This window comes from Mustela putorius, unplaced genomic scaffold (genome assembly GCF_011764305.1).
Source record: "Mustela putorius furo isolate JIRA1106 unplaced genomic scaffold, ASM1176430v1.1 tig00000430_pilon_pilon_pilon, whole genome shotgun sequence".
Classification (NCBI taxonomy): Eukaryota; Metazoa; Chordata; class Mammalia; order Carnivora; family Mustelidae; genus Mustela; species Mustela putorius.
The window spans coordinates 8,209,401-8,353,579 of NW_025421377.1; the positions used below are offsets into that span (position 1 = coordinate 8,209,401).

The window sequence follows — 144,179 nt, forward strand, 5'->3', positions numbered from 1 at the left end:
ATGATTATTTATCCCTTACATATACCTTATAAATCATATTTTCTATCAGTTCAACATTTAACTTAAAAACTTTAAGTCAGATTTGTCTGTGTGCATCTTTATTGATATCCAATAAAACCTGAACATTTATAGGTAACAGTCTGGGGCCAAGAGAAATCCAGTGACTTGATCGAGGTCCAAGCCAAGTATTAACAGAGCTGATAATTCCACATGATGCTGAACTCCCTCTCCAAGTGCTGGCCTTACTTTTTTTTCCTGGGATAACAGGAATGATATATAAATACACATTTCATCAAAAGACCAGACATTAATGTATCCACTAGCAGGCAAAAGCAATGGATGACTCCCACCAGCCACAGTTTTCTGAACCCTAAAGATCTATACTACCACTTACTAGAAGGGAACACTGAACTTCTAAACAAAATGCTGAAAATGATCATTTAAAGAATAACATAGGGTAAAAAGTACTGAGAAAGTAAAAATAGCTACACTGGGTTGAATATGTGATAGACTGGTGTCAAAGAAGTAAGATTATGAATCCTCATAGTTCATCTGCTTTGGGATCCTCTGCATCTGTGCTTTTCAAACTTCAATGTACATATGAAACAAATAGGGATCTTGCCGAAATGCAGATTCTGATTCAACAGGATTTGTACAGTCAAAGAGTCAGCATTTTGTTTTTTTTTTTTCTTCAAATTTTTATTTAAATTCTAATTCGTTAACATAAAGTGTAATCCTGGCTTCAGGAGTAGAACTGAGTAATTCATCGCTTATATCTAACACTCAATGCTCATCATAACAAGCTTCTGCATCTCCGACAAGATCCTAAGTAACATCAGTGCTGAGGCTCTAAAGGCCACAGTTTGAACTACTAAGCTTTACTGTGTAGAGTTATACCATGGATACATCTGAACAGATCAGGATTACTCGTGCTTTTCTTCCTGGGGAAACAGCTGACCATGAATGCCATGGTTTTAAGAGTTCTCAGTTTGCTAAATGTAGTGGTGCTGTGCCATAATGTTCACTCACCTAAATTCTCAAGTGAGTACAGTACGAAGTGTGTTTTGGACTAATCCGTATTTTCAAGAGGATGGGGGAGCAGTCAAAAGGCAGTGAGGCAGATGGAAAGATGGAGGGACATAAGAAAAAGATGGGGAAAGCACGTACCAAGAGGCAGTAGGGAATACAGCAAGCAAGACAAAACAACCATCCATCTATGAGCAAATTGCTTGTCCAACAATCTTAAGAAAGCAGCTTCTCTGAGATCAGCATCTCAATTAATTCCACTTGCCTATGCAAGATGGTGGATCTTTCTAGAAGTTAAATACTTGCCTAGTTGGCTAGAAGAAAGGTAGTGGAGAAGAAATTAAGAAATTGAAGGGAAATTGAAGGAAAATTACATTGCCCTATAATTTATAATTCTCTGGAAATTACATTGCCCTACTCTTCTCTTCACAGCACTGTAATATGAAATCTATTTGTCTTTGTACTCCTTGGTGTGTTGTCTTCCCTACAAGCTTTCTGACTCCCATCAAGCCGGCTTTGTTGGGGCGCGCGGGTGGCTCAGTTGGTTAAGTGGCTGTCTTCAGGTCAGGTCATGAGCCCAGGTCCTGGATTGAGCCCCACACGAGTCTCCTTGCTGAGGGGGGAGCCTGCTTCTCCCCTGACTTCCATCCTCCCTGCCTGTGCTTGCTCTCCTCCGCCCCTCCCCCAGGGTCAAATACATAAATACATTTTTTAAAAAACACTATATTGTTGACAAGTATCCACCTACCACATGTAAGTACTTACAAAACATTGATTTTCAAAAAGTGAAAAGTGAGTAGCTAAAGCCTGAATTGTTAATTCACGGAGGGAGGAAACTGTCACTCCTATTTCTTTACTATCCTCTTCAATACAGACAGCACAACCAACCTCTCAAATCTAAGTTCCGATAGGGCAGAGGCGTTACCTGCTTTGTTCACTGATTGAGCTCAACGGCCTAATTGGCTGCCTCGCCTTTAAGTGCTCCCTGACTAGATGTTGAAGACTAATACGTATTTTACGTATGGAGTTATTATACGTATGGAATTATTATAAGGAAACTGACCCACAAGATAAAGAAAAATTGTGCCGTGCTCACCATTTACTTTCTACACATAGGGTCTTGCAAATATAGTAGTATAAAGTCACACACACTTGATGAATTGAATTCATGGAGGACCTGTTAACAAAATTGAACCGAACAAATTTGGAGATCTAACTGGCTTTATTTTTTTTTTTAAGATTTTATTTTATTTATTTAACAGAGATCACAAGTAGGCAGAGAGGGAGAGGAGGAAGCAGTCTCCCTGCTGAGCAGAGAGCCCAATGTGGGGCTCAACCTCAGGACCCTGGGATCATGACCTGAGCTGAAGGCAGAGGCTTTAACCTCTAACTGCACCCCTCTAACTGGCTTTATTAAATGATTCGTGAATCGGGCAGCATCATATCTAGCAAGGAGGTAGAGGGCGAGCTCCATAGGCTACAGAAAGGGAAACGTTTTAAAAAGGAGGACAAGGAGGTCACAAAAGGGGGGGGGATTATTTCATGTGAGGTCACCTTCATCTGGGGACAAGAATTTTAGTAGGTGACTTACCTCTCTCTCCCTTTGGGGATGAGGAGGGTCCATGTGACAGATTCCGTATTAATGCTGGCCAGAAAATTCCTGGTTGGTTAAAGGTTATATTCCTAGTGTGGTGGGGGGGGGGCGGGGGTGAGCATTAAACCTGCAGTTTGGTTAGATATTAAGTCTTGGTTTGCTGACCTGGCCCAGGTGATACCATCTGGGGTCTGTGGTTTACTTTGTAAAAACCTAAATGAACGATGCCTTCTATAGAAATCAGATATGCTCTCTTTAGGACCTACTCTCTTCTAGACCTACTGCTGTAAATTCCTCAGATAACCACTGCAGGCTGTGGGTCTTCCTCCATGTCCTTGCTAGCAGAGCTCTACTTTTCACAGGGTAGGAACATGGCCAAACAAAGGCAAAAAATCAAGATTGGCATAAGCCATTGGATCTCAACCTGCTTTATATTAACAATACTGGGGACATGTTTAAAACTGATATCCTGCACCCCACCCCAGACAAATAAGTAAGAACTTCTGAAGGCGGGGCCCAGGTTTTTTATAAATCTCCTGGGTGATTATTAATGTGCAGCCAGGGTTACTCTGGTCCAAGGTGCCCGTGACAATCCTGGTCTGCTTTGCCTATGTTTCCCCATTTAGAGGTTATACATCTACGAGACCCAGTTCTGGTCACTGAGAAATAAGAGAAAATCTGCTAAGAAGTCCTAAAAAAGATTTCTACCTTGGTGAGCAGTTTATAAGATATACAGGATGTTTTGCCTCCAACTCTTCTTCCGTCTTAGTGTGTCATGATATGAGATCGTCAGAGCTGCTGTCACGAAAAGACATGGCTGACACACTCAGATGACTAAGCACAAAAAGCAGGAGTCTTGGGACACATCAGTGGCTTAGCTGAGCCTCAGACTCTTGGTTTGGACTCAGTTCATGATCTAGGGTCATGGGATCGAGCTCCGCCACATCAGGCTCTGTGCTTGGCACGGAGTCTGCTTGTCCCTCTCCCTCTGCTGCTCCCTCTGCTTGCTCACTCTCTTTTTCCCAAATAAATAAATAAAATTTAAAAAAAAAAAAAAAAAAAGGAAGAGTCTGCTTAACTCCAAATCTGCCCACCTTCTTGTTAACGCGAAATGATTCGATTCTGTGACTTGCATATAATTGCCTTTTTATTCCTAGTTATAATGTAACACTTACCCATTCTGTCATTCATAAAATGCACTCATTTATCAAAATAAGAAGCATAACAGTTAAGGGCATGAGCTTTGCAATCAGCCCTATTTATCTGTTACTAGTTTAAGTCCCAGTCCTATTTACCTGTTCCTAGTTGCATGTCTCTCTAAGCTTTGTTCCCTCTTCTATAAAAACAGTGGTGTCTACTTTATAATTACATCACGAGAATTAAATGAAATAATATGCGGAAGGCACTTAGCACAGTGCTGGGCGCTTAGTCAGTCATGGTGGCCATTGCTGTTCCATGCCTGCTCTGTACCAGAAATTTCCTCTGGTTGCATTAAATTAAAAACAATGAAAATCATACCTATTCCAAATTATATTCAATTATGTATTTGAGTATTAAATACTACCTCAGGGGGCACCTGGGTGGCTCAGTGGGTTAAAGTCTCTGCCTTCAGCTCAGGTCATGATCCCAGGGTCCTGGGATTGAGCCCCACATCAGGCTCTCTGCTCAGCAGGGAGCCTGCTTCCTCCTCTCTCTCTGCCTCCCTCTCTGCCTACTTGTGATCTCTGTCTGTCAAATACATAATGTCTTTAAAAAAAAAAATACTTCAGATACTACCTCAGAACTTTCCCAGGCACAGCAATCCTAATTTAACATCTTGTCATTCACAGTGGATACTTTAGAATCTCCACATACCTCTCCAAGTAGAAGATCTGTAACGCAATAGTGATTTGTTTGTTTTCTAGAAACATTGTATGCAAAGGAAAACATCTTCAATCAGTAGTCTGGATCCATTCATTTGCGATTAAAATTAGAAGATGAGATGTGGTAGCAGACACTCTACTGCAGATTAGAAAGACTACAATTTCATTTCACAAATGGTTCTCTAACCTTAATTTGACTCCTTCTTAAGAGAAGTATCAAGGTATTGTTTTTGCACTAGATGAACTGGCATGTTAGTTTTATAGTCATGTGCCCATTTGGTAGTTTAGGGCTAAACAGAGAACAGAAGATATGCCCTTGTTTGTGAAAGGAGGAGGAACCTCAAATCTTTCTGGATTAATACGCAAATGATCATGTGAGCGTTCTGAAGTGAGAGGTATTAGGTTGATTTCTGATGTCCAACATGAGAAGCAGGGTAGAAGGATTATACTGAGGAATCAAAGAAAAATGAAGATCACAGAATGATATGAGTGCATGAATAGCAAATATGTAAAAATAACATGCATAAAACAGTAGAAAGAAGAGGTGCAATTATGTGCAATCTGGGGGGATTGGGTTTAGTTTTCTCAATGTTTATCTATATGTTACTATTAACCATTAGAGCTTTCTGTTCAGCATTCATTGCATAATGGATTAAACATACGGTGAAAAAATTCTTGCCCAAACTGACGCTAATTTACTGGGTAACTTTAGGCAACTGATTTAACATCTGATGGTCTTAAGAAGCACTATCATCGTTTTGTGTTTTGTAGATGAGTTTAATAATATGTGCAGAAAGGTTTGAGGGTTTTTTTGTAGAAATCTTACATTGTTTCATTAGATTATAATATATCTTGCATTTGCCATAATTTTTTTTAAAGCCTTTTATCTTTGGATGGTTTTTCTGGTCCAAGAGCTCTTATTAGTTTACCTCCCAGGCTTTGCCAAGTTGTAATTAAGCCAGTATTGATTCTCTGCAACTACTTTGAGCTCAGGACTGACCAGTCAATATTATAGCACTTAGAGGAAGAGAACTTTCTAAAAGGATTTCTAAGTAGTTGAATAATACAACATTTAATTCAAAACATTATATGGCTTCTTAAGAAAGTTTGTAGGCCCTAAAATTTAATTTGAAGAAAAAAAACCTTTAAGTGATGTGTATGAAAATTTACTTATTATAACTTGTAATTTTATAAACCAAGTTTGTTTTGAATTAACTATAGCTATGAATGTATTACTTCTAACTTGTGGTCATAATAACTCATTTCCATGTTTGTTTATTCAGGAGGTGTAGTCTGCTGTAATATTGATCAAATCATAAAATTCATCACAGTGAACAGTTCTGTAAATAGAAGAAAATGGGGGGTCAGTTAATAAGAGTATAATAGATTAAGTACTTGGTTACTGATGAAGCCTGTAGTAATGTGCCTCTCCTTAGGGCATCATCCTAAGAATGGTGATTTCTCTGCTTATTCTCAGGATCCTTCTGCCTGAAAAATCATATTATTCTTCATCAAGGAGTACACAATTTATCAAAATACTCTAGAAGCAAATACAACTATTGCTCATTCTATATCACAGTGGAGTCATTCTGGATCCCGGTCAGTATCCATCACTGTCCCTGGGCTCTACAAGGATTAGGCAGACAGCCACGCTGGTTGGACCAACCAGACTCTCTGTCTCTTCCAGGGATCTGAATCTTGAGCTGAGTGACACTTGAGTGGAATAAAGGCCCTTGGAGCCAAATCATTCCAGTGGTCATACGAAAGAGACTGTACATAGATGTTTTCGAAAAAAGATCCCTGGAGTTGTTCTGGTTGCCATTCTTCCCAAGGTCCAGTGGTTCTGTTTTCTTTTGATTCTATGAATCACCCAATATTCTTCCCATATCAAGGGCAAGGAGTGATAGGGAGCACTTCAGTTAGTCTCTGTATTTGCAATCAAAATCCCCTACTGAAGCAGGCAAAACACATATTTACACAAAATCACATGCACTGTATAAGATAATAAATGATAGGTGTCAAGTGAATGATACAGACAGTCTTACGTGTTGTAATAACTCAGAGGAGCTAGCTATTCTGTGCTCTGATAAAGTCAAGGCAAGGAAGATTTTGTAGAAGAAATGGGACATGTCATTGGACAACATCCATGAAGACCAGTGACAGTATAACATTGAGCTAAATAAGACCTCAGACCCTGAAGCCAGAGAGAACTGGGCTCAAATCCTGGCACTGTGTGGGTTTATGAACTTGTTCAAGTGAAATGGCCTCTTTGTGCCTTGGTATCCTTTATTTGTAAAATGGAAATAGTTGTACTTCTCTCATAGGTTCATTGTAAGGATTAAATCAAATAACGTTTGTAAAACGTTTAACACATTGCTAATAAGCACTCAATTTTAAAAAGAAATAAATCAATCATGTATTTCTTGGCAATGGTTGAGAAATCAAACTCAACTCTCCAGAGTGAATGGATGAAATGGAGCGACATAATTGGTCCAAGAAAATGACAACACATAAAAGGGATCCATTCCTTTTCCTACCACCCTACCTCCCTCCCCCCCCCAAACACACACACACACACACACACACACACACACACACACACACGAGTCTTCTCAGGTTACAGAAAGTCTCACTGAAGACTTTGACTGGGAAACCATTATCCACAATTAAAAGTCTTTAATAATTTGCTAATGCTGTTTCATCAGCTTTTAGTAACCGTGAGATAAGCATTCTTATCGCTAATATCCATAGAAAGACACAGTGAGTAAAATATCTTCACTCAAACAATCCAAAGAGGAGCGCCTGGGTAACTCAGTCGGTTCAGCATCTGCCTTCAGCTCAGGCCATGATCCCAGAGTCCCAGGATCAAGCCCTGCATCGAGCTCCTTGTTCAGCAGGGAGTCTGCTTCTCCCATTCCTTCTGCCTCCTCCCCCGCTGTTCATGCTCTGGGTCTGTCTCTCTCATAAATAAATAAATAAATAAATAAATAAATAAATAAATTCTTTTTTTAAAAATCTAGAAGATTAAGAAATTGATTTTTATTATTTTAACATTTTCCTAATTCATAAAGTTTATGTTCCTTTTATATATGGCCAAATAAGACTAAGACGACGACTATTTTAATATTTCTTTTCATTACGCAATCTTTCAGGATTTTCAAATAAAAATTACTTTCGCTTTCCTAAAGAGAAAAACTACTAAACTCTAAGCTCCTTGACAGAGATGTAAGCCAATGAAAAAAATACATTTATAGGTGACATGCTAGAAATGGTCGAGTTGGAGTAACTGATTCTAGCTGGGACACATTAGGGAGTCTTCATAAGACTTTTTGCTTCTACTCTGCGTAATTCAGTCTTCTCACAGAAACCTAAATGATATTTTAAAACATGAATGAGGGGTGCCTGGGTGGCTCAGTGGTTTAAGCCTCTGCCTTCAGCTCAGGTCATGGTCTCAGGGTCATGGGATCGAGCCCCACATGAGGCTCTCTGCTCAGCGGGGAGCCTGGTTCCCTCCTCCCCCTGCTTCTCTGCCTACTTGTGATCTCTCTCTCTGTCAAATAAAAAAATGAAGGAATCACACAGACTTCCTCATTTGTACCTTTTGTCCCAGTTACTGTCTATTGTAACAAATGCCCTCAGACTGTTGTGAGGGAAAAAAACCATTTTTTATGCTCATGAATTCTGTGTGTCAGGAATCCCAACGGGACACAGCAGAAATGACTTATCTCTGCTCCATGATGTCTGGAAGCTTCGCCGCTGCACTCAGAGGTTGAGGTTGGAGTCAGTCTCACTGACTGGCGGTTGATGCCGTCTGCTGGCTGGGAGCTTCAGGGTCTCTCCACACGACCTCCTGCTGGTGATCTCTCTGAGAAGATGATTTTGGTTTCATCACATCATGGCCGCTCAGTTCTAAGGGAAAATGTCAAGAGAAACAGAGTAAAACTGTATTTTTTATGACCTACCTGCAAGTCACATGGTTTCACTTCAGCCATACTCTCTTGGTCAGAGAAGGGATAAGCGCCATGCCTAGGCCCAAACTGAGGGGACATAACCCCACCTGGCAATGGGAGAGTTTCAGTCAATTTGTAAGGAGAGTGTGTGAATGCGATTTATCCTGGTGTGGCTATCTTTGGAAAATTCCAGTTGCCATACTTTTCAATGGCTCCTGCTGCTCCTAGAAAAATTCAAACTCCCTGAATGGTCTCTAAGGCCCGGTGGAATCTGGATTCTCACCTACCTCTCTGAACTCATCTCCTCCCCCTCTCTCATTTCCTGTACTCCAGTCACTCTTTTCTGTTGCACGAACTGATTAAACTAAACTCTTCTTTGCTGAAACTACTCTGACCCCAGATCTTCATAAGCCTGCTTCCTTGACATTCCGCTGTTGGCTCCTATGCTCTCTCTCTGAGGAGAGAGGCCTTTCCTGACCACTTTCCTCCTCCCATTGTTCTCTGTCACTTTACCCGTCTCTTTTCCTCAGTCACCTCTCCTAACCTGAAGTTAAACTATTCACTTATTTGCTTACTTGTTTATTTTCTACCTCCTACCTACATTCCCCACTGAGAGCAGGGTCCTTGCTTGGCTCATTCCCCTCTCTGTCTCCAAGCCTAGAACAAGGAGGCTTGGCACATCCTAGGTGTTCAGCATCACTGAGGGAACTGACTGAATGATGGGGGGTTGTTTGGGGTGCCTGGGTGGTGCAGTCAGTTAAGCATCCGACTCCTGGATTCAGCTGAGGTCCCGATACCGATATTGGTCATGAGATCGAGCCCCACGCCTGGCTCTGTGCTTAGCACAGAGTCAGCTTAGGACTGTCTCTCCCTCTTTCCCCGCCCTCTCCCCTCCCCTCGGCACCCATGCTCTCTCTCTCTCACCTCTCTCAAGGAAATAAATCTTTTAAAAAAGGGGATGATGTTTGTTCCAAGCCTTAAAAGACAAGCAAGTAGGTTGGTATTTTTTAAAAATAGTTTTACCAAACTATAATTCACATATCATATAGTTTGTCCATTTAAAATTTATAATGCAGGGGTGCCTGGGTGGCTCAGTGGGTTAAAGCCTCTGCCTTCGGCTCGGGGCATGATCCCAGGGTCCTGAAATCAAGCCCCACATCGGGCTCCCTGCTCAGCCAGGGAGCCTGCTTCCTCCTCTCTCTCTCTCTCTCTCTGCCTACCTCTCTGCCTACTTGTGATCTCTATCTGTCAAATAAATAAATAAAATCTTTTTTAAAAATTTACAATGCAATGAAGTTAATATATTCACAGTTGTGCAACCATCACCACTATCTAATTTCAGAACATTTTTATCACCCCAAAATAAATGCCATCCATGCCCATTAGCAGCCATTCTCCATTCCTCCCAGTCCCTGGCAGGCATTAATTTACTTTTCTATCTATTTAGATTTACCTATTCTGGATACTTCATATAAATAGAATCATATGACATGCAGTCTTTTATGATTGGCTTCTTTCTCTTAATGAAATCTTTTCAAGTTTCACTTCTCTATATGGACAAATCATATTCTATTCTATAGACACTTTTTCACCCATTCATCCATTGATAGATGGTTGAACTGCTTTCCCATTTTGGTTACTGTGGATAATTCTGCTTCTGAACATCTGCGCACAGGTTTTTGTAGGGCCAAGTGCTTTTAGTTTTCTCGGGTATATTACCTAGGAATGGAATTGTTGGGTCATAATGGTAACTTTTTAAAAATTTACATTTAATTTTAAATTCCAGTATAGTTAGCATATAGTGTTATATTAGTTTCAGGTGTACAATACAGTGATTCAACGCTTCCGTACATCACTGAGTGCTCCTCGTGACAAGTGCGCCCCCCATCCTCATCACATGTTACACCCATCCCCCGCTCACCTCCCTTCTGGTAACCAGCAATTTGTTCCCTATAGTTAAGAGTCTGTTTCTTGGTTTTTCTCTCTCTCTTTATTCCTTTGCTCATTTTTTTTTGTTACTGGTTTTCTTAAATTCCACATATGAGTGAAATTATATGGTGTGTGTCTCTGCCCGACTTACTGCACTTAGCATTATACTCTCTAGCTCCATCCCCGTCGTTGCAAATGGCAAGATTTTATTCTTTTTTATGGCTGAGTAATATTCCAATGTATTTCTATATCATATCTTCTTTATCCATTCTTCTATCAGTGGACACTTGGGCTGCTTCCCTGGTTTGGCTATTATAAACAACATTGCCATAAACATAGCGGTGCATGTATCCTTTAGAATTAGTGGTTTTGTATTTTGGGGGTAAATACCCAGTAGTACAATTATTGGATCATACTCTAGGTTTAACTCTTTGAGGAATTGTCAAACTGTTTTCCAAAGCAACTGAACTGTTTTATATTCCCACCAGCAATGTATGAGCATTCCAATTTTGCCAACACTTGTCTTTTGGATTATAGCCACCCTGATGAATGTGAGGTTTTATTTCATTATGGTTTGTCCGTATGGATATTTATCCATTCCTGATGGAAAATGATGTTTAGCATCTTCTGAGGTACTTTCTGGACATTTGTATATCTTCTTCAGAAAAATATCTATCCAAGTCTTTTGCCTCTTTTTATTTTATCTTTTTATTATTGAGTCATAAGTTTTCTTTACACATCTTGAATATAAGACCCACATCAGATATATGATGTGCGAAAATTTTCTCCCATTCTGCAGGTTGTCTTTTCACTTCATTGGTGACATTGTTCATAGCACAAAATATTTTCTTTTGATAAAGTTCAATTCATCCATTTTTTTCTTTTGTCACTTGTGGTTTTGGTGTTATATCTAAGAAACCATTGTCTAACAAGCAAATGTTTTTATATTTCAGGAAAACTCAGTAGAAGAGAGATACAACAATGATGAGGGGGAACCACTGGATAAAGTCATGGGAGAATGAAAGCCCCAGGCAAGGTGTATTCAGAATCGAGTGCGTCTGGAGGCAGAAGGAGAGTGGGTTGTCTACAGTGCCCAGAACATGCAGAGGAGGGGTGGAGATTTAGGAGTCAATGCCATGGGGATAGTAGCTGAATTCAAAGAAGCCCAGTGTACTAAGAAGGGAAGAGCTCTGAAGCTTGAACCCTAGGAAGCACCAACATTTAATGGGATTAGGGAAGAAAAGGAACTCACAACAGAGATTGATCAAAAAAGTGAGAGAAGCCCACGAGATGTTGTGTCACAAGGATCAAGAAAGGAGCAGTTTCCAGAAAGAAAGGTATGATCAACCGTGTCCAATAAGGCAATGTCCAATGATGGTTAATAAGACAAGGGCTGAAAAAAATCTACTGAATTTGGCATTTGGTGCATCATAGCTGACCTTGGTCAAGGCATTTTAGTACTTTAGTAGCAGAGAGGAAGCCTGATTGTTGTAGAATTGAGTACAAATAGGAGATAAAGGACAAGTTTACAATATAGAAGGACAACTCTTTGCAGATGCTTGATTATGAAGAAAGTAAGGATAATGTCCCAGACAAGGACAAAGCTGGGACTTTATTAAAATGATCTTGAGTCTGTGTACCCATCAGAGTTCAGTGTAGGAAATAAAAAACATTCTAGGTATTTTAAGAAGAAAGGAATTTAATTCATGAAATTATGTGCTTTAAAGCTCCAAGGAAGGGCTGGGGGGCCAGAAGTGAGAAGCCACCAATGACTTTCAGCTTCAAGTTCACAGCACTACAACAGTAATCCATGGCTCCCACCACGGCTACCACATAGCTTCCCTATTCTGAGATAGGGATCGGAGGAGACAGGTACTAGTTCAGATGACTATAGATGGAGATGCAGGAAATGGAGGTTTGTTCCTTCTAGTGGCAACCCAAACATATCTTGGTTAGAAAGAAAGCCCTTTCTAGAACATTTCTAGAACGGCAAGTAGTTTGTAATTGACTTTGAGCATTATGTGCTAAGCACTATGGTGAGAATGTGTTTGTTGAATTCTTACAACAAGCTCATTTAGTGAGGTCAGTTTTCCCAAGGCCATGCTGCTAAGAAATGATGGAACAGGCCTGTCTATCTCACATGTGCTTCTGTGACCATGCAAGGACAGATGTCCGCTCTCTGCCCACTTGGGACACGGCAGGGAAGAGGCGCTTCTATCCTCAACTCACCTTCCAAGAAATTGGTTTGGAGTCCTCCAAAATGACCCGGAAAAGAACCCCATTACTAATCCTGGGAATGAGACATAAACTGCGTCTTATTTCTTATTCATGCACACTAATTCACTAGATTGGTGTGTCTTTTCCCTATTTTAATCAGACTGCCAAAATTATTTATTTTTTTAATTTAAAAAAGAATCATATTACTACCTTTTAAAACACTGATGCATCCAATTGATCAATCCCCAGCACATTCCATTTTACCATAGTACATTAGATAACAGAAGCTGTATTGGTTATAATCGAGAACACATCAAAAATAAAATAAACATGAAAGCTTTGGACATTATTGCTATGGTATCAGATATTCATATAAAAGCACAAAAGCCTTGATGAAATGCCTTGTCATCGTCTAATCTTCATTATTCGGTATCAGGTCTCTGAAGCATAATAGGAAGCATTTAGAAGAACACTGTAATTAAATTAATTTCATAATTTAATCTCTGTTCTATTTTAATCAGAAGGGGTCCTATCAAGAAAGCTCAAAAGGTGACTAAGCATCTTAACATATTTATATATAACAGTAAATTTTTTTCTTAAGACATTTTATGTGGGGCTCCTGGATGGCTCAGTGGGTTAAAGCCTCTACCTTCAGCTCAGGTCATGATCCCAAGGTCCTGGGATCGAGCCCCACATCCGGCTCTCTGCTCTGCCGGGAGCCTGCTTCCTCCTCTCTCTCTGCCTGCCTCTCTGCCTACTGGTGATCTCTGTCAAATAAATAAATAAAATATTTTTAAAAAGACATTTTATGTAATCTGTGTTATTTCAAAATGCATCATTCAATTACTTATTCACTCATCAAACATTTATTGGGGACCTCTGTTGCTACAGGGGCAAGCTCAAAAAGCTAGTAGCATCATAGGGGAGATGGACAAGTAGAAAAGATTCAACCAGACTGCTTGCAGTTATTATTTTTAGGAAAAAGAATAAAACAGGGGTCAGGCCAGGGACAATATTAGAAGTTTTTTGGGGGCTTCGTTTGTGTAATCACCTATATTGTTTGAATCCCTCCACAAGCATATCCTAGCTGAGAATTTTGAAATGTGGTAAAATGTAGATGTTGGTTAATAAGGTTAATATTGTAGAACTTATCAGCATGATTTTTCTCTTTTGCTTTCCCTAGCACATATTTTTCCTAGTTTATATAAGACACCAACCAGCCTCAGAAGGAGATTAAGAGATTTATTACAGAATGAGAACACTGATTGCTTACTGGATGCCAGGAACTGTTCGAAACAATTTACATGTAATGCATGCAAACAGAAAGATCAAATTAATATTCAGCTTCTGACCTTCAAATAAGATTGTGCAGCCAAACAGCAGCCTCAAAAAATAGGTTATTGTATCTAGAGGTGATTTCCTTAATTCTTTTATTAAGCTTCATTCCCCTCCCCTCCATTAGAAACCAGGCCTGGATGACTTGGCTCAGACTGTTCTTTCCTTGGGTAGAGAAGACACTCAGTTGAGCTCTAGCTACTCTGTGGTAGAAGGAGGGTGTGGTAGAAGGAGTAAAAGAGGTGGAAGCCAGGCCTCTTCAGCCCCAGAATTGTGGGACAAAGAGCAAGACACAAACACAGCAGTCAGACACCTGTCCTGAGTATGTAGGGTGGAACTGGGGAAGATACCAAAGGCAAGAGGAGGTCCTTCTGCCTCTTTCCGCTATCTGAGACTCTGAGAAGAGGCCTCATCACAGGTTAACTCATGTCTAACCCAAGTAGGGCCAGCATGGCCAGGCAGAGAAAAGTCATGATATTTAAATTTTTTTTAAGATTTTATTTATTTATTTGACAGAGAGAGATCACAATCAGGCAGAGAGGCAGGCAGAGAGAGAGAGAGAGAGGAGGAAGCAGGCTCCCTGCTGAGCAGAGAGCCCGATGCGGGACTCGATCCCAGGACCCTGAGATCATGAGCTGAGCCGAAGGCAGCGGCTTAACCCACTGAGCCACCCAGGCGCCCCATGATATTTAAATTTAAAGTTATCTATACGTTCCACGTGAGGCCCTTGTGACTGAAAATATCTGAGAATCTGGCTGGGGATCCACAGTGCCTGTGAGGTAGGTGAGCAGCTGCAACGTGGGATGGAGATAAAATGGAAGTCACAGCCCGTCAGAGGGGGAGGTATTGGTGGGAGGAGGCCAGGGAAGGCGGAGTGGGTCAGAAAGGGCCATCAGGAAGAGAAACAGAGACAGACAGAGAGATATCCATGCATACATCAGCCATAGACTTCAGCCCAATACAGCAGGCCAAGAGCCACAAAGAGGACAAGAGGTGAAGAGGTTCCCAAGGACCAGTCTTCCCCTCAGCCACAAGGTCAGGCAACTCCACACCTCCCCACACGCCCCCACGCAGTTACCATCTTGGAGCGGAAAGGGTGGAAAATCTGACAGACTGAGCTTTTATTTTCCAAGACTTTTTATTCTCCAAGCTTTTGTTTTCCAAGGGACTGTTTAAATTATAGGACCAGATTACATTTAAACCAGAGAGGATGGAAATGTTCGCTGTTTCTACTCTTCACCAGCAGGGGGCGACGGAGGAAGGAGGTTGGATTGGTTAACAAAGGGACCACAACTTCTCCCTATTTTGGAGAGGTGGTGTGAGTTAAATTCACAATCCTGCTAAATATATTTAAAAATCAATTACAATGCAGAATATTAAATGCTATGAAAAGAAGCACAGGGTGCTATGGGAGCTCTACACCGCAAAAGAATTGCTGTATTGGATCAGACCCTCAGCACATTTAGCCCAGGATTTGGTGTTTCTAGTAAAACCCCATGTGCTGAGCACTAAAGTAGGAGCAGGGCTGATTTTGACGTTACATTTCATCAACTGGAAAATTGAGGGTATTCTTTGAAATATCACCAGCTTCTCATCATATCCCACTACATATTTGGCATCCCCTGATTTCTCCAAGTCCTCTTAAACATTTTTATACATCTGCACCATCTTTCAGAGGCTTTAAGTCTCTGTAGGGGGTATTTTTGAAACTTCTGAGTTTTTTCTTTTTAAGATTTTTTTTTTTTTTAATTCGGAGAGACAGAAAGCATGGGCGCGAGGGAGAGGGAGAGAGAATCTGAAGCTAACTCCGCACTGAGCAAAGAGCCCCTTGCGGGGCTCAGTCCCACAACCAGGAGATCATGACTTGAGCTGAAACCAAGAGTTGGATGCTTACCCAACTGAGCCACACAGGCACCCTTGAAACTGTCTATTATCATCCAGTTTCAATGAATTAGGAAGAGTGAGGTGAGGCAAGTTCTCTGTATCTGATTCTTCCTCTTCAGATGGTTTCCCCCAACCCTGAAAAAGAAAAAAAAAAGAAGAAGAAGCCCAAGTATATGTTTGAAGTTTAGATAGTATGTATGGTTTTCTCAGAACGGCGCAAAACATGAATGTTATTTCCTTTTGCCACTAGAAATAACACCAGTATAACCCATGAGCTTTTTGGTGTCTCTGAACTAGAATAAGTCCATGGTCAGTTTTGAAAATATCCAGATCCCTGTCATAAACAAAACTTTAAGCATGGCTGAACAGTCAGTGTTTTCTCCCTTTCCTAGCTCGGGACTGCTGCCGAGAGAGAAGAGAAAGGGAAGCGGTCACTTGCTTTGCTCTTTCCCGTCTTCATTTCAATTCCTCCTCTACCCAAGTTGCTCAAGAAAGGAGAGGAAGGGAGGGGACAGGGAAGTTCTTACTTGACCTGTGTTCCTGCGAACCACTGTCAGCTCTCAGGGCCTGCCAGGGGTCTAAGCCTCTTTCTTTGCTGCTGCGCATGCTTTGGAAAACCCCCTCTCTTCTTCCCTAGGGTTCTCTCTCCTGCAGCTCACCTGCCAAGAGTCAAGGCATCCCTATGCCCAAAGGTTTCTTATTCTTTCTCTGCCCTGGAACAGGCACGGTCTCCAGCTTCCTTTCCTGTACACCTTCCTAGACAGGACCCTTTCTTATTAGGGTTCAGTAGCGGACCACAGAAATCTGTCTAGTTCACTTTAACAGAAGGAGCCTTACAACCATTTTATAGGAGGCTGACAAAAATTGTTTGGAAGGACAAGAAGAACACGCTCCAGGGGAAGCATCTAGAAGCAGCTACCAAAGCCAGGATCACATGTCTCTTGTGGTGAGGAAAGCTCTCACAGGCAGTATGAAATCTCTCTTGATTTGAGATGAAGAGACAAGCTCTCCAAAAATTCATGATCCCTTTTAGCATTCTGTTACACTGCTAATAAAACCCTAATTTGGTCTGGTAATGAAACAAAAGTGATTCAGGCCTTCTTTGCCAGGGAATGCTCTTGGGCAGGGGGCAGGGGACATGGAACCTAGTTCTGGCCAATAAAGGGAACTGTACTAGGGGATTCTGGGCAACATTTTTCTCCCTGATGAGGAAGAGGTCTCTGAGTATAGTCCTTTTTTTTTTCTTGTCATGCAATCTCTGTCTTCTGTGCTCACTTTTTTTTTTTTTTTAAGATTTTTATTTATTTGAGAGACAGCACAGAGGGAGAGCAAGAGTGAGAACAGACTCCCTGCTGAGCCCAATATGGGGCTCAATCTTAGGACCCTGGCATCATGACTTGAGCCAAAGGCAGACGCCCAACCCACTGAGCCCCAGGCGCTCCATCTGCCTTCCCTTCTTCCACTGGATACCGCTACATGCACACCTGTTTTTTAGAGTTGTGACAACCATCCCAAAAACAATGGGGCAAAAGGTCTGAGGACAGAAGCCATCCACTGAGAAGAGAGAACGTGGATGGATGAGAAGTGATCAGGTCCTTGATGGCAGCCCTGAACTGCACACCAGACTAGGACCTGCTACCATCAGGGATGTTGTCAAGTGAGACCATGAAATGCTTTGATCACTTGACCAATGATTCGTCAGGCGTTCTGATACTTGCAGCCAAATACATGTTGACCGATAGGATCAATCTCTGGAAACTGTGATGAATCCTGAGAGAGGATGAGAGAGCCGGTCCCAGCCAAGGAGAAAGATGCAAAGGCAGCCCAACCCAACAAGGAAGTATTTTCATGTTTCTGCACAGTTGAGACTTTCTGAGCAAGTTTCATCTTGTTAAAGAACAAGCCAGGGGTGCCTGGGTGGCTCAGTGGGTTAAGCCTCTGCTTTTGGCTCAGGTTATGATCTCAGGGTCCTGGGATCTAGCCCCGTATCGGGCTCTCCTGCTTCCCCCTCCTCTCTCTCTCTCTCTCTCTCTGCCTGCCTCTCTGCCTACTTGTGAGCTCTCTATCAAATAAATAAATAAATAAATAAATCGTTAAAAAAAAAAAAAAGAAAGAAAGAAAAAGCCATAGAAGTTAGAATAGGGCTATGGCAGAATAGTGAGACAACTGAGGGCTTTACCTCCCCGATGTCTGTATTTACCTTTCGGGGCGGGGGGGGGGGGGTACAGCCCGAAACCAGGGAGGCGTCCCAGGAGGTACAGACCAGGAGAAGCTTCGCTTGTCTTCCCCCTGGAGACATTCACAGTTGACCCTTGGACAATATGTGTTTGAGCTGTGCAGGTCCACTTACTTGCAGGTTATTTTTCAATAAATACAGTACAGTAGTGTAAATGTGTTTTCTCTTTCGATTTTCTTAATAATATTTTCTTTTCTCTAATATATAATACCTATAACATGTAAAAATATAATATATAATATAATATATATAACATAATACCTGTAAGTTGCAAAATATGTCATCAAGTGTATATTATCGGTAAGTCTTCTAGTCAATAGTAGGCTGTTAGTAAGTATTAAGGAAGTCAGAAGTTATATGTGGATTTACAGCTGTGCAGGGGGTCTGTGCTCCAACCCCCCACAATGTTCAAGGGTCAAACATATTTATATTCCAGAAGGTAGACCCAGAACATTTCCTTTCTCTTTCTTTTTTTTTCTAATATGGAATAATTTATTTTTGGTTTTTAAAAATTTTTAAATTTTTTGTTAACATATAATGTATTATTAGCCCCAGGGGTACAAGTCTGTGAATCACCAGGTTTGCACTTCACAACATCCCTTCTCTTTCTAAGGAATATGAGTATATACCATAGGCAGCAAACGTTTCTCTCCCTTTCTCAGGAGGGGAAGGGTGAAAGCTGTCCCTCTCATATATAAACTCTCAGATTCTTTATTTAGAGGGACTTACTCTCCTGCAGTGCAGGACCCAGGTTATATTGGGTAGCATCTGTCTTCCATCGTATCACTCTGGGGGTTCAGCAAGTAACCCATAGTTATTGATGTGAGTAATAATAACTTTGATCTCTGCTCCAAAAACTCATATGTGCCTTCAAGATAATGTAAGTAAATATATATATTAAAAATGTATCAGCCATAGAAAGAAGCCTGTGTATTGTTCTTTACTGGTGAACACGTGACTCAGTTATAAAAAGGCTAAGGTGATACTAGATCATGATGATATACATTGAAAGTGTTGTGCCAGATACATCAACAGAAACAAAGACATCCCAGTCCTCAGTCCCAATCTGATACAATAATTTGTAGGTACAAATTTCAATAAGAAAACAGAGAAGCTAGAGTGTTTCTACTCCAGACGAGGCAACCAGTTAAAGTATAGGCTTGGAGACCATGTCATATGATCAAAGGTTGAAGGATCTGGAGTATTTTGAAGAGTCATCACATATATGAGAGAGAAGATTCACATTCTTTTGATTGCCCAGAAAAAAATACTCACACTCAAGGAGAAGCAGACTTTAGCTTCATATAAAGAAAAATTTTTCTAACATAGCTTTCAGCAATGCAATGAACTTCTTTGAAAAACAGTGAGTTCTCCTGTTGTTGGAAGTAGCTCCAGGCTGGCTGCGGTGACCATCTGTTAGAGAGGTGGCACAGAAATCTGTGTTTTTGTGGGAGGCTCGTCTAATTAGCCCTTTGGGACCCTGGCAATGCTATGTCTCCACAAAGTTTAATTGATCATCATCCAAATATTCTGTTTTTGGCCTTTGTCCTATGGAGTTCCTTTCCTTGACATAATTGTTTTAACTTCCAGACTTGAAACCAGCACTCTTATCACGTACTTTGTCACTTCTGATAAGTTACTCTGGTCGGTATAATGGAGATACCAATACTACCTATTTTATAGGGTTACTGTGGTGAGTAAATGAACTAGTACCTGTAAAGCATGCTCAGCACTTAGAACATAACCTAATACACTTGATGCATTATGAGTAATATTCGTTTATTCGTATCTTTGCTTATTGCGTTTCTCTACCTTTTGCTTGGCTACCTACTCATCCTTCACACTTCCACTACTTTCAATTTACATGCCTCTTATTTTCAGTGAGTCCCTGTTCATACAGGTAAAGAGCCATGTGATGCATTACATGTTTATATCTTTGCTCATTTTAAAATTATTTTCCTACTGTATTCTATTATTTGCTAGTCATTTTACTATCAAGTTATAGGAGCTTTTTATATATTAGGTCTATGATAATAGTGGTAAATATTTTTCCCAGCCATCCTTTGTCTTTTGACCACAGAACTTTTGATGTGCAAGAAAAAAGTTTTTTGAAATATCGTATTGGTGTTTATCAATCTTTCACTCATGCAGAGCCCCTACTCTTCTCTCTATTCTTACTGACTCTAAATGGTGATTAAAAGGTGTAATCCTGGGGCTCCTGGGTGGCTCAGTGGGTTAAAGCCTCTGCCTGCGGCTCAGGTCATATCCCAGAGTTCTGGGATCGAGCCCCGCATTGGGCTCTCTGCTCGGTAGAGAGCCTATTTCCCTTCCTCTCTCTCTCTGCTTGTCTCTCTGCATGCTTGTGATCTCTGACCGTCAAATAAACAAATGAAAAATCTTTAAAAAAATAAAAATAAGGGGCGCCTAGGTGGCTCAGTAGGTTAAGCCTCTGCCTTCAGCTCAGTTCATGATCCCAGGGTCCTGGGATCGAGCCCCACATCGGGCTCTCTGCTTGGCAGGTAGCCTGCTTCCCCCGCCTTTCTGTCTGCCTCTCTGCCTACTTGTGATATCTGTCTGTTAAATAAATAAATAAAATCTTAAAAAATAAAAAAATAAAAGGTGTAATCTCTTGCAGTAGCATTATGCTGTGAAAAGTTCTGATGTCTTCGCAGACACCCGGAAGAAACTGCTATGTCATTAAGATGCTCTAGCATTGTGCTTTTAAAAGCGACCCCTTTCTTGGAAATAATTTTCTAGTGTCTCTGCTGCTAAAGAATAGCTTCTCATAACATTTGATCACTTCCACAGCTTGAGTGTGTTTTGTGGCCAAGTCACTACAAGGCTCCGCTGCAGGGCTCCAGACAGACGGGAACTATTGTAATCATTATCCTTCCCTGCCAGTAAAAGTCAGGTTTCCAGCCAAACCACACACCTGTGGTAATAGGGAAACTGAGTCCCTACTCCTTAAATAAAAGGACCGGAGTTAGCTCGTGGTCATGTTGACATTTTAGCCCCATCTCTGGGCCAGTCACTGAGGGGAGGCAGCTGTGCTATACTGGGGTTGGTGTCGGAAAATCTGGTTGATTCGGTTCTGCTCAGTTCAATTCACCTATCCTGATCTTTGAAGTGCCAGTCACTCTGCTTGGTTATGGGCACAAAGAAGATCACATGAGTCTTCTGTGTATGACATTTAGTCTGGGTGAGCAGGAAAACAATCATGCCAATGTAATGTATAGTATAAGGAGCCCGTGATCTAACAGGGGAAATGGGATAATCAGTGACAACAGCAGAGTTAATGATACCCAGATACACAGAATATGTTTGGAAAATATGGAGAGGAAAATTGAAAAAGAAACCTCAGCTTATATCTGCTAAGCTTCTCCTGAACATTATCTGCACATACCTAGTAGTTTCTTGGTGAGTTACTTTTATTCACAACACTTTTTTTTAAAAGATTTTATTTACTTATTTGACAGAGAGAGATCACAAGTAGGCAGAGAGGCAGGCAGAGAGAAAGAGGAGGAAGTAGGCTCCCCGCTGAGCAGAGAGCCCAATGTGGGACTCGATCCCAGGACCCTGAGATCAGGACCCGAGCCGAAGGCAGTGGCTTAACCCACTGAGCCACCCAGGCGCCCTTCACAACACTTTTGACACCAGGTGTTTGTTTGTTTGTTTTTCCCTCCTGACACCAAATACAGTGTCTTTTCCAAAACCACTTTTCCAAGTGGTCCAGACTTCAATTAAAATATGGAATAATTTATTTTTTTTAATTTTTTAATTTTTTTAATTAACATATAATGGATTATTAGCCCCAGGGGTACAGGTCTGTGAATCACCAGGTTTGACTCAAACTACCCAGAGTTACTGCAGACTGCACAGGTTAAGACTCTATGAGACTGGGTGCCTGGGTGGCTCAGTCGGTTGGGTAACTGTCTCTTAGTTTCCACTCAGGTCGTGATCTCATGGGTCATGGAATTGAGCTCCATGGGGGTGGGCCAGGGGCTTGAAGATTCTCTCCCTCTGCCCCTCTCTGTATTTGTGTGCACGTGCCTGCTCTCTCCCTCTCATTCTCTCTAACAAATAAGTAAATCTTAAAAAAAAAAAAGACTCTCCAAGACAGCTCCTACTCTAGATGCCATTCATAAGTCCTGGGCTTCCCATACTTCTGATGGACCAACTCTAAACTGGGGTTCCCATGACCTCTCTCAGGTTAGATAATTTACTAGAATGGCTAACAGAACTGATAAAGGCACTTTACTTACTATTACCAGATTCTTATAAAGGATAGAACTCAAGGACAGCCAAATAGAAGAGATGCACAGGGCAAGGAAGGGGGAAGGGGCATGGAGCTTCCACGCCCTTTCCAGACGTGTCACCCTCTCAGCACCTGATGTGTTCACCAACCAGGAAACTCTCTGGATCTTGTTATTTAGGGTTTTCACAGTGGTTCCATTACATAGGCGTGATTGCTTTCCTCCTCACCCAGACTAAATGTCACAATCTAAGGGAGTGTGGTATGTTGAGTGGTAGCCCTCCCAGATATGTATGTGTGTGCCAGGGACCCTGACCTTAGGCCCTGGAGTCCAACAGTGAACCTGACTCTGGTCTTTCACATCCCCTGGAGCAAAACAGGCCCATAACTTCAGGGTTTCACCCACCTTTTTAAATTTCTTTGATTACTGTGGTTTTGGGGCAAAGGGATTCATCTGGACTGAATGGCTGTTGCACAACTATTTTGCCATATTATTAATTTATTTATGCCTCCCTGTTTCCAAAAGAGGTATTCGTTTCCAGCAAAAAAGTGTGTTTACTGTATATGTTCAAGACTATGAAAGCCACCGACAGTACCTAAGTCACTGTCTCCTAGAAATTCCATAAAAGAACTCATTAAGACATGCGGGGAAACGAAGTACACATAGTGGGAACATGTGTGTATGTCGATATATGAATGGGTAGAAAGTTATTCACAACCCACGCAGCAGTTACACGACTTACAAAGATTAAGTAACTTGTCTGACTGTAAGGCCTACGCGGGAGAGTAGTGAACAGAAAGGACCGAGCTCCTCTCTGATTATGCAGAAATCCTCAGAGGAGACGTGGGATTCTAGGATTTGACCTATATGGTTTAAGTAAGCAAGCTCTCTACCCTCCAACCAGTTTATTTCAATTGGATTCCCTTCACAAAAGTTTATTGTGATAGGTGCTAGAGAAACAGAGGTGAGTAAAATAAACTCGGACTCAAAAAGTTCACAGTCGTGGGGGGGCCCAGAGAGACGCACACAACTACGTTTTGAAGGGATGAGCTATAACTCTTGGAATCAAAATTTGATATTTTACTCGCGATGGGATGAGTACAAGAAATGTGTCGGCACAGCTTTACAGGGAGAGGGGTGTGGCAACAATAAAAAATTAATTTTATCGGGCGGTTGTCAGGGAAAGTTGCAAAGAAACGGGATTATTAGGTTGGACTTTTCGTGGTCAGCAGGTGTTCCCCTGGCGGGTGAAGCCTTATCCGCCGCAGCGACCCAGCGCTGGGGAGCGTTTAAACCCTGCGCGGGGCAGACACGCAGCGAATCCGGGAAAAGGGAGGATCTATTTCTGGCCTCCGCCGAGGTTCGGAGTTTGCCCACCGGCAGGGGGCGCCGTGGCCGCGCGCCCTCCGGCCGTTGCGTTTCCGGGCACTTGGGCCCGCGCCGCCGTCGCCGCCGAGCGCGCCCCGGCCGCGCGCCGCGCACCGCCTGCGCCGCTCCCGTTACCGAGGTAACCGCGGCGCCGACTCCGCGCCTGCAGGGATCGTCTCTCCGCGCCATTTTCAAACTGTCCTAGCGCCGGAGCCGGAGTCTGGGGCGGAAGGAGCCCGCGAGGGAGGCGAGGCGTGAGGAGGGATGCGGCCGCAGGCGGAGGAAGCGGCGGCTGGAGCCGCGGGTGAGTGCCGCTGTCGGGGCGGGAGGCCCGGGCGTGGCGGCGGTGGCGGCGACGCTCTAGCCGTGGCCTCCAGGGAGGTCCCCGCGGGCCGGGCCCGGGTGCTGCCGGGAGGGAGGCCGCGCGGCCGCGGGGAGGAAGTGGGGCCCGGCCGGGCGGGGCGCGGCGCGGCGCGAAGATTCCCCGCCGGCTGCGCGTCCGACACCTCTACCCTTCGACACCCGGCGCTGAAGCTGCGTCCGGGAGGTGGACCTGGGGCAGCTCGAGCCTCCCGGTTTCCGCCGCGCCGCTCGCCGCGGGCGTCTGTGCGGTGTGTGCACTCCCGCCTCCGGCCAACCGCGGGGTTGATTTAGAAGTTAAAGTGCCCTCTCGTGCGAGAATCTTACAGGCTCTTCGTAAAAACACAGTGCCCTAAAGCGTGGGACGGAAGCCATTTGTTAACCTTTGCCCTGCACCTTCGAAAACATCCCCTTTACCTTCCAGTCTACTGTTCAGTGTGTAAGTTCAGTGTGGAGGGACTTGGCGGCAGCCCTAGTCAAGGCTGGTGTTTTGGTTTGGTGTTGGAGCCGCTGCGCCTACATACACACAGGCTACTTTTGTAAAAAGATGTCCTGGCTTTCAGCCCCCCACCTCCGCAGAGGTAAGCTAGCGAGCGGTTCTAAACAGGCGTGCGCGGGGGACCTCCAAACTAAGCTTCTGGGTTCTGCTAGAAACTTTCAGGAAAGCCACCGTGTTTGCCTGATATAGGTGGGGGAGGACAGCGGCCCATGGGTGAGGATGTTTTTGGTTCTTCTTGGGGGGATTTTACTCTTCCGTCCGTCCTGTGTTTCGATGACTTTGGGGTGGGGGGATTCGTGTTCATTCTCTGTCTCAGCCAGTATGTGAGGAAGTATTATTTCTGGGCAGTCGAAGTTGGTACCAGACAAAAAGGAGAAATGTTGGAGGGGCGAGGCCCTGCTAGTTCGTGACAGGTGTATTTCCGATGTCTCCAGGAGTTCCTCCGTAAAGCCCTTCCCCAGGCAGGTCCCTCTTGTGGAACGAACCTAGAAAGTCCGTTGGGGAGGCCACTAAAAGAAAAGGTTAGCAAGAGTGTGGAGAAAGAAGGCTTTGTAGAAAGAGTAGATTAGAAGTGATTTGGTGAGTTGCCGCAGCTTGGTGCAGATACTACACTTGATCTTAGCCCAAAGGCCAAGAAGCGGTTGCAGCTTGGTACAGAAGCCAGAGTGCTGGACCAGGGCTCAGGAGACCGGAGTGCCCACCTTCTTTGTGGCCCAGTGGTTTGGGACAAGTTGCTCTCTAGACGCAGCCTTTCCTTGCCTTTGAATAGAGAGGATGTCTAGAATGCCCTGTCTCCTTTACAGGGTGAGTTGTGAGGATACGTTTTGCATGTATTCACATGCATTCACGTTTTATAAATTGTGAAAGACAATAGGGATGTTAAAACAAATTTTATTTGGTTTAGGAATATGAGTGCTAGGACTACATTTACCTGCAAAGTTTCTACACAAGCAGTCTTTAGAGAACTCCATTTTAGGGCACATTGGTAGGGAATATATTCATAAATATTGAAAAAGACAAAGATAAAAATGTGTGTAGAGATTCATATGCGTTTGTGTCTTTTTTGTGTGTGGAATTAAAATGTACTTGGGGAAATGCACAGATCTCAAGTGTCCTATTTGGAAAGCTTTGATAAATGCCATACACTTGGTGTAACCAGTATCTAAATTAACAATATTTTCATCACCCCGGAAAGTTCCTTCTTAACCCTTCCAGTCTCCACCCACTCCTCTTGACCCAGGCCACAGCTCTACTGGTTTCTGTATACATAGTTTCATTTTGCCTGTTCTTGAAAGTCATGTAAATAGAATCATGCAGTATATGTGTCTGGCTTCTACTGTTCAAGTAATGTTTTCCAAATTAATTCACGTGGTTGACCTTTCTTTCTTTCTTTCTTTTTTTTTTTTAAAGATTTTATTTATTTATTTGACAGAGATCACAAGTAGGCAGAGAGGCAGGCAGAGAGAGAGAGGAAGAGAAGCAGGCTCCCTGGTGAGCAGAGAGCCTGATGCGGGACTCGATCCCAGGACCCTAAGATCATGACCTGAGCCGAAGGCAGTGGTTTAACCCACTGAGACACCCAGGCGCCGGGTTGACCTTTCTTTTATTTCTTTTCTTTTATTCCTGAGTAGTAGTATATTGTACAAATATCTCAGTTTATTTGTTGTCCTGCTCCAGTCTGGGGCTATTATGAAAAAGCTGTTATGAATATTCTCATAGACTCCATGGATGTTTATTTTCATTTGCTTGAATAAATACCTAGCAATATTATAGAGTTCTAGGGTAGAAGTTTAACTTTATAAGAAACTACCAGACTTGGGGTACCTAAGTGGCTCAGTGGGTTAAAGCCTCTGCCTTGGCTCAGGTCTCGATCCCAGGGTCCTGGGATGGAGCTCTGCATTGCATAGGGCTCTCTGCTCAGCAGGGAGCCTGCTTCCTCCTCTCTCTCTCTCTCTGCCTGCCTCTCTGCCTGTTTGTGATCTCTGTCAAATAAATAAATAAAATCTTAAAAAGAAAGAAAGAAACTGCCAGACTTTTTCCCCAGTGCTTTTACATTCCCATCAGCAATGTGAAGATTCCAGTTGCTCCAAATCCTTGACAACATGTTTTTAATTTTAGCCATTCTAATATGGGTGAAATTATACCTCACTGTGGTTTTAATTCATAGTTCCCATGTAACTAATGGTGGTGAGCACCTCTTCATATGATTATTCCTATTCACTTATCTTTGCCCGTCTTTAGCCCATTTTCTTACCGAATTTTCTTTATTGTTATTATTGAACTGCAGTTCTTCATGTATGCCATATACAAATCCTTTGTTTGATATTATGAATATTTTCTCCTACACTTTCATTTTTCTTTTTGTTTTCTTAATGGAATATTTTGATGAGCAGCCATTGTTAATTTGATTAATTCCAAAAATTTATCAGATTTTTCTTTTGTACTTAGTGCTTCCAAAGAGGCTTTTTTTAAAAAGATTTTTTGTTTATTTATTTGACAGACAGAGATCACAAGTAGAGGGGCAGGCAGAGAGAGAGGAAGGGAAGCAGGCTCGCTGCTGAGCAGAGAGCCCAATGCAGGGCTCTATACCAGAACCCTGGGATCATGACCTGAGATGAAGGCAGAGGCTTTAACCCACTGAGCCACCCAGGTGCCCTATTTTATTTATTTTTTTTAAATATTTTATTTATTTATTTGAGAGACAGAGATCAGGAGGCAGAGAGGCAGGCGAGGGGGAGGAGAGGCAGGCTCCCTGCTGAGGGAGTGGCACTCGAATCCAAGACCCTGAGATCATGACCTGAGCTGAAGGCCAAGGCTTTAACCCACTGAGCCACCCAGACGCCCCTCAAAAAGGCATTTAAAGATTTAAAATCTTTAGACATTTAAAGATTTAAATCTTTAGGCATCTAAAGATTCTGCCTACCTCAAGCTTGGGAAAATATTCTTTGTTTTCTCCATTATTTTTTTAACTTTTTTATGTATAGATTTATTAAGAGAAACTTATCTTTTAAAATATTTTATTTATTTTTTTGACAGAGACACAGCGAGAGAGGGAACACAAGCAGGGAGAGTGGAAGAGGGAGAAGCAGGCTTCCCGCTGAGCAGGGAGCCCAATGCTGGACTCCATCCCAGGACCCTGGGATCATGACCTGAGCTGAGGGCAGACACTTAATAACTGAGCCACCCAGGTGCCCCAAGAGAAACTTATTTTAATACAGCAATGTGACTGTCATAAGCATTGCAGTTAAGTCAGTCTCAATATTCCAGAAGGCAGCCTACCTGAAGAGAAACAACAATAACAAAAATGTCAGCTTCATATTGAAAGAATCTTTTCTTCTTACCATGAAATAGTAATAGTCATAATAACAGAATAATGTTTTACTCTTTTAGGACTTTAATTTTCGGGAGTGAATAAAACTAGTTTTGGAAGACAAGATGACTACAGCTGCAGAAAGAAAGTACATTAATATTAGAAAAAGATTGGATCAGCTGGGATACCGCCAGACTCTGACAGTGGAGTGTTTACCGTTGGTAGAAAAACTTTTCAGGTAAAGATGAAAATACAGTTCTAAACCTCTGTGATCCTTAATCCCATTTATCTAGCTTCTGTTAAACTTCATGTTACAGTAAAGAAATGGGTAGTTTGTTTTTTTTTTTAAGTCCTTCAGTCCTCTGAAGCTCATCTATTCTTGTATCCTACTCCCATGTCATCATTCCAGGACCTCCACGTTGCAAAACTGTAGGGGTCACCTTTCACACTCTACTCTTCAGAGTAGGTGTTTCTGAGAGTCCTCCGTGAATAGAAATACAATTTTTAAATATGATTTTCTTACATGATGGGGTGTTCAGTGTCTGCCTCTCTAGTCTTTAATTTCTATGATTTGATAAAGGTTCTCTCATACGTGGTTGGTCAATACTTTAGCAGTTACGTTTTACTTTAACTGAAAGATTCTGTGTGATTGTTCCTTTCCACTATTTGTTCTTTCCTTGAGACTGGAGCAGGACTGCTTAGGAAGCTTTAGGACTACAAGCTGTGATGATGGTAAGGAGAGAGTGCAGGAGAGAGACTTGGTGGGAATTTTTGGTGTGGTTTTTGTTTTTGTTTTTGTTTTTTATTTTTTGGTTTTTGGTCTTCATTATGGCCTCCAGAATCCTTCATGCTGTAGTTCTAGCTCTGCAATTCAAGGTTGGAGGGTGAAGTATGTTTAACTTTCTGAGAGACTGGCAGACTTTTTCCATAGTGATCTTACACCCAGCTTCATCTCCCATGTATTTGACCACTTGGAGCTCCCTAAACAGATACACTCCCCATCGGTCTCTCCGCTTGGTCTTTCCATGTGCTGTTCTGTCTGCCTAGGAAGGCCCTCTCACCTCTCCCTCCTGCCCTATGCTTGTTTAGCTCTATGGCCTACAAGATTGTCACATCTGGTACATATTACCTTCACTACTTACCATCGTCGGAAACTTGTTTTTGTGTTTCCTTTAGAAGGCAAACCCCTTGAGACTAGAGACTGACTTTATCTCTGCTGTATCTAGTACAGGCTGAACACACAGTTGTTAAGTTTATCACATAGTATTATAACTTCTGACAAACTGTCAGTAAGATACAAGTTCGATGATGGTATGTTCTATATTGTGTTTCCTGCTCAGTAAATACTGATGGAATGAATATTCTACTGGTCTATGTTCTAAGAGGCAAGGAATCCATTTTTATTCTTATAAGCTAGCACGTAGCATATAGCGGGTATTCAGTAAATCTTTGCTGAATGTACAGATAAGTTTCGCAGGGTCCATGGGAGCAGGTGACTAACTGGACATGGGGGATGAATGAGAGGAGAGAATGAAAGATGATTCTGTGGGTATGTTTCATGCCTTTTAATCTTGCTTTGAGAAATTTTTGAGCACCTGGTACCTTGAAAGGCTCCTAGTGTTTTTGTTTGTTTTTAGATTTGATCTCACTTTGTGTTAACATTTATGTCTTTTTTGAAATATATTTTTAGTTATTAAAAGGCAATGGAATGTTTCCTTGTATGTACATTTTTTATTCTTCAATTTCAGTGACCTAGTTCATACAACAGAAAGTCTTCGGAAATCAAAATTATCTACTGTGAAAGCTGAAAAAGAAAGTGCCAATTTTGATTTTGTTTTGGAACCATATAAACTTGAAAATGCAAGATTGATCAAGGAGAATAATGAATTATACCTGGAATTAATGAAACTGAGAGAACAATCAGGCCAACACATTAAAGGTAAAATTCTATGATTTTTAAAATACCATATTTTTTGCCCTTTTTGTTTTTTTCTGTAGGAAAAGCTTGTATATAGTATTATGATAGTCTTCTTGCTAACAGTCTTGAAATAATGCAGAATGCATTGAAGAGTTCCCAACAAGGAATATTAATTTGCATTTTATAGCTATTATCATCTTCACTATATGTAGATTAAATTTTTAGAGTTAAAATTGCTGTAGAAATACCTACAGCATAGGGAATATAGTCAGTGTTATTGTAATAGCATTGCACAGTGACAGATGATAACTACATATGCATTCTGCACGGCATAACTTACAGAGAAGTTGAATCACTATGTTGTACTCCTGAAATCAATGTAACATGTGTCAACTACATTCAGTAAATTTTTTAATTAATAAAAAAATTGCTCTAGGAAATATTAAGTGCTGAAACCAAAGAAATGTCCTTGAAACAATTTTCATTTTTTCCATACTGAAAGTAAGAGGACTAAAGTGAGGTGAAAGCCTTCTATCATTCTGATTCTTTAATACCCTTGTCTTCAAGCTGGAAGATTGAATAGAATGATTTCAGAGGTCCTGGGCAGAGGGTAATTGTATGGCTATCTTATTATAAATTCTTCTTATATCAGTAGAAAGTCCTGTCTGATACCTGGCATGAATTCATAGTCCCTCAGCTACATACCCAGTTTACTGGATTGGATCAAATGCCATGATTTATCTTAAGCCATATAGCAGAAGAAAAATATAATTCCCTTTTTTGCTTAGTGACCCATTTATAGTTTTGTTAACAGTGGTAGAAAAGGTAATAGCCTTTTAGACAAAGGCTTGGGTGAGAATCAGATGGAGCCTTTCAAATTAAAGTGGCTTTCATATTTTGTGACATAAAAGGACTTCATAGATTTCCTGATCTGTAAAATGGTCTTTGAATCTTTTTCATTTTAAGAGTTGAAAGCTACATTGAAGAAGTGTGCACGTGAAACAGCTGATCTGAAATTTCTAAATAACCAATATGTTCATAAACTCAAACTTTTGGAGAAAGAGAGCAAAGCTAAGAATGAACGAATTCAGCAACTTCAAGAAAAGAATTTGCACGCTGTGGTACAAACTCCAGGTGAGTCTGCTCCTTCTCAAAACCAATTATGTACATCTAATCTTTTAGAGATGTTAAAGCTGTTGATTAAAATAAGAGTTTGGATTTTCATGCTTAAACTTCAGTATTTGAAAAGATGATTTTGGGGGTGCCTGGGTGGCTCAGTGGGTTGGGCCGCTGCCTTCGGCTCAGGTCATGATCTCAGGATCCTGGGATCGAGTCCCGCATTGGGCTCTCTGCTCAGCAGGGAGCCTGCTTCCCTCTCTCTCTCTCTGCCTGTCTCTCAGTCTACTTGTGATTTCTCTCTGTCAAATAAATAAATAAAATCTTTAAGAAAAAAAAAAGATGATTTTGGATTGTCACATAAACTTTTAAATTTATTTCTTAAGACCTACGTATTATTTTATACATGGTCTTCGAGACTTATATAAGAGTAGTTTCTTAGATGCAAGTAGTCTAACTTAACTAACTTAAATACCCAGATTTTTATTTCCTTAATCATTATTTTAAATTCTTTTTAAAATTATTATTATTTTATTCAGTATTTTTTTTTTTTAGCTTTATCCCCAGTAGTTCTGTAGCAAGAGAAAAGAAATGAAGGGGCATATCCAGAGTTGAGGGTGGTCCAGCCTTAAAGTTGGTGGAAGAGTCTCCAGTACCAGTGACAAGATTGTCAAGATGTCTGAATCATGGGATGAAGATGATGTGAGTGAGTGAGGTGTAGGAAAGTGCTGGATTATGATACGAGGTAAAGACTGAGGGATTAAGAGCATGGTGAGGACCAGGAGTGATTTGGTCAGAATGAAGACTGAGATCAGGAGGGAGGTGGAGATCTAAATGGCAGGAAATGAGATGGAGAAGGGGACTGTGGGCTCAAGGTAAAAAGGATTGAGAAACATGGGAGAAGATCTCAGAAGTAACTAGAAGATGAAGGGGGAAAATGATAATCAGGTTTTCTGAGAGAGGAATGGCACATTCCAGAGAGATTCAGGGGGTGTAATCTTTAGAATTCAGTGGCCGAATGTGGAAGACTTGGGAAGTAGAGGAATTCCCAGGTTTCTGTTTCAAGTGAATGAGCGGGTAGATGATGATACTATTTTTAAGATAGAGAAGGTGGAAAGCAGAACAGGAGTTCACTTTTGCATGTGTCGTATGTTACACGCATGGAACACCCACAGTGAGATTTCTAGTATGCAGTGGAATGTGTGGATCAGTCTCTAGATGTGTGGTCCCAGATGGAAATTCTAATTTGGGGGTCATTGGAATATTGTGGGAATTAAAGCTATGGATGTGGTGGGAATTAGCTAGTGAAATTGGGTAAGCTGAGAAGAGAGAACAGACCCTGAGGGGAGGTTGGTATTTAAAAAAAGTAAGAGAAGGAGAAAATGGTTTACCTTGTTTAGGTGTATAACTACAAGCAAATCATTTTTTTTTTAAAGATTTTATTTATTCATTTGACAGACAGAAATCACAAGTAGGCAGAGAGGCAGGCAGAGAGAGAGAGGAGAGGAAGCAGGCTCTTTGCTGAGCAGAGAGCCCGATGCGGGCCTCGATCCCAGGACCCTGAGATTATGACCTGAGCCGAAGGCAGCGGCTTAGCCCACTGAGCCACCCAGGCGCCCAAATCATTTAAATACTTTTGATCCAGTTTCTTCATCCTCAAGACAAGAGATACGTGTATACAAAATGTGTCAGGATTCTAATGAAGACACAGTTGTAGATTATGTTTGTTCTTTGTGCAGATAAATTAATTTTTCAAGTGCATGTCTAATCTTGGCCAGGTACTGGGAAATATAAATTATCCGTGTAATTTGGATGTATCTGTCCATAAAAAAAATCACTCCTGCTAGTTTTAAGGACAATTAAGAAGGCATGCCCCACTAATTCAGGTTATAGCATCATTTTATATTACAGATGAGATTCATTCATTATATACTAGTTTTGTACATAAAGTTTCTGTTAATCTGTTCTATAGGCATTGCTAAATAAACATGTTTATTTTAGTTATCACTGCTTTAAGCTTCTCATTTGACAGTTTTCTTCTGGTAATGATTTCTTGAGTTCATAAGAGCAAATACCACAGGGCATGCTCAACTTTTAATCTTACCAAAGTCTTGTTCCCACTAGATAGTGGATGGGTATATGTACCAAACATGCCAAGAATAAAACTTGTATAACCATGTCTTATTGAGGTTTTCAGGAAGGCATTGTTCAGTTAAAGATCAGGGTGAGAGTCTGTATATAAGGGAGGAGCTATTTTGTCGCTGGGTAATATGAGCTAGAGACACACTTTATAATAAAAAGCCTGACCTTCTGGAATATTTAATTCTAATATTTGTTTCTTTTAAATTCCTTCAAACACACAATTGTGTTTCAGGTGGCAAGAAAAGAAATATTGCTTTCAGGCGCCAACGTATGCAGATTGACGAACCAGTCCCTCCCTCCGAAGTCCGTTCATATCCAGTTCCGCAGCCCGATGACCCTTACATTGCAGACCTCCTACAGGTGGCTGATAACAGGTGCATTAAACAATATTGAGTTGCTTTCAGTTAATCACTTGATTAACTCTAAGTCTCTTGCTGCTGGGGCTCCAGTCTGCTATTGTATCTCCAGGGCCTAGAACAGAACTTCGTGTGAGCACTCAGGAAGTACTTTCTGAATGTATCCTGAGTACAGACTGTTTTTACTGGTTTTGAAACTTTGATCTCACATAGTTCATAAATGTGATGTTTCTGTCCCTACTTACTGTAAAATAATTTAGTGCCATCTCGAATCCATTTTAGTAGAGTTGCTTTAATAATTAGTTTGGTCACCCATTTCATCTTTTTGCAGGACTCTTCTCACTTCAGATATGTCAAATGCCAGTGAACATGAGTAGATTTGTAACTGGCTTTGAATTCTTGCTTCATGGTTCTCTAGCTCTTTATGCTTGTTTTTCCTTACACTGGAATCAGATATAAATTCAGTTTTAAATAAAACTTTGTTAATGTCTCTGGGAAAGGCGCTATGTAAGTGTTCTGGGGATGTGAACATGAGATGGTATTGCTACTTTTGAGAAGCTCATATTCTAATAGTAAAGATGACACAAGAAATACACAGAATGCTGTTAAGAAAATTATAAGAGGTTCAAAGGAACAAGAAAACACTCATGACAGCCTATGTGGTCATAGCTGGAGAAACATTCTAAAATATGTACTATACTAATAGTAAAAATGGTTAGTATGGATAACTTTTTATTTTATAGATTATACAGAGAATATGGAAGAGTTTTTTCACATCATTAATCTCGTAACAATCTAAAGGAATATTGATGGAGGTACTGATTAGGATCTCTTGGTTATTCTTACCCAGTATTACATGACTGACTATGTTTATACAGTTATCTGAACTTAGATTGTGAAATATTTTGTGGGGTTGTTTTTTCTGTTAACAATTGTAGTCTAGGACTTAGCGCTGTGTTAGTATGTTTAAGGAGTTTTTTGGTCTGCATGTTTTGTCATTTTCTGTCTTTAGATTTTTTCCTTAACATCTTTCTTTTCTATCAAACCCTCATAGGTGGCATTAACCTCTTGGTGATCTTGTTTGTTTTCTTTTGCACAGAAACATTGTGTTTGTGTACAGAGTGATTTGTGTGCATGCATATGAGAGCAACTGCATACTTACTTTTCTCCCAAACCTAGCTTAGTGGAAAGTACTGGTTCCAGTAACAGCAGGGACAAGGTGTGCCATCCACACTTACTCACTTACTCTAGTTCACAGAAAATCTCTCTTAAAAGACGACCTGGGGGCGCTTTTGGGTGGCTCAGTGGGTTAAAGCCTCTGCCTTTGGCTCAGGTCATGATTTCAGGGTCCTGAGATCGAGACCCACATCGGGCTCTCTGCTCAGCAGGGAGCCTGCTTCCTCCCTCCCTCTCTGCCTACTTGTGATCTCTGTCTGTCAAACAAATAAATAAAATCTTTTAAAAAAAAAAGCAGACCTGGCCTCAGGCTTTATTCTTCCAGTATGAAAGTGGTTATGTCATATTTATGTTACTGTTTGGCAAAGTTTGATGTAATACAAATCCATTGGGTAGTTGTAGAATTGAGATAATTTGGACAAATCTTGGTTTTGTTAGAATTAACAAGTTCCAGAAGGGAGTAGATTTTTGCTGTAGTTATTTGGTAAACTATAGTATTTCTCAATATTTTTCTTCTCTCCAGGATTGCGGGTAGCTCATTAGAAAATATAGGGTCATTTAGGCTCAGAAAACATACTTAAGTTCCATTTTTCACTTCAGAATGTGAATTCTGGGCTAGACCCTCTAGTTTCCTGAACCTAAGAATTGGCAACCGTACCTCAAAGAGTTTTAAGGATCAAAATGCAACAGGAGGCATAATGTATCTGAATTTCAAATTATTTAACACTCAGTTTTTTAAATCTATTCTTGTAGAATTAAATCTCTAAGATGATGTACTCTATTTATGCTGTGGTTTGGAACCCTTTGGTACAGTACTTCATACCTTACTGAGAAATTGAAAATAGAGAATTTACAGGAAAACATATCTAGTTTCATTTCTTGTTTTTATGTCTTTCTTAATGAAAGTATATTGACATTAGTTATAAATGTGTTTCAGAATTCAAGAACTTCAACTGGAAGTCCACCAGTTACAAGAAAAGTTAGCAATGATGGAAAGTGGACTGAGAGATTATACCGAGCAGGTAGGATTTTTATTTACTTCCACAGCAGGGATGTATGGTTGCATTGTTGAAATGGTTATGCTGCGATTGTAAATAAAGTTGGGTTATATTTGGTATTATTGATGCTGAATTTTTACATAGCTTTTATCTTTTCCAATTTGTTAATAGAGATAATAGCTGGAGTGACTTAGATAGCTTTAGAGCCAACAGTCCAGTCCATTATGCATTGAGGCAAATAGTAGTTTTTTAGGATTTCTTTAGGTGAATCATCTATCTTCCCAAATATTGTAATCATATTACTTGTTTTCATCTTGGGAGGTATTTTATTGAAGTGTATTATGCTTTACAGTGGTATCATAAGTAATTGCTTTACTCTTTTGTGGCACCATATTTGTTATGTGTTTTCTCTACAAGAACTAGTAAAAGAGTTTTCTGAAGAAGCAGGGGAATTAATATATGCAGGATTAGATCGTAACCATAGTGAGCTTTGTTCTTTCATACTTTCTGTTGGTACTTGGCTAAATACTGATTCGTATAATTACAGGCTTGCTTTCTTAATATGCGTACTGAAGCTTAAATTGGGTAACACGTTTCTTCATTTTCTGCATATGACTGCATTTTATTGGAGTGATTTGCACATGCAAATATAGATGTAACTTATGTGTTGGTATTACTGTTAAGTTCATAAAGTACTTAGAAGATATTTGGATAAAAATGCAGTATAAAGGAATCGTGATCATGTTTGCCGCCTCCTGACGGTGCACGGGAGAAGACTGAGGCGCAGACAAGTCAGCTGCAAAAGAATGGGAGCAGGAGGCCACAGTAGAAAAGACATCAACCGGACATCAACCAAAAAACTTACAGTATAGAGACTGAAAATATCAAATATTTGCAAGTTGAATATTGTTGATATTTTTCAATTTATAATCACAGTTTCATCACATTTTTTTCCAAGTACTTTATGAACATTAGCTGACCAGTCTCTGCTATCTCTGTGAGGTAGTTGAGGTGTTTGGAGAAAATTCCCTGACCATTCTGATTGAAACCATCAGTTTATTATGGTTATCAATCTTAGGTGAATCCACTCTGCTGCATGTCTTTTTCTTTTTCACTTGTTTGTTTTGTGTTTCTCAATCTATATTCCAAATTTCGCTGTTCTCCACAAGCTCTTTCCCCAGCCTATAATAAATACCCTCTCAAGATCTCACCTTGTCTCAACTTTGTTTCTACCTTTAAAATTAGCGATGTTCACATGGAGGCGCTACAGACTTAATGGGCAGTGTGGCATTCTTCCTGTTTAAAGCTTAGTCTTTAGGGGCGTCTGGGTGGCTCAGTGGGTTAAGCCTCTGCCTTCAGCTCAGGTCATGATCTCAGGGTCCTGGGATCGAGTCCTGCATCGGGCTTTCTGCTTGGCAGGGAGCCTGCTTCCCTTCCTCTCTCTCTGCCTACTTGTGATCTCTCTTTGTCAAATAAATAAATAAATATCTTTAAAAAAAAAAAAAGCTTAGTCTTTGTACCTGAGCTCTTCACTCTATTTCCTCGCTGCTGCATTTTTTTGTTTTCTTTTCTAGGTTTTTTTAATTTATTAAACAGAGAGAGAGGGTACAAGCCGGGGAGAGAGGGAGAAGCAGGCTCCCCACTAAGCAGAGAGCCAGACATGGGGCTTGATCCGTGACCCTGGGATCATGACCTGAGCAGAAGGCAGACACCCAACCAAATGAGCCACCCAGGTGTCTTTTTTTGCTTTCATCGATATTCTTTCCTTTTTTTTTTTTTTTTTTTTTTTTTTAATTTTTTTCCTTCTTTAAAAAACACTTCAATCCACTTTACAACTAGTAATGCTTTTAATCTCCCTAACCGTCCTAGAAAGCGGTGCTATTGTGGTCATAACTAACATCCCCTAAAAAGATCTCCTTTAACTACCTCTCCTTGTTGCTGATGCCTGCTCCTCCCTCACGCAGACTTCTCTAAAGAGTCTTACTCTTCTGTCTCCACTTCTTCACCTCCTGCTGTCCTATCACGTTCTGGCATATGTCTCCTTTTACAGAAATTGGTCTAGTTAATGACACCAGTGACATTAATTGCTTGATCCAAAAGGATATTTTTTTTTTAAAGATTTTATTTATTTGACAGAGAGAGATCACAAGTAGGCAGAGAGGCAGGCAGAGAGAGAGAAAGGGAAACAGGCCCCCTGCTGAGCAGAGAGCCCAATGCGGGACTCGATCCCAGGACCCTGAGATCATGACCTGAGCCGAAGGCAGCGGCTTAACCCACTGAGCCACCCAGGTGCCCCCAAAAGGATATTTTTAGACTTTAATTTCTTGACCCCTCTGTAGTATTTGTCATTATTGGTAATTTCTCTTTAAAATGCTTTCATGACTTCATTTTCTTTCAGTTTTCCCTTTTTAAAAAATCTCTTACCATTTTTTCTTTGCTTTCTTCCTCTACCTGTTCCCTTAAATATTACTGTTTTTCAAGATCCTGTTCTCGACCCCTCCCTCTTCCCCTGTACATTTTCTCAGAAGGCCTCATTTACTCTCTTGGTTTAAAATATTCCCTGAGGGGCGCCTGGGTGGCTCAGTGTGTTAAAGCGTCTGCCTTCGGCTCAGGTCATGATCCCAGGGTCCTGCTTCCTCCTCTCTGCCTGCCTCTCTGCCTACTTGTAATCTCTGTCTGTCAAATAAATAAATAAAATCTTTAAAAAAATAAAAAAATATATTAAGTAAAATAAAATATTCCCTGAATGTTTATAACTTTTCAGTCTTTCTGGCTCAAATCTCTACAGAACTCCAGACCCATACATACAATTTCATACTGGGCGTTTCTGCTCGGGTAAAAGCTCTTTGTACCATATGCCTAGTACTGAACTTGTTATCTTCTACCTCAAATCTGCTTTCCCTCCTATATTCTCTACTTTGCTTGGTAGCATCACCATCTGCCCAAGCCAACATTCTGTAGTCTTTCTAGGTCTCATTCTCTTCCCTTCACTTACCACTCATCAAGTTCTGTCACTTCTAAGTACTATGTAAACTTACTTTTTCTGCTCTCACTTACTCACTGTTTATGCCTTATTCATCTCTCATACATTTCTCCAATAGGCCTCCCGTCGTCTAGTTATATTCTTACTCATCTTTTAGTCCAGAACAGTCTTTCTCCTTAGCAAAGTATTCAGAGCTTATCATAGTTAAATCCTGCCTGATTCTTTAGACCCAACCATAAGTTTCCTTGAACATTACAATCCAGTCTTACTGAGCCATCTCTGCTCCTTCGGTCATACTGTGTGGCTTTATGCTTCTGTGTCACTGCCTGGAACATTCCTCCTTTTTTCTCTTCATAGCATATGAAGAGAAATATACATATCTATTCGATAAAGCCTTCACTAGTTTTCATAGACATATAGATATATCATGGAGAGTAAATCATTTTATTCCCTTAACTGCTTTAGTGCCATATACCTCTTTATTCTACCACTGAACAACACATTATATAGTAATTACTGGCTTACTTGCTAGTTTTCCCTGTAAAACTATGTACCTGAAAGTCAAAGATCATATTTTATTCTTCATATACCAAGAATTGTGCTTTAGAATTGTTGAGTTGAAGGCTTTGCTTTCGTTTTCAATTTTTTGAAAAAACAAAAACTCCAAAACCCATAGCTATAAAGTGTTTGGGTTTTTCCAAAATCAAGTATGTGAGTATCATGGTTGATAGTGATCTCTGTGATTTTATGTGTGTTGTTGGTTTTTTTTTTTTTTAAAGATTTTATTTATTTATTTGACAGAGAGATATCACAAGCAGATGGAGAGGCAGGCAGAGAGAGAGAGAGGGAAGCAGGCTCCCTGCTGAGCAGAGAGCCCGACATGGGACTCGATCCCAGGACTCTGAGATCATGACCTGAGCCGAAGGCAGCGGCTTAACCCACTCAGCCACCCAGGCGCCCTTGTTTTCTTTTTTTAAAAGATTTTATTTATTTATTTGATAGAGATCACAAGTTGGCTGAGAGGCAGGCAGAGAGAGAGGAGGAAGCAGGCTCCCTGCTGAGCAGAGAGCCCGATGATGCGGGGCTCAATCCCAGGACTCTGGGATCATGACCTGAGCCAAAGGCAGAGGCTTTAATCCACTGAGCCACCCAGGCACCCCTGTTGTTTTCTAAATAATAGAAATTAATTAAATTCACCCCAACTTCCAGTCCTTTTCCATACTGAGTTTTCTTAGCAATTCTTTGTATCCTACATCAATTTGTTCATTCTGCATTTACTCAGTGCTAGGCACTGAAGTAGCTCAGACTCAGTTCTAGTGCCCAGCAGTTTCTTTTTATATAAACATTGCCTAATCATGGAGGAGGGAGGAAAAAAGAACAAAAATTAGTTAATTGGGAAGAATTTGTTCAGTAAAAATACTTATGAAAGCTTTGTTGAGGGGCACCTGGGGGTCTCAGACAGTTAAACGGCTGCCTTCGGGTCAGGTCGTGATCCCAGGTCCTAGATTCGAGCCCCGCATCGGGCTCTCTGCTCAGTAGAGAGCCTGCTTCTTCCTCTCCCTCTGCCTGCCACTCTGCCTCCTTGTGCTCTCTCTGTCAAATAAATAAATAAGTAAAGTCTATAAAAAAAAGAAAAATCTTTGTTGGCATTCTCATTTTGAAATTTTCTGTGTTTGTTTTTTGCTTGTGTGTATACATTTCATAATATGCTACATTTATGGGTACATATATGAATGTTAATCTCTTACACACATTGTGAAACATAAGAAAAATGAAAGTATACCCAAATAAGTGTTTATACAGTGTTAATTATTTCAGTTCAAAGCAAATTTTTTAAATTAATAACGTGACTTTATGTCTTCAGATTGAACTAAGAGAACGAGAGATAGAACGACTATCAGTTGCATTGGACAGTGGCCGCTCCCCTGATATTCTCTTTCTGGAGTCTAGAAATAAGACCAATGAAAAGCTTATTGCTCATTTAAATATTCAGGTAATGACTTTTATAATTATTTCACTGAGTATGTAAAATTATTAAATGTTTATAACAGTCCATGTTTGTAAAAGTAACTAGTGTATTATTTACAGTAGGAAAAATTTGATAGAGCCGAAGTGTCCAGAAATAGGATGCAGTTATTGAAAAATCATGTTTTTAAAGAATAATTTAATGAAAAAAAAAGAATATTTAGTGAGGCAGAAAAATATATACCATAATGTTAAGTATTTAAAAGAAGTGAATAAACTGTAAGCACAGTGTGATGTTCAGTTTGCTTTTTAAAAATGTACATATGAGCTTGAAGAGAGAAAACACTGGAAGAGAATATACCGAAGTATACTAAGAGTTTATCTTTGTGTGATGAGATACTCTTTTTGATTTTCATTGTTTTTAAAATTTTGTTTGTTTTATAATGTAAAAAAAGATTTTTAAAAAGAAATTGAAAAAGCTAAAAATGCATTAGATTCCCTTGCCATGCATTTGACCTAAGAGTAGAACAGGAGAGTTATATAAAGCATATTATGTTACCTTGAGAAATTTAGACCCATCATTGCTGCCTGGGCTGTAACCAGAATAGACCAAGTCAGGAATATCGGCAGTAGCTCTAGAGCAGTGCTGTCCAGTACAAATATTACACAAATATTACACATAAATATTACACTTATGTAATTTAAAATTTTCTAGGGGCACATAGGTGACTCAGTTGGCTAAGCATCTGACCAACTCTTGATCTCAGCTTAGGACTCGATCTCGGGATCATGAGTTCAAGCTTCTGTGGAGCCCACTTAAAAAAAAAAAAAAAAAGAGAAGAAAATGAATCTCAGATCAAAATATAAAACATAAAACTGTAAAACTTTCTAGTAGCCAGATTAAGAAAATAAAAAGAAACAGATGAAATTAATTTTAATAATGTATCTACCTCAGTATATCCAAAATATAATTTCAGTGTATAATTAATGTTGTAAAATATGAATGTTGAGATATTTTACATTCTTTCTTTTTTGCACCACGTCTTTGAAACTTTGTGTCTATCTTACATTTATAGCACTTCTCAGTTGTGTGGAGCCACAGTGTGCACACATGGATGCTAGTGACTACTACATTGGACAGCACAGTCTAGAGTAGGAGTATCATTGTAGTGATAGTCTTGTCATAATTTTAGAACTCCGTGTTGGGAAAAAGTTCACACAAATGTTTTACTTTTCCTTTCCTTTCCTGTTTAAAGATTGGAAGCCAATGGCTATATATTTTTATTACACCCCACACTGTCAGTTTTGTGAATCAAAGTAGTATAGGATTGTAACTGTAAAATAGCTGTGGTTTAAATTTTCATTATTTAAAAAAATACAGCATTTTGAAATATTTTTGAAAGTTCAGTATTTAGGATAATTTTGGAATTCATAAACCTGTGAATTACAAATTCAATTTAGGTTGACTTTCTTCAGCGAGCTAATAAAGACCTGGAGAAGCATATACAGGAGCTTATGGAAACCAAGGAAACAGTGACTACTGAAGTTGTTAATTTAAGTAACAAAAATGAAAAACTCTGCCAGGAATTAACTGAAATAGACCAGTTAGCACAGCAGTTAGAAAGACATAAAGAAGAAGTGCTTGAGACTGCTGATAAAGAACTTGAAGAAGCAAAGGTATGTCTAGGTTGTGGGAACATTTGCTGATTCTCCTGGAACATAGTGAGCGTAAGCCCCCTTTGATACCTGATTTGGTCTTTTGGTTTGTTTTTTTCACAATTCAAGTTTTTCCGAAGTTTTTCACAATTCAAGTTTTTTTTTCCGAAGTTTTTTTTTCAAGTTTTACACACTTGGGTATCTTTCTAAAGCACACCTTTTCTTAGGATAGCTCTCCTATAGATTTTGTCCTATTTTTCCTCAAGAGTTTCATCTCTACATTGTGAACAAGCTTTGGAAGTTTGTCCTCTGTGTCATTTTGTGCTCATGATCTCTTTATTTTCTGAAATAGTGTTTGTACTTAACACATTTTTAATTTGGTAGCAAACATTTTTCATCTTTAAGTTTAGAATAGATAAGAAAGGGGACACCTGCCTGCTGTGGTGGGAGGAGCAAGCAACTCTTGATCTCAGGATTGTGAGTTTGAGCCCCAAGCTGGGTGTAGAGATTACTTAAAAATAAAATCTTTTAACAATAATAATGAGTAGGGGCGCCTGGGTGGCTCAGTCGTTAAGTGTCTGCCTTCTGCTCAGGTCATGATCCTGGGATCAAGCCCCACATGGGGCTCCCTGCTCAGCGGGGAGCCTGCTTCTCCATTTCCCACTCCCTCTGCTTGTATTCCCTCTCTCACTTGGTCAAAAAAAAATAAATAAAATCTTTTAAAAAATAATAATGAGTATATATATAGAAATGAAAGATGTAATTTCCAGTCTGTCGTAAATACTGATCTCTTAAAACTGTCACTTCGTTCTTTTACATACAGCTAAATGACTCTTTCTTCTTGAAATCTCCACAGTTTTATCCTATTTTAATATATTTATGCTTAAATATCTTTTCATGATCACTCTATCAAACATCTCTGCAATAAAAAATACATGAATTTAAATTATTTATTATTTATTTAAAAATTTTTATTTTAAAAAATGTCCTTTGACAGGGCACCTGGGTGGCTCAGTGGATTAAAGCCTCTGCCTTCAGCTCAGGTCATGATCCCAGGGCCCTGGGATCGAGCCCTGCATCGGGCTTCCTGCTCAGTGGGGAGCCTCCTTCCTCCTCTCTCTCTGTTTGCCTCTGCCTACTTGTGATCTCTCTCTGTCAAGTAAATAAATAAAAATCTTTAAAAAAAAAAAGTCCTTTGACTACAAAGTTCAAAGTGCTAACACTTTCCTCTGAATAGTGATATAATTATTAGTAATTGGTGGATCAAAGTGACAAATATAGCACAAATGCTGATACCTACTGAATTGAAAAGTGAAATTTTATTGGAAATATATCTCTTAATAAGATACATCTTATTAATGCATATCTTAATACATATCTTTCATAAACTTTGATTATCTTTATGTTTGGTGCTTCAAAAGTTTTTCATATTTTGAATGACATTAGATGCATGACTTCGCTTTAAAAAGTGGGGGGAAAACAGTTGTGAGAGGGAAGGTGAAAGAGGTAAGGTCATGAGATACTTAGACCACACACAGGTTGTCAGGTAGATAATTCTTAAAAAAGGAATGTACATCCAAATTAAGAGTCCAGATATGGATACATGAAAACTACATGTATACCACAGTTTTTACACAATACTTTGGAAGTATTTATGTTATCCCAGGAATGGGTATAACTTAGTCTGAGGATCAGGACTCTGTATCATTGAATCACTTTTGTACAATGTCATTTCAACTAATTAGTGAAATAAAAGTAATATACCTCAACATAATGAAGGCCATATATGAAAAGTCCACAGTATATTATACTCAGTGGTAAAAGATTGAAGCTTTTCCTCTAGGATCAGCAGCGATGCTAGGACCCCATTCTTCCAGTTCTGTTTCGTATATATCGGAAATCCTAGCCAAAGCAGTTAGTCAAGAAAAAGAAATAAAAGGCATCCAAATTAGAAAGAAAGAAGTAAAATTATGTTCCAGATGACATGATCTTAAATGTAGAAGACCCTAAATATTTCACAAACCAGCATTAATAAATTCAGCAGAATGCAAAATCAGTGCAAAAAAGCAGGTGTGTTTCCATATGCAAATGATTAAAATCCAAAAGTAAATTAAGAAAATAATCCTATTTGCAATAGCATCAAAAAGAATAAAATACTTAGGAATAAACTTATCCAAGGAGGCGAAAGACCATATGCTGAAAACTATAAAACATTATTGAAGAAAATTGAAGAAGATAGAAATAAATGGGAAGACATCCTATGTTCCTGGATTGGAGGACTTAATATTGTTCAGATGTCCGTGGTACCCAAAGCAATCTACAGATTCAGTATAATCCCTATCCAAATCCCAATGGCATTTTTTATAGAAATGGAAAAAAAATTATAAAATCTCAAGAGGCCAGGGTAGCCAAAAGAGTCTTGCAAATGAAGAATATAGGGGTCCTTGCCTAGCTTAGTTGGAAGTACATGTGACCCTTGATCCAGGGTCATGAGTTTAAGCCCCACATTAGGTGTAGAGACTACTAAAAAAATAAAATTGAGAGCATAATTAAAGCTATTTTAATTTTTTGTGGCTCTAGTTTCATTGGAACATTCCTGTAGCTCATTCCTCTCTTTTTCTACTTTGTTTTGCATTTTCTCTGCTCATGCACACAACATACTGAACATTGCTTCTCAGGTCCCATTTATAGTGTTCAAGAATGACATTTTGGCTCACATTGGGTCAAAATATTCTAATATTGGTATTCAGTGCTCTCATTTGCTGTATAGAAGTTCCACATTGGTAGTAGCAGGTAGAGGGAAATCAAATAAGATAGGAAAGTTAGGAAATAACAATGCCATAAGAAAAACCCAAAAAATCAAGGTTCAAGGAAGGTCCTACAAGTATACAGGCAAAGTAGGTTTTTTAAGTGGGCCCTCTCGTTTCAGATGTTAAATATCTCTCCCCATAGGGACACCTGGGTGGCTCAGTTGGTTAGGCGGCTGCCTTCAGCTCAGGTCATGATTCTGGAGTCCAGGATCGAGTCTCACATTAGAGTCCCTGCTCAGCGGGGAGTCTGCTTCTCCCGCTGACCTCTCTCCTCTCATGCTCTCTCTCATTCTCTCTCTCTCTCTCAAATAAATAAATAAAATCTTAAAAAAAAAAGATATCTCCCCATAAGCATTCAGGATACCAAGAAATTAAAGAGAAGCCTGGACTTTGTCTCCTCTTCACTGAAATTGAGCCTTAAAACAGCTAAAGCTTCCCATCTCACTGTTGAGAAGAAAGACGACTCAAGAAAATGACTTGGTCTTATTTGCAGTGTGACTTAGTGATAAATATTTGATTTTTAGGTCTGTATCTAATAAGTTTTTTATTCCTAGAAAGAGATTAAAAGAAAGCTTTCTGAAATGCGGGATCTTGAAGAAACAATGGCAAAACTTCAGCTGGTAAGTAGAGGTCATGTTGAATCGCCAGAAATTTTGGTAAGAAAATTTGCATGCTGTATTTTACATATTTTTTTAATTGAGATATAATTTACACATTATACTATTCACTCTTAAACATTTAATTCACTGGTATTGGTGTAACCATGAAGTGTTTCAGCTATTCTGATGATCAAGTAATAAAACATTTTCATCACTCCAAAAAGAAACGTCATACCCATTAGCAGTCCCTCCCCATTTTCCTCAGCTCAGCCTCTGACAACTACTAATCTTTCTATTTCTATAGACTTGCATATTCTGGGCAGTTTATACCAATGGAATCACATAATGTGGCCATTTTGTCTGGCTTCTTTGATTTAACACAGTATTTTCTAGTTTCATGCTTGTTATAGCATGTATCCAAGTACTTACTTTTTATGGCTTGGTAATATTCCACCATGGATGTATTTCATTTTGTTTCTGTATTTATAATTTTTTAATCTCATATTAATTACTTCATGACTGGTCAGTTTGCTAGTATGAAAACTAAAAATTGATAATTATTTGTTAAAGTTGTCGACTTTTATTAAAAGCACTCAGTCTGGGGCACCTGGCTGGCTCAGTCGAAGTGGGCAACTCATTTTTTTTAAGATTTTTGTTTATTTATTTTAGAGAAAGAGAGCGCATGTGTGTATGTGAGTGGGGGGAGAGGGAGAGGGAGAGGATAAGAAGCAGAATGTGCATTGAGCATGGGAGCCCATTGCAGGGCTCAGTCTTCTGACCTTGAAATCATGACCTAAGCCAAAGTCAAGAGTTGGACATTTAACTTACTGAGCCACCCAGGCTCCCCTGGAGCGTGACTCTTGATCTCAGGGTTGTAAGTTTAAGCTCCATGTCAGGTATAGAGATTACTTAAAAATAAAATTTAAGAAACAAAACAAAACACTCAGTCCTCTCTTAATAGCTTTGTTTGGTAGCGCAAATCATTTTTCTAGGTAATATTTGTCGTCTTCTGGTAGTCTTCAAATAAGAAAAATAGTAATCATCCCAGCATAAGCCCAGATGTAGCATATAGTTCTATAGTCTAGAACTGACAGCATATCTTGCTTCCAGTTAGAAACTGCCAGGTGAAAAAAAAAAAGAAAAGAAAACTCCTGGGTAGTCACCTAAAAGATGATTGGGGATTTTTTTTTTTTTTTTTTTAGTAGCTTGTTAAATTGGATGAATTTCTTTTAAGATTAGAAAATAAGACTAATACTAATTTTCCAGTTTTCTCATTATATATAGTCTTATACAGTGTAGCGGCAATGTTCTGATAGCGTAAGGCAAATTTAGAAATGAAGCCATTGTGATATGCCGCCACACTGTACGTGCTTGAACACTTGCTTTTATATGCTCACTGTGAATCACAGTGACTTCTTTTTTTATTCATTTACAGCTACTCAAGTCAGTATTGAATAACTGAATTAACTAAAACTGCTAAATGTCCACTCTTTTTTTTTTTTTAATGTTTTCTACTCTTGAATTCATAGATACTGTGAAATTCTTCCCTGAGGTCAGTAAATAAAAAGTAGATGTTTTGATGGTATTTTTGCTAACAGACTAAACTCTGTGAGGGCAGGGATTTGGGGTTGCTGCTATTGTTTGTACGCTATAAACCCTCAAGTGCGATTCGTAATGCTTGTCTCGGATTCTGACCAAGTCTCAGTAGTACTGGCTGACAAGGATGCTATAGCTACTTTCTGACCTTTCTTGTTTTTTCCAACTACTGCTATATTAGTATTTTTAAGATGAATACTAATGATATTAGTAGCTAACATTTATTAAGCACTTGCCATGTTCTAGACACTGTGCGGAGTGCTTCTCAGCCTTAGTTTCATCCTCACCCATGAATCCTCAGTATCCAGGTACTGCTTTTTTTTTTCCCTAAGATTTTATTTATTAATTTGATGGAGAGAGAGAGATCACAAGTAGGCAGAGAGATAGGCAGAGGGGTGGGGGGAGCTGGCTTCCTGCTGAGCAGAGAGCCCAATGTGGATCCCGGGACCCTGAGATCATGACCTGAGCTGAAGGCAGAGGCTTAACACACTGAGCCTCCCAGGCGCCCCAGGAAACCAGGTACTGCTCTTGTTGTGTAGATGAGCCTGAGACAATACCAGTGATACCTATGATAGTCTTAGAGCACTGTGTATACTTCTGCCTTATTTTAAAAATAAAAAGGCTTTAAAACTTTTTATTGCAAAAGTACATATTTATTTTAAAAAGTAGACAATATGCTAAGCAAATTAAGAAAAAATAAAATCTAATAATTCTACTACTCAGAAAGGAGCCCTATTGATATTTGGGTTTTGTGGTCCTTTTAGCCACAGTTGATAATTAGCTTTAGTTGAACCCATGTATTTGACTAAGTATGTGTCTGTATGTATATGACTTACCCTTAATTAAATGTACTTACCAAAATATCAATTTTAAGTTCTATAATATTTTTTCAAGTTACTAGAAATCTTAACTATAGTATTAAAATTTACAGGAATTAAATTTATGCCATAAAGAAAAGGAGAGACTGAGTGATGAACTACTTATAAAATCAGATCTGGAAACTGTTGTTCATCAGCTTGAACAAGAAAAGCAAAGACTTAACAAAAAAATGGAAAGTTTTGCGGTTACAGGTAAAATATAAAATGTCGATAACTTTAAAAAGTGATTGTTATTCTCTCCTGACATATTTTTCTTAGTAGATTACCTTTCATTCATTCTTAAATTCAATAAATATTTGTAGAGTGCTCATTACATACCAGAAACCATACTGGATGCTGTAGATAGGTGGAAAATCTCCTTCAGCAACCTTACAGGATTCTTTTATATTTTTATATGACTAGTTGGTACAGGGAATGCTTGAATATTTTCCAAAAGAAGTATGTTCTTTTTCAATGCAGATAATAGAATTAATTAAGACAAAGGAAAACTTCGGAAATAGTGAAAATTTGAAATGCAGAATGTTTATAAGGAGATGCACTTGTATTAATTGAAAGAACACATTCCCATGTGTTCTTTCTCTTTCTCTCTTTTTATCTCTTTCTCCCAGTAGGGCAACTTTCTGCTAGGTAACAGCCCTAAATGAGTTAGTTTAAGAAACATGTAAGAATTCATCCATTCATTCGACAAATGTGAGCCTGTTGTGTGCCAGGCTCTGTTTTGAGTACTAAGGTATATGATGGTAAACAAAATACACAAAGTCCCTGCTCTTGTGGAGCCTTTGTTCTAGCTAGACAAACTAGTAGCACATAAATGAAAAAGCCCAATTTTAGATGATAAAAGGTATTAAAATTAGGGGGAGATGTGCTAGAGATTGACCCAAGATCTCAGAGACAAGACACCAGCCAAATGAAGATTTGGAACCATTTTTTCCAGGCAAAGGGAACAGCAAGAGCAGAAGCCTGGTGCTGTCAAATTCCCAGGTGTCTTCAGAAGTAAAAGAAAGCCAGTGTTCTATGTTAAAAAGAGGCAGTATCCTAGGCTCTTCAGCATCTATGTGGATAATCTATTTGGTCCCTTCTCCACTTACTGCCTCAATGACTTGAGCACATTACTTAACCTCTCTAATGCTTTAGTTTCCCTGTCTATGGAGTTAATGACGGCACCTACCCAAAGCATTCTTCTGAGGATTAAATGGGTTAATACATTAAAGTGCTTAGACCTGTGTATAAAAGTTTGCAGTGTAGTTTCTTTATACCTAGTTATGGCCTATCATTTCAGTGTGATCTTTCATATCTGAAACTCCCTGTTTTTCTGTGGTGCAATTGCAGTAGGGTGCCAAAAATCCAACCACAGGTCAACCAAAATATTTACCTTCTACACACGTGCACATGAGCAACCAAGTACTGCTTGCATGTGCACCAGACATATCAGTAAATTAGATGGTCCTGAACTTCAGGAGCACTCTCAATGATGTATGGAAATCTTACTCTATATTTCTTATCACTTGATCTCCCTCTCTTTGCTGGGAACATTCCAAATGTTTTACATTCTTAATAAGCCTATGACTCTCATTCCACCTCCCATTCTGAGTGGGCGATTTTCAGGTTCCCTAAGAGAATGGAAGCCTTCAAGGAAGCCTTCTGTCAGTTTCCTATCCCAAGATCTTAAACTGTGCATTTTTATCTTCCCTCCTGTTACTATGGAAGTGTGTCCATCTTAGGAAAGGCCACTGCCTCCATCTGTTCTCTGGATCCTATCCTAGTTTTAAAACATTACATATTCTCCCTTTTCTATAACTTAAGTCTGTACTGTTTTTGTCCATTGGCATTTAAACATACTTACCCTGATATGTCTCTTGAGGCAAGGGAAACAAAAGCAAAAATAAACTATTGGGACTACATCAAAATAAAAAGCTTTTACGCAGCAAAGAAAACAATCAACAAAACTAAAAGGCACCTACAGAAAAGGAGAAGATATTTGCGAATGATATACCTGATAAAGGATTAGTATCCAAAATATATAAAGAACTTAATAAAACTCAGCACCAGAAAAACAAATAATCCAGTAAAAAAAATGGGTAGAAGACATGAATGGACATACAGGTGGCCAATAGATACATGAAAAGCTGCTCATCATCCGTTACCATCAGGAAAATGCAAATCAAAACTATAGTGAGATATCACCTCACACCTGTCAGAGTGGCTAAAATCAACAACACAAGAAACAAAAGGTGTTGGCAAGGATGCAGAGAAAGGGGAGCACTCTTATACTGTTGATGGGAATGCAAACTGATGCAGCCAATGGGGAAAACAGTATGGAGCTTCCTCAAAAATGTAAAAATAGAACTACCCTATAATTCATCAATCACACTAATAGGTATTTACCCAGAGAACACAAAATACTAATTCAAAGGTATACATGCATCCTGATGTTAAAGCAGCATTAGCTACAATAGCCAAGTTATGGAAACAACCGAGTGTCTATCAATTAAAAGAGTGGATAAGGAAGATGTGGTGGGATGCCTGGGTGGTTCAGTCAGTTAAGTGCCTGCCTTCAGCTCAGGTCATGATCCCAGAGTCCTTGGATCAAGTCCCACATCAGGTTCCTTGCTCAGTGGGGAGCCTGCTTCTCCCTCTGCCTGCTGCTTCCCATGCTTGTGAGCTCTCTCTCTCTCTCTGACAAATAAGTAAATGAAATCTTAAAAAAAAAGATGTGGTGTATATGTATACAATGGAATATTAGCCATTAAAAAAAATGAAATCTCGCCATTTACAGCAACATGGATGGAGCTATTAAGCCAAGTGAAATTGAGTATTACGCTAAGTGAAATAAGTCAGAAAAAGACAAATATATGATTTCACTCATGTGGGATTTTCTTGTAAAGATTTTATTTACTTGAGAGAGAGAGTATGAGCAGGAGGGAGGGGTAGAAGGAAGAGGGAGAACTAGACTCCCTGTTGAGTCGGGAGACCAATCCAGGACCCAGTCCTAGGACTTTGGGATCATGACCTGAGTCAAAGGCAGACACCCAACCAACTGAGCCACCCAGACACCATGCTCTTATGTGGAATTTAAGAAAACAAATGAGCAAAGAGAAAAAAAAAGAGAGGCAAACAAAGAAATAAACGCTTGGGGCACGTGGCTGCCTCAGTTGGAAGAGCATGCAGCCCTTGATCTCAGAGTTGTGAGTTTGAACCCCGTATTGGGTGTAGAGATTACTTAAAAATAAAATCTTTTAAAAAAAAGGGCGGGGGGAGAAAAAGAAATGGACTCTTAACTCTAGAGAACGAAGCGATAGTTACCAGAGGGGAGGTAGGTTGGGGGGGATGGGTGAAATGGGTGATGGGAATTAAGGAGTGCACTTGTGATGAGCACCGGGTAATGTATGAAGGTGTTGAATCTCTGTATCGTATAGCTGAAACTAATATCACACTGTTTGCTATCTGAAATTTAAACAACACAACAACAAACCATGCTTACCCTTTTCCCATTCTATAACAAAAACTTTGACCCATTCCCCTCCAGCTGTCCTTTTCTCTTTTCCAGGGTTTTAACAGCTTGAAAGGTCATCTACCCTTGCTGTTTCTGCTTGATCACTGGTACCTTTTACCTCCTCAGTCCACTCCAGCTGGCCTCCATCCCCACCTGAGCTGCTCTTGGAAGGGCTTCCCTCATCCCCATTTTGCTCAATGTGGTGGATACTTTCCATTCATTCATTTATTTGACTTCTTAGCATTTACCCCAATAGCCCATTCCTTCCCACTCATCTTTCTTCTTACCTCTCCGGTCATTCCTTGGGATAAATTTGTCAGTTCATCCTCCAGATTGCATTACATGTTATTCTTTTGTAGATTTTATCCTTCTACACGGTTAGAATAATTGTTTGACCTTAGCTATATTTTTCATAACTTGTATTCTTAGCTAGTGCTGGGCATAGAGTAAATCCTCCATAAATACCTATCAAATGAATGAAAGAAGAGAGGAGAGTGAATCAGAATATGTTTTGAAAATCACTTCATGCCTCAGAGATAAGTTAGATTGAACTATATGGAATTACCAGTATTAGGCTACTTTGACTCAAGAAAAGGTAAATTTTGTTGTAAAAGTTAAGAGTTGTACTTTTTTGGAGAAAGATGAGTTGTTTTGATCTCTTTGTGTAAAACTGTATTAAATTCAAGCTTAATGTTAAAAGTCATGCATATTATGATTAATTGCTTATAGATAAATTTTCTTTTAATGCATTTTCAGGTGACCAGAAAGTAAGTACCATGTGATAGTTTATTCATTTTATAGTACTAAATGGTACCATCCTTGTGACAGGACAAAAGTAGGAGGACTTTGACTTACTAGATTTTATTTAAACTTTCAAAGTAATTTGTGCTCTTTTTCCTCATTTTTCTCAATATTTATCTCTTTGATATCAGCCAGTGATAGATGATGTACAAAAGTTAATGATTTTTAGTAGCTTGTATTCTAAAACTTAGTTTGGCTAATTGTATAATTTATATGCAATACTTTTACTATTTAATTAATTTACAGAAAGAGAACTTACTCTGGAACTTGAAAGGATGAGGCTAGAACATGGAATAAAACGTCGAGACAAGTCACCCTCTCGTTTAGATACATTTCTGAAAGGTATAGAAGAAGAACGAGACTATTATAAGAAAGAGCTAGAAAAACTCCAACATCTAATACAGCGAAGATCTTGCTCTATAAATTACTCTACACGGGAAAAAATTCCAATATTTAAAACACTAGAAAAGGTAATATCTCTTTTTAAGGATGATCGATAATCAAGAGTGTATCTTTATGAAAAAACTTTTCTGGCATGATGATTATATTAAATATAACTTTATTCGTATTTGTTTTTTAAAAGTTTTTCTTGGGGCCCCTGGGTGGCTCATTCATTTAAACATCTGAGTCTTGATCGCAGTTCAGGTCTTGATTTCAGAGTCATGAGTTCAAGCCCTGTGGTGGGCTCTGTGCTGGATATGGAGCCTACTTAAAAGCGGAGGGGTGGTGTACCTGGGTGGCTCAGTCGGTTACCCATTGTCAGACTTGATTTCGAAAGGCTCACGTCATGATCTCAGGGTCATGAAATTAAACCAAGAGTCCGGCTCCTCACTGGGCTTGGAGCCCGCTTAAGATTCTTTCTCTTTCTCCCTTTGCCCCTCCCCCTCGCTCACATATGCAGGCGTGTGCACTCACTCACAACCTCAAAAAAAAAAAGGTTTTTCTTAATTTTGATTTTTGTTTTTTTTACATGACCTATACTGTAGAGACATTGCATTTATTAGGAAAACCACTTAAGAACAGATAACAACATACTGATTTTTGGAAATTAAGGAAAGATAAGTAGCTCATTACGTGTATAGGGTAAGTAGAGGGACATCTGGGCTTCCAGAAACTGGAACCACTAATTCATGCTACTGGACGTTTCCTTTCTTTCTATCCTTTACTCTTGGTATCAGCTGCCTTTTCTCTCTCAAAGCAGTGTGGCTTCATCCACATGGCAGACAACATGGCTTCTTGCTGTGCCCAGCCTTGGACCAGTCAGAAAGGCGGGTCACACTGTGCACACCAGACATCATCCTTGTTAACCAAGCAACAGAAGCAGGTAGAGTGTGGAAGTGAGTGCAGGGCAGGTCCAGCACGTTTATAAGTTGATAGTCTAAAGATGTATATTAGGTAAAGGTAACCATATTTCATGAGTGATTAAAATCATGTATCTATTTTAGGTCTTCATTATTTTCAATGTTTTATGAATATCATTTAAACTCTTCATTCAGGTTTTTCTTGTTTCTTTTTTTTTTTTTTTCTTTTTCAAGCTTCAGAACAATAGGAGTCCTGGAGGCTTATGACTCTAAAATTACCTACACACTAGATAAAATGAGGGGAAGTTGGAAGTAAAATTAAAACTCAAAACATTTAATTTCAGATGTTTAAAAATATCAAGTCACTGACATAGACGTGAAGATAATAGGTTAAAAATAATTCAGACTTGGCTGATTTGACCAGTTTCATCATCTTTTTCCTGAAGATCCTGTGCCCATTGTCAAATGGTGTGGGGTTGTTTTCTGATTGGACTGTTTTTTAATGTCATTGGCTAATGGCTGAATTTGACTTAAAGGTGTTAGCAAAAACATTACACTGTGTTATCTGTTAAAAGTGGAATGAATTGGTGGGGCAATGCGGTATACGTTAATTTATATGTTACTGAATTGTTTTTAAGCCCCATACATACTTAGGACTCAGAAAAAATGAATTGATCACTTTCATTGCAGAGGAGAATCTTCCATAAAATGGTTGATTAGTTTAATCTTTTCTAAAGTTTAGAAAGGTGGAGTGTTCAGAGCATTTTAGAGTTCCAATAAGTTGCAAGAATGGCAGGGAAGGTGTGTCTGTGAGTGGAATGGGTAGAGAGTAAAATGGGTGGAGTTCTGGGCACTAGAGTGCACCTGCATCTAAACTTGGATATTTCAAACATGTTTAGAAGCTACATAGCAAACAACAAAGTCTTCTAAAACTGGATTTGGTACACACTGTGAGTTTTCAAATCCTGCTTTATGGCAAACTTAGGCACAGTTTCTTAGGATTGCAGTAACTCAGAAAAAAATATTGGTATTTTTAATATCAATGATCTTTGTCAAAAATATACCCATTGGGGCGCCTGGGTGGCTCAGTGGGTTAAGCCGCTGCCTTCGGCTCAGGTCATGATCTCAGGGACCTGGGATCGAGGCCCGCATCAGGCTCTCTGCTCAGCAGGGAGCCTGCTTCCTCCTCTCTCTCTGCCTGCCTCTCTGCCTACTTGTGATCTCTCTCTGTCAAATAAATAAATACAGTCTTTAAAAAAATATATATATACCCATTGATTTTCTACGGTCTGTGTAGGGTGAGCACTGCCTCCTTTCTCCTTGTGCTTGTATTCACTACGGTTCCAATTGTGAGTTTCAAGTATAGTGGAGTAGAAAGGGCTTTGGAGTTGAAGACACAAACTGCCTTTATGACCTTGGACAAGTTACCTCACTTCATGAAACCCCTGTTTCCAAGGTTACATGAGATAATAAGAACCCAGCATCATACCTGGTTCCTAGTAAATATTTCATTCCCTTGTTGTTTGTTGGTTCAAAGCACATCACGTCTAGGTAGAAAATTACATTCAATTCAATAGGGGTTTACTGAGTGCCTGCTCTGAATGAGGCACTGGGTGTGACATAAAGAAGACATAGTTGCTGTACTAGTAGCCTTTAGTGTCATGCATGTATGTGCATGAGCCTGTGTGTGTGTGTGTAACAATGGAATGGTAAAAGGCAATTATTAACAACTACATATGAACACAAATATAAATATCTACACAAGATATATTTAGAAAAGATCTAGAGTTCCTGCTTAAAAAGGCCAGTCAGTAATGTTGGAGAATTCATTCGTTTTAGGTACCATGCTAGGCACTGAAGGTGTGGTCAGACAATATACCTAGAGTGTCTCTCATTGAACTCACATTTTAGTGGTAAAGATGTATATTAAACAACTAATTATGTTAATAACTTTATAAGCTCACTTATAGTGTTAGTGGAAAAAAAGGTACAAGGTTTCAGAGCTCTAAGAATACAAAGAGGGAGATCGAAATTCGATTGAAGAGTCAGAAGACTAGTCTTTTAAGTTGAGACCTAGACAGTAATGAAAATAAACTATCAGGGACGCCTGGGTGGCTCAGTTAGTTAAGCAGCTGCCTTCGGCTCAGGTCATGATCCCAGCGTCCTGGGATTGAGTCCCACATCAGGCTCCTTGCTTGGCAGGAGCCTCTGTCTCTGCCTGCCACTCTGTCTGCCTGTGCTCGCTCTTTCCCTCTCTCTCTCTGACAAATAAATAAAATCTTTAAAAAAAAAAAAAAAAGAGAGACTATCAGATCTTTTTTTTTTTTTTTTTTTTGTCCCAACCTTATTTATAACCAAACCCCCAGTGCAGACCCCCGGCTCCCACCCCACCCCAGGTCCTCAGCTTAGCTCTGGGCAAGAAGCTGGATGAGCAGTGACACTTTTTTTTTTTTTGTAGGATTTTATTTATTTATTTGACAGACAGAGATCACAATTAGGCAGAGAGGCAGGCAGACAGAGAGGAAGGGAAGCAGGCTCCCTGCTGAGCAGAGAGCCCGACGTGGGGCTCGATCCCAGGACCCTGGGATCATGACCTGAGCCGAAGGCAGAGGCTTTAACCCAGGCGCCCCAGGCGCCCCAGCATTGGCCCTTTTGCCAAGCCCAGAACTCGGGAGCCCCTCACCAGTTCTGGGGTTTTGCCCTCACCTGCTGAATTTTGCCAGCCATGGCCCCATCTGTGACCCCAGTGCAGTGGGACAGTACAGGTCTCAGCACTGCTTTGTTCCAGTGCTCAATAACCACATCTGCAGGACTGTCAAGTCTTTATTCACTGAATTCTTCTTTTCTAAAATCTATGCAAACCACCTCCTTTTTGTAAGATATTTTTATGTAGATATAGTTAAGTTATAGATTTTCTTTTATAGTTATCTAAGCCTTAATTAAGTCCTCAAACTCTAATCTGCTTTTGTCCTATAAAATATCCTTTAAGGTGTCCAGATAACTGATCTCATCCATTATGCTTTGATTTTGCTTGTTTAACCAAGAAGATAACTTACTTCCAAGTGGCAAATTAGGGGTACCTCACAGATACCAATTTTATATTAGACATGGTTATGTGCACAGTAGGTAGTGAATAACATATATCAGGATGCTTTCCAGTGTGCCAGATTATCTCTTCCTGGGGCTTCTGCATTTAGTACTTTAATATTAAGATAACGTATCCCCTCAGGGTTGTGAGATCAAGCCCTGCATCAAGCTCATGCTGGGCGTGGAACCTGCTTAAGATTCTCCTACTCCCCTGCTCTCTGGCTTGCTTGCTTTCTTAAGGGGGAAAAAAAAAAGGATACCTTAAATCTCAAGTCTACATTTATCACCTTTATTTTCCACATAGTTGTGAAGATAGTGGGTTTTTTGAATTGGACTAAAATAAGAGGCATCATCCTATCTTAGAAATGTTGGAAGTATTTGCTTATTTGGTGAACATCCTTAGTGAATACTGCCTGGTAGAAATATTTATATCTCATTGTAAAAATAGACTTCACATAGGTTGGGGCTGGGATGGTTGTGGAAGGTTAGTGTGGCTGGGAAATTGATCTTAGATTCATTCAGAAAACACTGAAGACTGTGTTAGGCTATAATAGTTACTTGCATTGGGTGAGCAGGCACACGATATCGTCCTAGTCCCTTCCCTGGAGAGGGTTGTAAACTAGTGGTTCCCCAAAATTTGCATGCATGAGAATCACCTGGAGGGCTTGATAAACCGTGGTTACTGGCCCTAGGCCCACAGTTTCCGATTTAGTATGTCTGGCGTGGGCCCACCAACTTGCATGTGTAACAAGTTCCTACATGCTGCTGATGCTTCTGCTCTGGGGATTACACTTCAGTTACTAGCATTATAAACAACTCCAGGGAAAGGACAGTTGGAAGCGTCTGACAGGATCTGATCAAGTGGTATCATTGGCAGGGGGGCGAGCAGGGTGGGAGAGTCCCTTCTTGGGCATTTGAAGACCAGACATTTGCTCCAATCCTGCCTGCACTCTATTCTGCTGCTCTCATTACGGATAAAAAATTGTGTTTTGTATGTCTGTTAACATTATTCAGTCACTGTCATTACCAACATCCTGAAACAACCATATGGTGATAATTAAAACAAATGATAACTTGTTTTTAAATTGTGTTTCAGGGTGATTACAACTCAGAAATTCATCTGATCACAAGAGAAAGAGATGAACTGCAGCGTATGCTGGAAAGATTTGAAAAACATATGGAGGATATACAGTCCAATGTTAAATTATTGACAGCAGAAAGAGATAAACTAAGTGTCTTATATAATGAAGTAAGAAATTAATTAAGGCAACAGATTATATAGAATAAGTAACTAAAGGGAACCAGTATAAATCTTTTAAATTACTGTTATATATGGACCTTGTTATATTCCTTCATAATTAGAACTAAGTACAGTAGTAGTTTCTATTGTCCTGTTCCCAAAGCAGAGACTTGTATTATTTTTTCTGTATATATTCTTCCTCTCTTCTAGTCTATCTGTGTGTTGAATCTGTTAGAGATAATCTCCTACTTCTAAAGCTACCTGGAACAGGTCCTAGCCTGACTCTGAGCTAAATTTATCATTTGGATTCAGACATGTTAGGAATCTATCAAACAGTGGGTAGCACCCATAATTTGGATATATTGGATATTAAGGACTTAGTCTGTAGTTTTAAAAAACTTAGGGAACACAGACCTGTACCACTGGAGATAAAAATACATGTTTATAAAAAATAAAAAATTATATTAAAAAAAAAAAAAACTTAGGGAAGAGAGAATTGATACAGCTTGGTACAGTTACAAAGCCTCAGTTGTCAGAGAACAAGGTGCATATGAGCAGAGCAAAGTGTCTAAATTTGTTCCATACCAATTTCCCATGAAGTTCTAGTGCTACTTTGAGGGAGGGAGAAGACCATGTAAGTTAAAAGGTCAAGTTGAAAAGGCTGTTTTTACTTTTGGAGACTTTTTGGAATCTGCATTTGCAAATTGATTCATTTCTGGACTTTCCCCCTATTGGCTTGGATTTCAGCTTCTTGGGTCTGCTTAGTCACTAATTGTCCATCTGCTGTCTGGTTTCCAAAATTTTGTAGCTGGCATTTCCCCGCAGTATCTTTGTCTTTTGGGATTTTGTTGTTGTTGTTGTTGTTGTTGTTATTTTAATCATTTTGTTGAGATTTGAGAAGAGAGCAAACGTAGCAGTTTAGTTTGCCATTTTTTCACCTTTGGAGCATATCCAAAGTGTTTTTTATTTATATTTTTTAATTCTTTAAGGCTCAGGAACAGTTACATGCACTAAGACAAGAGTCTACCCAAACCACAATCTCCCATAATATCGTAAGTCTTATGGAAAAAGAAAAAGAAGTTGCGTTATCTGACTTAAGAAGGATTATGTCAGAAAAAGAAGCTTTAAAAGAAAAGTTAAAAGTAAGTAATAAGATCAACTTATTTTTGAAAGGTCGTTTATAGGGAAAAGGGAGGTCTTTATGTTTTCCTGTGAAGTGACTGTTTAGAATCTACAGCTAGGTCAAGGGGTTGGCTAACAGTGACACAGGAACCAAATCCAGACCATTGTTTTTGCATGACCATGTGCTAAAAATGGTTTTTGCATTTTTAAGTCATTGAAAAAATATGGAAAGAAGAATATTTCATGACACATGAAAACTATGAAATTCAAATTACATCATTGGTCATTACTGGAATACCATGCTCATTTGTGTACTGTGGCTTGTCCTGCTGCAGTGGCAGAATTGAGTATTTGCAGCAGAAACTGGCCGACAAACCCTAAACTACTTATTATCTGGTTTAGAGAAAATTACTGACCTCAGGTCTCACAATAGGAAATTCCTCGTGTGGAGGAACATTATCTTTTTTTTTTTTTTTTAATGTAAAACAACTTGACTAAGTTGTTCACATACCATTCAGTTCACCCATTTGAAGTGTACAGTTCAGTGATTTTTAATATATTCCCGGACTTGTTCACCCTGTCACCACAATCAATTTTAGAGCATTTTTATGACCTCGAAAAGAAACCCTGAAAACCTGTTAGCAGCGGTTCTCCATTTTACCTTGGCCTCCTTGGGCCTAGGCAACCACAAAGCTACTTTCTGTCTCTACAGATTTGCCTACTCCGAACATTTCATATAATTGAATCGCTTAGTATGAGGTTTTTTACCTCTGGCTTCTCTCACTTTGCATAATGTTTTCAAATTCATCCATGTAGTATGTATCAATACTTTATTCCTTTTTATTGTAGAATAACATCCACTGTATGGATAGACAGGAAATTTTCATTTTCATTTATGTGGTTTTTACTTTGACTATTATGAAAAATGATGCTGTGAACATTCATGTATAACTTTTTGTTGATGTAGGTTTTCATTTATCTTGGGTATATACCTAGGTTCATATGATAACCAAAGCATTTGAGCAACTGCCAGGCTGTTTTCTAAATCACCTGTACCATTTATATTCTCACCAGCTGTGTATGAGTGTTCTAATTCCTCCACATCCTCACCAACGCTTAGTATCTGTCTTCTTTATTACCATCATGCTGGTGGGTATGAAGTAGTACCCACTGTGGTCTTGATTTGCATTTCCTTGATGGCTAATGGCAACAGGCATCTTTTCATGTGCTTATTTGGCCATTTGTATGTCTTTGGAGAAATGTCTATTCACATCCTTTGCCCATGTTTACATTGGGTTATTGCCCATTGTTACTGAGCTGTAAGAATGTTTTATATATTCCTGATACAAGCTCCTTATCAGATACATGATTTACAAATACTTTCCCCCATTCTGTGAGTTCCCTTTTCATTTCCTTAATGGTATCCTTTAAAGCACAAGAGGTTTTAATTTCAATAAAGTCCAATTTATGTATTTTTTTTTCTTTTGCTGCTTGTGCTTTTGGTGACCTATTTAGGGGCAGTATGTTATATTTTCTTTTATCATCTCCAAAAAAAAGTGTGAGTGCACATAAAGCGCTTAATAGTACTTGGAACATTATAAGAGCTCAGCATTAGCTATTATTGTTACTATTATGGATTCCGTAGTTTACTTCCAAAGAGTATTATTGAATTGATGCATAGAAATTAGGAGCTCAAGTTAGGAATAAGAACATGTAAGCATTATAAGGGTAGTCTTTATGTCTTACATTTTCAGTTAAAATTTTACCCCAACAGAATATTTTTAATTGGGATCTTTTGGAAAACTGCCGGCCAGAATGTACTTTCTCCTAAAAATAAGTGTTAAAATTACCAAATGGAAAATTTCTGTGCAATATGGCAGCTTTTAGCACAAGCCGCTGATTTATTCCTTTCCATATTTGTTAAAAAGACCAAGGAATGTAGAAATGGGATTTTAAAAAGCAGTAGTAGTGAAAGCTCAGAAAAAGTGATATTCATATTACCAGAATCTTTCTAGAATGTAGAAGGCAAGATTTATGAGTTTACAGTAGGTCTTTTACTTAAAAACTAAATTAATCCTCTCAATTCTTAAGTAATTTCCTGTTATTCAGCTATCTACCCAGTTGTCAAACCAGCCATCATCACTGACTCCACTCTCCTGTAAAGCTTTTTTCTCTCAACTAATCAAGTCCCATGTGTGCTACCTCTTAAATAATATTTAACACTTATTAAGCTCTTTTCATGCAGGAGGCTCTGTTCTAAGTGCTTTTTACATGGCTACTTCAGTAAATCTTCACAATTGCCTTTTCAAATAGCTAATGCTTACAGATGTGGTCTCTAAATTACAGAGTTTAGTAATCTGCCTGAGATCACCTAACTGTGAAGTGAGTCGGAGTCTGGCTCCTGAGCTCACAGTAGTTTTCTTTAGAATCTGTGTACTTCGTTCTGCTCCCCTGCTGCCATCCCATGCTGGCCGTTATTCTCTCCCAGCTGCCTTCGTATATCAGCAGCCTCTTAAATATGTATTTGACCCTGAAGACAGAGTCATCTTTGAGAGATATAAATCTGATCAGATTTAAAATCTGAACTGGAGATAAATGGGTGGCTCTGTCGGTTAAGCTTCTGCCTTTGGCTCAGGTCATGATCCCAGAGTCTTGGGATCGAGTCCCACATCAGGCTCCCTGCGCAGTGAGGAGGCTGCTTCTCCCTCTGCCTGCCGTTCCCCCTGCTTGTGCATGAGTGTGCGCACGCGCGCTCTCTCTCTCTCTCTCTCACAAATAAATAAATCTTTTTAAAAATAAAATCTATGAATTGTTTTCAAAGACTTCAGTGATTGGCTTTTGCCTACTTCAGGGTCTAGCTTCTTTTCCCCAAACTCTTCTCCCCCATTTCCCACATCTCATTTTCTCAACTCCAAGCTTAATGGACTTTTTCTTGCCCCCAATTTTCTGCAGAGGCTATTGAAAAGTCTTTCATCCCTTACAGTACTTTTACCTGGCTAATTCCTATTCATCCTTTAGAGTCAGGTTAGACATCGTTTCCTCACACAGGAAATGAACCAAAGACTCTAGATTCCCTTCCAGTATATTGCCATAAAGTTCATTTTCCTAGCAGAATATTCATGGTATATATTATAGTATAGTATTGTTTAAGGTTTGTCTTTTCTACTAGGCTTTAATTACTGATGTCAGAGACTTTATCCATTTTACTCACTGTGTATTCCTAATGCCTTGCTGGGTTCTTGGTATGTAGTATATACTCAATGCTGGTTGAATGATTTAATAAAAATGCACACAGCACAGAGACTCTTCCAACCAGATATATAATTCAAGTGGCCAGGTATCTTTATTGATTTGTTTTTAATGAATAACATGGATAGAAGTATGAATGTGCGCTAAAAAATTTTCAGAGGATACCAACTTGTATCATTTGTCCCCCACTTAGCATCAGCAACTGTTGGGTAACATAACCTAACCAAAGAAATAGCACTTGTGTTTACACTGTTGACCACCCTATTCTTGAAATTCTGATCTCTTGCTTGGCCCTGTAGGATTCTTTTCCGTGTCTTTGTGATCTCATTATTTCTTCTTTGCTCTGTATTCCTCTGCCATCTCTCATGAGGGCATACTCCTGATCAGATCAGACTTAACCTGCTGGGTTTTTTCCTTTTATAAATGGATTGATCTTTATAAATCTTTAAAAACAAATCCATGCCGTTCTGTGTCTTCTATTACAATCACACATGAAAGTAATATATAAAGGATAAGACACTCTTGTCCTTTTTTTTTTTCAACCAAAAACATCATTATTGTAAAATGTCCAATGATTTTCTTTCCAAATCATTTCCATATTATTAAAAAGACAAACAGAATAGTATTGTAGTCTTCTGTTACTTAGTTAATTTTGTTCCGTTATCTGCTGTAAATAATCACCTTCCATAAAATTCTTTTTTCAGAATCTCCAGGAAATGAGTATTTTTGAAAAATCAAAATTAGAGAAAACTATTGAACATTTGACATGTATTAACCATCAGGTAATTTATCAAACTAGATTTGGGGTAAATTGTGTTACATGAATAACTTTTAATTATTCATTAAATTATTTTAATTATTCAATTATTTTCAATATGATCTGTGTTTTCAAAATTACAAAATAGTATGCTAGAGATGCTGTGTAACACTTGTTAGAAGTATATACTCTGGGGGCGCCTGGGTGGCTCAGTGGGTTAAGCCTCTGCCTTCCGGTCAGGTCATGATCCCAGGGTCCTGGGATTGAGCCCCACATCAGGCTCTCTGCTCCGTGGGAAGCCTGCTTCCCATCCTCTCTCTCTGCCTGCCTTTCTGCCTGCTTGTGATCTCTGCCTGTCAAATAAAATAAAATATAATAAACTTAAAAAAAAAGTATATACTCTGAAGGCTGACTACTTGAGTTCATATCCTTCTCTGTCACCTATTCCTATAGACGAGCTACTCAAACTTTCCCATCCCTCAGTTTCTTTATTTGTAAAACAGAATGATGGTAGTACCTCTTAAGTTTTTGTTAAGATTAAGCAAGTTAGTACATGTCAAGAACTTAGAAGAGCTGCTGGCATGTTGAAGGCCCTCAGCAGGTGTTAGTTATTGTTGTTTTGTTCTTGTTCAAAAAGCAATACAAACATAGAGGAAAAAATGAAATTCATTTTCATTCCTCGTTGCTTTCTCTAGAGATAGAATTTTTTAATCAAATTGTTATGAATACTGAATCATTTTTTTTCTTGGTGTTTCATTTTGGCTAGTTTCCTTTACTGTGTCTTCAGTGTTTTTATTTACCATGTCTATGAATACTGTCATTTGTTTCTATCAACTTTGGTTTGGTTTTTTTTTTTTGTTTTTTTTTTTTTTTTAGTCCTCCTCATCATGGGTTATATTTTTCTGATTCTTTACATGCCTGGTAATTTTGGATTTCATACATTATGAATTTTACCTTCTTGTTTGCTGGGTAGCTTGTATCCCTATAAATACTCTTGAGATTTGTTCTGAGATACAGAACAAGTATCAAGTCAGAGGGGAATAGCTTGAACCCTTCCAGTTTTGCTTTTAAACTTAATTAGGTGGCATCAGAGTAGCATGTAGTCCTGGACTAATTTGTTTAATTACTGGGACAGAACTGTTTTGAGTACACTATCTATTGCCCCATGAATTATGAGGTATTCAAATGACTGATTGGACAGGAATTACTCCTGGCCTACATGAGCCTTGAGTATTTTTCCCTTTACCTTTCTATTGGTTGTTTCTCTGGCCTTAGGTAACTTCCTCTGGCACCATTTGTAGATCTCTGGAGCTCTTGTTTGTGCAGCTCTCTTCTAGTGTCTGCTCTGCAAATCCAAACTGCCTTGGCCTCTGTTGGCTCTCAGTTGCGTCTTCTGAACTTAGGGGAACCACCAGACTTCACCTGAGTTCCTTCCCCTGTGCCACAGCCTAGAACTTCTTGAAGCAGGAAGCTGGAGCAATTGTAGAGCTCATCTCATTGGTTTCTTGTCCCTCAGGGGTCACTGTCCATCACTGCCTGATGCTCAGTGTCTTGAAAACCATTGTTTCATGTACATTGTCCAATTTTTAATTATTTCAGGTAGAAGGGTCCAGCTTGTGCAGAAGCTGAAAGTGAAAATTAATGAACTGAAAAATATAAAAAATATATCTAAGGTACTAGAAGTCATTGGAAAGAGACTAGGATGTAGGAAATGTAAAATAAGTTAAAGCCTTAGAGAAAAAGTGAGAAAGTCTAAAATATTTACTCAAAATTCTAGAAGAATGTAATAGAATGTGTGAGAGAGGCAGTATTTGAAAATAAAATGACTGTTAATTTTCTAAGTATTATAAAAACACAGGATTCTCTGATTCAGAATGCACAATGAATGCTAGAAGTATAACAGATTGCAAAGAACAGGAAAAAAAATCTAAACCATTTTAATAGAAATAAGCAATATGAGATTCTTCTGTATGTATTTGCTGGATCTTCAAAGAAAATATGATACAAACTTAATGAAAGACATTAAAGAAGACAAATAAGTGAAGAGATATATCAGGTTTTTTAAAAAGGTGACAGACATTATATTTATAAGAAGAATATAAATTCTCCCCAAATTGATCTATATAGAATTGATGTAGTTCCAGCTGGAATTCCAAGATAGGGTGTGTGTGTATGTAAATTGACCGTGGATTTTAAATTTTACATGGAAACAGAGCTAAGAATCCCAAAGAAATTTTAAAGAAGAGCATGGTGTAGAACTTAACCTACCAAGTATGAGAGCTTTAGAATTAGCAATTAATATAGTGGTAGTTCACAAGGATTAAAGGACAATGATAAAATCCAGTGGAGTACAAACCCACAAAACCACAAACATACGGAAACTTGATCTGTCAAGAACTCAAATCAATGGGAAAAGAAAGGATTACTCAATAATTATTTCTGGGACAATTGGCTATTCATGTGTATGTATATGTATGTATATGTAAATTAAGAAGGAATTATATCCTACTTCAAATATACCATACCCAAAAATCAGTTGCAACCTTGAATGTTCAAGAAATAGCCACAGGTTTTTAAAGAAAATAGAGGAGATAGGGCACCTGGGTGGCTCAGTGGTTAAAGGTCCGACTCGTGATCCCAGATCAGGTCTTGATCTCAGGTCGTATGTTCACACCCTGTATTGGGCTCCATGTCCAGCAGGAGAAAATCTTTTTTACCTTGGAGAAATAATAATAGTAGCAATTTATATAGCATTTACTTTGTTCAGGCACTTTCTCAACATTTTATATGATTTTAATTCTGATAACAATCAGATGAAGTAAATGCTAATATTATCCTTATTTCATGCATAAGGAAACTGAGGCAGGGTGAAATTTACCTAACATCACACAGGTAGCAAGTGTCCGCTGCCAGATTGTAAGCTCCTAAACACAAATGAAAGAAAACAGATAGCTAGGACTACACTGACGAGAACTTTGTTCATAAAATTGCCATAAGTTGAGAAAACAGGCCACTAACTGAGAGGATTTGCTATATACATTTAACCTAAGAAAACAACAGAAAATATGAATTGACACTTCATGGCGGAAGAAATTACAAATGGCTAACAAATATAAGAAGGTGTTCTACATCAGTAATAGAGGAAATACAGATTAAAACCATAGTAAAAAACACTTCACATCCATCGGGGCATCAGAAATTAAAAAGGGGCGCCTGGCTGGCTCAGTCAGTAGAGCATGTGACTCTTTATTTCGGGGTTGTAGGTTCAAGCCCCAGGTTGGGTGTAGAGATTACTTTAAAAAAAAAAAAAGGGGGCACCTGGGTGGTTCAGTGGGTTAAAGCCTCTGCCTTCAGCTCGGATCATGATCCCAGGGTTCTGGGATGAAGCTCCGCATCGGGCTCTCTGCTCCTTGGGGAGCCTGCTTCCTCCTCTCTCTCTGCCTGCCTCTCTGCCTACTTGTGATCTCTGTCTGTCAAATAAATAAATAAAGTCTTTAAAATAAATAAATAACAAAAATATATTAACAAATTATAACACATAATTTAGCAAATACATGTAGGGTCAGGAAGTGCAAACTGGTATCTCTTTAGAGGATAATTTGGCCTTGCCTAGCAAAGGCATATTCTATAAGCCAGCAAATCCATTTCTATAAGAACTCTGGTTGGAGGTCAGCAAACTGTGGCCCCCAGACCAAATCTGGCCTCTAGTTTGTCTTTGTAATAAAGTTTATATTGGAACACACCCATGTTCATTTGTTATGCATTGCCTGTGGCTCTTTTTATGTTACCACAAAGTGGTGGCAGTCGACCACAAGGTTCACAAAGCCTAAAATATTTAACTCCCTAGTAGAAAATGAGAAACAATCTTGATATCAGTTAGGGGGAAAATAAAATTGTAATAATTCATCAGTGAAATATTACAGAGCAGTGAAAATGAGTGAACAGTAGCTGCAAACATCAGTATGCATGAATCTTACAAATACAGAGTCAAAGAATATGCAGTATGATTCTACTTATGTAGAGTTCAAAAATATACAGACCTAAACTGTATATTATTTAGGGATTCATATAGATATCGTATGCTAACAAAAAAGTGAGAAATGAGAAACACGAGACCCATGCTAGTGGTTGTTATGGTAGGGTTTGAGGGATAGGATTGGTGATTGGAGACTGCTCACAAGTAGTTTCAAGGTTCAAGTAATAGGTAATACTCTTAAGCCTGTTAATAGATACATAAATGTTCTTTTGTCCTTGTTCTATATATTACACATGTATTCTTGTTTGTACAAGATCCCAAGAAATTTTGAAAGATTTTTAATGCAAAAAAAAAAAAGGGCACCTGGGTGGCTCAGTGGGTTAAGCCTCTGCCTTTGGCTCAGGTCCTGATCTCAGGGTCCTGGGATCGAGCCCCACATTGGGCTCTCTGCTCATCTGGGAGCCTGCTTCCCCCTGCCCCCCGCCTGCTGCTCTGCCTACTTGTGATCTCTCTCCGTCAAATTAAATAAATAAAATCTTTTTTTTTTTTAATTTCATTTCCCACCTCTTTATCCCCAAAACTACTACCTACAGTTCTAATTCCTCCTGGTGTTCACCTCCCTGTTTCTAAATAATGTGCTTGTAACGGCTTCGTCTAACTTGTCTTTCTTTATTGATTCAAGATGATTTAATGAATATCTGTGATGTTGGGTGATAACTTAGCACTCTTCCCTTTTTCTTCCCACTATTACTTCAAAGAGTTTTGCTGCATATTACACTTACCTTAGTAGTGACTGTGTATTATTATGATTTCTAGTGGCCCATGGGTCAGCCAGATGGGATAGTACTACTCTTGCCTTTTCTCTTACAGATCTTTTTCCTGGAATCAATAATTGCTTTTGTTTTGTTTCATTTTATTTTTTGTTACTTTTCTGTTTTCATTAAACCTGTCTCTAATTTTTGTCAAGAGCTCCAATACCTTGGGGCGCCTGGGTGGTTCAGTGGGTTAAAGCCTCTGCCTTTGCTCAGATCGCCCAGGGTCGTGGAGCGCACCCCCACCCCCGCCTGCCTCGCTGCCTACTTGTGATCTCTGTCTTGTCAAATAAATAAATAAAATCTTAAAAAAAAAAAAAAAAGCTTCAACATCTCTACCACATGCTCAAACAAATCAGTTCTGTTGTTTTCAGTTGTGAACTATGTCTTCCTCTTAATTTCTCTGTTTTCTCCTATATTTATTCTCGTGTTTTCTTTCCTTCATTTTAGTATAGCACCTTCTTCAGCAGTTTCCTGGAAAAGAGTGCATGGGAGGAGGGTTTTTTACACTTCGTGTCTGAAAATGCCTTTATTCAGATTTCACATTGATTTATGATTTGGCTTGGTATATGGAAATCTAGATTAGAAAATTATTTTCACTAAAAATTTTGAATACTGTCTCCCGTTGTCTCAACTTTCTTTGAGATGTCTGATGCTATTCTGTATCCTAGTACTTTGTACATGTTTTTATTTCTGAAAACTTTTAGAGTTTTCTCCTTCTTGTTTTCAATTTCTTGTGTAAGTTTACTGTACTATTTTTTCTCTCTCTGGCATGCTTTTTTTTTTTAAAGTAAGCCGTACACTCAGCATGGGGCTTGAATTCATGACCCTGAAATCAAGAGTCACATGCTCTACCTACTGAGCCAGCCAGGCACCCCTCTGGAATTTCTATTAGTTGGTTTTCGACCTCCTAAAGAGATCTGAGGTTCTTATCCTTTCTCCCTTATTTTCTCTTTGGCTTTTTGTTCTTTCTGGGAGATTTCCTCAACTTTATCTTCTAACTTTTCTATTGATTCATTTTAAAATTTAGTTATATTTTTGGTTTCCAAGAGAACTTTCTAGAAAAAGGTAGGAGCACTCTGGGGTGTGATGCTCCCATTATAGATTTTCGGCCAGTCTCCTTGTTCTGCTCTTGACCCCAGCCCACCACTTGGTGCCTTCATGTGCTGAGTTTCTTCAGGGCAGATCAGCTATATGCTAACTGTGGTCACTTTAGATCAGTGTTCCTCAACTGGGGTCAGTTCTGGCAATACCTGGAGAATTTGCAGTTGACACAAGTAGAGGAAAAGATGCTTTTCATACTTAGAAATACTACTAGAGCACCTTCCCTACCCAACAGACTGGGATGCTGCTAAACACTCCTACAGTGTGCAACGCACAGGTCAGCCCCCCACAACAAAGGATTATCTGGCCCCAAATATCAGTAGTTCCTAGGTTCAGAAGCTTTACTTTAGATTATTTCCTTCCACTCTGAGTCACTGTTATATCTACTCTTTGTCTTCCACAGGTTATTGACATCACTTAACCATGGTTTTCTGTCTTGTTCTCTATGTCCTTCTGTGTAACTTTCTATTCCTCTACTGTCATTTCAAGAGGGAGGGGGGATCAAATGTGTATAGTCAACAGTTTTAACTGGAAAACTTCTATTTAACACAAATGTTTCTTGGGTTTGAGTTTTGCCTATAGATCGTTATTCCATTTAGAATTTTTTTTTTGTATATAAAATAAAATAGAAATCTAACTGATTTTTTCTTCAATGAGTGGCTGTCCCAACTCTGTTTTTAAAGAGCATTTTCTTTTCCCACTTCCTTTAAAATGCTACCTTTTCTAAATTCATATCTGTACTTGTAATTGCTCATTCATGTGAAATCCACAGTTTAATAGTAGCTTGTAATTTATTCCGGTATCTCATAAATCCCCCACAATTTTTCCTGTTTTCTTAACTTTTTTTCTAAATGAACTTCAGAATGAAATCTAAGCCACCTTCCTTTTTTAAAAAAGGTTCTGTTAGGGGGCCTGGGTGGCTCAGAGGGTTAAGTCTCTGCCTTCAGCTCAGGTCATGGTCTCAGGGTCCTGGGATCGAGCCCCACATCAGGCTCTGTGCTCAACGGGGGTCTGCTTCTTTCTCTCCCTCTGCCTGCCGTTTCCTCTGTTTGTGCTTTCTCTGTCAAATAAATAAATAAAATTTTAAGAAAAAAAAAAAGATTCTGTTAGGATTCTTACGGAAATTTTACTGACCTCACGGTTATTTCAGGAACTTTTAATACATTTCCAATACTCATATTTCCATTCAGAAACATGTTTTGTCTTTACATTAAATCAGGTTGTGTTTTATGACTTTCAAGAAAATTTTAGTTTTTTATCTAAATCTTACCCATTTTTTGTTTGGATTACAGTATTTTCTGCTCTCATTTTTCTTCAATTTAGTCCTATGTACTTACTGTTTTTTAGAAATTCCTCAAAATGTTTGCTCTGTTTGCTAATGGTTTCCCTTTCTTTTTTCATTGCTATTATGGGTATATTCCTTCCTTCCTTTCTTGCTTTTTTAAAAAAATTTTGTATCTTGTTGTCTTTTTTTTTTTTCATTTCACTGATACTAATAAGGAGAGATAAATGTGTATGTCCATTCTAACATCTAGAACCTAAAGTATACTCATGACTTTTAAAGTATTGCTAAATAAATGTAATTTATTTCCTTAGTTTTTCTCTAGAAATATTATTAAAGAGTGCTTAAGGAAGACAAAACTGAGACATCTATTAATTTTTTAAATTTAAATTATAGCTTGAAGATGAAAAACATGATTTAAAGTCTGAAGTGTTAATAATGAAAGAAACAGTAGAGTCATTAGAGAACAAAGCAAAACTCCAAGCTCAAAAACTTAGCCATGTGGCTGGTGATTCATCCCATCGGAAGACAGAGATGAACTCGCTTAGGTAAGTTTATTGAAAGTTTTGTTATTTCTTTTCTGGGAACAAAAAGTGGCTATGTTAGGTTCTCAGTGGTGACATTTTGGACTGGATCTTTAAGCAGTGAAGGTTGGCCTTGCAGCAGAACTACCTGTGGAGATTTTGGAAAGTATGAATTTAAGGGTAGATCTCAGGAGGTTCTTATTCACTGAGCAAACCTGGGTAGGTGTTGAGTATCTCTATTTTCAAAGACTCTCACAGACTGATATGATTGCAGGCAAGTTTTTATACCTACTTCCTTCAAAAATTCCCCTTAGATACTTCAGATTATTTGTACTCCCTACTGTAGGATTGTGAAAAATTACAGAATTCTTGCTTATCATTGTCCTTTCCTCTTTCAAAAAATGTAAGTTCAGGATAATATGCATATGCAGAGTCTGTAAAGGTGATATGTCTAAAAGGTAGGAAGGTCAGTATGGAAGAATAGGCTGTAGCTATAGGTTAGAGTCAGGTTATGAAGAATATGGTCTGATAACCAAGAATGTCTGGATTTTACCTTATAAATACGGAGAACAAATTTTTAACCAAAGAGGTGATGTTATTAGCATGGATTTTAGGAAGTGAACTCGGGCAGAAATTGGGAAGATGGATTTGGAGTCTTAAGAGACTGATGGCAAACCGGGGAGACCATGTGTCTGGACTAGAAACAGTGACAATGAACTTGAACAAGGCTAGATTTAGGAAATATTTCTTCCTAAAATCAAAAGGATTGGATGATTTATATGAGAATGAAAGAAAGATACAGTAATGCAGAATGTGTTTGCCTTAGGAGACTGGGCTGTTGGTTAGCTATTAGTAAATTTAAACTACAAAACAGTAAAGGAAACAAATAGTCAACAGTTTCTTTCTGGACTGGGTAGCTGTAATAAGTAAAAAGACTTACGGTCAGAAGAAGGAGATCACTGAAGAATCAGAGAAGATATTCCTCTCTAAACTATGTTTGCAGGGGCGCCTGGGTGGCTCAGTGGGTTAAAGCCTCTGCCTTACGCTCAGGTCATGATCTCAGAGTGCTAGGATCAAGCCCCCGCATCGGGCTCTCTGCTCGGCAGGGAGCCTGCTTCCCCCCTCTTTCTGTCTGCCTCTCTGCGTACTTGTAATCTCTGTCAAATAAATAAAATTAAAAAAAAAAAGTTCTCTTTGTCAAGTATTAAAGAAAGAAGGTTGACTTAGTTATATATCTTTAAAAAAATAAAAATAAATAAATTGTGTTTGCAGTAAGGATCATGAAAAGATTTTCAGATGCCAACATGACATTGGATATGTGAAACTAAATCAGTCATGAAATAATAACTACTTGAGATGAGAAAGAATTGTAGTAATGATTAGAAAGAAGATTGGAAAAAAAAAAAAAAGTAGAAAGATTGATAGGGGCACTTGGGTGGCTTAGTTGGCTAAGCATCTGCCTTCAGCTCAGGTCATGATCCCAGGCTCCCAGGATTGAGCCCTGTTGAGCAGGGAGTCCACTTCTCCCTCTCCCTCTGCCCCTCCCCCTTGTTCATGTCCTCTCACTCCAGTGCACACATGCGCATTCTCTCTCTCTCTTTCAAATAGAAGCTTAAAAAAATAAAAAAAAAAGACTGATAAATTAGAACTGAAAGTGTTAGTAAACAGTAGAATGGATATTTCTGAAAACTGAGTTAGTAAAATAGAAAACAAACTCAAGAAATTCATCTAGAATTCAGAACCCAGAAGAGCAAAAAGAAATGATCAGAGAAAAGACACAGACTTGATATACAAACACTGAGAATTGTAAAATATATAGTAAAATAAACAGTGGGATTGAAAATCCAAAGAATAATTAAGAAAAGAAAAGCCTAGGTTTGTTCATAAGGGGGTCTATGATTATCAAACAAATTTAATAAAATAAGATCAAGAGTTCATTGTGTCTGATTAATTAAGGAATACTATTTTAGGGACTCAATATAGGGTATGCTCCTCTGACTACAAATCTTGATAAGTAAGACTTTAGGAAGAACTAAGGTGAAAGCTGCTTTTTTACTATTCTTTTGGTGAGTGCTTCATGAATCCTCTGGAAAGCTAGCTGAACGGGACCAGACTCTCTTCAGGTTCATATCTGTATTCAGCTCCAAAATATAGATACTATGGTATAATTCTGTCACCCAGAATTACTAGTCTACCTATTTCCCTACTATGCTGACCTGACTAGCTTTGCATTTAATCCATTTTGCTTTTTCCCTCAGACTGTAGGCACAGCTCTCTTTCTTCACAGGAGGCCCTTCTCAGTCTTATAAGAAGAGCTTTCAGTGCCCTTTCTTGGATCACCTATCCTACAGATCCTTTCACATTTTTTTATTACAACAATGTCCTTCTCTCTTGTGAGCTTAATGTGCCACTTCCCTCACCAACACTGTGTTATAGGAAGGGACTGTAAAGACTTCACTGTCTCCCTGTACAACCTGGGGAAATTGCATGGTTCCATAACTTTATTTCGCTCTGACAGAAAAACTTATCACTGAGAAAAGTTTTGTCAGTCACATTCTCCATATCATTCTCCTAGTAGAACCATGAGCTCTAACCTTCAGGTCCAATCCAAAGCTAAACCCAATACAAACCATGATACCAAGCACTCTGTGGAAGCAAAGCACATTACCTAAACCTCATGCCACTGCCAATGTCATTAGTAGAGACCTTGCTGCCCCTTTAATCACATAAAGTTATCTTACTCTTAACAGGGAGACATTTAAGAAGCTGATACTCAGGGTCTCTTGCGTGGCTTATTTGGTTAAGCATCTGCCTGGTCTCGAGGTTCTGGGATCCAGCCCCACGTGGGGCTCCCTGCTCAGTGGGGAGCCTACTTCTCCGTCTCCCTCTCTCCCCGCTTGTGTGCTTTCTCTTTGTGTGTGTCAAATAAAATCTTAAAAAAGAAGAAGAAGCTGACATTCAGATAGATGAGGCATATGTTCCTTTTCATCCACCTGGTAACCCATTTTGTCTTTCCCATCCTGAGGCAGCCATCTTTAAGCAATTTCAGTGCCACTCAACAGTCTTTTCCATATCAGGCACAGTCTCTAATTGTTCAAATACAGCATCTGAGGATGTAATACAAAAATCCCTCCTTAAGACCCCTGTTAACGTTAAACAAATGACTCTTGTCTTCTTTGAATTTTAGCATTTAATGAGATCTGGCATTTAATGCCCCAATTCAAAACTCCATAGTGCTATAAAGCAACTTTGCTCTACCCAGGGAAGATGGTCTTAGTCCCATGTTAGCCATCCTCTGGAGCTAGGATCAGTTAACCTTTTCTGTAAAGGAACAGTCAGTATTTCAAATTATACACACCACCCAGTCCCTGCCTCATCTATTCAATTCTGCCTTTGTAGCACAAAAGCAGCTATAGGCAATTTATAAATGGAGCAGTGTGGCTGTGGTCTGTACAACTTTATGAATACTGAAATTTGAACTTCATATAATTTTCATATGTCACAAAATATCAGTCTTCTGTTGAAACTTTTTCAATTATGTAAACATGTAAGAATCTTACCTCTTGGGCCTTACAGAAACGGGTACCAGGCTGTAGTTTTGCCAGACCCTGCTTGAGAATAGTTTCCAGCCCAGTTAGACAACTGACTTTTCTCAATCAACCCCATAGTAAATAGCCTTAATCCTTACAGTTGCAAGCAATGAGGCTCTAAATGTTTAGATTCTTACGGCTGAAAGTACCCTCAGACTGTTTTCAGTTTACTTTAGTCTTCCGTTATCTTTTTGTACTTTTTTCAAAGCTAGATGGCTATATACTTATCCAGGATCAAATAAATGCATTAGCAGACTTTCTTGGAAAGGGCTGCGACAACTCTAGTTGAAGTTAATATTATGGTAATGAGTTTCAGTTGTTATAGTAAGATTGAGGTATATTTAGACAACCAAATAAAACTGGTCTCTCTTGAGAAGTTCTTATCTGTTAACGGAACTAAGAACCATTTTAGATATGGGAAAGAAGGTTCACAGACTCCTTTGAATGCCTAAGGAGTGTTTTCTGGTATGCTGATATTTTTTCTACATAGACAGGAAGAGGAGCCAGAGCCTCAAGTGAGGACAGTGAGCTCATGGAGATGGACTTGGAAGGGCTAAGGGAAATTAGGGTTACCATATTCAAATCATCATCGTTTTGTAGAAAGGTAAAGAAAAGCCAGTGCTGATCCTTTTCCTCTCTCTGGCTCACCAAAGCATGATACTTAATAGTAGCCAACCTATCTCAGTTAGTGGTGGGCCAAAAACATAGACTCTTGGGAGACATCTGAAATAAAGAAGAGATCCCAATCTGTATGGCAGAGTAGGAGAATCTTGAGCTCATCTCCTCATACAGACTCAGCAGACAAGAGAAAGACTAATAAAAGGCATCCAGATTGGTAAGGAAGAAATACTATTTGCAGATGAAATAATGCTATATATAGAAAACCCCAAAGAAACCAAAAAACTGTTAAACAAAGAAATGAATTTAGTAATATTGCAGGATACAAAATATATAGAAATCTGTTGGGTTACTGTACACTAATACCAAACAAGCAGAAGGTAATATTAAGAAAATAATTCCTTTTATGGTTGCATCAAAAAGAATAAAATATCTAGTAATAAATTTAACCAAGGAGATAAAGACCTATACTCTGAAAATTATAAGACTTTGAAGGAAATTGGATGACAGAATAAAGAGAAAGATACACTGTGTTCACAGATTTGAAGAATATTATTAAAGTGTTCATACTTCCCAAATCAATGTACAGATTCAGTGCATTCTGATCAAATTACCACAAGCACTTTTTTACAGAAGTAGAATGAATAATCTTAAAATTTGTACAGAACCACAAAGCCCCAAGTAGTTAAAGCAATTTTGAGAAAGAACAAAGCTGGTGGTATCATGCTAACATTTTTTAAAACTAGACTACAAAGCTATAGTAATCAAAACAGTATGGTACTGGCACAAAAACACACAGATCAATGGAACAGAATAAGAAAGCCTGAAAATAAATCCACACTTCTTTTTTTTCCCCCCCCTTAAGATTTTATTTGTGTATTTGGCAGACAGAATCACAAGTAGGCAGAGAGGCTGGCAGAGAGAGGGGGAAGCAGGCTCCCTGCTGAGCAGAGAGCCTGATGTGGGGCTTGATGCCAGGATCCTGAGATCATGACCCAAGCCAAAAGCAGAGAATTAACCAACTGAGCCACTCAGGTGTCCCTAAATCCATACTTCTATGGTCCATTAATCTGTGGCAAAGGAGGTCAGAATATATAATGGAAGAAAGATAGTCTCTTCAATAAATAGTGTCGGGGAAACTGAACCACTTTCCTATACCATATATGAAAAAGTAAACTCAAAATGGATTAAAGACCTAAATGTAAGACCTGAAACCATAAAACTCTTAATAGTAGCCAACCTATCTCAGTGGAAACTCTTGGATATTGGTGTTAGCAATATTTTGTTTGGATCTGTCAGAGACAAGGGCAATAAAAGCAAAAGTAAACAGTTGGAACTATATCAGACAAAAGCTTTTGCACAGTAAAGGAAACCATCAAAAATGAAAAGGCGGCCTACTGAATGAGAAAAACATTTGCAAATCATATATCTCACAAGGGGTTAGTTAGTATCTAAAGTATATTAATAACTCATATGACTGAACACCAAAAAAACAGTTAATTAAAAAATAGAGGACATGAATAGACATTTTTCCAAAGAAGGTATATAAGAAACAAATGAAAAGATACTCAACATCACTAATCATCAGGGAAAAGTAAATCAAAACCACAGTGAGATATCACCTCAGGCTGGTCAAAGTGGCTAGAATCAAAAAGACAAAAAGTTTTGATGAGGATGTGGAGAAGAAAGAATTCTCATGCACTGTTTGGTAGGTATGTAAATTGGTGCAGCCACTGTGGAAAACAGTATGGTGGGTCCTCAAAAAATTAAAAATAAATACCATATGATCCCAAAGGAAACTAAAGCACTAATTCAAAAAGACATATTCATTCTTATGTTTATTGCAACATTATTTACAATAACCAAGATACGGAAGCAACCCAAGTGTCCATGGATAGATAAGTGGAAAGAAAATAGAGTTTAGAAAAAAAAGATATGGTATATACATACACAATGGAACATTACCATGAAAAAGAATGAGATATTGTCATTTTGTGACAACATGGATGGGACCTAGTGGCTCTCATACAAAGTGACAAAAGGCCAACAGGAAAGAGAAATAAGTCACAGGAATGTAAAATACAGCAGAGGGGATATAATCAGTAATATTGTAATAACTTTGGTGACAGGTGGTAACTAGACCTATTGTGGTCATTTTGTAATGTATAAAATGTCAAATCACAATGTTGTATACTTGGAACTGTTATAATATTGTGGATCAGGTAGAAAAAAAGCAGGGCGCCTGGGTGGTTCAGCTGATTTAAGTATCTGCGTTTGGCTCAGGTCATGATCCCAGGAGCCGGGGTTCAAGCCTCATGTTGGGCTCCTTGATCAACAGAAGGTCTGCTTCTCTGTCTCCCTCTACCTGACTTTCCCTCTGCTTGTATGCTTGCTCACTCTCACTCTCTCTCTCTGTCAAACAAATAAAATCCTTTAAAAAAAAAAAGGTTACAGGGGCGCCTGGGTGGCTCAGTGGATTAGGCTGCTGCCTTCGGCTCAGGTCATGATCTCAGGGTCCTGGGATCGAGCCCCGCATCGGGCTCTTTGCTCAGCGGGAGCCTGCTTCTCTCTCTCTCTCTCTCTGCCTGACTCTCCGCCTACTTGTGATCTTTCTCTCTGTCAAATAAATTAATAAAATCTTTAAAAAAAAAAAAAAAGGTTACAGTATTCAAAACAGTGTGGTAACTGGCATAAAGGTAGACATAGAGATGACCCGATTGAATAGAACTGAAAGTCCAGAAATAAATTCATGTATCTCTGGCCAACTGATTTCAACAAGGGTGCCAGGAGCATTCAATAGAGAAAGAATAGTTCATCGATAAATGGTGCTAGAATAGTTGGATATCCACATGCAAAAGAATGAAACTGGACCCCTGCCTCACAGTAATTATGAAAAATAAACTCAAAATGGATTAGTGACCTAAGTAGAAGAGCCAAAACCATAAAACTCTTAGAAGAAAACATAGGAATAAATTTTTTTGACTTTGGGTTTAGCAATGGATTCTTAGATGGGACACCAATAAGAATGAGCAACAAAAGAAAAAGTAGGTAAATCAGACTTCCAACAAAATAAAAACTTTGTGCATCAAAGGACCTTACCAAAAAAGTAATAACATGCAGAATGGGAGAAAATATTATCTCTGATAAGGGTCTAGCATTCAGAATGTATAAAGAACTCTTATAACTGAACCAAAAAAGCCACAACCAGTCTTTTTTAAATGGGCAAATGACCTGGGGTGCCTGGGTAGCTCATTCATTAGTTAATCATCTGCCTTCAGCTCACGTCATGAGAACCCCACATCCTGCTCTTTGCTTGGTGGGGAGCCTGCTTCTTCCTCTCCCTCTGCCTGCTGCTCCCCGTACATGTGCGCTGTCTCTCGTACTCTCTCTCTCTCTCTGTCAAATAAATAATTAATTTTAAAAAATAAAAATAAATGGACAAAGGGCTCAAATAGGCACTTCTCTAAAGAAAGTACGTAAATGACCTGCAAGCATATGAAAAGATGCTCTTTAGGAAAATCCAAATCAAAACCAGTGAGGTACCACATCACATCCCCTAGCATAGCTATAAATGAGAAAGACAATACAAGTGTTGGCAAGGATGTAGAAAAACTAGAACTTTCATATTGCTGGTGCAAATGTAAAATCGTTCAGCCATTGTAGAAAAAATCTATCAGGTCTTCAAAAAGCTAAACACAGGCTCACCATATGACCCAGCAATTTTAGGTATATACCTGAAAGAATTAAAAACAGACCAGTGTATGTACACACATGTTCATAGCAGCACTATTCACAATAGCCAAAAGAAAGAAACAGCCCAAATGTCCGTTACCAGATAAGCAAATTGTGGTATATACATACACTGCATCAGCCATAAAGAGAAAGGATTCTGACACTTGCTATAATATAGATTAACCCTGAACAATCATACTAAGTGCAGTAAGCCAAATACAAAACAACGAATATTGTATGATTTTACTTATGTGAAGTATCTAGTGTAGTCCAATTCAGAGAGACAAGAAGTTGTTTAGAGGTTACCAGGGAATGGGAAGAGAGGAAAAGATCGAATTTTTGTTAACTGGGTACAGAGTTTATATTGGTGATAATGAAGAACTTTTGGATAGAGAGTAGTGATGGGTATACAGGATTGTGAATGTATTTAAATGCCACGGATGTACATTTACAGATGGTTAAATTGGTAAATATTACACAAATTAAAAAAAAAAAAACAGGGATATCATTATTGTTTCTCTTTCCTCTAATACACCATTAAAAGTCCAAACTACCCCTGTTAGATGGAGCTTCTGCTCCGTTTTAGAACTTGAATACTTCCTATGAATAAGGACTCTTTAAGATGCTGTCTTTAAAGGGGCGCCCGGGTGGCTCAGTGGGTTAAAGTTTCTGCCCTTGGCTCGGGTCATGATCCCAGGGTCCTGGGATTGGGCCCCACATCGGGCTCTCTGCTCAGCAGGGAGCCTGCTTTCTCCTCTCTCTCTGCCTGCCTCTCTGCCTACTTGTGATTTGTCTGTCAGATAAATAAATAAAATCTTTTAAAATAAAAAAAAATAAAAAAAAAAAGATGCTGTCTTTAAAATATGTTTCAGCATGAAGGGAAGGAATTACTTTTGCCCCCTAACGTAAAATCATGTATACCTGTATGTGACCTCTATGTAATATAGAATAATGAAGGAATTTGAAACTCAGTGAGATGGTCATATCCAGCCACATGGCTGGTAAGTAGAGAACTAGAACTTCAATATTAAGTTGTACTGCTTCACTGTCTTGTGGTAAGTCATCTCTCCCTTTCCTGTGTTCATGACCTTTTCAAAGCTAAGGAATTGGTTCATTTCTCCTAATAATATAGTTCTCAAATTTTCCTTTCCAAATACCATGATGAACAAATAATATGATAGTCACTCAACTATTTGAGCTTATGAACTTTATACCTCAGTTCTTTCATTAAGCAGACTTTTTTTTTTTTTAAGATTTTATTCATTTATTTGACAGACAGAGATCTCAAGTAGACAGAGAGGCAGACAGAGAGAGAAGAGGAAGCAGACTTCCTGCTGATCAGAGAGCCCAGGACCCTGGGATCACAACCTGAGCCAAAGGCAGAGGCTTAACCCACTGAGCCACGCAGGTGCCCCAAGCAGACGTTTTTCTTAGCAGTAATTCTATGAGAAAAGTTATTTCTAGGATAAGTTATAAAATCTCTATTGTTTCCTTCCAATCTACACTAGAGTATGAAAAAGTAAATCTATTTTTAGGACTCACCATGGGCCTACTTTGTGAACAATCAAGATGTTAGCCTGCCTTCCTATATCAATCCCACTTTTATTAGGAATTAACCTTCCTTACGAACCTTAAATGTGAAGAAATCTTCACATTTCTACTTAGGACTTCAAAGACGGCCAAGCACTTGGTGTTTTTCATAGGACTCTGGGCCATTCCATTTTTGAACAGACATTTCCCCTTCCAGATAGAAGATATTGGTCTCCCTGAATTCTTCGTAGAAGGCAATGTCGTGTGGTAGAATAATGTTGATATCAGGTTGGCCTACCTGGACTTACTTCTTTGCTTTAATAGCTTTGTCACCTTGGACAAGTTATTAGTTATTTGTGTCTATAAAATGGGGATGATATTTCTAATTATGGAATTGTTCTAGGAATGAAAGAGCTAATATTTTTAAAGTATCAATACAATGAATATTAGCTTTCTTCTTTTCTCTGCTGCCTGTGGTTATAACCCTCAGTGCAATAGCTACAGTTTTCAGGAACAGCTGAAGTACAGTGCAGTCACCTAGTCCTCAGAGATAATTTTTTGCAATAAAATTGCTTGAACCGAGGGCGCCTGGGTGGCTCAGTGGGTTGAGCCTCTGCATTTGGCTCGGGTCATGATCTCAGGGTCCTCGGATTGAGCCCCACATTGGGCTCTCTGCCCAACAGGGAGCCTGCTTCTCCCTCTGGGTCTCTGCCTGCCTCTATGCCTACTTGTTATCTCTCTCTCTCTGTCAAATAAATAAATAAAATGTTTTTAGGCAAAAAAAAAATGCTTGAACCGGGGGCACCTGGGTGGCTCAGTGGGTTAAAGCCTCTGCCTTCGGCTCAGGTCATGATCCCAGGGTCCTGGGATCAAGGCCCGCATCGGGCTTTCTGCTCAGCAGGGAGCCTGCTTCTCCATCTCTCTCTGCCTGCCTCTCTGCCTACTTGTGATCTCCGTCTGTCAAATAAATAAATAAAATCTTTAAAAAATAAAATAAAATAAAATAAAATTGCTTGAACCTAGAGTCCTTTTGACTTGGTTCTGTTTGACTGTGCAACCCTAAAGAAGACAGTCTCAGTTCAGCCTTCCTCCCTGCCTCTGGGCCATTATTCACTTGCTGTCAGCGTAGTCAGAGTCATGTTTTTCGTCTTTTCAGAATACCTTGGTATTGCCAATGACATTTCATTTCTATCCAGATGTCCCATCTTACTTATGGCTTCAGAAATCCAAAACTCCTGCCCAGTAAGCAGTTCTAAACTGAGCCACACTTGGTAGTTACTTGCCTGTCTTATCCTTTAAAAAGGAACATGTGGGAGTTCCCAATAAATAGCCTGAGGTGAGAACCACTTCTTTCCCTCTGGGCAGGGTTGAGAACTCAAGGTCAGGGTTAAAAACATCCCAGAACTAGATGACAGGAGAGCAGATTCTTGTAACTTCTGAAAAATAATCTCACTGATGAGTAAGTCATTCTTCTGAAATTGTCTGTATTTCTTCTGTAATGTTCTTTTGTTCCCTGAAATCAGTCTTTACTTTTAAATATTCATTGCACTGCAATAATGTCTACTTTGCCTGTTAACTGTGACCTCTAGTTGACTACCCACCAAAAAGTCAAAATAGAAAGTAAAATTAAATCTCACTTGTCAAGATTTATGGATAATCCTTGGAAGTTCCTGGCAATACAGTAAAAATGACTATACCTTTACCTCCACTGTTAAAAATAGATTTTATAAGGGAAGTGTTAATATTAGGAAACTGAAGAGGACTTTAAAACTACCAAGAAACCTCTAGAAATACAATTAATTTGATTTATAGACTATATTATTTTTAGGAAGTGGAACCATTTTGGAGAAGAATGGTGGACAGCAAGAAATAATCATTAATATAATACCATTGATTAAACTGGAAGAGCTTTAAAATAAGAAATGAACTTTAAAAATAAGAATATACTTTAAAAATAAGAATATACTTTAAGATCTCTCATTTTTAAAAAAATTATTTCTGGGGCACCTGGGTGGCTCAGTTGGTTAAAGCCTCTGCCTTCAGCTCAGGTCATGGTCCCAGGGTCCTGGGATTGAGCCCCGCATTGGGCTTTCTGCTCAGCAGGGAGCCTGCTTCCCCCTCTCTCTCTGCCTCCCTCTCTGCCTACTTGTGATCTCTGTCAAATAAATAAAAATCTTTAAAAAAAAATTTATTTCTGCCAGAGATAATGCCATTTGTTTTTGTCCATTGGTTCTTTAGGATGGTAAATGAGCAGCTACAGCGGTCACTTGATGATTGTCAGCATCGGCTCTCCAAGAAAAGAGGTGAACTTGAATCAGCCCAATCACAAATTAACATACTGGAGGAAAAAATAGGTAAATGTTTTTAAATTTTGTCTTTTTTTTCTTTTTTAAGATTTTATTTATTTGACAGCACAAGCAGATGGAGCTGCAGGCAGCAGGAGAAGCAGATGACCCACTGAGCAGGGAGCCTGATGCGGGGGTTCAATCCCAGGACCTTGGGATCATGACCTGAGCCAAAGGCCGATGCTTAACCGACTGAGCCACCCAGACGCCCCTAAGTTTTGCTATTGCTAAACCTAATTTACTTTGTCTAACAAACATTTCTCTCTATCCATAGGTAAACTACACCTTCAGATGACTTCGCAGAATGAAGAGGCTCATGTAATGAAAAAGACCATTGGTGTTATTGACAAAGAAAAAGACTTTCTTCAGGAGACTGTAGATGAGAAGACAGAAAAGATTGCAAACTTGCAAGAAAACTTGGTTAATAAAGTATGTGACTGTTAAATACCTTTATCTGGCATCTCAACAGAAACAATTTCATTCTCTCAAATACACAGTTCTTACCTCCCATGTACAAGTTCCTAAGACCCAGAGCCATAGCTACTAATAGGCTTAAATTTTATTTCATGCCAATAATTTGGATTTGCAAAAATTCTATTTATAGGGACTCCCAGATGGCTCAGTCAGTTAAGCATTGGACTCTTGATTTTGAGTTAGGTCTTGATCTCAGTATTGTGAGATTGAGCCCTGTGTCGAGCTCCACATTGGTTATGGACCCTGCTTGATACTGTTTTTCTCCCTCTGCCCCTGCTCCCCAGCTCCCTGGATGCATGCATTTTCTCTCTCAAAAAAAATTCTATTTATAGGGGTGCCTGGGTGGCTCAGTGGCTTAAAGCCTCTGCCTTCTGCTCAGGTCATGATCCCAGGGTCCTGGGATCGAGCCCCACGTCAGGCTCTCTGCTCACCAGGGAGCCTGCTTCCCCATCTCTCTCTCTGTCTGCCTCTCTGCCCACTTGTGATCTCTGTCTGCCAAATAAATAAATAAATAAATCTTTAAAAAAAAAAAACCTATCTATAGAACGTAATTTTATCAGATATGATTATAGCAAACTCAAGAAAACAATTGAGGATCTTCGAGTGGGTAGAAACATGCCAATATGTGAAGTACAGTTGGGACATAGAAATATTTACTTTGAAGCTTCCTTTTATAGCATAATTTACATAAATGTGATAATTTATATAAATTCAAGTAAAGACATTTTTATATGAGTGTTTTTGAATCATATATTTTCATAATTTCTGTAGGAAAAAGCTATTGCTCAGATGAAGAAGACAATCTCAGAGTATGAATCTTCTATGAAGTAAGTAATCAATGAAATGGCATCCTGCTTTTTTTAGAAATTTTCAGTAAGGGCAGCTTTTGTCTTTAAGTAGCAGTTTGACAATAGGAAAATTTCCTTGTTCACTTTTGCCAGTGACAGCATCTAAGTCTGTTATGTGAACATGCCATCCTCTTGGACTTTCTCCCTTGCTCCGTCATCAACATCTCAACAGTCAATGTCTGATTCATTATTCTTTTCTGTACCTATTTGTTCTTTATTTCTACTATACTTACTCTCTTCAGACCCTAATCATTGAAAGATTTTTACTTTAGTAGCCAGTCTGGAATTTATTCTACATCAAAACCTATCTTGAACAGTTACAGAATTTACATTTTATGTGTCATCTCTACTTAAGGCAAAAGTCACTAATGATTATTTTATATACCTTACATATTACATAGTAGTGGGGACTTAAATATTACGTAATATTTGCCAATTCACTCTATTTTGTTTTGCTCCTAACATTTGAAAGCCTTCTGTTTAAAAAGAAAAAAAAAAAAAGAAAGTCCTCTATTTTTACTTGACTTTGGAATTATAAATCTATTTTACAACTGTTTCTAAATAATGATTGGTAGGGATCTAAAATATCTGCTTTATCTAATCTATCAGTGTCTTAATGCAGTATAGTTTCTTGTATTCTTAGTATACTTAATTCAGAGTACAGCAGTTTTCTTTTAAATGATTTACAGTTTTCCAAAAAGCTTTCTTTATTATTTCCACATCCCTCCTGTTAACAGCCAGCTAAAGGAAACGTTGACTAATCGGGACCGAGAAATAAGCAGCCTCCGGCGCCAGCTTGATGCAGCTCACAAAGAACTCGATGAGGTCGGAAAATCTAAAGAAATATCTTTTAAGGAAAACAGAAGATTACAAGATGATCTGACTACAATGGCAAGAGAAAACCAGGTATAGCACAGTGCATAAACTTTGATAGTTCTACCGCATATTCATTCTGTGCTAAATTTTAAAGCTTTAAATATTTTTTCAAATTTAATGATATAGGGGTGCCTGGGTGGCTCAGTGGTTAAGCGTCTGCCTTCTGTCATGCTCCATACCCGTTCCCTGCTCAGGGGGAAGCCTGCTTCTCCCTCTCCCGCTTTTCCTTCTCCCACTCCTATTGCTTGTGTTCTCTCGCTGTCTTTTACTCTGTCAAATAAATAAATAAAATCTTCGATTAAATAAGTAAATAAATAAATGAAATGAAATTTAATGATATAAATATCAGTAACATAAATCTTTGAGGAGAATGGAACTTATGAGAGTATTTAAAAATGTGGTTTAGAATGCTGCTGTGTATCACAGGGTGTCTAATTGATGCAGCTGTGGTCTCCTTACCCTTTTGGTCTTCGTTACTAGGAATCCTAAAGCTGAGAGCGTGGTATTCTCTGTGGCAGGTACCATTGTCAGCCTCACTCCCAGCATCACTCTCAGGGCAAAGTGCTACGTTTTAAAGACCCATGATAAATTTTAATTTTTCACACTTCCTGCCAGCAACTTAGAGATATAAGTAAATTAATAAATATTTTAGAATGACAGATACTGAAAAGTATTGGTTTTGTTTGTGCTGGTTTATTAAAGGATTATACCAAGAAGATGAATAATTTTCCTATTTTAAATATTTTAAATTTTTTAAAAATTACTTTTAGTGTTCAGTATACAGCATATTGCCTATATATGAGTTTTTAAAAATGTCAATCCGTGAGCATAGCTAGCTCCATAATATAAATGCTCAAGCCTACTATAGGAGATAGATGGTAATATTTGGTTAAAAAATCGAGGTCAGGAAAAACATGAAAATAACTTAGAAACTGTTTTCCTTTTTCCTACTCTTATTCCCCAAATTCTAAAGGAGCTATTTGAATATAAATAGAACTCATTAGGTGCCACATTCATTGTAGATTTATCTGTCTTCAATTTTCTGATTTATAGGAAATCTCACTGGAATTGGAAGCAGCAGTGCAAGAAAAAGAAGAAATGAAGAGTAGAGTTCATAATTACATAACTGAAGTGTCACGATGGGAGAGCTTAATGGCTGCTAAGGTGAAAAAAACATTTAGGTTGGATTTAAGACATATCTAAGAAATATTTCCATGTGTATTTATTCTGTCTCCTCATTTATATATTTATTTTTTCTGTCTCCTCTCTTAGATATTAAGATATGAGAATGGAGACCTTGCCTACTGTATTTTTCTATTTCCCCACAGATCTTAACGTAGTATACTGTCTAATAGTGTACGCTTCCTAATTAAAACAAAAATCCCAATGTCTGTATATGTTTATGATATGAGTATTCCAGTGGGTGACAGTTACTAATTTAGAAATCATTTAATCGTGCCTAAAACCAGGAAAAAGAAAATCAAGATTTGTTAGATAGATTCCAGATGCTTCATAACCGAGCTGAAGACTGGGAGGTCAAAGCCCATCAAGCTGAGGGAGAAAGCAGCTCAGTTCGACTGGAACTTCTTTCCATTGACACAGAGAGGAGACACCTTCGAGAAAGGGTGGAGCTATTAGAAAAAGAAATTCAGGAGGTAATATATTCATTTATCTTGTGATGACATTATTTAGTAAAACAATAACGTTCGAAGATACTTTAATGAAGTGAAATTTAAGCATTGATTAAGTAAGTTCAATATAATCTTTTATCAATTCTGATCATTTGTGTAGGAGCCCCATTACTTTTTTTTAAATTGTAGTAAAATATGCATAACATCAAATTTACCATCTTAGCTGGTTTTAAGAGTACAGTTCTTTGGCAATTAGTACATTCACATTGTTAGGCAACTGTCATGACCATCTCCAGAACTTTTTCATCTTCCCTGACTGAAACTCTGTACCTGTTAAGCTCTAACTCCCCATTCCTTACGCCCCACCTCTGCACCCCCCCACTCTGCCCTCCCTCCCCATCTCAGCCCCTGGCAAGCATCCTCCTTTCTTTCTCTAGAAAGAAGAGGTGGACATGGAGGGGTGGGCTGACTACTCTTTGTACTTCATATAAGTGTAATCATACAATATTTGTCTTTCTGTGACTGGCTTATTTCACTTAGGCTTAAGGTTCAGTTAACCTCAAGGTTCACGTATGTTGTAGCATGTATCCAAATTTCATTTCTTTTTAAGGCTGAATAATATGCCATTGTGTATATACCTCACGTTTTCTTTATCCATTCATCTGTCATTGGACATTTCATTTGTTTTCCTCTGTGGTCGCCAGGAATAATACTGCTGTGAACGCGAATGTACAGTAAACTAAAGTCAAGTCCATGCTTTCAGTTCTTTAGGACATCCCTGGCAGTCGAATTGCTGAATCATGGTAATTTTTATGTTTGATTTTTTTCAGGAATTGTCATACTTTTTTCCTTAAGGAAAACTACAACAAACATAAAAATATGAAAGTGGCTTTAGAATTTGGTAATGGATATAAGCCGAAGGACTTTTGAGGTGCTTGATCAGAAAAGCCCAGATTGCTTTGAAAAACTTGTTGGTAGAAAGATTCATGTTAGAGAGGATTCTAGTAAGGGCTCAGAAAAAAGAAAGACAAGCTATTGACAAAACTTCTGTCATTTACAAAATACATAAATTTTCAAGAACAGAATTTTTCCAGAAATCTTAATGTTTCTTCTAGTGAGGTCGTAGATGAGATCATGTTATTGGACACAGAAAGAAAGGTGATCCTTGTTATAAAATGGCAGAGAACTTGGCTTAATTAATTATGGTCTACTCTTGGGAGGAAAGTAGAACTTTTTTTTTCTTTTAGATTTTTTTTTTTTTTTGAGAGAGTGAGCACAAGCAGGGGAGAAGCAGATATACACATTGTATATATATGTGTGTACACTAACACACACACAATGAAATATTACTCAGCCATAAAAAAGAACGAATCTTTTCATTCTTGCTGTTTACAACAACATGGATGGATCTAAAGGGTATAATGCTAAGCAAAATGAGAAAGAAAAATACCATATGATTTCACTCAAATGTGGAATTTAAAAAATAAAACAAATGAACAAAGAAAAAGAGACAAACCAAGAAACAAACAGACTCTTAACTGTAGAGAACAAACTGATGGTCACCAGAGGGGAGGTGGGGGGGTGGGCTGAAAAACAGGTGAAGGGGTTTTAGAGTGCATTTACCATGATGAACACTGAGTAATATACAGAAGTGTTGGGTTACTATATTGTACATCTGAAACTAATAAAACACTGAATATTAAGTATACTAGACTTAAAATTCAGGGGGAAAAGGAACCAGGTCTTGATGACTTGGAAAATTCTTAGCCTATCCAGACAGTGTGCTCTGGAGACAGGACCAAGTGTGGCTCCACAGTCTGTTTGTGAACAGATTAGGTAGGTTCATGTAGCCAGTCAGTCATCTCAGTAGAAATACTGCCAGCTTGTACTGACAGGGACAGAAGCAAGGTGAAATGAAGGAAGGCTGTTGAACATCTGGGATCCTACCAGCAGAAAATAGGCTGGTAGAGTTCCTTAGCTACAAATATGTGTTCTCCCTAGAGAAAAATGAAGAATGTCTCTGGAGGCAGCTCAGGACCAGCCTGGCTGCCAAGAGCAGCTCAAGGCTGGCGGTGCTGCGATTGTCACCCCAGGCCCAGGGCATGTTACCTCCTTGGTTCCAGAGTGCAGGGCCGCTGACCCTGAGGGCCAAGAAGGTGGGGCTCTAGCTGAGGGTCAAAAAAGTGGGGCCACTCTAGCAGGCCCAGAAGACAGACCACTGGGCACAGATAATTATTCTTAGGCCTTAAAACCGAATGGAATTTCCCTTGGTTGGTTGCAAACTTACTTTGGACTAGTAACCCTTTCATTCCTTCTATTTTCTCCCATTCGGGGTGGGCATGTCTAGTCTCTGTTTCGCTATTGTCTTTGGAAGCAAGTAACTTGTTTCCTAGTGTCACAGATCTCAGGAGGGAGAGTAGTTTGGCGCCTGGTTGGACCATACCCAAAGTCTTACCCATATCTGATTTAGATGATGCTTAAATGAGACTTTGGACTCAGTTGATGCTGGAGTGTTGGGATGGAATGAATGTATTTTACACAAAGGAAGGATAAGAATTTGGGGGAGATAAAAGGTGGATAGAATTAGGGGCCTTGGGGCGCCTGGGTGGCTCAGTGGGTTAAGCTGCTGCCTTCAGCTCAGGTCATGATCTCAGGGTCCTGGGATCGAGCCCCGCATCAGACTCTCTGCTCGGCAGGGAGCCTGCTTCCTCCTCTCTCGCTGCCTGCCTCTCTGCCTGCTTGTGATCTCTCTCTGTCAAATAAATAAATAAAATCTTAAAAAAAAAAAAAAAGAATTAGGGGCCTTAAGTTATGTTGAAATCCTATACCCCAGCACCTGTGAATGTGACCTTATTTGGAAATAGGGTTTTTGCAAGTATAATCAAGGTAAGATGAGATCATACTGGACTAGGTAGGGCAGGCCATAATCCAGTGACTGGTGTCCTTTGTAAGAGAAATCCGGAGCAGAAGACAGAAGGGAAAACACCAGATGACGACAGAGGCAGAGACTGGAGCGAAGTGTCCACAAGGCAGGAACACTGAGGACTGCCGGGAGGCATGGAGTAGATTCTCTCTCAGAACCCGCAGAAGCAGCCAGCTCTGCTAATGGCTAGATTTCAGACTTGTAACCTTCCGAATTGTGACAAGAAATTTCTGTTGTTTTAAACCACCCAGTAATTTACAGTGATTGGTTACAGCAGGGCTAGGAACTACCCTGTCTCTCTGAGTTTTTCTATTAAGAATATAATAACTGGGGCACCTGGGTGGCTCAGTGGGTTAAGCTGCTGCCTTCGGCTCAGGTCATGATCCCAGGGTCCTGGGATCAAGTCCCGCATCGGGCTCTCTGCTCAGCAGGGAGCCTGCTTCCCTCTCTCTCTCTCTCTGCCTGCCTCTCTGTCTACTGTGATCTCTCTCTGTCAAATAAATAAATAAAATCTTAAAAAAAAAAAAAGAATATAATAACTGAAGGAAAGCTTTTCAACCTTCAGAAAAATGCTCAGAAGAAACTATTCTTTAATATTTTTGTTCTATGTCATTGTTCATGATTTTACGTGGTACATAAAACTGACTTTTACATATTTATATTTCATTTTGGGGAACTTTGATTTTAAATTCATTAACTTGGAAAATCCAAATATTTTCTCTAATCACTGGAATTTATTAAATCTTCACAGCACAGTTAGATTTTTAACGTCAGTTTCTTTTCTTAGTAGCTGTTAAAATAATTTTATTTTTCAAGTATGGAATTCTTATTAAAGTCTAGAGTAGAGTTTATATCAATTTGTATTTATCACTCAATTTAAATTGAGAAACTTAAAATGTGGACTATTCTAGAAAAAGATCTATATCAGTATTTCAAACTTTATAATTTCAGTTATTAAAATCTTATAAAGTTGTGTGTTACTATTAGGTTAAATTAAATTTAAATACAACTCAGGTATTTCGTTTTAAGGCAAACTCCATTTTGAAATTTAAAATTTAAAGACATCTGAGAAGTGAGAAGTATATATGTTACTTTTTCTTGTAAGGATGTTATAACAATTTATAAAGATAAAATTTTAACCTAACTTCAAAGATCCCTCTTGTTCACCCTAAAACAAAAATTTTCATCTTTGCATCTTCCAAATACATACGTGAGGTACTTAGGTACTGTGATTAATAAGTACATACAATTCATTTGGTTAAGCATTAAATAGGCCATCTTTAAATAGCAGACAGCTTCCTGAGAGTATGTTAAAATATGCAAAAATTGGCTCTTATGTTTCCATAAAGGGGGGTCTCGGCTGCACGGACTCAAGCCTTTAAAATTATTTCGTTATTTTAACTTTTTACCAGTTTCTTTTTCTACTTTCAGCACATAAATGCACACCATGCTTATGAATCTCAGATCTCATCAATGGCCAAAGCCATGTCCAGATTAGAAGAAGAGCTGAGACATCAGGAAGATGCAAAAGCAGCAGTGTTGAATGATTTGTCGTCTCTCAGAGAACTTTGCATTAAGCTTGATTCAGGCAAAGACATTATGACCCAACAACTGAATTCCAAAAGCCTGGAGTTAGAGAGGGTAAGAACTTAAAAGATACTGTTTTGTAGCACATTATTTTATCGAGCCCTCCTCTCACTGTTTTACTTCATCAGGCGCCGCCCAATATATTTGTTCCCCTTAAAGGAGTTACATTTGACTACGGGGTTCTGACAACTAGATTCTTTCCCAGGATTTTTCTGGCAAACATGGTGATGAAATTAGGTGCTCTCCATTTTGGAGTAGATGGGTGTTTAGGAAAACAGGAGTCTTCTTATTACAGAATAGGAGTATATCCCAGTACATTTCTTCTCTCTGTTTGAAGGTAAGATTTAAATGAAGGATTGAGCAATTTATTGCTTCCTAAATGGAGTTGTTTTTTCTGATAAAAATCCCAAGACATTTAGGGGTGTCTGGGTGGGCTCAGTTGGTTAAGTGACTGCCTTCGGCTCAAGTCATGATCTCCGAGTCCTGGAACTGAGCCCTCAAGTTGGGTGTCTGCTCAGCGGGGAGTCTGCTTCTTCCTCTACCTTTGCCCCCACCTCCTCATACACGCAAGTGTGTGCGTTCTCTCTCTCTCTCTCTCAAATAAATAAGTAAGATCTTTTATTTATTTAAGTATTTAAGGTATTACTTAGGTTTATTAAGGTATTTAAGTCTTACTTAATTTTAAAAGTTTTGTTAGCTGGAACTTCCCATTCTCAAACTGAGGCAATACTTTAAACAACCCAGCGTGTTTCCAGTTTTCATAAATTTAGTAGTATCTTTATTTTCGGGAACTGAGAAGCTCCAATGCTGACTCAACTGTGTAGTCAGAGTATATATAATAGATCAGAAGGGCTTCCTTGCTGATAAGATTGGCCACATTTTAGGATTTTTATGTTAATGACCCTCTCTTGACAAGGTAGTGTGAGTTAAAAACTATTTGAGGGCTGGAATAGGTCTTGTAGCAAATAAGCCCTTACTGAAAATAGCAAAAATTATCTTGAAAATAAGATGATTTTCTTACACTGAAAAAAAAAGTGATTCAAAATATTTAAGTGGTACCCAAAATAAACAACTGATGGGTGTATAGCTCTGCAAATAATTTTTCAGAATAAGCCTAAAATTGTACTGAAGTAGTCTTCATTTGTTTTCCCTATAGGTTTCGGCGGAATTAGAAAATGTGAAATCAGAAGCAGAACTATTAAAAAAACAACTGTCAAGTGAGAGACATACAATTAAAAACCTTGAAACATTGTTGGCTACAAATAGAGATAAGGAATTTCATTCTCATTTAACATCCCACGAGAAGGATACAGAAATTCAGCTGCTTAAAGAGAAGTTAACCCTTTCAGAAAGCAAATTGTAAGTGGCATAAATCAACCTATATAAAGAAAACAGCTTGTCAAAAATAATTTTTCAGTTTTTGGTGGGAGAGGGTGATGGGAGCATGTAAGGTGGCATAAAACCAAAATATCTTCCTTACATGATGGCTGCTTTAGGGAATTCAAGGGTTTAGTTCAGGAGAAACATTGTGTTTGGAAATGTAGATTTGTCTGTCTTCACCAGAGATGGTACCCATGGAAGCAAATGAGTGAGCTCTAGAAAAATTTCTAAATTTGAGGCACAAAGAGGAGTCAGTTAAAGGAGAAAGCATTGCAAGATGGGGAGAACCATCTGTGTGTCTCTTGCTGTGGACAAGGAAAAGATTTCAAAAAGGCTGTGTGTTACTACCTTTTTGGAGATTGATGATAGTGTCTTTTAGATGGTCAGGTTTGGACATGCTTGATAGAAGAGGGGAAGAAACCCGGAGTGGATAGTGCAAGTAGAACAGTTTTAAAAGGAGTTAGAAGTATTTTCGCTTTCGGGGCACCTGAGTGGCTCAGTCAGTTAAGTGTGGCTCAGGTCATGATCCCAGGGTCCTGGAAGTGAGTCCCATGTCAGGCTCTCTCTTCAGCCGGGACCCTGCTTCTCCCTCTGCCGGCTGCTCTGCCTGCTTGTGCTAGAAGTCAAATAAATAAATAAAATCTTCTTTTAAAAAAGGAAAAGAGAAAAAAAAAAAAAAGGAAAAGAGGGGCGCCTGGGTTGCTCAGTGGGTTAAAGCCTCTGCCTTCAGCTCAGGTCATGATCCCAGAGTCCTGGGATTGAGCCCCGCATCAGGCTCTCCGCTCAGCAGGGAGCCTGCTTCCTCCTCTCTCTCTCTGCCTGCCTCTCTGTGATTTCTGTCTGTCAAATAAATGAATAAAACCTTTAAAAAAGAAAGGAAAAGAAAAAAATATTTATCTTTCTGAGGCAGGAGTCTAGAAAAAGTCAACAAAGATGCTTTACATCTTGATGCTGTAATTCATGCCTTGTTCAAATTTGTATTTCCACCATTGCTGCAGTGCCCAGCACATACTGGAAGCTCAGTTTAAATGTTTGTTAAAGGGGCCCCTGGGTGGCTCAGTCGTTAAGCATCTGTCTTTGACTCAAGTCATGATCCCAGGGTCCTGGATCAAGCCCCGCATCGAGCCCCACATCGAGCCCCGCATGAGCCCTGCATCGGGCTCCCTGCTCAGTGTGGGAAGCCTGCTTCTCCCTCTCCCACTCCCCCTGCTTGTGTCTCTCTTGCTGTGTCTCTCTCTGTCAAATAAGTAAAATCTTTTTCTAAAAAAAAAGTTTATTAAATAAATAAGATGAATGAATGAATAAAAAGGAAAACTTAGTAATGAAGCTCCGGAAGGAAAAGAAAAACTTACTAAGTTGAGAAAATTTGTGTTAAAAAATTTGTTCTTTTCTTTTTTTGTCCTTAAGTATCACCTCTTTTGTGTTTATTAATAACAAAAAAATCCATAGCACTTGACTAAAAAACAACACATTTGTTATTTATATCTTTGATTTTTAAAATTTGTTTTTAAGAACTAGTCAAGGCCGGGAAAACACCATGCTTCGGGCTAAAGTGACACAATTACAAACTGATCACGATGCTCTGAAAAGGCAGATTTCAACTGAAAGATATGAACGGTAAGAAAAAATTCTTAGCGCTGAGCAGTGTTTTTATTTATTCCCTGTCCTATTTCAAAAAGGATTTAATATTGGCTTAAAAATAGACAACTTCCTTTTAGCATTCATACAAAAATAAATTTCTTCTGCTATTTATTCCTAGAAAGTCATCATGTTGTGGCAGATAATATCCTTACGGTAAATAAAGTAGCAAGTATTGTCTCAATGTTTTCTATAGGATTTCTCAGGGCAAAGTTAGGGCATTATTTGAAAGAGTATAGATAGGGAATCAGCAAGCTAGTAAAGACTCTACAAGAACCCAGACAATATCATCCAATAGGAATCTCTAAATATAAGTCATCACAAGAGTGATGATGATCGTAAGAACAATGGATAAGGGATGCCTGGGTGATTTAGTCCATTTAGTGTCTGCCTTCAGCTCAGGTCATGATCCCAGGGTCCTGGGATTGAACCCCACATTGGGCTCTATGCTCAGCAGGGAGTCAGTTTGTCGCTTTGCCTGCTGCTCCCCCTGCTTATGTTCTCTCTCTCGCTCTCTGACAAATAAGTAAATAAAATCTTTAAAAAAAAAACAAGAACAATTGATAAATATGTGCTGGATACCATATACCTATAATCTATTCTTATGCCTATATTAGAGGAAACCAAAGTCACACAAATAGTAAATGGTGGAGCCAAAACTACAATCAAGGTAGATCCTGTACACCTGAAACTAACATAGGCATGCTAATTGTACTTGAATTTAAAAAAAAAAAAAAAAAGAAAATTTAATGGGGCGCCTAGTTGGCTCTGTCAGTTAAGCATCTGACTCATGTTCTCAGCTCAGATCTTGATCTCAGTGTTATGAGTTCAAGCCCTGCACTGGGCTCCATACTGGGCGTGGAGACTACATTAAATTAGTTAATTAATCTTACAGTTAATTAATTAAAATGAAGGAAAGGCAGATCCAATTTTATATCCCTTGCTCTTACATACAATATATTCCCTATAGCTTAGTAATTTTCATACTCACTTATATTTCAGTTCATTTGCTTTGTTACATTGAAAACTTGAATCCCCAAATGTTACAAGGAGAAATGACACCTGCTTTCACAGCTAAAATCAAAATCTAATTTGCGAATCACTTGTCAAGTTACCTTTCTTCTGTTATTCTTTCTTGCTATGTTAATACCATAGACATCAACATTCCTGAGATTTCTTTCTCAAATAGTTGGTTATATTGCTTATCAGGTCAATTTTTTGAGTTCTCTTATTATCCATTGGCATCAGAACTTTGAGTGAGGTGTTCTTTGGACTATAGACAAAATTTGCTAGGAAATCAATATTTATGATTTCAAAGAGAAATGAAGCCTGAGAAATGAAGAAATGCATCAGTGTCATAAAAGCATTGTTACTAATTTCTTGTAATTGGCAAGATGTAGTCTTTTTTTTTCTTAAGGTTTTTAAAATTTATTTATTTGACAGAGAGAGATCACAAGTAGGCAGAGAGGCAGGCAGAGAGAGAGAGAGTAGGAGGAAGCAGGCTCCCCACTGAGCAGAGCCCAATGCGGGGGCTCGATCGCAGGACCCTGTGATCATGACCTGAGCTGAAGGCAGTGGCTTTAACCCACTGAGCCACCCAGGCACGCCATGATGTAGTTTCTTAGTGTGCTAAACTGCACATGCATGATGATTTCCATTTCCTAATGATGATTTAAATTCTCTTAAAATCAAGGGCCCTAAATCAAGCCCTCTTTTGCCTAGGGTTATAAGACCCCATTAATTCTTTTTCCGTTGCCCCTACTCCTCAAAGAAACCTTGGCTGGCATGACCATGTCTCTTTTTCCTTACCATCCAACTAGATTACACATTTGTACACCACCCCAAGGAACACTTTTGGTTGTTGGAGGAAGAGAGAGTGGGACAAAAAAAAACTTTAGGTATTACAATGATTTATAGCCCTGTAAGGGGACTCAGTACATAAATAGTGTATCTACATGTTAAAATTTCATGGGGAGGGGTAGAAAATTTGGGGGGAGGGAGTATCTTAAAAAGTTTCTTTAGGGGGTTGATAATGAAAAAATGTTTGTGAAACACCCAGCTAGGTAGAAATCCTGGATACTGAAGATATCTGATAAGGCAGAAAGTCTAGGCCAGAGATTGAATAGTGCACAAAAGAGGTAGCCACACAGTTACCATGCTTTGTGGGGCTGACTTGGACTCTAGCATAACAGAGAAAATGGTGATTTCGCTTCTGATATTTGGAAGTTGTTAGGAAGGAGGATGCTAGGTCTATGTGCAGGAGGAGGTGGGAACCAGCCGACTTTGAAAACCTCTATTCAGTGAGGCTTTGAACAGTCTCTTACGGTACATATTACTGTAATTGAAATCTTTTATTCACTACTTGAAGATTATATAAGGATGCAGGATTTAAATGTAACAGAAATACTCATTAATTAATTGAGAAGTTATTTAGTCAGCCGGTAACAACAACAGCAGCTTATATTTGTATTCCACTTTCTGGTATAATCTCTTACTTGTTCTTTACTGACAGAGAACGCGCAATCCAGGAGATGCGTCGCCATGGTCTTCCCACGCCACCCCTTTGTTCTACTTTAAAGTCTCCTTTACATTCTCCTGAACATATAAACTGTTAATTATCAGAAGGTATGTATGTAACACCAAGTAGAGGCAAAGCTAATCTGTAGTTATGAACATTCAGGAAGTAGTTTTCAGCTTCGGGGAAGGGGAAATTGCCTTTAGCAGTGGTCAGCGGAACTTTGTGAAGTAATGGAATGTTCTGTGTTTTGGTGATGGTTACGTGCGTATATATGATTGTAAAAATTCAGTGACCTGAACAGTAGCAGTTCATGCATTTTATTGTCTGTAAATTATACCTCATTTAAAAAAAAGAAGACATTCACAATAGAAAACTAAATGACAGTATGAGATATCACATGGTAATATTGGATGAAGTGCCAAATTCAAGGTACAGATAATAGGTGGTAAAATTGTAGACGAAGATGTACAAATAGGAATGCACATGGCGGGGTGCCTGGGTGGCTCAGTGGGTTAAGCCTCTGCCTTTGGCTCAGGTCATGATCTCAGGGTCCCGGGATCAAGCCCCACATCCAGCTGTCTGCTCAGCGGGGAGCCTGCTTCCCCCTCTCTCTCTGCCTGCCTCTCTGCCTACTTGTGATCTCTCTGTGTGTCAAATAAATAAATAAAATCTTAAAAAAATAAGAATAAGGTTTGAAGAAAAAAAAGAATGCACGTGGCACAGTAGCCTCAATCTGACAGGATTGACAGGTTGTTGGGAAGTGATGAGGGAAGAAGGCACGGAAGGTAGAGTGGGGCATACAGGATATGTTGAATGTGAGGCAAAATTAGAGATTGTCTGTAGTCTTGGTTCTGTGAGTTAGGGGGAGCCATTGAAGGTCCTTCTGTGTACTGGATGAATACAAGGGAGGGATTAAGATGAAAAACTGTTTGGGGCACCTAGGTGGCTCAGTGGGTTAAGCGCCTGCCTTCAGCACAGTTTTAATCCTACAACCCAGAGAAATTAGCAATTAACATTTTGGTATATACTTCTTGTATTTGATGTATAATAAATAAACACACACATTCATAGACATACGATTCTAATAGAGATCTTACTTGAAATAGTTTTTATCCTGTTTTTTGTTTTGTTTTGTTCTTTGGGGTTTTTTCCCCTTAATAAATTGTTGAGAGCATCTACTCTTATCATAAAAAGTATTTTCAAAAATGCCACTTTAAAATCATCTAACAGGGGCCTGGGATCAAGCCCTGCATTGGGCTCCTTGCTCAGCGGGAAGCCTGCTACTTCTCTCTCACGCCCCCTGCTTGTGTTCTCTCTCTCTCTGTTTGCTGTGTTTCTCTGGCAAATAAGTAAATAAATAAAATCTTTAAATAAAATAAGATAAAAGCATCTCACAGTCCATCACATGGCTATTCCATTATTTACTTAGGTTACTTTCTCAGTGTTTCCATTATGGAATTTTTTATATTTTAGTGTGTGTGTTTTAATTGGGAGGGTGATTAGATAGCATGTAAGGTTAAAATACTTGAAAAAATATTTGACTACCTATAATATGCTTTTTAAGACTCAGACAATACATTGTACAGTACTTGTATATTAACCTGTCATACTATTCCTTGTTTTGAGTGATTTTTCTCAATTAATATGCTACGTTAATTGAGACATGCTATGTTTCTTTTCATTCTGTATTATTCATTTAGTCCTCATATACTTTGATGTACTCTGGCGGTTTGAGGGGAATATCTTTTTGAAGTATAGAACAGTACTTTTGAGGTACTAATTAAAGCTTGATTATGGGCAAAGGCTTTATTAGAGACTACAATTTCAGTTAAAAGTGAAAACAATCTCAGTTTTCTTTAAATGTTCTAAGTAGGGACGCCTGGGTGGCTCAGTTAGTTGAGCAGCTGCCTTCAGCTCAGGTCATGATCCCAGCATCTTGGGATCGAGTCCCACATCGGGCTCCTTGCTCAGCAGGGAGCCTGCTTCTCCCTCTGCCTCTGCCTGCCACTCTGTCTGCCTGTGCTCACTTCTGCTCCTCTCTCTCTGACAAATAAATAAATAAAATCTTTTAATAAATAAATAAATAAATGTTCTAAGTGATTTTGTTTGTTATTTTTCTCTTAACTCACCTTTCCTGTCCCTTCTTTTTCAGAATGATGGCTACAAATGAGTTACCTATATGGATTTTTTAAAGGACAGAACAGTAATGAAATATTTTAAATACTTGTTCCTGAAAATCATGAACATTGACACAAATTCTACCTCTGTCAACTTTTATTTAAATCAGTGAATATTTATGTAAAAATTTTGGTTTAAAAGAGCCATATCTCTATGTATATTTTTATATATGTGACAGAACAAAACATTAATAGTGCTAACTAATGTTCTATCTGTATTTATACTATTCCTGACTTAAATTTCTCCTCAAAGTGTGTTGTTTATACTGTGAATATAATGTATTGTTCACATTATACTTTAATAATCTTTTTTCATAATGAGCCATGATATGTATATGTAAATATTCTTACTGTACTTATTTTCAGAGTTTTTAGTTTTCATGCCTGTGTTTATAAACCGTATCTTTAATGCATTCACAGAGGATTATCAACTTTGATGCTGTGCTCTCTCACTTTTTTCTTCTAAATGTAAAATTATTCACCAGTTTTTTGTTGTCATCAAGGGTAATATATTCAGGTCTATTCTTACAATAGCAGAGGTCTTGATAAAATAATGATCACCATATATAATTTGTTACTGCTAACTAGCAAAACTGATAGAAAAGATACATTTGTATATTACATACAATGTAATATTGTGGTTATCACATGGTTTTCGTATAACAAGTTCTATCAGAATCAAACAAAAAGCTGCATTCAGAATTTTGTAAGACAAAATATAGAACAGAAATTTGAGATACTTTTTTCGTAAATAAAAGTCCTCCTTGTATTAATTGAAAATCTCAGAGTATAGAAGTATATGGAGTAAATACAGTATTTTGTTAAAATGCCAATATACATTCAGTAATAGCAGTTATTTACTTCTAAACGTGTGTGTTTTAATTTATGAGTCTTGCAGAATAGTAGTAAACACTGAACTGTGGCATGTTAAATAGAAAACAACTTTTTGCAATTAATTTTCAAAGTTGTAATTTTAAGGACTTTAGATATAAACATACATCAATAGAAGAACAGAAGTACAAAATAGAATATCAGATACAAAAACTAATCGTGTTTGAACCATACACATTTGAAGAAAATTCTGTTCTCTGTGGATTTCATTATGATTGAAAAAGAACTTAAGAACTAACATAGGAAAGTCGAAGAGCAGTTATTTATGATATGTTTTGTTTTCTCTCGTGGTTTACTGCAGTGGAGTTTGTGTGTGTGTGTTTGTGTGTACCTAGGGGTGGGCACTGTTGTTTTTCCAAAACGAATATGCCTTATATGTTCGGGTTATGCCCTTTGCAATAATCCACTGTGTATTGGGTATGATGTGGTTTACTTTTCTACCATCTTTGTAATTGTATGTATTCTGCCTCCTTTGTGTGAATTCATGTATTATATAGAAAAATACAAGAGAAATGGGACTATTTGCAATGTCATGTGGAAAATCTTTTAATAAATATATGTAAATAAAAAATATCTGTCCCCACCTTTTCCCCCAAGCAACAGCAAGACATATTGTGTTAATATTTTATTTTTAATGTTTTCTATAATTTAAACATGTATAGCTTTAATTGTTATTTTCTTAACCATGTTACTACAATTTTTCTATATTAGTTTTATCCTATAATACCAAATGTTCTGACCTTTTATAGATGTTTTTAAGTAATTTTAAATTATGCTTGATATAGATTTTCCAATAAACTTTCCAGTCAATTTATTTTCTCTTTCTTACAAATAGTTTTTTCTTAAATTTTAGCAATATTCTTAATTCTAAAGTTAAGTACAATTAATTCAAATGAAACTTTATCATGATAGGATATGGGGAAATCGCAGTGCTTATGTGCCAGATTTTTTTTTTATTGACTTTGATTTATTTCTAGGAAGTTCAAATATAAGAAATGAAATCAAAGTTTGTTTGAAATCCATCTACAAAATGATTAAACAGACTCTCCCCAGTTTTTAGAAGATTTGAGCACCTGACTTACTGTCGTTCTACCATTAATTCGATCATCAGTCTTTTTTATGTCAGTATCTTCTTCGAACAGTGGTGACTGACCAGGCCTGCACATTAGAGTTACCTGGACAATTTTCTTTTTATAAGATTTTATTTATTTATTTATTTGACAGAGAGAAATCATAAGTAGGCAGAGAGGCAGGCGGAGAGGGGGTGGGCATCAGGCTCCCCACTGAGCAGGGAGCCTGATGCAGGCTCGATCCCAGGACCCTGGGATCATGACCTGACCCAAAGGCAGAGGCTTTAACCCACTGAGCCACCCAGGCGCCCCTACCTGGACAATTTTAATGAAAAACTGATTTCTGAGCCCTGTGGTAGTCCAAATAAGAATCTCTGGCAGTTAGGTGTGAGCATTTTGGGGTTTTTTGTTTTTGTTGTTTTTTTTTAAATTTTAGGTTCTCTAGGTGATTCTAATGTGTAATCAGATTTAAAATGTGCTAAATTAGAAACTGATCCACCAAACCGATTTCATGATCTATTAATGGGGCTCACCCTATAGTTTGAACACACTGCTTTAGATCCTATCATTACCTCCAGAAATCTCAACTTGTAGCATACTACTCGCCCCCCCTTTCTGGGCCACTGTGTCATGCCTACCCTAACAATTCTATAGCTTTACCAGGATCTCTAGATAATTGATTCTCTCACCTATCCCTTGTCTAGAAGTCCCTCGCTTTCCTTTTTATCTAGGATAGGCATTATTTTCTTTGCATATACCGTAAATTCTCTTATCCTTCTAAACTGAAAACTCAAATCTTAATTGTATCCAACTGCTCCAACTACACTGCATCTGTACCTAAGCAGCTGGATGGGGCTAGACAAAAAAAACCAACCATGCTGACCCTTTTCACTGAAAACTTCTGGCCCTGAAGATCAAGGGCTCACAGCACAGTGTGAGGATCTGTACACATTTTCCTGGTCAGTTCACCCTTAATCTCTCCTCAACAAGCGTTTCACACCTCCTCTTTACTCAGACCTTCCGTCCTCCCCCTTTCTTGCTCTCAGGTTGTTTCTTTTTTCACTGAGAAAATGGAAGCAGGAAACTTCCTCACCCTCCCTAATCTGTGAACAATAGATTTGGAGGCATCCGTATCTTTATAACTTCCTATTCTGTTATAACATGAACCATCTTTACCTCTAGCTATTTTATCTAATCCTGATCACTATTCATTCCTTCTACTACTCAAAAGACTCCTTCATTAGTCCCACATTCCTGGGTCCCATTTTTGCTCTATTGGCTTGTTCACACTTGGCATGCAAAACTCCTGTTTTAAATCTCCCATGTTAAAATCCTCCTAGACCCAACCATTCCATTTTTTGCGCCCTTTAGAGGGAAAAAAATTCTTTTAAAAGATGTTATCTATACTCACTTCATCCCCTCTTTAAACTTTTCCTCCTTGAAAGGAAAGGTGGGTATAATGGGAAAGTAATTCCCATTACTGCAAACCATTTTTGTCAAGGTACCAAAAACCCCCATGCGTTGTTTATTTCCTTTTTCACACATAATGTTCCCAGTTAGTGCTTTTTGCTATATTTTGTTCTTATTTGGTACTGCCTCTGTCCTTTGAGGAAGGACTAGGGATAAATAGAGCTTAAAATAAGTGTATTTGAAGATAAAATTAAGGACTTCTTCCAGAAGGCATCAGAAAAAGGGATCGCAAATGTAATAGAAAATAATTATGGAGGATGTGTATCGGAGTGCCAACATCTAGGTAATAATGATCCTTAGAAGAGAGAAATACTAGGAATGCAAAAAATATTTTAAGAAATAATGGAAATAAATGCCACTAAATCAAAGGATACAATCTGAGGTCTTTATTAAAGAGGTTCAGAAAAAGCCAAGAAGGAGAGAAGGGGAAAACCCACATTTAGATACAATATTAAAGACAAGGAAAGAAATTGTAAAGGCCCCAGAGAGAAACAGCTCACCTGAAAAGGAAAAAGAATTGTTGGTGAAGTCTATTGTACTAACAAAAAAAGAGGGAAGGACAAAACAAGAAAGAGGAGAAGGAAAGAAGGGAGGAGAGGGGAAGGAGAGAAGTGGGGGAGAGAGAGACAGAAAGAAGAAAGGAATGAAGGAAAATCCGTAACAATTCAGACCAAAACTGGATAATGACAACATGCTAGATGGAAGAACATGAGAAGTCAAATATTTGTGTTTGGGGGAGAAGATACATATACTAATGTTTCAGAAATCAGGGTGAAATAACACTGCTATAAGTCTTTTTTTTTTTTTTTAAGATTTTATGTATTTATTTATTTATTTGACAGGCAGAGATCACAAGTAGGTAGAGAGGCAAGCAGAGAGAGAGAGGAAGGGAAGCAGGCCTCCAGGTGAGCAGAGATCCTGATGCGGGGCTTGATCCCAGGACGCTGGGATCATGACCTGAGCCCAAGCCAGAGGCCTTAACCCACTGAGCCACCCAGGCGCCCCCGCTATAAGTCTTAAAAGCCATTATCATAATGATATAACAGTAAACACCTAGCACTTTATTCTTCCCAGGTGCTGAAAATTTTACATATGTTAACTCACTTAATTCCCACAACAATCATATTCTTTATTCTCATTTTATAGATGAGAGCACAGGCAAGACTTGCCTATGGACATATAACTAGTACAGGTGAATTTACTTTTGGACAATCTGTTAAGTGATTTAACATTTAAATCAGCACAAGAAAACATGATCCCTGCAGTGGAAAGCAAGAAAACAGAAAAAAAAGAAAGTATGTTTGAAAATATGAAACAAGATGGCAAAAGTAAGTCTTTATATAAGAGTAGCTACAATAGGGGCACCTGAGTGGCTCAGTGGGTTAAAGCCTCTGCCTTTGGCTCAGGTCCTGATCCCAGGGTTCTGGGATCAAGCCCCACATCAGGCTCTCTGCTCAGCAGGGAGCCTGCCTCCTCCATTCTCTCTGCCTGCCTCTCTGCCTACTTGTGATCTCTGTCAAATAAGTAAATTTTTAAAAAAAATGTTTTTAAAGAGTAGCCACAATAAATGTAAGCGGGTAAATTTCTTCAGTTAAATGGCAGAGTCAGTTTGGATTTAAAGCTACGAGAGAGATGTTTAAAATAAAAACACATGGAAAATTTGAAAATAAAAGGAAAAGATTCACCAGGCACATGGGAACCAAGAGAAAACTAGAGTACTAATCTTATCTAACTAGATAGAATTTTAGGGAAAAGAAAAAAGAAAAAACCAGGGTATTACATACTGGTGAACAAGAACAACAATAGAACATATACAGCCATTACAAATATACAACTGTATGTGCATATGTACGTATATAAAATTTTACACCGAACAAGCAGAATACACATTTTCTTCAAGTACATCTCTTCCATTTAAAAATAGACCATATGGGCACCTGGGTTGCTCAGTGGGTTGAGCCTCTGCCTTCAGCTCAGGTCATGATCTCAGAGGCCTGAGATCGAGCCCCACATTGGGCTCTCTGCTCAGCAGGGAGCCTTCCTTCCCCTCTCTCTCTGCCTGTCTCTCTGTCTACTTGTGATCTCTCTCTCTCTGTCAAATAGATAAATAAAATCTTAAAAAAAAAAAATAGACCATATATTAGCCCTTAAGGGAATGCTTCAAATTCAGATGGATTAAATAATATAAACCATTTCTTTGACCACAGTGCATAAAATTAGAAAATAATAAAAGGATAGAATAACTTTTATTGTGTTTGGAAACTAAAAAATGTCTTTCTAAATTATCCTCTGATATAGATGAAAATCAAAAAATCAAATAATTTAGACTGATGAGTAAATGATAAAATCACTGAAATAAAAATTATGGGACACAGCCAAAGTAGTAGAACAGGAAAACTATAACTTAAATATATTAATCAGGAAATAAAAATCATTAACAAATGAGCAAGGATTTTTTTTAAAGATTTTATTTATTTGACAGACAGAGATCACAAGTAGGCAGAGAGAGAGGAAGGGAAGCAGGCTCTTTGCTCGGCAGGGAGCCTGATGCGGGGTTCAATCCCAGGACCCCCAGATCATGACCTGAGCCGAAGACAGAGGCTTTAACCCACTGAGCCACCCAGGTGCCCCACAAGCAAGGACTTAATTCAAGAGATTAGGAAAAGGTAACAACAGCAACCCTTGCTCTCTCTCCCTCCTCAAATTAATAAATAACGAAGAACAGAAAAAATGTTAGAGAACAATAACATCAACCACAAAAGTTGAGATGAACAAGCCAAAAGTTGGGTCTATAAAAGGACTGATTAATAAACTTTATTTGAAATGAGACTTATCTTGATATAAAATATACAAAATTGAGAATGAAAATAGGAAAATAATTACCGATATGTCAGGTTCAAGAATATGAAAGTATGAAGAATGGCTATATGCTAATGTGTGAAATACATAAAATCCATGAAAATAAAAAGTGCTGAAATTTGGTACAAGAAATAATATAGGGCGCCTGGGTGGCTCAGTGGGTTAAGCCGCTGCCTTCGGCTCAGGTCATGATCTCGGGGTCCTGGGATCGAGTCCCGCATCGGGCTCTCTCTGCTCAGCAGGGAGCCTGCTTCCTCCTCTCTCTCTCTCTGCCTCTCTGCCCACTTGTGATTTCTCTCTGTCAAATAAATAAATAAAATCTTAAAAAAAAAAAAAAGAAATAATATAGAACAGAACTCAAACAATATGTGATAAATTGAGAAACAGGGGTGCCTGGGTGGCTCAGTGGGTTAAAGCCTCTGCCTACTGCTCAGGTCATGATCTCAGGGTCCTGGGATTGAGCCCCGCATCTGGCTCTCTGCTTCGCAGGGAGCCTTCCTCCTCTCTTTCTGCCTGCCTCTCTGCCTACTCATAATCTCTCTGTCACATAAATAAATAAAATATTTTAAAAAGCAAAAAAAGAAACTGAGAAACAGTAAAATATAAATATCTGCTAATCTCCGGTATCATTGTCAATGGGGCAATAGATGAGGCAAAAAATAGATGAGCCTCAACTACAACAGAGAGAGAGGTTATCTCTCCCCCACTTACAGATAACCTTAAGAGTCACAGGTCACTCTAGTTGGGGTTTATTTTGAAACTTGATTTGGATCAACATTACATTGGTTTGGTTAGGAAATATGGGCCATGTCACTGAGAAGTTGGAGCCTTGATAGGCCTACATGGCATAAACCAAGTCTGGTCAGCAGTCGGGAGAAGCCTATGGATTTGCATCAGTCAGATTTTTAAAAGACTGTACTAAAAAAAAAAAGAAAAGAAAGAAAGAAAAAAGATTGTGCTGGTCTGTGTGTTTGTACATAGACAAGGCAGAGTCCATGTTTGGCCTTAAGCATAACAAGATGGTAGAAGAACAGCCACACCCACGTGAATTTTTCTGTTCTCATAGCCCATGGACAGGGATGACAGATACAGAAGCAGGTTGGATTGCCAGACACTGCAGTTTCTTGATTCAGGCAGACCATATGATTTTTTTTTTTTTTTTTTTTTTGGCCAGGCTGCAATGTAGGCTCTTTGTAGGGGACAAAGAGAGCATTCATGGCTATTGGCTGGGCCCCGCTCAAAGAATGCTGATTTGTGGATTAGCGGATATAAAGGACCAAATAGAATGCCTGTTCCCAAAAAGTCCCACAAGATGCTCAACTTCCTTTCTGGCTAGGCATGGCTGGAGATACAGCCCTTTTTCCTGAGGGGCCAGAGGAATTGAGCATTGGGAATCTGCCCAAGAAATTTCACTTGGTTAGGTAGGCCTCTGAATTTTGTAGGGGGGTATCAGCCACCCCTGCTGGTGTAAGTGTGAGAGTCAGAGGCCTTGAAATGAAGGCTTCTGACTTGCCAAGCAACAGGATATCCTCTTCGGGTGGAAAGCTGTGAAATCAAGAGGGTAGAGTCACCCAGGCTAAATCCTGGCTTGTCTGCTAGCGACAAACGGCAACAAGTTTGTCCCACAAGCATATCTCCACTTTCTGCTCTTCCGTGACTGGGATAAGCCTCTCTGACACTTACGGGATAGGAATGTGAGTATTTAACACCTCAATCCCTACTATTCATTCAGATGGGCAGGTAACAACAGTGCATTGAATTATACCAAAAAGTCTCACTAAGAAGTCATGTTAGCTTTTCTTTCCCATTCAGAACCCTGTCCAAATCCCATCTGTTAAACCTAAGAATCCTTTGGACCAGGTAGGAGCGTGACTAGGATGCCTATATCCAAGGAAGCTTAGAAATTTGAGTTCCTCCCCTCCATGAAATGTCTCAGTATGTTTGTACAGAGTGTGTATGGTCTTCAGTCTTCCATGGGAACAGGGAGACCTTGACCCAGTCATTTGGTTCCTTAAGGTAGCAGGGCTTCCCTGAGGTCAGGACAGAGGAGGGAGCGATCAGAGGGCACGGAGAACAGCTCTCTTCATCAGGCAAAGGCAAGGAGCTGATGGTGGCTCAGGCTCAACCAAACAAAACCAAAATTCTGGATCCTTCCTGCTGACATCATTTATTTCAGCTTTGAAGCTCTCTCGACCTAGCAGCCAAAGTCATATTGCCTTCTAACTAGGGCCCCAGGGCTCTGCCGCTCCAGTGTTATGATGATGTCTCGTCGCCCACCTGAGGAGGAGAACGCCATTCAGTGAGCTTGTTCCAAACCCACCTCTCATTGCTCAGACTCTAAATATTCATGTACAGGACTGAATGAAATACTGTAGGACTGCTGGGGACATTGGGTGAGAATAGTCACTACCAGGTTCTGTGTCATCTCCTCATATTCCCTTACCTCATCCTTTCTCTTCCAGGTAGCCACATCCTGTCAACATCCTATCCCTATTGCCCAAACTGTGAAGAACCGTGAATGGTCTGAGATTCTTTTTTTTTTTTTTTTTTTTTTTTTTTTTTAAAGATTTTATTTATTTATTTGAATATATCCCTATTGCCCAAACTGTGAAGAACCGTGAATGGTCTGAGATTCTTTTTTTTTTTTTTTTTTTTTTTTTTTTTTTTTAAAGATTTTATTTATTTATTTGACAGAGAGAAATCACAAGTAGATGGAGAGGCAGGCAGAGAGAGAGAGAGGGAAGCAGGCTCTCGCTGAGCAGAGAGCCCGATGCGGGACTCGATCCCAGGACTCTGAGATCATGACCTGAGCCGAAGGCAGCGGCTTAACCCACTGAGCCACCCAGGCGCCCCTGGTCTGAGATTCTTGTCCTGTTCACAACCTGGCAGGTTAGCCTGTCACAGGTTCATGAGTGCCGGCAGAAGACACGAGACTTCTGGGTCAGAGACAAAGCTCTTTATTACCACACACGCAGCAGGCAGCTAGTGTTTTACTGCAATTCCTCGTGTCCCCAAATCCCACAGGGACCACACCGGTAGACCTAGATGGATGCTGCACATAGAGTGGATTTATATGGCAGCAGAGGAATGAGAATTTAGGAAACTTCTATCTTCTAGAGGAGGCTTCAGGCAAACCTGTCCAACCATCGCCCTGGAGGGAGACACTATCTTTTTAATTTTTTTTAGAAGATTTTATTTATTTATTTGACAGATCACAAGTAGGCAGAGAGGCAGGTGGAGAGAGAAGGGGGAAAAAGACTCTCCGCCTAGCTCTCTGCTAGGTCTCGATCCCAGAACTCTGGGATCACGACCTGAGCCAAAGGCAGTCTTTAACCCACTAAGCCACCCAGGCGCCCCGACACTATCTTTTTTATACTGGACAGCAAACAAAACTGCCCCCTGGTCTGGAGTGACACTATCTCTAGTTTCCAAAGCTAAACAAACATCCCTAAAAGATAATCTGGAACAAAAACTGCCAGGGCCTCTGAGGCAGAGGTAGAATGAGAATTCTGTGGAAAATTATCTCCCGACACTTTTATAATATTCATCTCTTTTATTGTCATAAAATATACATAAAATTTACCATATTAACAAATTTTAAGTGTACAATATGCACTGATTAATGCATTTTTAATTTTCTAGTATTTATTCAGATTTTTGAAAATCTGCTTGTAAGTGGCACTGACCCATAGTCATCTTTTGTGTGAAAGCAACATTGTGTAGCTTTGATGTCATGGTTATGTTGACTTTCTAGAATGAGCTATGAAATATCTCTTTTCCCATGCTCTGGAATTCTTTGCATTACCTGGGAATCGCTGGCTCCTTGAAAGTTTGTTAGAGCTGACCCATGAAATCACCTGGGTAGGCATCTTTTTTTGAGGAAAATGTTTGACCACCTTTTCAGTTTTTTCAACAAATATTGATCTATTCAGATATCTTCCCCCTTCTTCTTTTCTTTTTAATTAAATTGATTTATTTATTTTCAGAAAAATAGTATTCATTATTTTTGCACCACACCCAGTGCTCCATGCAATCCATGCCCTCCATAATAACCACCACCTGGTTCCCCCCCAACCTCCCACCCCCCCCGCCCTTTCAAACCCCACAGATTGTTTTTCAGAGTCCAGTCTCTCATGGTTCACATCTTACCCCTTATTAAGTCAGTTTTGGTAACTCAGTTTTTCTGGAAAATCTGTTTCATCTAGACTTTTTAAAAGTCCATACCTTCGTAATTTCTCTTTTCTTGTGAAGTGTGTGTGTGTGTGTCTTCACTGATTGGCCAGAGATTGCCCAGTTTTTCCCCTAAGAATCAACTTTTTATTTTGTTGATCAAATCTACTGTTTGATTTGTTTTCTGTTTCATTGACTTCTCTTTTCATTTCTTCCGTATTTCTGCTTTTTTGTTGTTTTTGTTTTCATTCTTGCATTATATACTTAGTTCCTTTTTTTCTTTCTTATTTTCTAATGTATTCATTGAAAGCTATGACATTTCCTTTGAGAACTTCAAGCTGTACCCCCACAGGGTTTTTAGTCTTTATTTGTCATTATTTTCGAAATAGATTCTAATTTCAGTTCTGAATTCTTTCTTTTTTTTTTTTTTAAGATTTTATTTATTTGACAGAGATCACAAGTAGGCAGAGAGGCAGGCAGAGAGAAAGAGGAGGAAGCAGGCTCCCCGCTGAGCAGAGAGCCCAATGTGGGGCTCGATCCCAGGACCCTGGGATCATGACCTGAGCCGAAGGCAGAGGCTTTAACCCACTGAGCCACCCAGGCGCCCCTCTGAATTATTTCTTAACTGGGGTCACTACATAGTATATCATCCAAATTGGGACACTTTTGCAATGAAATATATATATATATTATGTCAGGACAATAGGTAAAAGTCAGGACCGTTCTGGGTGAAGAAGGAAAATATGGTCATCGTATTTTTTTTTTTTTAAAGATTTTATTTATTTGACAGAGAGAGAGAGATCACAAGTAGGCAGAGAGGGAGGGGGAAGCAGGCTTCCTACTGAGCAGAGAGCCTGATGCGGGACTCAATCCCAGGACCCTGAGATCATGACCTGAGCTGAAGGTAGAGGCTTAATCCACTGAGCCACCCAGGCGCCCCTCATCGTATTTTTTTAAAGATTGATTTATTTATTTGAGAGAGAGAGCATGAGCAGGAGAGGCAGAAGAAAGGGGGAGAAAATCTCAAGCAGACTCCATGCTGAGTGCAGAGCCCACTGGGGGGCTTGACCTTGTAACCCTGAGATCAGGACCTGAGTTGAAGCCAACAGTTGGATACCTAAACAACTGCACCACCCAGGTTCCCCCTATGGTCACCCTATTTTTAATGCAAGAGTTATTTAAAAAGAAGCCTTAAAATTTTCACATAGTAGTTACAAATTTTAAATTCAATAGTATTTTGATCAATGAATGTGAGCTGCATGGATCTTGTTTTTGAAATTTATTGAGTTTTGGGTTTTTTTGGCCTCAAACTTGATCAGTTTTTGGGACTATTCCCAATAGTTTTGTACAGAACGCATATTTTCTGTTTGTTGGGTACACATCTCTTGATACTTTATTTTTATTTTTTTTTAAAGATTTTATTTATTTATTTGACAGAGAGAGATCACAGTAGGAGAGAGGAAGGGAAGAGATCACAGAGAGAGAGGAAGGGAAGCAGGCCCCCTGCTGAGCAGAGAGCCCGATGTGGGACTCGATCCCAGGACCCTGAGATCATGACCTGAGCCGAAGGCAGTGGCTTAACCCACTGAGCCACCCAGGCGCCCCTCTTGATACTTTATTTTTATTATTTTTTATTTTAAAGATTTTATTTATTTGAGATACAGCGAGCAAGAGAGAGAGAGAGAGAGCAAGAGCAGGGTGGAGGGGTAGAGGGGGAAGCAGGCTCCCCACTGAGCACGGAGACTAAAGTGGGACTTGATCCCAGGACCCTGAGATCATGACCTGAGCCAAAGGCAGACACCTAACTGACTGAGCCACCCAAACTATATGATTTAATGATTTTTATTATATTCATAGAGCTGTGCAGCCATTACATCAATTTTAGAACATTTCATCAACCCTCAAAGAAACCTCATACCGAGTTACCATTTTCCACCAACTTTCCTTCTCCAACCATGAGTTCATTACTGTCTCTATAGATTAACCTGTCATACAGCTTAATTTAGTATAAATGGAATCATATAATACGTGGTCTTTTATGTCTGGCTTTTACTTAGGATAAGGTTTTCAAGGTTCATCCATGCAGCATCATGTATCAGTATTTCATTTCTTTTAATCGCCAAATAATATTCCATTGTATGGTTAATAGCATATTTTGTTCGATCTATTCATCAGTTGATAGACATATGGATTGTTTCAATTTTTTGGCCATAAACATTCATGTGCATGTTTTGTTTGGCTGTTTTCATTTCTCTCTCTCTCTTTTTTTTTTTTTTTTTTTTTTTTAGATTTTATTTATTTACTTGGCAGAGAAAGAGACGGCAAGAGAGGGAACACTAACAAGGGGAGCAGGAGAGGGAGAAGCAGGCTTCCCGCTGCGCAGGGAGCCCAAAACGTGGCTCCATCCCAGGACCCCAGAATCACGACCCGAGCTGAAGGCAAATGCTTAACCGACTGAGACACCTGGGCAGTCCTGGCTGTTTGCCTTTAAATTCTTGAGTTGGATAAATTCTTTATATGTTCTGTATATAAGTTCCTTTATCAGACACATGATTTTCAAATATATTTTTATTCTCTTGGTATCGTTTGTAGCACATTTTTAATTTTGATGTAGTTTAAATTTATTTATTTTTTTCTTTCATTGCTTGTGCTTTTGGGTGTCACCTAAGAAACCATGGTCTGACTCTGGGATGTAAAAATTTACTCTTATGTTTTCTCCTAAAAGTTGTATAGTTTTAGCTCTTACCTTTAGGTCTATGGTCCATTTTGAATTAATTTTTACAAGTAGTGTGAGATAGTTGTCCACCTGCATTCTTCTGCATCTGGGTATCCAGATGTCCCATATGATTTTTTAAATTTTTTTATTAGAATTTGCCTAATACACCCTCCTATTACTTTATTTTTAGATAGCATCATAACTTTGTAATTTAGGTGTTAGGTATTTGAGATACAACAGTTACCCCCATTTTACAGATTTGATGAAGTGTCTGATGTTGAATGACAGATCCATGCACAGAGACAGGAAGTCAGGACAATGGATAGGATAAGCATTCTGATTTCTCATCCTGCCCTCTGAGCCATTTAAACAAGCCCACCTCACTCGCAATAAATTCTTTTTTTTTTTTTTTTAAAGATTTATTTATTTGACAGAGAGAAATCACAAGTAGACAGAGAGGCAGCCAGAGAGAGAGAGAGAGGGAAGCAGGCTCCCTGCTGAGCAGAGAGCCCGATGCGGGACTCGATCCCAGGATCCTGAGATCATGACCTGAGCCGAAGGCAGCGGCTTAATCCACTGAGCCACCCAGGCGCCCCTAAATTCTGAATATTTACAACAGCTCATCCCCTGGAGTGGTCAGAGGTAATTAGTAACCTTATGCCTGATTCACAGAAACTTTCAAAATGGTGATACATGTCAATTTTCTCACTTTGGAGATCAAGGCTGCTGGACAAACAGCAAGGGACAATTAAGATCTTCCTACACCACAATATTTCTACTACTTTAGCTTTTCCCTACCTTAAAAAAAAAAAAGATTTTATTGATTTGACAGAGAGAGAGAGGGAACACAAGCAGGAGAGTGGGAGAGGGAGAAGCATGCTCCCCACTGAGCTGGGAGCCCAATGCAGGGCTTGATCCTAGGACTCTGAGATTATGACCCGAGCCGAAGGCAGAGGCTTTAACCCACTGAGGCACCCAGGTGCCCCAGTTTTTCCCTATCTTTTTTTTTTTTAAAGATTTTATTTATTTATTTGACAGACAGAGATCACAAGTGGGCAGAGAGGCAGGCAGAGAGAGAGGTAGAAGCAGGCTCCCCGCTGAGCAGAGAGCCCGACGAGGGGCTCGATCCCAGCACCCTGGGACCACGACCCGAGCTGAAGGCAGAGGCTTTAACTCACTGAGCCTTTCCCTTTCCCTATCTTTTGTCTTTATTTATTATCCATATGACTTACGTTTGCACAATTACTTTTTGTAATTCAGTTCATTAGTCTCTCCACCCAGTGAAAGATTTTATTGTACTCCTTTACTGAGCACTAAGAAAATTTGATGTTAGTATACAGGGAAAGGATTGACAAGCAGATGTGCTGGAGAACAGAATCAAGAGGCTTTGGAAGTCCATGATCTAACTGAGGGGCTCTTAACCTTGGCAATATTGACATTCTGGACTAGATAATTCTTGGTTGTGGGGACTGTCCCGTGCGTTGCAGGATGGTTAGCAGCATCTCTGGCCTCTACCCACTAGATGCCAGTAGCGGCACCTGCTAATCAGCTGTGGCAACCAAAAACGTCTCCAGACACTGCCAAATGCCTCCTAGAAGGCAAAATTACTCAGGATTGAGAACTACTGATTTAACCATATAATCTCTTTCTCACACCCTTTCCACACCCCCAATACAGCAGTCCAGTGGTTAAATATTTTAAAAATTCCTCATTTCTGCATCTTTTGTATTATATTATGGTCTCTGAAAATCTAAGTCTCAACTGAAAGGTAGCTATTTTTTTTTAAGATTTTATTTATTTATCCTACAGAGATCACAAGTAGGCAGAGAGGCAGGCAGAGAGAGGAGGAAGCAGGCTCCCCGCTGAGCAGAGAACCGGACTCGGGGCTCGATCCTAGGACCCTGAGATCAAGACCTGAGCCAAAGGCAGAGGCTTTAACCCACTGAGCCACCCAGGCACCCCTAAAGGTAGCTATTTAAAAAGAAATTATTTATTTATTTGACACAGAGAGAGAGAACAAGCAGGGAGAGTGGAAGTGGGAGAAGCAGGTTCCCCACCAAGCAGGGAGCCCCATGACAGACTTCATCCCAGGACCCTGAGATCATGACCTGAGCCAAAGACTGACACTTAACCAACTGAGCCACCAGGCTCCCTGAAAGGCAGCTATTTCAAAAATAGAATAATGGGCTGATACCTGGTTCACTGTGTCACACTATTGTTATAGCCCCACAGGAATGTGTTTGAAAAGTGAGGGAAAAAACAGCACCTGTCAAAAGTGGTGCTTATAGCTTCTGATTTCTGAGGCCCATGAGACACAAAGTCCAACTAGAAAGTTCTATTATGAGCATTAAATTCCCTAGAACTCTTTCAATATTTGAAGGCTGTATAATTCAGGGTATCTTGCTCTGCAATTTGAAAAGATAGTAGATCTACACTTCTTTAATGTAAATTTGAATTTTTATAGAGTATGTTTTCATGTAGTTGGCAAGACTAAATATGTCAAGAAAAAGATCTCAGTTATATGTGCTACACAGATTTAATTTTTGGCTCTGAGAACTCCTAGTGCTACTGGATCAAATTAGAAAGATTTTTTTTTTCATTCCAGTATAGTTAACATACAGTGTTAGTTTCAGGTGTACAATATAGCGATTCTCTAAATCAGAAGGAACTTGCTTAGCCCCTTGCAAAATTCTTCATTGTGTTTATTTGGAATAAAGCAGACATCTGTTAAAATATGCAAGCACTGGACAACTGAATTTTTCCTATATTCACAAAAATACACAACCATATTTTATTCCGGATAATTAAAATATTTATTAAAAAACAAAAACCACCCAGTTGGATAAAGCAACATGCACTACGTTCTCACAGTATCAAAGTTTATTCTTCGAAGTCATGCACTTGCATTCCAACTATTAGTTCTGTTTTTGGCATTGGGGTATCTGGCTCAATACTGAGTATCTCTGAGGGTTACCTGTCATCTTTTAAAAAAGATTTATTTATTTATTAGAGAGAAAAAGAGAGCACCTAGCAGGGGAGAAGGGCAGAGGGAGGAAAAAAAAAAAGCAGGTTCCCTGTTGAGCAGGAGCCCCACCTATCTTTTGTCACAGAGGATTTATTTACTTTGTTCCCAATTTCCTGACTAATAACGATACTGAATTACTTTTAGCATCTTTGGGGGTGCCTAGGTGGCTCAGTGGGTTAAGCCTGTGCCTTTGGCTGGGGTCATGATCTCAGGGTCCTGGGATCGAGCCCCGCATCAAGCTCTCTGCTCAGCAGGGAGCCTGCTTCCTCCTCTCTCTGCCTGCCTCTGCCTATTTGTTCTCTCTCTCTCTCTGTTAAATAAATAAATAAATAAAAATCTAAATAAATAAAGCATCTCTGCATGCACGGTGAAGGAAAAGATCACTAGTTTCTAGAACTGATTTCCGAGTTCCAGTTAAACAGTCAAAGCAAGAAGTATGGAGGACAAGTCTCAGTGTTTCCAGTTAGGCCACAAAATGAAAAGTTAAAACATTTTCTTTAAAATACCAAACTCAATTTTTAATTTCATCGTGGCTCGGGACAATAGTGTCCGAAGTCCATGTCACCCTGTTCTGATGTACAGAGGCTCAGCCAAGCGATTTGGAGCCTGTTTCTGCGGGGCATCTCTCAACCCAGGAGTCCCAAGGCTCTCTCGCCCTGCGGGGGTTCTGCGGGGGGAAGCTCCCTCTGGGGACCAGGTGGCTCTCCCGTTAGTGTCTGGCTCGCCCAGGTACCAGCGGGCGGCTTTGCCTGCCGCGGGTGATGACGGATGCTCCCGGGTTCCGACCCCACGCGAGCCTTCCTGCGAGCCCACCCCAGCAGCCTCAGACCCCGGGCGTTGGGTGGTCCCTCGAGCCATCCCCTGCAGCTCCGGAAGGCTCGCGTCAACCCCACGCCCTTCGCTCGGCGGGCTGCGGTGCCTGGGCACCTCCAGGTAGCGGGGCTGTCGGAGGCGCGCCCTTCCGGGCGGGCGCGAGGAGTCGGGCGCCCCGGGCCGGCGGCGGCGGCAGGCGGTCCGGGGCGAAGCCGGGCGGGGCGGCGGCGCGGGTCCGAGCGCCCGAGGCGCCGGCGGAACACGTGACCACGGCGCGCGGGGCCGGGCGCGCAGTGCCGCGCGGTGGCGGCGGCGGGGAGAGCAATGGAGGCCGCGGCCGCCTGAGGGGCGGGTGCGCTGCTGGTGCCGCTGCGGAGCCTGCCGGTGCTGCCGGGCAGCCGCCGGCTTACTCGCGTCCGCCGCCCGCGCGGGACCGCCGGTCGCCGTCCAGTCGCTCTGCCAGCCGCGGCGCCACGCGGGGACTCAGGTGAGCGCCCTGTCGGCCCGCGGTCGGACCCAGACAATGGGGAGCAGCCGGCGGGCTTCTCCCTTGCACGCGCGAACCCCCGGGCTGCGCCCCCGTGACGCCCCGGGAGTCCCGACCTTGCACTGGCCCGGGGGGCGTGGGCTCGGGGGGACCGGGGGACTTTGGGGCGGTGTCCCCGCGAGGAACGGACGCTGGGTGTGCGCCGCTTCGGGTCTCACGCGAGGGAACCTGCGGACCGGCTGCGCCCCGGGAACTTGCGGAGAGCGTGGGACCTTCTAATTCCCTTTCTCCTACCCGCGCGGCGGCATCCTGTCCCGGGGTCCCGGGGTCGCGTCCCTGCTGCGGCGGGGGCAGAGCGAGACCTCGCCGTCTGGGATCTCAGACGCTGACCGCGCTCAGCCCTCTCCCCACGCCGGAGCTGCATTGCTTTGTTTAACCTCTGCCAAGCCATTTCGCACAAAACTCCTGTTGCCCCAATTCTGATGAGCCACCAGTCTGATGGCTGAGGCAAGACAAAGGTTCTCCCTGTTTACCAAGGGCTGGAGCCGGGGGACTGCACGCTGCCAGTGATGTAAAATGTGTTTTCCTTATCTTCTCCCAGGCGTTCTTGCGATGGTTTTCCTGGTCCTGTGACCGTCATTTCTTGCAGAGGTCTGTAGTGGTGAGATTGGACCTCCTAACCCTACGGATACGGTAGGTGGGGTATGGCTTTTATTCACGGTTATCAGTAAACAGAAGGGCAGACGTTCTCATTTGATGTTTGTTGTTCTCAGAAAAGAGGCGTCGTAATATTTTCTGAATTCTGGATTTTAAGAAAGAATGTACACAGAAAGACACATTGACTCAGTAGTTGGGGCGTGGGGGGGGGCGGATCTAGTAACTGCGACCATGTGTTGTGAAATTTTAATACGGTTTTACGAATAATGGCCCGGAAACTGATCTGGTGTAGGTGAGGGAGTGTGAGAGTGTTGGGGGTGGTGGTGATGGAGAGGGAGTGGTTAGAATACAAAGGATAAGGCAGTTTTAGTAAATGATTCTTAGTAAATATCTTGTAGCAAATTTCAGTTCATTAAATTGTCGTAAATGGGTGTTCACGTGTAAAAATCACCTATCTTAGTTGTTGAATTATACAGAAAATGGCTATCAATTATTTGGTATTGTATGTGACTCAGGAATCTGAATACAAGAATCAATTTCGAGTAATTTTAAAATGTCAACAAAGGAAATACACCTTCACTATTGCCTCCTTTATTCTGTGAGAAAACTGAATCCTAGTTCAGTACATTCAAGAGAAAATTGCCTGTAAGAAAAGAAATTTCAAAGGCAGGTTTTTAAAAAGAAACATTTTGAAAAATACATCTTTTGTGGGTAGATATGGTTGCACTATAGATTATTTCAACTCAGAAATGTGAAGGGAAAGAAATCGTGCTACTAGATTGCCCCTTTCCAGGATTAAAATGTATTTTCTTCAAAACCTTATTTTTACTGTCACTTCTGACATTGAGAAACTTTCACTCTAAAGATTTAGTACTTAGCAGTAAATTTGGAGTCAAGAAAATAGTCATACTGACTTGACATACCCAGGCGTTTGGTGCAGAAAACAAAAGCTGTGTAGGTTTTTCTAAAGTATAATGCACTATAAGAAATGCTGGATGAATTTAATTATTGCTAGTTGAAGAAGTATTTTACAAAAATTAATTGAAATTAATATGAAATTCTCCAGGGCAAGGGACAGTTTATAGTCTTTTTTTGTAGTCTGCATTTCTAACTTGGCTTATAGTAGGTGTTCAATAAATATCTATGCAAAGAATGAAGAAATGAAAAATAGAACAAATTGATAAAACATGCATACAGATTGAATTCATTTGCTTTTTTTAGTTTAATGAACATTACTGAAGGCCTACTGTGTGTCAAAATTGGGCACAGTGTTTCCACATAGAGTTTATGAAAGCCTTGTGACCTTCCTTTTTTGGTCATTTTTGATGTACGTTTCTATGAAAAATGGGTTCCTTGGGTGGTATTAATGATCATCTCATATAACTGTGTAGCACGCTAAAGCATTTCATTTGTTGCATGTAAATATACTTTCTCACAGTGGCCTATGGGAAGGCAGGCCAGATACTATCATTCCTGTTTTGTAGGTGAGGAAATCCAGAGAGGGTGAGATTAAATGACTTGCCAGCTCCTTGCCACTGAAGCAGCAATGCCAGGGACAGAAGCTGGATCTCGTGCCTAGTGTTTTCACCTCTGAATCACACTGCCTTTTTCAAGCAATACTGTACTCCAGAAAATCACTCTCAAATTAGGCTTCATGAAAAAGTCTAACTTTTGAATAACTTGTATAGAAGGAAAACTTAATATTTTACAACCTAGTAATAACTGAAGTGGTTAAATGTGTGAATTCTAGAGTCAGGTGACTGAATTTGACCCCTGGATTAATAAGCTGCTAGCACTGCATCTCTGGCAAGTGACTAAATATCTCCGAGTCTCAGTTTCCTCATCTGTAAAATGGTGGAAGTAGTAGTACTTTATTATAGGGTTTGGGGGGGAAATGAGCAAATGAAATCATGTGTGTGCATAGCACAGTGTGTATGTGGCACAAACTAAGCATTCAGTGGCGACTAATTATTTTTATTCTCATTATTGTAATGTAAAGCAGTGGCTTTTATTTATTTGTTTAAAAGAAGATTTTATTAATTATTTTAGAGAGAGAGTGTGCGAGGGGTGGGGGAGGAGCAGAGAGGGAAGGCGAAGGAGGGGGAAAGACTCTCAAGCAGATTCTGTGCCAGACATGGAACCCTGGGTCCAGTTCGGTCTCATGACCCTGGGATTGTGACCTCAGCTGAAACTGAGTCTGATGTTAAACTGATTAAGCTACCAGGCACCCTTAAAACAGTGGCTTTTAATTTTTCTTTCTTTTTTCTTTTTCTTTTTTTTTTTTGGCACAGTAAGAGGTGAATTTTATATTGCCATCCACTATACAGACACATTACAAATAGGTTTAAAGGAAATTCATGGATCAGGGCTTCAACTTCCTACGTGCAATGCATGCTTATATTTTTATTCTACCTTATTTAAAAATGCTGGTTAAGAACCACTAAATGATTTCAAATTCCATTAATGAGCAGGACCTTAAGTTTGAAAAGCACTAATGTAAGGGATGATCAGGTTAAATGAAAGAAAAGTCTTTAATGAATCTTTATATTTTTCCTTTTAATAATTTACATCATTTGGAATGAATATTAAATTACACTGAAAATAGATTCTTAAATATTTTGTAGTAATTACAGTCATTTATTGAGCATTTATCATGATCTCGGTACTGTACTAAGCAGTCTATTTATATATGTTATCAAATTTAGGGCTCCCAACAGCCTGTAATTTGGCCCTGTGTTTCCATTTGATAATTGAGATTAAGACTCAGGTTTTATTAACTTGCCCAGGGTCATAAAGTTAGTAGAGATGAAGCAGGAATTTACACTGAGTTCTCTGTAGTCTCACCCTGTCCCAGTATTCTGTCCCAGTGGTTGCTGTAGATCTGTCATTCTTTTTATGTAAATTTGAATGGCAATATCAAGAATTTACCCCTTGTGGTACATCTTTTGTAGTTTCCTTTGAAAGGATCCACTTGAAGCACATTTTCAACTTAGTAAAGTAAGAAAGGATATTGGGTACACTGGTAATTAATTTTGACTTTGGCTGTTCTTTGATGTAAATATTTTGGAATAGCTTCTCAGGTTTTTATGATAGAGTCAATTAATTGGTCAGTTTTATTGAGCATCCAAAGGTTTAATATGTCTTCAAAAGAGACATGAAATAGCTGTGTAACTATAAAAAGACTTCATTAGGAATGAATGCCAGCTTTTGTTAAGGCACAAAATGAAGACTTAAGAGCCACGAAGAGTATTTTATAGTATATTGATTTGTCTCAAACTCACTGGGCAGTATTTATTTTATAAAGTACTTGTAAGGAAGCACAACTAACTGCCCTATAATTTATTTTTTTTAATATTTCAGTTCTTTGCAAGTGTTTCTTACAATTTTTAGCAGTATTTCAACTTTAATTTTTTGATTTTTGGGAATTTCCTCTTTTAAAACTATTGTCAGAAAGAAAGCATGTTTTAAGGGAATATGTTCTATAAATAGTACTTGGAATTTACAAATAGGTGATTTTTTTTTTTTTTTAAGACTGTATATATTTATTTGACAGAGAAAGATCACAAGCAGGCAGAGAAGCAGGCAGAGAGAGATGGGGAAGCAGGCTCCCTGCCAAGCAAGAGGGCCTGATGCGGGGCTCCATCCCAGGACCCTGAGACCATGACCTGAGCCAAAGGCCGGGTGATTTCTTTCTTTCTTTTTTTTTTTTTTTTTAAAGATTTTATTTATTTATTTGACAGAGAGAGATCACAAATAGGCAGAGAGGCAGGCAGAGAGAGAGGAGGAAGCAGGCTCCCTGCTGAGCAGAGAGCCCGATGCGGGACTCAATCCCAGGACCCTGAGATCATGACCTGAGCCGAAGGCAGCGGCTTAACCCGCTGAGCCACCCAGGCGCCCCGGCCGGGTGATTTCTAAATGAGAGTGGAAAAGCAGATTTCACTGTTTTTTTCACATTTACATCTTACAGATTCAGACTCTTGAAGTGTCTAGTTTGCCTATTGCCATCAACTTGTATGAGTATCTCTTACAAATGAGAGGATTACTAGGTGCTTAAAGATATAGAAATATTCCTCCTGTTTTTGCATTATGGTGTCTCTGCAGGGAGCTTTAAACTTTTAACTGTATGTTTAAACAGTTTATTTGTTGAATTAAGGTGAGTCTTTTCAAATTTGGTAATTTTAGAATTAGAGTTTGTGTAGATCATGATGATATATTAGACAAAGAACAGCAGTTTCATGGTTTATTTATGTGGTTTGAAAATCCATGTGTTTCTGTTCGTCAGTCTTTGTTTTCTATTAAGATTAGATAAAAGTGAATATACTGTTTTATTTATTGTTGGCTATCAGATTTCGTCCTTAGCCTTTCGTCCTTTAGCCCTCAAAAAATTGTTTTGCCACTTAAGAGATCTGTACAAATTTAGTAAGCTTATATCTTACGCTAATTTATTAGCTTATTGCTTTTGTCTAACACTTGACCCTGAGTGAATTGGTATAGTTTCCATGAGCATCAAGAAACGTTCCAGCTGCTGAATCGTTGTTGTAATTTGATATTAACCTTGGTTACCATTACATTTTGTACTATTATTCTTTTCTTTATTGAAGTATAATTGACATACAATGTTATTAATTTTAGATGTACAATAAAATGATAGTACTGTTACTCTCAATGTGAAAATTCTTAGCATAAGAGCACAATCAATTTAGATGTTTATGCTAGTGGCTTTAAGACAGAACCACATGCATGTATTAGATTTACATATGTGTGATTTCCACAGATACATGAGAAGCGCAAGATGTTTAACTTAGTCCATGAAATAAAAAAAAAAATGCTTAAGTAACTGTGGAAATAAAAATACAGAGTAAAAACCTTTAAAAGATGTTGAATGTCTTATACTTAACATGTTTATCGGAAACATTTAAGAAGCCCAACAGCCCAATCATGTGTAATAGCTTTTATATTATAATAAGTTTGCATGTGAAAGGGTGATTCTATTTGAAATGTGAAAAGGAAAAGCAGGAATATTTTCCATCAGATTTTAAAATCTTGACTAGCTCTTTCAGATGTTTGCAGAATTTTTCAAAAGGGGAAATTTCAATAAACTTGCTTCTAAAACTTGTACTATAGTAAATATTAAGTGTTTGAGGAAAAGATTCAGAAACTGCATCCCTGAAACACTTTGGGAGATATTTAAATCAGAAGTAACTACTCAGCTCATTAGAGACAGGTTGTTAAGATGTAAAACAGGTAGCAGCTGCTCAGAGGAATTATTCCGAGTAACGAGAAAGGAAGGGACAATTTACTAAAAAGGTGTTGGGCTTTTACCAGGGAGGGTAAGAACAATCCACCCAGATGCCCACTGGCTCCCCGGTGAGGAACTGGCTGGCACTAAGAGGGAAAAAGGGGAACAGGTAGGGAGAGGATGCAATAGAGAAATTTGGTTATTATTTAAATCCGAGATAAGCTCGATTCAATATATAATCTGTGAACATTTTTTTTTTTTAAAGATTTTATTTATTTGGCAGAGAGAGACACAGTGGGAGAGGGAGCACAAGCAGGGGGGAGTGGGAGAGAGAGAAGCAGGCTTCCTGCTGAGCAGGGAGCCCAATGTGGGGTTCCATTCTAGGACCCTGGGATCATGACCTGAGCTGAAGGCAGATGCTTAACGACTGAGCCATCCAGGCGCCCCTAATCTGTGGAAATTCTTGTTTATAAATGTTAACCCATGGTCTCTTCACAGAGGAGACATAGAAAGGAAAGACCATGGTCCTGTGATCACTGTTTTTGGAAAAAGAAATATCAGTACGCTGAACCCCCTTGACAAAGCCCTTTGTGCTCTTAGGTGGGGGCCCCAGCTGATGTTCTTAGGAAGCTTGTGGCGAATTCCAGTCTGCTTTAAATGATGCATGCAGGGTTTTCTTCACTTCGAAAAGTTGTTAATAAATTTAGAGTGACTTTTTCTCTAGCAGAGCGTTGTTGTGACAGACACAGTGGACTTTCTTGGCACTTAGTGATGCAGCTGCCCAGGCATGTTTGTGATGGGTTAACTGTTTTCTAGAGTTAATGAGGTCAGGGTCACAGGTTCAATTCTTGGGAAGGCCAGTTAGCTTTGCTTTGTTCTCTGATCTCATATTGTACTCTTAACCCAGACTAGCCATCTGGCGGAGGCAGATCATTGATCACAAAGGGACTAGTAAATAAGACAGTGTGAGAGGAGCAGCATGACTCTTTCTAGAACAGTGGATGCTGAGTAATTAGAGAAGCAATCCCCAAAGCATGTGCAAATTGCGTTTCATAGCATTACCTTAATATGTAGAAGATAACATGGTCATCAATTATTTTTCTTTGTCTTTTCTGTTGAAGTCCCATTTTAACTGTTGTTTTTTCCTAGTCAGGATTTTCTAGGCATTTCATTCATTAAGCAGTTGTACACTATCTTGAATGTTCTCAATCGCCCTTTAGGTTTGTAGGTTGGTGACTATGGTAGCGAGAACAGGGTAGGTATGAAGTAGTAGATCAAACCACCTACTCTGTTGTTTCCAGATCCAGCTTCACTGAATTCATAGGGAACACTTACTGTTTTTCTGAGTCTTCCATGATGTACGCACCTCTTCTTCCATTCATTGAAATTATTTCCAGTAATGAGAGAAATACCAAAGATCATCTAGATTTATGCTGTCACATAGGGTCTGTGTGGCTGTTGAATATTTGAAATGTGGCTTGTCCAAATGGGTGTGGTGTAGGTTTCAAATACTTGGTATGGAAAAAGAATGTAAAATACCTTATTAATAATTTCAAAAGAGACTATACATTGAAATAACATTTTAGCTATGTTAGTTTGAATAAAACATTACTAAAATTAATTTTACTGGTTTCTTTTTACTTTTTTAAATGTGCCTACTAGAAAATTTAAAACCGCGCTTGTAGCTCACGTTTGTGATTTGCATTCTACCAGGCAGCACTGTTCTAAACCAGCCCTTCATTTTACAGATGAGAAGGCTAAGGTTCAGGGTTAAGTAACTGAGCTGAGTTCTTTCTGTTGTCTGTAATCTCTTCTTGCTAATAGGTTAGGTGCTCTGGAAGATGGAACTCTTTGAACCATTAGAGGACCATTTAGTGCATGGCAATTATCATTAAGTTGCAAGAGCTGTGCTTGAGTTATTGTATATTAGGTGTTATGCCAATTTGTGTGTGTGTGTGTGTGTGTGTGTGTGTGTGCGCGCGAGCATGTGTGCTCATATGTAGGAAGAAGAGTTTGTTTGTAATGTTGATGTGTGGACTATGTTTTAGCTTCCTATATAGGTCGGAGGTCTTACAGCTTTATTTGCTTCTGAGAAGAACACATTAAGCTATCAGACATTAACAGCTGTAACTTGGATAAATAAGATGGTGCTCATTAAAGAGGTACTTTAATACGTATTTCTTATTACAAAGATGTCAGATAGTTTTGAATGCATCTTGGAGCACACAAAGCAGCAAGATTTTCAGGCTGTATCCCTTTTGGAAGGAAAAGAGCTGAAGTGAAGAGATGTTACGTACTTAGCCTATGTTCTGAAGAAAGAGCTATGAGCTGTTATCCTCTTAACGATGAAAGCTCCTCATGTGCCAGTTGAGGAAGAACTAGCCAGAGCTGGCTGGGGCAAAGCCATGATCCCCGAATGTGGGTTTTCTGCCAGTTTAGTGAACATTACGGTCTTGAATTGGCAACAATATAAAGGGAGAAGACCTCAGGACCAGATCTTTTGTCTTTATTATTTCTGGTTGAGATTTTTGCTTTCTCAGTAAAGCACGCGCAGCTCAAATGAACATCTTAAAGATGTTCACTTTATGCACCTTCAGATCTAGTCTTTCTTTTTGGCCCACACAGTTCTAAGACACTATCAGTTTGTTATCAGTGACCTAATGACAACTAGTTAACAATGACCTTGTCAGGCAGCCTCTGACACTTCCAATTAATCTCCTCATCCATACTAGCTAGAAATGTGCAGGAATTTACCTTTTTAAAAAAATTTTTTTTAAAGATTTTATTTATTTGACAGACAGATCACAGGGAGGCAGAGAGGCAAGGAGAGAGAGGGAGAAGCAGGCTCCCTGTTGAGCAGAGAGCCCATGCTGGGCTGGATCCCAGGACCCTGAGATCATGACCTGAGCCCAAGGCAGAGACTTAACCCACTGATCCACCCAGGGGCTCCCTTTTTAAAATTTTTAAAAAAGATTTTATGTATTTATTTGGGAGAGAACACAAATAGGGGGAGAGAGAGAGGGAGAAGCAGGCTCCCTGTGAGCAGAAAGCCTGACATGGTGCTCGATCCCAGGATGCTGGGATCATGACCTGAGCTGAAGGCAGCCACTTATCGGACTAAGCCACCCAGATGCCCCAGGAATTTGTCTTTCTAAGTAGGGGTGGTGTGAAGATTGAAAAAAGATACACGATTACTTCTAGAAGATTGGCTTATAATAATATTTCCTGATTACCATTTTTTTGTGCTTTTTGTCTGTTGTAAAAACCTGGTTGATCATGGGTATAGAGAAACAGAACAAGATAGCAATCTCTTAAAGGTTACCCTTGAGTTGGCGAAAATAAGTAACAGCGCCTTGTGGTATGAAGCTTAATGAAAAGTATGTTAACTTAAAAATAAAACTGCCAGTTGTTTTATCAGCCGAAGATTTTTATTTTGGAATAGCAGAGAATTGCAATCTGGGACATGGAATCTATGGCAGAACCATAGACAAGACTGGAGAACAAAGGGGAGGACTGCTCTTTGTAGTTATAGAGGCGAGGGCGAGTTGGGAGGGGCTTCTAATTGCCAGAACTGTGAGTGCCTTTCTTTGGCTGGGCTGCTGGGATTATAAAAGTAGTACCACCAGCAAGGTGCCCTTTGCCTTGGGTTGGAAATTGACCAGGAGTGTTGAGTGTGTGAGCTCCCCCTACTGGTCTCAAGACTTCATTTTAAATGGGGTATCCTTTTATTAATTTTCTCAAGTATGGTGACCATCCAGTTCCATCCAGCCTGAGTCATCGGAAACCCACTTTATCTTATGGCAGCAGACATGTATTGAGTATACACCATGTGCTGGTACCATGGGTAAAGCACAAGAAGAACAAAGGTTGGAGGAATGCAGATTCACTTGAATGCAAAAATACTAATAATCTTGTCTTAGAGTCCAACTTAAGAATGTAGCATTTTTACATTGTTGCAGAACGAATGCATTACAATTTATGTTCTGCATTTCACTAGCTGATTTCATGTGCTGTCATGTTTAATGTCACCTCTCATTTTTAGCAACAGCTAAGTTTGTTTCCTTTGTCATTGGGGCAGCCAGTTGGGATGCTTGGGAGGCTGTTGTATGGGGAATCATATCGAGTACACCTCCCCTTAGTTCCTCCTTTTCCCCCTGATCCAGCTATTTATATCAGGCAGTGTGGAGTTGCTAGCGAATATAAAAATGAAGAACTCACAGTCTAGTGAGGCAGAAACACAAGGCCGACTGTGCTAGGATAGATCAAAATGCTATGCGAACTCAGAAGAAGTGATTATTCTGGTGAAGAAGGATCAAATAAAGAAAGTTAAGGAGGTCGCTTATGGAGGAAGTGATATTTGAGCTGGGTCTTAAAGGATGGGGAGAATTTTGACAGATGGAGAGGGGGCGTGGAAAGTAAGCTGGAAAGCCATGCATATCGAGGTGGTAAGAACATCTGGTGTGGAAGGCAGTGGCAGAGGCAGGACTAGAAAAGTGGGCCAGGCAAAATTTGGAGAGCTATGAAAAAGGTAAGGAGTGCTGAGTTTTTTTTTTTTTTTTAAGGCAGTGGAGAGTAATCCAAAGCAGCGAGTGGCATAATTGCATTGACTTTGGCAGGATGACTGGGATTTAAGAGGCCTGCTTCTAAGGGCAGCTTTCCTTCTAATTAGCCTGGTGACCTTGCACAAGTCACTTCACTCCTCTGGGCCTCAGATAGTCTCATGTATAAAATCAAAGGGTACTGGGCAAGAATTACCCAGTCAGTCAGTAAACAGATACAGTAGCTACCAAGGGCTTGGTCCATGTCAAGAGTTGTTGTTGGTGCTGGGATACAAGAGCAGACACACAGGGCCCTTTGCAATGGTGGCGATTTTCTGGTGGGAGAGGGACAATAAATAGTAAACATGTAAGTATATAATATAATGTCCCAAGTGCTTTAAAGTGAAGCTGAGTGGAGTGAAACGTGGCGCTGTTTCTGGATGGCGTAGCCCAGAGTACTTTGAAGTTGAAGAGCCCTGGGAATATTTGGAATCTCTTCTGGCTTTCAAGTCATAGGTATAATTAAGTGAAAAGCTGCGGGAGTTCAATCTCTTCAGCATTGATTAAAATCAGCTTCCAGATAGATGCTGTTCTTACAGTTTCGATTAGTTCCACCAATATGGTTATTGATGGGCAGGATCTTTTTAGCACTCCCATCTTTTAAATAGCTTGACTAAGTACAGCATAATCTCATTTTAGAAAACAGTTTCTTCGGAGTCTGAAAAAATGCCACTTGTGTTGGTAATTTGGATGCCTCCTCGCTCCCTCCGCTCATTATCCATCTCAAACCTTGCGGCTCATGGAAAGGGAAGATGCTAACATTTAACCAACTAGATTTAAGGAGGCTGCTCAGTATATTGAATAGCTCTTCTGAGTTATTTTAATATAAATTAAAATTAAGTGGGAGCTCTGGGACAGCCCTGTTTTAATTAGAGCTGGAATGCATCTTAGGAGACCATTTCTGCCAGTTATAATCATAACAGTGGCATTATGATTTTTTTTTAAAGAATCATTAGTAAGTTAGGTCCATCTTGACGTCTTCCAAGTTTGATGTGGGGATGATCCTTGTCAAATCAAGTGAAAGGCTGAAGAATGCCAACATTTTTCTTTGGCCCATAAACTTTTTCTTGGAGATATGAGATAGTTGTGCAGGAATCAGCAGAGGAGTATGCATGAAACTGGCTTGTTCTTTACATGAGGTATTAGGTTGGGTAATCTGGACTTACTGTTTATTGAGGACCGTGAAGAGTTTTAAATTGATTTCCCACAAATGAGGTCTGCAGTGTTGGGAAGCCAGGGTGGGAGGCTGTACATTTAGAGACGGTGTAAGGTGTGACCCCCGGCCTCTGCTGGCCTGGAATGCAGGCTATGTTGCTTTGTGTCTTTGCCCGGTACTTCACAGCCAGTGAAACTGGCCCTGCCTGAATTATTTAACTCATCTTATCCTTTAAGATAGTTACAAGCAGTTGTTATAGAACTGAATGATTTATAACTTGGGGCTTGCACATGTATTTTTGTTATTTCTTCGTTTTCCCTTTTACTGAAGATAGAAGTACCTTCTGGGTCTTCGGTTCTGCCTGCTGGTTGTTTATCATCCCTGCTCTAGATTACCTCATTCTGCCAGTCCCTGCTGTAATACGATTTATCTTTTGATTAAAATGAAATTCTCATTAGAATTCCCTCATGCATCTCTCTTCCTCAGAATGTTTAGCTCTTTGGTATAGAGCTAAGAGGGAAGGAAAACCCTAAGGAAGAGAGGAAAGGGAGTTCTGTTGGGACGTAGTGCTAACAGGTCACGTTAGTGTGTGATTATCATATTTGAATTTCCAATATTTTTGTTTTTTTCTCCTCAAATGTTTAAAAACATTTATTATAGTGAAATATATATAACATAAAATTTAAAATTTACCATTTTAACCTTTTTAAAAAAAGATTTATTTATTCATTTTCGAGAAAGAGAAATAGTGTGTGCTCTGAGAGCAGGGGGAGGTGCAGAGGGAGAGGGAGAGAAGCAGATGCGCTGCTGAGTGCAGATCTGACACCAGGTGACCAGTCTCACAGCCCCAAGATCATGACTGGCCTGAGCTGAAATCAAGAGTCACATGCTTAACTGACTGAGCCATTGAGGTGTCCCTCCATTCTAACCAGTTTAAGTATATAGTTCGTTGGTATTAAGTTCACTTAAAATGTCGTACAGCCATCTCCACTGTTCGCTTTCAGAACGTTTTCATTATCCCAAACAGAAACTCTGTGCCTATCAAACAGTGACTTCTCATTCCTACCCTTCCCCCCATCCTCTGGTAACCTGGATTCTACTTTCTGTCTCATGATTTTGCCTATCCTACATAGGCAAAATGCTATGGAGCATTTTATTCATGGAGGCACAGAGTATTTGTGCCTCCATGAATAAATTTTATTATTCATGGAGACACAGTATTTGTCCTTTTGTGGCTGAATTACTGTACTTGGTGTAATATTTTAAAGTTTCACCCATGTTATAGCATATATCAGACATTTATTCCTTTTTATGGCTGAATAAAATGACATTGTATATATATAGCACACCTTAAAAAATTAATTCATCTGGGGGCGCCTGGGTGGCTCAGTGGGTTGGGCCGCTGCCTTCGGCTCGGGTCATGATCTCAGGGTCCTGGGATTGAGTCCCGCATCGGGCTCTCTGCTCGGTGGGGAGCCTGCTTCCCTCTCTCTCTCTCTCTGCCTGCCTCTCCATCTACTTGTGATTTCTCTCTGTCAAATAAAGAAATAAAATCTTTAAAAAAAATTCATTCATCTGTTGATAGACATTTGAATTATGAATAATACTGCTATGGACATTGTTGTGGTTTTCTATTTTTCTGGGCATATACCTAGGAGTACAATTGCTTGAATCCTATGGTTTAACTTTTTGAGGAGGTGCCATACAGTTCTCTATAATGACCATACCATTTTAAAATCCCACCAGCAATGGCACAAGGGTTCTGCTTTCTTACATCCTCACTCGGTGTTACTTGTTATAATAGGTAATAAGGGTTTCTCCTGCTGTCCGAAAGTAGAGTGCTTTCATGAAGCCCTCTGTAAGCTGAAATGGCATAAAATGAAGAGGCAGTTACGATTAATTTCCATGAAACATATTTTGAGCATTCTCAGACCTCCAAAATAACCTCTTGGGTTTTACGGATGCCTGTAACACCTGTTGCTAGTGAAGCACACAGTAAATCGCGATAAAGCTCCGATGCTCACAGGCACAGTTCAGAGCTCTGGTTGTGTGATGCCAAGGTGCTGGGCGTGGTGCCTGGGGAAGGAGCTGGGCAGTGACACTCGCAGCTTGGGCCCTGCGCTGCCTCTGTCGTGGGTCTCTACAAAACAAACGCTGAGTCCTGCTTTTACTTTTTGTCTTTTTTTGGTAAAATCAAAAATCCTTTTCAGCTTTCTTTCAGTTAGCAAAAACAGGTTCTAATATGAGTCTTTTGTTAAAGGGAAGTGGCACGTCATAAACTTTTGAAAAGCAGGGGAATAACGATTACATTGAATGTATATATCACCTTTTGTTTCTCCATTCATCTGTCAATCAATGCTTGGGTTGCCTCCATATTTTAGCTATTGTAAATAATGCTGCTGTATACATGGGTGTACAAATAAATAGCTCTTCAAGACCCTGTTTGTAGTTCTTTTGGGTGTAGACCTAGAAGTGGAATTGTTGGGTCATACGGTAATTCCATTCTTAATTTTTCGAGGGGCCACCATACTGTTTTCTACAGTGGCTATACCATTTTACATTCTACCAACAGTGCATAGGTTTCCAATTTCTGCACATCTTTGCCAACACTTTTCTTTTGGGGATTGGTTTTATTGTTGATGTTTGCTTGCTTGTTTTTTGATAATAATCATCCTAACAGGTGTGAGGTGATATCTAATTGTGGTTTTGATTTCCTTTTTTCTAATGATTAGTGATGTTGAGCATCTTTTAATGTGCTCATGGGCTATTCCTCTATCTTTTTTGGAGAAATGTCTGAGTCCTTTGTCTGTTTTTTATTTAGGTTGTTTGCTTTTTTGTGGTTGAGTTTTAGAATTTCTCTGTATATTCTAGGTATTGTTCCATTATCCCATATATGCTTTGACAATATTTTCTTCCATTCTGTGGTTGTTTTTTTATTCTATGAATATTGTCTTTTGATGTATAAAATTTGAGGATTTTTGTGAAATCCAATTTGTCTATTTTCTCTTTTGTTACCTGTGCCTTTGGTGTTGAAATTGTTGCCAAATTTAGTGTTGTGAAGCTTTTGTCCAGTGTTTTCTTTTAAGACTTTTATTGTTTTATGTCTTACATCCTAAAACTTTTGGTCCTTGACCCATTTTGAGTTAATTTTTGTATATGGTGTTAACTAAGGATCCAATTTCTTTCCTTTTTTTTTTTTTTTTTTAAAGATTTTATTTATTTACTTGACAGAGAGATCACAAGTAGGCAGAGAGGCAGATGGAGAGTGGGGGGGGGGATGCAGGCTCCCTGCTGAGCAGAGAGCCTGATGTGGGGCTTGATCCCAGGACCCTGAGATCATGACCTGAACCTAAGGCAGAGGCTTTAACCCACTGAGCCACTCAGGCGCCCCCAGTTTCTTTCTTTTGCATGTGAATATTAAGTTTTCCCAGCACCATTTGTTGAAAAGACTGTTTTTCCCCCATTGAATGGTCTTAGCACCCTTGCCAAAATCATTTGACCATATATGCAGGGTTTATTTCTGGGCTTTCTATTCTATTGTATTAGTTTCTAGGTCTGTCTTTATGCCAATACTATACTGTTTTGCTTACTGTAGCTCTATAGTAAGTTTAGAAATTAGGAAGTGTGAGTCCTCCAGTTTTGTTCTTCTTTTTCAAGATGGTTTTGATTATTCTGGCCCCCAGAAAATCCATGAGAATTTTAGGATGAGTTTTTAAATTTCTGCCTAAAAACGCCATTGGGATTTTAATGGGGAGTGCACTGAATCTGTAAATTACTTTGGAGAGTATTGGTATTTTAATAATATCAAGTCTTCCATCCCATGAATATGTGATGTACCTCCATTTATTTATTTATTTATTTATTTATTTATTTTTTTTAAAAGATTTTATTTATTTATTTGACAGAGAGAAATCACAAGTAGATGGAGAGGCAGGCAGAGAGAGAGAGGGAAGCAGGCTCCCTGCTGAGGAGAGAGCCCGATGTGGGACTCGATCCCAGGACCCTGAGATCATGACCTGAGCCGAAGGCAGAGGCTTTAACCCACTGAGCCACCCAGGCGTCCCCTTCCATTTATTTATATCTTATTTAATTTCTTTAAGTAATACTTTGTAGTTTTATTTTTATTTGTTTATTTTAAGTAATGTCTGTGCTCAGCGTGGGCTCGAAGAGATGACTCCGAGATCAAGAGTCACGTGGTCTACTGACTGAGTCAGCCAGGCACCATCTCTGTAGTTTTAATCTTCTGTGGTTTTAATTGTACAAGTCTTTCATCTCTTTGGTTAAGTTATTTCCTAAATATTCTTTTTTTTTTTTTTTTAGAGAGAGAGAGAGCATGAGCATGAGCAGGCGTAGGGGCAAGGGGAAAGGGAGAAGTAGACTTCCCATACTCCCCACTGAGCAGGGAACCTGATGCGGGGCTCCATCCCAGGACCCTGGGATCATGACCTGAGCAAAAGGCAGATGCTTAACCGACTGAGCCACCCAGTCACCTCCTAAGTATTTTATAATTCTTTTTTTTTTTTTTTTTTTTTTTTAAAGATTTTTTTATTTGTTTATTTGACAGAGAGAAATCACAAGTAGATGGAGAGGCAGGCAGAGAGAGAGAGAGGGAAGCAGGCTCTCCGCTGAGCAGAGAGCCCGATGCGGGACTCGATCCCAGGACTCCGAGATCATGACCTGAGCCGAAGGCAGCGGCTTAACCCACTGAGCCACCCAGGCGCCCGTATTTTATAATTCTTGATGTGATTGTAAATGGATTTGTTTTTATCATTTCCTTTTTACATGGTTTATTGTTTATGTGTAGAAGTACAACTGATTTTTGTGTGTTGACTTTGTATCCTGCTACTTTGCTGTATTTGAACACCTTTTCTTGTGTGTGTGCAGGGAGTCTTAGGGGTTTTCAACATACAAGATCCATATATATCATCTGTAAATAGAGATAATTGTACTTCTTCCTTTCCAATTTGGTCATTTAAAATTTTTTTTTCTTGCCTAATTGCTCTGGCTAGAATTCCCAGTACTTTATTGAATAAACGTATGAAAGCAAACATCTTGCCTTGTTCCTGGTTTTAGAGGAAGGGCTTTCAGTCTTTTGCAATTGAGTATGATGTTTGCTGTGAGTTTTTTTTTTTTTTTTAAAGATTTTATTTATTTATTTGACAGAGAAAGATCATAAGTAGGCAGAGAGGCAGGCAGAGAGAGAGAGGAGGAAGCAGGCTCCCTGCTGAGGAGAGAGCCCGATGTGGGACTCCATCCCAGGACCCTGGGATCATGACCTGAGCCGAAGGCAGCGGCTTAACCCACTGAGCCACCCAGGGCCCCCCCCCCCTTTTTTTAAATGAAATAAAAACACCACTTTATTTTTCTGAGTAAAGGCTAATCACTCTAAATTCGGAGTTCTAAAATCGAAACAGGAATTCTCTCCTCCTTTCCCTCACCTTCATGGAGGAAGCCAGCTGAGGAGTTGTCAAGCACTATTAGTGGTCTTTTGTTAAGATTTTTTTTCCTGTATCAATTGAGATAATTATGTGGTATATTCTCTTCATTTTATTGATAGGACATATTACATTGATAATTTTTTGTATGTTGGATCACCCTATCAATTCAGGGATAAATTTTACCTAGTCAGGTGCATAATCCCTTTAATATGCTGGTGAATTCTGTTTGCTAGTATTTTGGTGAAGATTTTTGCGTCAGTGATTCTAAGGGTTAGACTGTAGTTTTCTTTTAATGTCTTTGTCTGGCTTTGGTATCAGGGTTATGCTGCCTCATAGAATGCGTTATGAAGTGTTTCTTCCTCTTCAGTTGTTTTGAAAAGTTTGAGAAGGATTGGTATTCTTTTTTTTTAGAGTTTATTTATTTATTTGACAGAGACATAGCGAGAGACAGAACACAAGCAGGGGGATTGGGAGAGGGAGAAGCAGGCTTCCTGTGGAGCTGGGAGCCCGATGTTGGGCTTGATCCCAGGACCCTGTGATCATGACCCGAGCCGAAGGCAGATGCTTAACAACTGAGCCACCCAGGCGCCCCAGGATTGGTATTCTTTACATGTTTGGTAGAATTCACCAGTGAAGCTCTCAGGTCCAGGACTCTTCTTTGTTGGGAGATTTTTGATTACTGATTCTATTTCCTTACTTGTTGTAGGTCTCTTCAGATTTTCTCTTTACTCATGATTTAATCTTGGTAGGTTTTGTGTTTTAAGGAATTTGCCCATTTTATGTAGGTTATTGAATTTTCTGGCATACAGTTCATAGTGCTTGCTTAATCCTTTTCATTTCTGTGGAAGCAGTACTAATGTCTCCACTTGCATTTCTGATTTTAATAGTTTTGAGACTTTTCTTTTCTTCTTAGTTTATTTAGCTAAAAGTTTGTCAAACTTTATTCATCTTTTCAAAGAACCAAATTTTGACTTCATTGGTTTTTTTTTTTTTTTTTTTTCAAATTTTCTGTTCTCCATTGCATTTACCTTTGCTCTACCTTATGGGTTTAGTTTGTTCTTTTTCCTAGTTCCTTAAGCTGTAAAGTTAAATTGTTGATTTGAGCTCTTTCTTGTCTTTTAATGTGAGTGTTTGTAACTACAGACTTCTCTTAGCACCTTTTGCTATACCCCATAAGTTTTGAGAAATATTTTCATTTATCTTTTAAGTATTTTCTAATTTTTCTTGTGATTTCTTTTTTGATCCATCAGTTGTTTAAAAAGTATAGTGTTTAATTTCCACAAATTTGTGAATTTTCCAGTTTAACTTTTGTTCTTGATTTCTAACTTCATCTCATTGTGGTCAGAGGAGGTACTTTGTATGACATCTTTTTTTTTTCCCCTAAAGATTTTATTTATTTATTTATTAGAGAGAGAGAGAGAGAGAGAGATTGAGAGAATGAAGTGGCTCCAGAGCAGGGAGCCTGGTGTGGGACTTGATCCCAGAATCATGTCAATCATGATCTGAGCTGAAGGCAGATGCTTAACTGACTGAGCCATCAGGCAGCCCTGATATCTGTCTTTTTTAATCTATTGAGACTAAATTTGTCACCCAGCATATGGTGTGTCCTGGAAAATGTCCCATGTGAAGTTTTTGCTTTACGTATTTTGATGGTCTGTCATTAGATATGTGTTTATAATTGTTATATTTTCTTGCTGTATTGAACATTTTATTAATGTTTAATGTCCTCCTTTGTCTCTTGTAATATTTTTAAATTAAAAGTCTGGGGCACCTGGGTGGCTCAGTTGGTTGGTTAAGTGACTGCTTTCTGTTCAGATCAAGATCATGGAGTCCTGGGTCTGCATCGGGCTCCCTGCCCAGTGGGGAGTCTACTCCCTCTGAACCTCCCCCTTCTCATGCTTTCACTCTCTCTCAAATTAAAAAAGAAAAAAAAAAAAAAGAATCTTTAAAAAATTTTTTTAAAGTCTCTTGTGTTTAATACTGGTATAGCCACCATTGCTCTCTTTTTGTTACTTTTTGTATGGAATATTTCTTCCATTCTTCACTTTTAACCTTTGCGTCTTTGGAGCTCAAGTGAGTCTTTTGCAGACAGCTTATAGTTGGGTCATGTGTTTTTACCCACTGTGCCAATCTCTGTCTTTTATTAGGGAGTTTAATCCAATTATGTTTAAAGTAATTACTGATAAGGAGGGACTTCGATCATTTTGCTATTTGATTTCTATATGTCCGATAGCTTTTTTGTCCCTCATTTCCTATATTACTGTCTTCTTTTGTGTTTAGTTGATTTTTTGGTTGTAAAATGTTTAAATTCCTTTCTCATTTCTCTATAGCTACTTTCTTTGTGATTACTATTAGGATTACATTTAATATTCTAAAGTTATAATACACTAACATGATTTTATATCTTAACTTTAATAACATCCCCAAACGTTTTTTTACAGCTCTGTTTCCACCCCTTTTAGTTGTTTTCACAAAATTACATCTTTATACATTGTGTGCCCCAAATCATAAACTAATAATCCTCTTTTTTTTTTAAAGCCAATAAATTTTTATTTAAGGAGTTTTTACATGTGATTACTTCCACTGCCAGTCACTGCTCATCACCATAGTTCCTCCAAAGTTAGAATCATAATCTTCAAAACAGCCCTTTTAAAAAGAACTTGATCAATCCATAGTTGTCACTGTCACTCTAGAGTTCTTTCAGCTGGGTTTCTTGCATCTCCATTTGAATACGGACATACTTTAAGAACTCCCCACCTGTAATCTTTGGGATCCAATGTCTTTACTTCAGGGCCCTGTTTAGGGTCTGAGTGTGGATCTGTCTGGTTCTCAATTTCAAACACCCTAGAAAAGGAGAAGCATTACTTCCTCTTGAAAATTATCTCAAGCTGAGTAGTATGAAAAACCGTTAAGAATACTGTTTCAATAAAAATACCAGGTTTAACATGCACGAAGCCAAGAAAACCAACGATGCCAGATACTGAGTTTCTATTGCACTGTCCTTTGAACACCCAGCAGGAATGAGCTGCTGAGGGCAGATACCATGCAGTGGGAACTAATAATCCTTTTAAATGCATTAGTCTCCTAAGCTATGTAGAAAACAAGATTGGGAGTCATACCAAAGTTACAGTAATAGCAGCTCTCACGTTAATATTATATTTATTCTTTAAACGTATTAGTTGCTTAAATCATGTGGAAAACAAAGAACACAGGTACAAATCATTGTTACAATTTATATACTAGCTTTTGTAATTGCCCATATATTAATTTTTATCACGATCTTTATTTTTCCATACAGCTTTGTGTTATGTGTAATGTCTTTTCATTTCACCTGTAGGATTCCCTTGAGCATTTCTTGCAGACCGTGTCTAGTCACAAACTCACTCAACTTTTTCTTATCTGGAAATGTCTTAATTTCTCCCTCACCTTTGAAGGACAGATTTTTTTTTTTTTTTTTTTTTAAAGATTTTATTTATTTATTTGACAGAGAGAGATCACAAGTAGGCAGAGAGGCAGGCAGAGAGAGAGGAGGAAGCAGGCTCCCTGCTGAGCAGAGAGCCCGATGTGGGACTCGATCCCAGGACCCTGAGATCATGACCTGAGCCGAAGGCAGCGGCTTAACCCACTGAGCCACCCAGGCGCCCTGAAGGACAGATTTGCCAGATATAGGATTCTTAGTTGACAGTTTTTTTCTTTTAGTGCTTTGAATATATTAGTCCACTGTCTTCTTGCCTCCAAAGTTCCTGTTGAGATATCTGGTTTTCTTATTGAGGTTCCCTTGTATGTGGTGATTCCCTTCTCTTGCTGTTTTATAGATTTTCTCTTTATCTTTTGAAAGTCTCATTATAATGTGTCTTGGTGTGGGTCTCTTTGAGTGTTCAAAGTACTTGGAATTCATTGAAATTCTTAAGTGTTTATATTCATCTTTTATCGAATTTGGGAAGTTTTAGCCATTATTCAAATATTCTTTCTGTTCATTTCTTTTTTCTTTCCCCCTTAAGATTTTATTTATTTGGCAGAGAGAGACACAGAGAGAGAGGGAACACAAGCAGTGAGAGTGGGAGAGGGAGAAGTAGGCTTCCCACTGAGGAGGCAGCCTGATGTGGGGATTCCTCCCAGGACCCTGGTATCATGACCTGAGCCATAGACAAATGCCCAATGACTGAGCCACCCAGGTGCCCCTTCCTGCTTATTTCTGTCTCCTCCTTCTGGGGCTCACGTGATGCATATGTTCTTCTCTTCCATGGTCACATACACACACATCCCTTAAGCTTTGTTTGCTTTCCTTTCAGCTCTCTTTTTTTCTGTTTCTCAGCAATAATAATTTCTGTTGTCCTATCTTCAAATCCACTGATTCTTTCTTCTACTTCCTCACAACTGTCTTTGAATACACCTTAGTGACTTTTCAATTCTGTTATTGTACTTTTTAGCTTAGAATTTGTTTTGCTTTTTAGATTTTCTTTCTTTAATATTTCCATTTTCTTTTTTTTTTTTTTTAAAGATTTTATTTTATTTTTTTGACAGACAGAGATCACAAGTAGGTAGAGAGGCAGGCAGATAGAGAGAGGGAAGCAGGCTCCCTGCTGAGCAGAGAGCCCGATGTGGGGCTGGATCCCAGGATTCTGGGATCATGACCTAAGCAGAAGGCAGAGGCCCATCCCACTAAGCCACCCAGGTACCCCAATATTTCCATTTTCTTAACACATCATTTTCTTGACTCTTTCCACATCTACCTGTAGTTCTTATAGCATCTCTAAGACACTTGCTTTACTGTCTTTGTCTAATATGTCTGCCATTAGGTCTTTTTTCAGGGACAGTCTGTTGATTTGGTTTTTTCCTTGAACATGTCATGCTTTTCTGTTCCTTTGTATAACTTGTGATTTTTGTTTGTTTGTTTGAACACTGGACATTTTAATCTAATAATGTGGCAATTCTGGAAATCAGAGTATCTCCTTTACCTAGTGTGTTTACTCTTTTTTGTTATTATTATTATTATTATTATTTTTTAAATTGTTGTAGGCCGTGTCTGTGCTGAGGATTAGCTTGAAGGTCTTTTCTGTGTCTTTCCCTGGGCATGTGTGATCATTTCTAGTTTTCCCGTGTATGTGTTGTTTTGTTTTGTTTTTCTTGCAAAATGGTTATTTTATTTTATTTAGATTTTATTTATTTAACAGTGAGAGATACAGCGAGAGAGGGAACACAAGCAGGAGGAGTGGGAGAGGGAAAAGCCGGCTTCCCGCTGAGCGGGGAGCCTGATGGGATGCCTGGGCTCAATCCCTGGACCCTGGGATCAGGACCTGCGCCAAAGGCAGCCGCTTAATGGCTGAGCCACCCAGGCGCCTCAAAGTGGTGATTTTGTTAAAGCATGGGGACAGACCTGTGGTCAGAAAGAGCTACTGCCCAGGGATTGTGTGGAGTAACTCACAGTTGTTTTTAAATGTCTTAGTCTTTAGTGTTTAGCTCTTGAGAAGGGGACAAGTGAAAAGTGAAGTTGGGGAGGGGTGGAGACACTGGCCCTTTAAATCCCCTCGAAGTCTCTTCAGTCAAGCCCCTGAGAGGCTTGCTGTACTAGGGGGAGGTGCCACAACAATGGCTGCCAGCCTCTTTGTCTGCATTTCTGTGGTCAGAAGCAGCAATCATTAATCAGAGCACAGATCTCAATATTTATTGGAAAGAGGCTTTTTTGCCCACCCTAGCTCCCAGTTGTGCAGGCTGCTCTAGGAACACATGCAGGCACAGTTGCCTGTAACTCACTGGCTGGGGGTGGAGGATAGGTAGGTCCTACTGTGCTAAGATCTAAAATTGACCAAAATTAACTATATTTTGTAGTTCACATTTACCCCCGGGAGCCGCAAGTCTTCAACAGACTCCAGAGTTGCAAAATAATTGCATCAGACAGGCTCTGCCAGTGAGCTGTTTTCTGGAGGGGTAGACAGATTCCTGGTCCTTCCTATTCTGCTTAACTCCCGGAATCCTCTCCCCTTTGCCCAATTTTGAATTGGGTGGTTTCCCTTTTTTTTTTGGTGTTGAGTTGTAGGAATTCTTTATATATTCTAGATATTAATCACATATCAGGTCCAGGATTTGCACATGTTTTTTCATATTCTGTGAGTTTCTTTTCACTTTCTTGATAGTGTTCACATGTTTTCTTAACTATAACAGTTACACATTAAGGGGAAAAGGGATTAAAAAAAAAAAAAAAAACGAACAGCCAGCACAAACCTAGCTATAGAAGTAGATGGTAATATTGCCACTTTCAATGAAGGCTCCCAGAAGGCAAGATGACCAAAGTCTTTGAGTCACAGTTTGGATCTGTGTTTCCTTAGAGTTTACAATTGCTTCTTCTGGGAAGCCAGTGGGCAAAGCTAGGAGTGAGTCCTGAGAAATGTAGGGCTGCTTACAGTCCCTCCATCTGACATGCACAGGAGTTGAGTTAGGTAATTCAAGTATTTTTTTTCTCCATGTTGCTTCCCAAAACTTTGCTAATAACCCCAATACTTCTCATTTTCTTCCATATCTCTGTCTACTTTGATTCAGCACAAATATTTTACCTGTGGGATTCTCCCTTTTCCCCATGATATCTTCTTCTGTGTTAGTTGTACATTTTGCTAATTGTACACTTGTTTGGTATGCTCATAACTCATGTTGGTGATAGAAATACTACCCACTAGTTCAATCAGTAGCCAGATAAGCTTTCCTTCTGGTTATTTCTTTTGGGGACAGGGTTATGTACTATAGTTCCATCTACAAGATGTTTTTCTCTAAGTCTTCTTTTTGCAACTGCTGTATCCAACTTTCTGAAGAAACTTGCCCTTTTGACTTGAATTGTCACTGTTTATAAATTGAAGTTGCAGGAGTGTGCTTATAGTTTTCATTGTTATAATAAAGAAAATTGCCATTACTATTCTACCCAACCACAGTTAGGATAATGGGAAGAAAACACCAATGTACTTAGAGTACTGGCTCTTAGGGTCTGGCAAAGACTACAGTGATTATGTGAAACTGAGTAAGTGAGCAAAAAACATGCAGCACATATTTTCAGGAAATTGTCTTTACAGTGTGATAGATGGAGAAGTAGCATGGGGGATAATGTGAGTTTTCAGCACATGATACCTCATCTCTTAATTTTAGTAAGTAAAATCAACACAAAATAGAACAAATTCTCAAAGACAGTGAGGAAGTTTAGAATTAGCCTTGGTTCCTGATGTTTTTCTGTAGAGGTGCAAAGATGAAAGGTGGAAACCTAGCCTCTGTGGTTCTTTTTATTTATTTATTTATATATTTTTAATTTTTATTTATTTCTTTGACAGAGACAGATCACAAGTAGGCAGAGAGGCAGGCAGAGAGAGGAGGAAGCAGGCTCCCCGCTGAGCAGAGAGCCTGATGTGGGACTCGATCCCAGGACCCCTGAGATCATGACCCGAGCCGAAGGCAGAGGCTCCAACCCACTGAGCCACCCAGGTGCCCTGTGGTTCTTTTTTTAATTGATAAGATGGGTGCATACAAGAGCCCACTTTTTGTGCACCTGATCAACTCCAGGTGCGGTCTCCTGTACAGTTAGCATTGGCAAACAGGTTGACATCAAAGCAGGAACTATTCATCACATCTTCTTTCCACGCCCAGGGTTCCATCTCAGTTCTTAAGAATGCATAAATTTCATGATGCCACTATTACAAAAATAGATTCAACAAGCACAGATACTTTTGGGGGCAGTTTTGATTTTTTATAAGAGAACAAGAATTGTTCTCAGATGCAGTCACATCTTCATTTTTAGTTAGTGAAATAATGACATCATAAAGCTGCTTTGCTGGGATAATTTTATATCAAAATTTATATGTATAAATATGTATGTATACATATACATATGACTAAAATTTTTTTTAAGATTTAGGTATTTACAGGCGTTTGACTGGCTCAGTCGTTAATCGTCTGTTCTCAGCTCAGATCATGATACCAGAGTCCTGGGATTGAGTCCCGCATTGGGCTCCCTGCTCACAGGAAGCCTGCTTCTTCCTGTCCCATTCTGCTGCCTGTGTTCCCTCTCTCACCGTGTCTTTCTCTGTCAAATAAATAAATAAAATCTTTTAAAAAAAATTATGTATTTATTTTAGAAAGAAAGAGCATTTGAGCGAACAGAAAAGCAGGGGAGGGGCACAGGGAGAGGGAGAGAAAAGACTCTGCGCTAAGCACAGAGCCGGACGTGGGGCTCTGTCTCAAGACCCTGTGATAGCGACATGAGTGGAAACCAAGAATCTGTTTCTTAACTGACAGAGCCACCCAGGCACCCCTGACTTTGTTTTATGCAATCTTATTTATATTTATAAATATTTTTCTCAAATTTAGTATTTGTATTTGATTGGTTAGAGAGCCAGTATCTTCAAGGTAATAAGGAAACAAGCATTTCTTCAGAGGATATTTCAGAGTTTTATTGCGCTGAGTAATGTCTCATTATATGACAGTGAGCCATTTCTGTACCTAGCCTCAGGTTATTGAGTCTTGCAGTGTTTTTTGGACTCCTTCCTTCAGCCACAACAAATGTGTTAGCATCTGTCTTAGAGCTAAGAATAGTTTAATATAAATTCCATACCACCCACCATACTTGCAACAAGAGAAGAAATAAATAAGGACTTTCCCATTCCTACTAGATTGAAACTTCCAGACCCTGACTTTAGCAGGTCTTAGTTCATGAACATCTGGAAATATCTCTGCACTATGTAGAGGGTAGAAACAATGTATTTAGGCAGTCAGGATTCAGGATTGAGCTATGAGCTCGTAGGACACCTCTCTCTACCTACCAGCTTGCTATGGACTTCTTGCTCTAAATATACGGACCGGAGCTCCCCTCTCTGACCACAGTCTTCTTGCCTTTCAGCCCCTTCTCCGGTATCTCAGCTCCCTTAAGATCTCAGTTCTTTTAACAGACATTGTTTTCAGTGGCTGCTGTGTTGACATTTGGTAGATGACTTAATAAAATCTTTAAAAATTTATATCTATATAAATGAGAATAGATGAGACCCCCAGGAAGAAAGTGTTTTGAGAGAGTAGGTCCATGGACTGAGCCCCAGGGCACATTTATGTTTAGAGGTTGGGAAGGGGAAGATCGTTTAGGAAGGCTAGCTGGTGAGGTCATTCAGGCAGAAGTGTGGGGGGAAGCTCTGACTCTTTCCTCCTTTATTAGTACCAAGGGGGAAAATGTATTGCACTAGAGACCTCCTACTTTTAAGGTGCTCTTAAGCTTTTGTGCTATACTACCCTCAGATATCTTCCACCAGGGAAATTTTATATTATGGGAGGAAGAAAGGAGAGGGAGGACCCTTTATCCTGCTCAAGAAGGAGCTTGAGTAGGGAGCTGCCAGAACACCGCTGGAGCAGCAGGGCAGCTGTGTCTCTGGTCCTTCTCTACTCCTACTCCAAAAGAATGGACCGGATCAAAGGACGAATTAGGATTGCTTAGAATCGTAGACTCTTTCAAGTAGTCATAGCAGGTTGAGACTCAAAGGGGCTTAATTAACATGAGCATGTGTGTATGAGCTCAGCATACAGCTTGGGGTAAGCAACTTATGAAACTATTATTAGTTAATAGCTATTTTTTAATCCTAAACTTTCATTTTGCAGATAAGGACATTGAGATTCAGGTGTTCAGGAACTGACAGTGACTCCCTTAATCTACACAGGAAGCAAAAATTAGCAAAGAGTTCTTGGCTTGGCCTCCAAGGCCCTCTGCTTTCTGGGTAAAATCCATTTCCCTTCCAGCTCGGCAGCCACCTCTCTCTCCTCCCCCTGACTCTCTGCATCCAGGCACTTCTGTCCCCTCTGTGCACATGTCCTTCCCTCTTGATTTCATGCCTTCAGTCCTTTCTGCTTCGCCTGCAGTCACTTCCACTTCTTTGCTCCCTCCCCAGTTCCTTGCCCACATTCACAGCTCTAACAACAACACCTGTGAATTCTTTCTAGACCTGCCTAGCCAACCTACTATCTTCCTCTCCCCAGTTCTTTCGGTTCTTGGTTCTTTCGCGGGACTTCCGGGGCACTGTCTGGTGCTTCTTAGCGTTAGTCCTCATACCTCTCCTGCAGACATTTCCAGCCTGTGTTGCAGAGCAGAGCTTGCTGGGTAGATCCCGAGGGAAGCAGCCCAGAGAGAGAGACAGAGAGAGAGAGAGAGAGAGAGAGAGTGTATGTGTGTGTACACGTTTGTATTTGTACCTTTGGGTACTTGAGGAGAAGAGAGCTGTCTTTTTTGCTTGGCAGCTGCTCTGCAGATGCCCTGCTAACAGAAGCGGTGTGCTATGTCTGGCACAGCCTGTGTGACAGTTATTACCTTGTAAAAAGACCTTGTAAGGCTTTAAAAGTTGGGTCCTTTCATAATATTATCTGAATTCAAATTGCTAGCATAATAATCCTGTTTGAACAGACATCTTCTAAGAATCAAATAGGTTACTTCTTTTGGTAAGACCCGTATTCTCCTAAAATTTTTGTGCTAGGATAAACTTAGGGTAACCCAGAAAAAGAAAAACTTGATACCTTGCAGAAAGATACTGATATCCATGCTGTGTGCCCACAGTAACCAGTGTCTTTTCAGATGGACCCTTTCTTGCTTCATGAGCAGACTAATACCAGAGCTTCTTGGTAACAATAATGACCGATCATTCTTCTTGTATTTACCTTTGCTTCTCTGTCTAAAACTATATTTACCTTTTCAATAGATGATCTAAGTTGTTTTCTCCTCTACCTTAATATGTTGAGACTGTAACAATTACTCTTAGTACAGGTTGCATTTATATATTTCTTTAATTCTTAAAAAAGTTTTAGAATTAGGGTGTGCCTGCGTGGCTCAGTCTTCAAGCATCTGCCTTCGGCTCAGGTCATGATCCCAGGGAACTGAGATCGAGCCCCACATCAGGCTGCCTACTCAGTGGGAAGCCTGCTTTCCCTCTTCCACTCCCCCTGCTTGTGTTCCCT

General features: G+C 39.3%; 1 protein-coding gene, 1 non-coding gene and 1 pseudogene across 6 annotated transcripts; 1 reads left to right on the forward strand and 2 right to left on the reverse strand.

The window, feature by feature from the left end:
• The first annotated feature begins 23,745 nt into the window (after positions 1-23,745).
• Positions 23,746-100,336, forward strand: CEP135 (centrosomal protein 135). 5 transcript variants are annotated; one of them, XM_045079778.1, is made up of 26 exons: positions 23,746-23,958; positions 27,904-28,061; positions 29,572-29,762; positions 30,708-30,875; positions 33,232-33,373; positions 35,469-35,553; positions 40,377-40,505; positions 41,939-42,154; positions 45,498-45,563; positions 48,070-48,208; positions 52,557-52,780; positions 57,795-57,947; positions 58,928-59,080; positions 63,014-63,091; positions 70,637-70,788; positions 82,473-82,588; positions 82,854-83,008; positions 83,825-83,880; positions 84,639-84,807; positions 85,831-85,941; positions 86,247-86,432; positions 90,763-90,972; positions 92,075-92,277; positions 93,811-93,915; positions 96,449-96,561; positions 98,607-100,336. In XM_045079778.1, exons 2-25 carry the CDS (start codon positions 27,949-27,951, stop codon positions 96,549-96,551), a joined length of 3,423 nt encoding a protein of 1,140 aa, XP_044935713.1. In that variant the 5' UTR covers positions 23,746-23,958; positions 27,904-27,948; the 3' UTR covers positions 96,552-96,561; positions 98,607-100,336. The 5 variants fall into 5 exon arrangements, with proteins under 5 accessions (XP_044935713.1, XP_044935714.1, XP_044935715.1 ...); XM_045079779.1 differs by lacking the exon at positions 98,607-100,336 and adding an exon at positions 94,058-94,092 and having other exon boundaries at positions 96,449-96,521; XM_004775493.3 differs by lacking the exon at positions 23,746-23,958 and adding an exon at positions 24,008-24,595.
• LOC123392067 lies at positions 25,056-25,155 on the reverse strand (annotated as a pseudogene).
• Positions 100,337-136,135: 35,799 nt separating the features above from the next.
• LOC123392090 lies at positions 136,136-136,273 on the reverse strand. The gene has a single exon (XR_006606751.1). It is a non-coding gene; the product is annotated as a small nucleolar RNA SNORA8 (small nucleolar RNA).
• Between the last annotated feature and the right edge of the window lie 7,906 nt (positions 136,274-144,179).

Coding starts and splice junctions, on each gene's coding strand:
- CEP135 (XM_045079778.1), top strand. CDS start 27,949: ATGACTACAGCTGCAGAAAGAAAGTACATTAATATTAGAAAAAGATTG. Junction 40,506..41,938: donor TTGCTCATTTAAATATTCAG/GTAATGACTTTT, acceptor AATTCAATTTAG/GTTGACTTTCTTCAGCGAGC. Junction 48,209..52,556: donor GGAAAGTTTTGCGGTTACAG/GTAAAATATAAA, acceptor ATTAATTTACAG/AAAGAGAACTTACTCTGGAA.